This window comes from Pelodiscus sinensis, chromosome 6 (genome assembly GCF_052426305.1).
Source record: "Pelodiscus sinensis isolate ZL-2025 chromosome 6, ASM5242630v1, whole genome shotgun sequence".
NCBI classification, from domain to species: Eukaryota; Metazoa; Chordata; order Testudines; family Trionychidae; genus Pelodiscus; species Pelodiscus sinensis.
Genome location: NC_143057.1, coordinates 31,178,844 through 31,284,281, shown reverse-complemented (window position 1 = coordinate 31,284,281; position 105,438 = coordinate 31,178,844). Strand labels below are relative to the sequence as shown.

Below are 105,438 nucleotides of genomic sequence, written 5' to 3'. Positions count from 1 at the left end.
TCACTCGGGTAGCTGTCTAGACAGAGTTGGCAGTGGCATTTGTTGCAGGAATTGGTTACTGGGTTAGTGTTTCTGGTATGGGGTGTGTGGTTGGTGAGAATGTGTTTCAGATTGGGTGACAGTCTGTAAGCAAGGACTGGCCTGACATCTAAGGTCCATGAGAGCAAGGGATCATCATCTAGAATAAGTTGTAGATCCTTGATGTATTGGAGAGATTTAGTTGACGGCTATTAGTAATGGCCAGAGGCGTTCTTTTGCTTTCTTTGTTTGGTCTGTCCTATAGTAGGTGACTTCTTGGTACCCACCTGGCTTTGTCAATCTGTTTCTTCACTTCTCCGGGTAGATATTGCAGTTTTAAAAATGCTTGATCCTGTAGGTGTTTGTCTCTGAGGGATTGGAACAAATGTGGTTATATCTTAGGGCTTGGCTGTAGACAACGGATCATGCAATATGTTCTGGATGAAAGTTGGTGGCATGTAGATAAGTATAGAGGTCAGTAGGTTTCTGGTATAGACTGGTATTTATGTGATCATCACTTATTTACACTGTAGTGCCTAGGAAGTGAATCTCTTGTGTGGAGTGCCCAGGCTAAGATTGAGGGGGTGGGTGTGTGTGTGTGTGTGTGTGTGTATATAAATTGTTGAATCCCTGTGGAATTCTTCAAGGTTCTCCTTCTCATGGGTCCATATGAAGATGTCATCAATGTAGCACAAGCAGAGGAGGGGCACTTGGGGAAGTGTTGTTCTAAATCAGCCATAAAAAATGTTGACACATTGTGTGGGATCATATGGATACCCATAGCAGTGCTGCTGACTTGAAGGTATAAATCATCCTCAAATCTGAAATGATTGCAAGTGAGAACAAAGTCACAAAACTCATTACCTCACTGGGGATACGCTCCTGAGAGCATGTTAGTCCATCTTTGTGTGGAATGTTGGTGTAGAGAGCTTCTACATCCAGAGTGGCAAGGATAGTGTTTTCTGGAAAATCACCGATGGATTCTTCAGAAAGTTGAAGATAGTGTCTTGAAGGTAGTGCAGAGTGCTGGTAGTGTAGGGCCCGAGGAGAGAGTGGGCCAGCCAAGATTTCCAGGTTTATAGATCTTAGGCAGCAGATAGAATATATCTGGTTTGGACTCTGGGGTGTGTCTTTGAAGATTTGTTCCTGTGCTTCTTCCTTGTGGCCCTAAATATGACAAAGGTATGATGAATAACCTCTGTATTGTTATTATTATTAATTATTATAGTTCTCCTTAACCTCTGATGATAGGATAAGAAGCAATGGGCTTAAATTGCAGTATGGGAGGTTTAGGTTGGACATTAGGAAAAACTTCCTGTCCGGGTGGTTAAGCACTGGAATAAGTTGCCTAGAGAAGTAGTAGAATCTCCATCATTAGAGATATTTAAGAGCAGGTTAGACAAATATCTGCTAGGGATTATCTAGGTGGTGCTTGATCCTGCTGTGAGTGCAGAGGACTGGACTTGATGACCTCTTAAGGGTCCTTACAGTTCTAATATTCTATTATTCTATTATTATTAATTGTTATTAATATTATGATATAGATCAAAGGCCTTTATAAAAATCAACGCTTCATTGTACTGAGTAAGGATGTTAAGAGGTGGGTAATTGGCTAATCATGTAGTTGATTTGTATTGACTACACGATTAGTCAATAAGGGAGGACACTCAGTCCTGGCTCGTGCTAGGTCCAGGAACTACCCCTTCTGCGGCTTTGCAATTTAAATGTAGTAGGAGCCAGGCTCCCTACAGTGGGAGTAGGTCCCTAGCCCGGTGCAAATCCGGACTGATCAAATTTGGTTCAGTCTCAGCTCGCGCCAAGTCCAGGACCACTAGGGACTGGACTGGCTCTTATTACACTTAAAATGCAGACACACAGCAGGAGTAGCTCCTGGATCTAGTGCGAGCAGGGACTGAGCTGGGCTTGCTCAGTCCTGGCTTGGGCCGGGTCCAGTAGCCCCTGTCCATGGGGAGGGTCCCTATCTGGGGCTGGCCATGAACACAGGCTGCTCCATGGGATGCAGAGCAGCCCCTGCTCTCAGTGAGCCTGGGCCTACCAGTTCCTCCCAACACCAGTTCCTGCCCCCCTTGCTGCCTCTGATACAGAGGCAGCAAGGGGGGAATGCAAGTAGTCAAGTAGTCAACACAACTACTCGCTTGCATCCCTAGTACTGAATGATATAGAAATATGGCAAGATGTGATTTTCAGGCTGCTGAGTTTGTGTTAGGCTAAGAGTCTAGACAAGACAAATTAAATGTGAAATGTCAAATGTATAGTTTTGTTAGCGGTGATGAGCATGACATAAAGGCATATATACTAGTTTAGATTTAGACAAAACACACAAATTAAAAGATGGCTTTGGACAGTCATTCCCCAATCTCATTTTACATTAAAGATTTTTAAACAGACTGTAGTGAGGCTTTTTATTTATGAATGGCCTCCATAATTATTGCGACAGCCCCCTCATGCTTTATGAAAATTGGCTTATGAATATGAATCATAGAACACTAGAACTGGAAGGGACCTCGAGAAATCATTGAGTCCAGGTCCCCTGCCCTCACGACGGGACCAAGTACCATCTAGACCATCCCTGATAGACATCTATCTAACCTGCTCTTAATACCTCCAGAGATGGAGATTCCAGAACCTCCCTGGGCAATTTATTCCAGTGTTTAACCACCAGCCTAAACCTCCCTTACTGTAGTTGAAGCCCATTGTTTCTTGTCTTATCCCCAGAGGCCAAGATGAACAATTTTTCTCCCTCCTCCTTGTGACACCCCATTTCAATGTGCATAACTTGCAGATGCTTTAGGCAATCGCATCATGTGATATATCATTTTAAAAGTTATAGTCTGCTGAATGTGCATATTTTATTTCTGTGCATGTATCATTCCTTTTATGCAAAGTTAGAAATACGTGTAAACCTGTTTTATTAATCTAAGTCTACCAGTGAAAGCCATTAGGAAATTTAAGGAAACTTAATGCCCAGTGCTCAAGACAATGATCTATTAATGGGTTTGCTTTCCTATATGCCCAAACTCTGGCTGGTCCTAGAAAGGAATGTGACCATGCCACCCAGTCCTGGAATCCGTCTTAAATCTGTTGTTTTTCCATGAACATGGGGAGCTAAACAAAGGTTTCCCACCCTGCCAAAGTCTATTTAAGGAATGGAAAGTAGTCAGTCTTTTGTCTTCAGCTGGCTTTTGAACTTGCCTCCCCATCCTGAGAAGATACACATGAAGAAACGTGAAAATGAAGAACTCTAAAGACAAAGATCTGTAGGCTTAGGCGAGAGAAAAAAATCAACTCTGTCTTGAAGCATTTTACGGACAAGAGTGAGGAATGTACCTTGAAACAATTTTGCTTAGTGTATTAGGCTTAATTGGTGTGTTATGTTTATTTTGGCTTAGTAATTTACTTTGATCTGTCTGTTTTCCCTTGGAATCACTTACATCCCATTTTTATACTTCTCTGTATAAAACTTCCATACTAGTGAAGATGGATGTAATTGGGTTTTGGTCCTCTTTGGGACCGTGTTCCTGTCAAAGCCCTATAGCTGAGCCCTTCCAGAACTGAGCTATTTCAGCATCTGCATTACTCTGCTGGACGGTTGTTACCCCACATTTGTGCCTTTGCAAGGCGAGACCAGGGCTTCTGTCCCAGCAGGACAGGGTGGCGGGGTGCACCAGAGGTCAGGTAGGCTGGGCTCATTGGTATGATCTGCACATCAAGTGACCGTCCCAGAGGGTCCCCTGTGACTCAATCCATGACAATTATATTATTTCATGTCTTAAACCTGTCTTGTACAGATTATGGTTTTGCTGACTTGTTCAGCTGGATTCTAATCATATGACGAAGTGACTTTGCATTGTCAGTTAGATCACTATTGCTTAACTGCCTGGTCCCCCTTCTGCTGAGAATAGGTATCACTATATTATGAATCTATGTAAGAAAGTAGTATTTAAAATTATGCAGAACTCAAAGGCCATTAAACTCTGCAGGACTCATTCAGTGTAAGTTTCAAATATTCTTTTTTTCCTTAGTGCAATGTCTTCTATTTATATTTATGAAAGGTAGCATTTTTACTCTTATTCAGATCCATGGTATCTTGAGCTGAGATGCAATGAAATTTCGCAAGCTATGCAGCAGAGAACTCGTGTTAGTACTTGTATGGAGACTTGACAAGAATAGCTATGCTATGGGACGTTCTGTTAGTGATACAGTAGGTGGCAGTCAGTACTGAATTGGTGCTTCAGCATGGTGACATGAGATTCAATGCTTTGGAAATGTCAGTTTTCAGATTGTGGGGAGGGGGAGAGAGAATGATTAAAGAACATTGTGGAGTTTTGTTTTTTAAAAAAAGGGATTGAATCACAATACGTACTGGCCAAATCCCAGCTCAGGTAATGACATTCTTCATGCCTAGAATCACAGAAATGTAAGGCTGAAAGAGACCTTGAGAGGTAATCCACTCCAGCCTTCTGACCTTCAATCTCCCTTGGTGCAGATTAAGCTCATTACTACACGTCCTACCTTGAGATGGAGAACAGCCCTCAGCAGATTTGAAGATTGTTATTAAATCCCCCTTCAGCCTCCTTTTCTAAAGACTAAACATGCCCAGTCTCTGGTCTCTCTCCAATTTATTCACATCTTTTCTAAATGTGTTTCATTCTGGGTGCCAGACATACTCCAGCTGAGACCTCACCAGTGCTGAGTAGAATAAGACAATTACTTCCCATGTGATACATAGACATTCCTGTTAATAAAGCACAAAATAATATTAGTGGTTTTTGCAACTGCATCACATTGTTGACTCATATTGAATTTGTGATCCATTCTAACCTCCCGTTCTTTTCAGCAGGAGCACCACCAGTTATTCCCCCCTTTGAAGTTGTGCATTTGATTTTTTTTCCTTTCTGTGTGTCATACTTTCCACTTGTCGATATTGAATTTCATCTTCTTGATTGCAGGCTCATTCTCCGATTTGTCAAGATAATTCTAAATTCTAAGACTTGCCTTCTTGCAACTCCTCTTATTGTAATGTCATCAGTGCAATTTATAAGCATAATCTCCACTCCTTTATCCAAGCCATTGATGAAAATATTGACTAGTTCCAAAACCAGGGCTAACCTTGTTAAACCCACGGGATATGTCCTTTCAGTCTGACAGCAAACATAAGAACTAGCCCAGTATCCTGTCTTCTGACAGTGGCCAGTGCCAGGTGCCCCAGAGAGAATGAACAGAACAGGTAAACATCAAATGATTCATTTCCTCTCACTCATTCCCAGCTTCTAGGACACCATCCCTGCCCATCCTAGCTAATAGCTTTGATGATCCTCCATTAGTTTCTGGGGTTTTTTTTAACCCTGTTATATAGTCTTGGCCTTTACAACATCTCCTGGCAAAGAGTTCTACAGGCTGACTGTGCATTGTGTAAAGAAATGCTTCCTTTTATTTTCTTTAATCCTGCTGCCTATTAATTTCATATGGTGGCCCCTACTTGTGTTGTGAAGAGTAAGAAGCACTTTCTTACCTACTTTCTCTATTCCTGTCATGATTTTATATATCCCAATCAGATCCCCTCCTTTGTCATCTCTTTTCCAAGCTGATAAGTTTCAGTCTTACTCATTTCTCTTCAGGCACCTGTTCCAAACCCCTAATAATTGTATTGCTCTTTTCAAATTCCAATATCTCTTTTTGGGGATTGGGCAACCACATCTGCGCATAATTTTCAAGATGTGGATATATCGCAGATTTATAGAGAGGCAATATGGTATTTTCTATCTATCTCTCTTTAGGATTCCCACCATTCTGTTTGTACAGACTATATCGGAATGACAGAATAGGCCTATGATTTGTTTCACATCTAGTGCTACTTCCTCACCAGCATGACCTGTTCTGTCCTTCTGATATACGATGGTGAAATATATTACTGTATTCCATTGGTTATCCTAATTCCACCAAGTTTCTGTGATGCCTATTATATCAGTATCCTCATTCAATATGAAGCACTCTAGTTCATCCATCTTATTATTTAGACATCTAGCAGTGGTATACAAGAACTTTTAAAACTTGTCACTTTTTGGCTGTCTGCCATTACATGAAATAACTGAATGGGACTCTTTTTCATTTGAATGTTTCTGATCAGACCCTACCTGTATTTTATCATTTTCCATCCTTACCTCCTTACTAGGACATGCAGCATTTTCATTAATAGATCCTTTGTTTAGGAATAGCTCTGTCTGAATCATGTGCTCTTCTGCATTTGTTGGCTTTTCCCAGCTCTGAGTTTAAAAACTGCTCTGCAAACTTTTTAATTTTAAAGAGCCAGAAATCTGGAAAATGGAAATCCTGGATCCATTTTGGTTTAGATTGGGGTGGGCAATAATTTTGATGTAGGGCCACTCCAAGAATCTGGTAAAGGGTCAAGGGCCGCAGTCTTCCATGATATTAATGGAGGAGATGCGGGATCTGAGTCAGAGGTTGGGTGCAGAAGGGAGCATGGGGTAAGGGAGGGTGAAGGAGGCAGTTGTGACCTGGGGAACTGGACTGGAATGCAGGGGGGCTGGATTGTGACCTAGGGCAGGGAATTGGGCTACAGGAGGGGTGCAGGGATTTGGGTTGTGAACTAGGGCAGAAGGGGACTGATCTGGGGCGGGGGATTGGGGTGCGGGAGCTGGGAGGGGATATGGGTGCAGGAGGGGGGCAGATGATTTGGCTATGTGGAGTGGGGAGAAAGTGGGTTGGGGAAGAGAGGGACTGGGGTGCTAGAGGCAGGTTCTGGCCAGGAGATTTACCAACCATCAGTTGTTCCTGAATCAGCCTCCCTGCCTGCCCCTCCACACACAGACTGCAGCCATGTGCTTTGGAGCCCCTTGTGCTTTGTGGCTGCCTATTATTGAAACAGGCAGTTCCCACTGGCCACTTTCTGGCCAGAAGATGGCCAAAGAGATTGTGCTGGGGGCAGGAGCAGCTTCTAAAGCTTTCTCCCCTCCCCTCCAGACTCACAGTTTTTAAAGGAAAATCATCCTGTAGCCACATTTCTGAGTGGCATGCGGGTGAGGCAAGCAGGGGCCTGCCTGGGGCTCCCTATCCACAGGCTGGATCCAGTAGCTTGGTGGACCAGATCTGGCCTGTGGGCCATATTTTTCCCAGGCCTGATTTAAATAGAGCCCATTCTTCCTGTTTACGCTCCCCCTGTCCAAAAAAGCTTCCCCAGTTCCTAATAAATCTAAGCCCCTCCTCTCTACACCATTGTCTCATCCATGCATTGAGACCCTGCAGTTCTGCCTGGCTAACTGATCCTGTTTGTGGAACTGGAAGCATTTTAGAGAATGCTACCGTATAGATGCTGGATTTCAATCTCTTACCTTGCAGCCTAAATTTGTCCTCCAGGTTTACATAAGAGGAGCTGCAGGACAGAGTCAAAGTTAGTTGCTGCTGGGAGGCCATGGGGTGAGGGCTGTGTCCCTAGCAAGTTGAAAGCAAGTTAGTCCCATGGTCAGGTCAGTTGTTGGCGGGAAGAGGGGAGTGAAAGAGAGCCCCTGGTGGGCTTCAGGGATTGAGCAGCTGAATGCCCTGAAGCAAGGACAAAGAAGGTGCTCAGGACATGGTGAAGAGGCGCAGGGGACTGTAGCAGTGGTGAGAAGAACCGGAGACACAGCAGGAAACTGCTGTCCACAGGATCCCTGGGCTGGGCCCCAAAATAGTGGGTGGGCCCAGGTCCTCTCCCACCCACCAGTATGGAAGTGGTATGATTATTGGACTAAGACTCTAGCCCCTGGAAGGGGAAGGGAGAACACGGTGACACAGCTGGAGGAATTAAGTCATGAAGAGGATGCTGCCGTTCCTGAGGCTGCGAAATGGGCTGCAGGCAGACAACAGGGACAGGGCAATGGCATGGAAACCGTGGTGAGGAGGATGTTGGCTTCTAGCTAATCCCCACAATAACCAGGAAGAGACACTGGAAGAAGCAGTGCATGACACGCCCCATGACATCGTGGTGGAGACTGCAGGCATACAATCACCCCTGACGCAAGGGAGGGTGAAAGACAAGTGCCACGATCCAAGAGAAGGTTGAGAGGAGGGGCCGAGGAAAAACTGCAGAATGCAGGGAAAGAGACAATGGAGCTGCAATAAGTGGAGGCATGTTTTGCTGAGAGCTCATAAGTCTTCCCATCCTGGGCTCCAGAGTCGGTGCCCCTGTGGAAAGAATGCTTAAAAGCAGCAAGGGTGGCTCCAGGCCATATTCCTGCAGGTACTCAAAACCCAACAGAGACAGTGGGAGTCACAGGAGTACTGATATGGGGTGGTATTGTAGGCATGGTGTGCCCCCGCTCATGCTCTCCAGCACAATGGGACAAAGGCCAGCTCCAATGGGTGTGGAATGGGTAGAGTCTCAGGCACAAAGGGCAGGGTTTGGTGGCTGGTCTCCCCTTCGCCCTCCACCCATGGGAGTACCTACAGGCCTATTTGTCACAGCTAGCTGAGCAGCCATATATATTCAAACTACTGCAGGAAGAGCCACTAGAAGCAGCAGAGAACAAGAAGATGCAAGGCACTAGGACCAGGAGTCCGGCAGCCAGAACAGAACTGTACGATGCCAGTGGGTGTAGTCAGTAATTGACTATGCATTTGAGACCATATTATCACTCGTGCTTTTTGAGCTATGAAATTTCTAGCACATGTTGGATCTCCCTGGACCAGCACTCTCAGGACCCTACCTATCCTGAATGAGGGAATTTGCCAGCTCTGGGGAGGTCCCCTGCCACCGGCCTCCCAGGACACTGCCCTCCCTGTGGCTGGCTCCGCTCTGGCCCCACTGCCACTGGATTCCAGCCTTGCTGCCACAGGGCTTAGGCTTGGGCTCTGGCCAGCTGCTGCCAGTCGGCTGGCACTCTCTGGGGATGGAGCTCTCCAGCCACCGCGGCCCAATTCTGTCCTGCCCAGCTGTGGCTCCCTGGGGACGGAGCCCACTGGCTGCCCAGCTTCTACCGCATCCCGCCAGGACTCCCTGGGGATAGGGCTCACCAGTCCCGCTGCTGGGATAGGGCTCACCGGTCCCGCTGCTGCCCTGCCTGTCCGGGGCTTCCCAGGTCTGGGGTTCGCCGGTCCCGCTACTGCCCCGCCAGGGCGGAGCTCCCCAGGACTGGGGCTCACCATTCCCATTACTGCCCTGCCCGGCTGCAGCTCTTTTGGGATAAAGCTCCCTGGCTGCCAGCCCCAATGGTGGGGCTTCCTGCCGCTGGGGTCCTGACCCGCTTGCACTCCCAGGCACCAGGGTTCACTTGTCCAGCAACATCTGTGGTCCTGCTGGAGCATGGATGCTGCCAGACCATGAACGTTGCCTGACCAAAGAGTCCCGGTGTAGGCAGTTCAACCTGTATTTCCTTGGGAATGCTACTACACAGCTATCTCAAATGTAGCCATGCTTATACTCACTACTTAACATGTTGCTCTCAGATAGGGAAATTGTGAGGTCTCTTTCCTTAACCATCTCACAATATTCATTCAGGGAAGAGGTGAGACTCTGTCTGGTCTCATCAACATACTAAATATTAACCTAATCACACTGTGCACAGCATATTAACTCCAGGGTGATTAATTACCTAAGTACTTCAGCTCTCAAAAGCACAGTAATCCATTAATATAATTTAACTTTCCAGCCAACACTGCAAATTAAAATACGGAAACAAATCTATTTTTTTCAGTTCATAGGCTAGGGCATAAACTATCCTGCCAGTAGGCCTGATAGCTGGAACTTCCCTTCAGGGCGTTACTTATGAAAACTGACAAGTGTAACATTTCCATCCAATAAGCGCTGAGTTTCCATCAGCAAATCCCAAATCATTACACACTTCCTTCCAAACTGCTTAGAGAAAGATCCCCCTCTCCGTGGATCTCATTAGGAACCTTTTTTCCCATATGTCATAGTCCAGGTATGTTTTTACGGCCTTTCCACTGAGAACCCTCAGGCAAGGCTTGTTGGCAGGAGGCCAGGTCCAATTGATTAAAAATAAAAATTCCAATGTCTTGCCAGTGAAATGGACATGCTGTACTGGTGCTCGCTAGCAAAGTGGAGAGGGAAAGGGGAGCTGTTAGCGGAACTGACGCTTTATGCTATAGAAAGCCACTATTGTGTTAACCCGTCTTTTTCTGCACCCAGTCATCCTGGTATCTTGTCCCAATGAAAACCTCTTTTTGTCAGTGAGTAGATACATACATAGGGCCATCGTTCACTTGCAGGGGCAGATAATGCTTACAGTGCCCATTCAAATGCAATAGTCCCAATGGCTTCAATTGGGCTACTTCTGTGACTTACGTGAGCAGGAGTTGGCTCATAATAATGATAAATGAAGAGTCAAGACCTGAGGGACTTTATTTTATTTGGGGAAACACTCCCATGGGATCTTGCCAGAGGAAAAAAAGCTAAAAGGGATCTGATTCATAATTATTTATCTTTATTGTCAATAATACTCATCTATTATAAATATATAGTGTGCAAGTATAATGCCTCCATTTTTATTTAAATAGGGGCTACAAATATATTGATCCAGAGCCTCAACTGATGTAAACTGTAGTAGTTCTATTGAAATCTATGCTATTTTGGTAACATATAATAGCATAATGATTGACACTAGTTTAAATGAGGAGACACAGACTTGAAAAGTACCAAGTACTGTTATTGCAATCAGGGAGAGTTGATAGAAAATAAGTTTCTTCAATTATACCTTTATAAATTAGACTGCAGTCAAGTCACAAGTATTCTGTAGTAACCAGTAGATTATAACGTCTCACAAAGAATCATTGCCATTTAATCTGTACGTGGTCATGCCTTTATAGGATGGGTATTTATTTGTTCATATTGCATTTTCTGAAAATATAATTATGAAAAAAGGAACCACAAATAAATACATTTCTAAGTGAAGCTGACAGTGTCAGGTCAATTTAAGATCAAAACTTAGCTTTTGTAACAGCATAGTTTCAAAAAAAAATTCTAAGGTCAATAGAATTGTGTCTTTGAATAATGTCATTCCAATAATTATGGATTTTTTTAAAATGAACAAATATTTGGTTGTAATGCTTGTGAGACAGAATTGGAGCTCTTCTGTAACAATTTCTGAATATTGTATGTTGGCCTGGATATTAGGGTGTTCTCTCAGGGGTTGTTAAGAAACAATGCCAGAAGTATTAGCTTTGATGATTGGCTGGAGACAGACACTTCCTCCCTCTCCCCCCAACTAAATCTACAAACTTACTTTACATCAGGAATAGAAAAAGCCAACAAACACAGAACAATAACGATAGCCATATCTGAAGTGGAACATTCTCAAGACCGCCTTTCAGGGAAAATCAGAGGAAGATTCAATAACCTGTTAGGAATGTCTGGAGAAGCAAGACCTGCCAAGGGTACCCTCAAAGGATAGCAAGGTTTTAGGTAAGATGTATGTGTGGATGGTACAATCTTTAAAGATGTTTTCTCTCATCCTTTGTTCCTGTTGTTTTGAGTAGGCTGTCTGATCACTGAATACCATTGGCTACAAGTTCTCCAAAGGAAAAGCCACAAAAGCCTAAACTCAGACTTGCAGGATAAGTACAACTGATGCACTGGATACTTTAGTTCAGGCCCAGGGCCTAGTCTAAGAGTAAGAACATTGTGAAAATCTGTGTTGAGAGCACAAGGCACAAGTTCTGACACCTATAGGGGCTTGTTAAGGGAAACCTGACAGGGAAGAGGTGCAGCTAGCCCTACATACTTTGCAACACAGACATTGCAGAATTTTGGGCAGTCTGAAAATTATAATGACTAGGGCCAAAAGTGAAAATGGCTGACCTATATTCTTTCAAGTTGAAAGAATGAAGAAAGTTTTCAGAAAACAGCATTAGTGGTAAACAGAGAATTCTGCCAGTCTGAAAGCCAATTTTACAGTGAAAATCATGTATGTGAATTCCTGCCCTTGCACTGACAATTGTGCAAGCTCAGAAGATATTAATTGGGAGCTGTTCATCAGTAACCTTTTAATTTTGTTTTTTTCAGCCAACTGTTAGATGTCCTTTGGTGTATATAATATATAAACACATGTGCACACACGAATATACATATGATCAGCGTACCAGTAATTAATGAAGTCTTAATCACCAGTCTTCAATTGTGCAAATCAAGGTGGTCTAATGAAGTAGAGAATATGTAAGAGGGAATTCTATATACTTGCAAGGCTACATCTACACTGGCCGCTTCTTGCACAAGAACTCTTTTGCGGAAGAGTTCTTGTGCAAAAACTCTTCCATAAGAGAGCGTCTACACTGATATGTGCTTTTGCGCAAGAGCATCCATGGCAGTGTAGATGCTCTCTTCCACAAGAAAGCTCTGATGGCTATTTTATCCATAGGAGCTTCTTGCACAAGAAATTCATGTTGCCTGTCTACAGTGGCCTCTTCTGGAAGAGCTCTTGCACAGGAAGAGGGCTTCTTCCTGAGAGGGAGCGTCAGAGTTCTCGCGCAAGAAGCCCTAATTTTCTACAGTACAACGTCAGTTTACTTGCGCAAGAACGGCCTTTTTCACACAAGAACGCGCCAGTGTAGACACAGACTTGCTGTGCTCAGAAGGGTAGGGTGAACAACACAATATATGTTGAAATGTTTTCCAGATTTTGGTGATAAAGAACTTTCAGAGGATAACAGATGAATTTTCTATTTCTGAGAATGGGGCAGTAGAAATGAGTATCTGATTGCTATATTACATCATTGTTTTTTGAACTGTGTGCTTCTCTTTAAAACCCACCTCTTCTGTAATGTCTACAAAAAAACATCAGTGTTTAGGCAGCTGGTGAGCTCCGACTGCTGCTTAACAGGGTGTTCACAATTATTACATTGTTACCTTGTGCTTTGCCCATTGGTTTGTCCTATCTACCTGTCTCAAACATAGATAATACTCTCTTCTGGGTTGGTGCCTTATTATAGTCATTTTTAGTATTGCCCAACCTCCTTTGACACAAACTGACTTCAATACTTCCTCCCATTACTTCATATTCAACAGTTCTTTAATTCTTTGTCTGCTTTCCTGAACTCCGGAACTCTTGTATTGTTACATTTTGTAAACAAATTCCCAACTATACTGAATACAAGTCGTTCACAGTCTGGTTCCAGGTTTCCCTATTCTTTGTAGCCTACTGAACATAAGAATGGCCGTACTGGGTCAGACCAAAGGCCCACCTAGCCCAGTAGCCTGTCTACAGACAGTCCCAACGCTAGGTGCCCCAGAGGGAATGGACCGAAGACAATGATCATGCGATTTGCTTCATGCCATCCATCTCCAGCTCTGACAAACAGAGGCGAGGGACACCATTCCTACCCCCTGTCTAATAGCCTTTTATGGACCTAACCTCCATGAATTTATCTAGCTTCTCTTTAAACTCTGTTATAGTTCTAGCCTTCACAGCCTCCTCTAGCAAGGAGTTCCACAGGTTGACTATGCGCTATGTGAAGAAGAACTTTCGCTTATTGGTTTTAAACCTGCTACCCATTAATTTAATTTGGTGTCCTCTAGTCCTTACATTATGGGAACTAATGAATAATTTTTCTTTATTCACCCTCTCCATGCCACTCATGATTTTATATACCTCTATCACGTGGGACCTGTTCCAAACCCCTGATCATTTTAGTTGCCCTTTTCTGAACACTTTCCAAGGCCAAGATAACTTTTTTGAGGTGAGGAGACCACATCTGTACATAGTACTCAAGATATGGGCGTACCGTAGTTTTATACAGGGGCAGTAAGATAGTCTGTGTGTTATTTTCTATCCCTTTCTTAATAATTCCTAACATTCTATTTGCCTTTTTGACCGCCGCAGCACAGTCTGTGGACGTTTTCAGAGAACTGTCCACGATAACTCCAAGATCTCTTTCCTGATTTGTCGTAGCCAAATTAGCCCCCATCATACTGTACGCATAGTTGGGGTTATTTTTCCCGATGTGCATTACTTTACACTTATCCACATTAAACTTCTGGACCCTATCAAGAAGGAAGTAGACCACAGAAGGCTTGTTTTGTGACTTTGCTCTCTACTTCTCAGATTATAAAGTTTCTCCCTCTAGTCGATGTTTTTGTTGAGGTATGTAATGGTTAAACAAGGGATCTGGTTAACTATGACTATGGTAGGGGGCATGAAATGGGCAGACAATGTTTCTACTGATTTATAGCCTTGCTTGAGGGGTTTTTTTTCCCTGCTTGCTTCAGATAGATAGAATGCAGCTGTACTCAAGATGTAACTTTTTAATGAATGAATGTGTTAACAATTCTATCTTCCCTACCCCTTATCCACTGTGAATTATACATTCAGGGACACATATCCTATACCCAGGGGCGGATATACGGCAGGGCGAACGGGGCGGCTGCCCCGGGCCCCGCGCTTCAGAAAGCCCCGCGCATGCGCCGTGGCGCCGCTGTGCATGCGCCGTGGCATCACTGCGTATGCGCCGTGGCAAAGGGGGGGCCCCGCAGAAGTATGCTGCCCGGGGCCCCGTAAAACCATCATCTGCCCCTGCCTATACCCTTTGTAAGTTGCTAATGCTAGGAGTTTTATGGTGTAAAACCTGTAGACAACACCTAAAAAGCTGCAAACAGGGGAAGATACAATTATATTCACCACATAGTTATGATTATGCATTACATGGGCGTTCACACTACTAAATTAGGGCCTAGAGAGTGATGTACTTGCTAGATGTATTTACATAGTTAAAAAGATAAAAGGCCTACTTGGGTAAATTCGTGGCTCACTCGCATCCCAAGTAGGAGGGATCTGAGACGTAATGAATATCAGCAATAAAGGTGCCCTGTTACTCCATCTGCCTGTTTCTTTTCTAACAGTTTTGTTGACTACGTTGCCCAGCAAATAGCTGAGTAGTTAAAACCCTGCATGTTTATGTCATATGACTGTGGTAAAGCATCTCTGAAAGTTATTTTCTTTCTAACACTGAATGAGGATCTTTATTTGAATAAGGAAAACAGTGCCACTCTTAACACTATTCTCTCTGCCCCATCATCTCACTTTACCCTAGTTAGTATATTCCCTAGTCTCCCTCCTTTCTGCCTTACTGCTACATAATTATAAAAACTATATCTATATCTATATCTCCATATATAGAGAGAAAACATACTTTCTAGTGATAGATTCAAGGAGCTCAGTCTATTCAGTTATACAAAGAGAAGGCTACAGGGTTATATAATCACAGTTAATCACAGTACCTGCTAGGGGAACAGAAATTTTATAAGGGCTCTTCTGTCTAGCAAACAAAGATATAACCAGACCCAATGGCTACGTCTAGACTGGCATGGTTTTCCGCAAATGCTTTTAACAGAAAACTTTTCCATTAAAAGTATTTGCGGAAAAGAGTGTCTAGATTTGCATGGACGCTTTTGTGCAAAAGTGCTTTTGCGCAAAAGCATCCATGGCCAATCTAGACGCGCTTTTCCGCAAAAAAGCCCCGATCGCCATTTTCGCGATTGGGGCTTTTTTGCACAAAACAAATCTGACCTGTCTACACTGACCCTTTTGCGCAAAAGCTTTGCACAAAAGGACTTTTGCCCAAACAGGAGCAGCAAAGTATTTCCGCAAGAAGCACTGATTTCTTACAGTAGGAAGTCAGTGTTCTTGCGGAAATTCAAGCAGCCAGTGTAGACAGCTGGGATGTTTTTCTGCAAAAGCAATTGCTTTTGCAGAAAAACTTGCCAGTCTAGACACAGTGGAAGTTGAAGCTAAACAAATGTAAAGTACCCTGTAGAATTTTTTAATAATGAGGATAATTAATCATTGGAAGAACTTGACAAGGACTGCAGCAGATTTTTCATCATGGGACATTTTTATTGCATAACTGCAATTTTTAAATCAAGATTGGGTGTACAGGCAGTCCCCGAGTTACGCGGATCCGACTTATGTCGGATCCGCAGTTACGAACGGGGCCGTTCCTCTCCCTGGTCTCCAGCAGACCAGGGAGAGGAAGCAAAGCAGCGGAACACGTGGCAGCGGACAGGGCTGTCCGCTGCCCACGCGCTCCGAGGCTTGGCACTGCTTTGCCCCCCGTCCCCCGTCCCCCTGGTCTGCAGACCAGAGGGACGGGGGGGGGGGGCAAAGCAGAGCCAAGCAGAGCCAAGCCGCGGAGTGCGCGGTCAGCTGACAGCCCAGACGCGTCTGGGCTGGCAGCTGGCAGCGCGCTCCGCGGCTTGGCTCTGCTTTGCCCCCCCCATCCCCCTGGTCTGCAGACCAGGGGAACGGGGGGGCAAAGCAGAGCAAAGCCGCGGAGCACGCGGGCAGTGGACAGCCCAGACGCGTCTGGGCTGTCCGCTGCCCGTGTGTTCCACCGCTTTGCTCCCCGTCCCCCTGGTCTGCAGACCTGGGGGACGGGGAGCAAAGCAGAGCAAAGCCACGGAGCCCGAGGGCAGCAGGACGCCAGTTCCGACTTACATACAGATTCAACTTAAGAACAAACCTACAGTCCCTATCTTGTACGTAACCCGGGGACTGCCTGTATTTGTAAAAGTTAAGCTACACCAGTCATGGCCCCATTGATGTTAGTGAAACTGCGCTTATTTCCACCACCAGAGAACTGGACTTGTAACATTATTACAGAGTGAAGAGGCAAGAGCATTGTTTTCTAAATAGGCTTCTCCCCATCCAGTACTAGTGTAAGCGGGGGAATGGTCCCGCTATTGTGAGGAACTTTCCTGGCTTCTATACACCCTGGTGAAATGGACCAGAGAAAGGATCTGAGTCCCCGCTCCCACTTCCTTTACCCCACGGCTCCCCTGATCCTGAGGGCTCCCCTTCCACTCTCCTGAGTAGCAGAGTCCTCGGAACCCCAACAAGGCTGGGCCCAGGTTTCCTGGGGCTTAATCCCCGACCTTGTAGTCACTAGGGGCAGGAGTTAGGGTGTCCCCACTCCGAGGTGCTCTCTTTACACTGCAGGCCTTCTTGGCCCAGTGATCATTTCATCAGGTTCAAAGCAAATACAATTTATTAAACATCAAGGCTGTGTCTACACTGGCATGAATTTCCGGAACTGCTTAAAACGGAATACTATTCCGTTTTCAGTTTTTCCGGAAAAGGAGCATCTACATTGGCAGACTGCTTTTCCGGAAAAGCCCTTTTTCCGGAAAAGCGTCTGTGGCCAATGTAGACGCGCTTTTCCGGAAAAGAGCCCCGATAGCCATTTTCGCGATCGGGGCTTTTTTCCAGAAAAGACTACTGGGCTGTCTACACTGGCCCTTTTCCGGAACAGTGTTCTGGAATAAGGACTTATGCCCGAGCGGAAGCAGAATAGTTTTTCCGGAATAGCGGCTGATTTTGTACAGTAGAGCATCGTTGCTTTTCCGGAAATTCAAGGGCCAGTTTAGACAGCTCTCAGCTTATTCCGGAAAAGCGGCTGATTTTCCGGAATAAGTGGCCCAGTGTAGACACAGCCCAACTGATTAAAGAGAAAAGAATAAGAAAAAATGAGAATGGTTAAATGAGAACACACAGCCCTGCTCTGTAGCACAGGGACATCAAAACAGCAGCCTGCAGAGTGTAAGGACAGTCCACAGTCTCTTCCTTAGAGGCCCTGGATGTGCTGTAGGGGGCTACAGGCTGGACACACTTGCTCTGGCAGTGACCACACAACCTCAAGCTCTAAGTGGCCAGACCCCTCTCCCAGTCCAGAGCCTCTCCCCACACTTTGCAGTTCCCAGCTGCTCACCACATCCAGCTGCAGGGTGCTGCTTGGCCAGTCTCTAGCTCCTTGCATTGGTTCTCTGTTCCTTTTGGCTCTCTGAGCACTGCCAGTCTGCTGCTCTACACAGGGTCTGCGCTCCTTGAGCTGTGTGTGTCTGGCTCTGCTGCTGCAAAAACTGCCCCTCAGCACAGCTTGCACTCCTCTTAGCAGTCTCTCAGCTCTCTCCTTGCTCAGAAAGACCCCGAACAATCCCAGCTCACAGGGAGGACGGGTCCTGGCCTCTCCCCTTCCTCACTGGCCTGTCCAACCTGTCAATCAGGCTGAGCTGGAGTGTTGGCTGCTTTCCATTGTCTCTGGGGTCTGTCAGTCTCATGGATCCTTCCCCTTCTGATACTGGGAGCTGGCAAACCAAAAAACTCCCACAGAGTTTAAGTAAGGGGCTAACAGTCCCCTTACACTAGGATAAAAACAGATGTCAATTTATCCAGTTTCTGATGGAGAATGCTGCTTCACCCCCTCCAACTCTTAAAAATGGTTCCCCCCGCTATGTGATGTGATATGTATGTGTGAGATCACACCTGCAGGAATGGACCCATGACAGTCCCTGAAGTACCAGAATGCCCAGTATTCTAGGGGTGTGAGAGTGGCCAAACTCATGGTAACAAGGGGTTGTTTTTAAGGGCCATTTTATCCTGGAAGGAGATTCTAGTGGATTATGAACGTGAAAGTGGTGTGTATGTTGTCATGGCTCCTTAATGAGTGCCTCACTAGGATTGCTGTGAGGGGAACCCATCCAAGCCTCTGAATTCTAGCTTCCCAGGGAGTGTTTTAAGCTCCCGGAGATTGACTAGAGTCCAACACTTCCCCAGTCTCAGGGTCCCTAGGCAAACATCCTCTCAGGGTGCAGGTCCATCTCACTCCCAAGTGTTGGAACCTTCTGTCACAGATAGCCCTTCAGAGCAGAACCCTGGTGACCTATGTATCCACCTCTCCCAAAACTCCACCAACCAGGTGTGAAGCTGCGATTTACAGTTTAATTCCCTCAGGGGCATGCGATAGTTGTGCAGCAACTACACACATATAGGTTTTATACAAGTATTGCAACTTGATGTGCTTTTCTTCCAAAAGAAGCGTGTAGTCTAGACATCACCTGTCCTGTCACACAGGCTCATAACAGCTAAATAGCTACCAACTTGTATTTATAAACTTCATCCACCCATGTTGTTTGCCAGATTTGTCTAGAGCTCTCCTTTATTGCACCTTTCCCCATGTTAGACTGGCAATGTTTTCAAGGCAAGGAATGCTTATAATTATATTCTGTGAACTGCATGATCTCTACAAAAAAACAATAATAATTATACTTTCCAAGTTCTATCTTGATGCAGATTGCATGCTGGCATTCTAGTTAGGAAAATAATTTCACTGTGTTTCAGGTATGCCTAATTGATTATACAGTAGTCTTTATAATTTATGAACACTGTTTGTATGCCTGGCTTGTTTCCCTTCTGATATTTGTGAGTAACTTACACACTTTGGTACCTTATTGCTGTTTTTATTATTTGCTGTTCCACAACGACTCCATCCTTTTTTTTTTTTTTTTTTTTACATTTTCTATATGGACAGTACATGCTATGCCATTTGAGTGAAGCAAAAGCTTTCCTCCTCCTTCCTTCCTGCTTCGTTTTAAGACCCCCTAACATGCTCTGCCAGTTTTGAACCCTCTAGGATAGCACCCCATCTGCTTAAGTGGAGACTGTTTAGTCCTACCAATCATGGCCTATCACAAAATGCATTCCAGTGCTGTGTGACTCCTTAACGCTCATCTTTGCACCATCTGAACATCTGTCAGTTGGTCGCTAGTGTCAGTTTTCTTTTCTCTTCACTCTGTAGATGGCACCAGAAGGTTCTCTGAGAAGATCGCATGAGCTGGCTTGTCTTTATTTCTTTTGCAGGCTCCTGAAATCATACTTGATTATATTTGATTTATTTTAAATCTTCTTTCACTGGAATTCTTTATTCCTCTAGGTCAGGGCTACTCAACATGTGGCCTGTTTGTTTGCAGCCTGCGGTGCAGTTTGCATTTACTCAGGGCTCAACACGTGGCCCACGGGTGGGATCCTTTGAACATGGCCTCCACTGGGAACACGCTCCACAATGGCGAGGCCTCTCCCTCTGACAGACGCACTGAAAGACGCAAGCTGACACGTTGGCTGGAATGGCGTTTCTAGCCCCCAGGGAGGAGGTGCCAGGAGCACTGGGGCATTGTGGGAAGTGCTTTGTATTCATGTCCATCAGTGTGAGAGAAGATATTTGCATATATATTTGCATGTATATGCAACCACAATTAAGTTGCGGCCCTTGGCATGTGCTGTGAGTATTATTGTGGCTCCCAGGGCTTCCAAAGTTGAGTAGCCCTGCTCTAGGTCTACAATCAGTGACAGCTCTCTGGCACGTTTGGGATGTCTGGCACCCTAACTCTGACATCCTTTGTTTCCATGTCCAGGAAGCAACACATCATGTGCGAATACTGTATCTGGCAGCTTTGTGTTCTACTAAGAATTTTCACATGACTCTCCTTTTGCAGACAGCTGGTCTATTTCTAGATTTTATTCTGATTTCAATATATTTGAATACAATATTTAAAAGAAGGCAAAGGTAAGGAAGTTCACAATGAAGGATGAAAACTCCATGTTAACTCTTATTCTCCCAAATGTCATTTGCCTGATTCCTAATATGTGTTTCAGTTGGCACAGGTCCTCATTGAGCTGAAAAAAGGAATATTTGCCGTTATGGCACAAGGCCAGAGCCATGGCAGTTATAAATTGTCTTGGCTCCTTTGAAGCTAATGGAGCTTGGACAATTTGCATCCGCTAAGGATCTAACCCACCTATTTTTGCAGAGCATAAACACCAGAGGAGGCAGGAGGTCAATCCCCCGGCATATCCCATTGGGGGAAGTCTTGGCAGCATGGCTACCTACAATAGAGCTGATCTTCTCTGCTGTTTGCTCACCTCCTCTACCCTCCCCCCCCCAACTCAAACTGACTGGTGGTTGAATTCAGAGGAAACTCTGGGAGGAGATTTCCACAAAAGTTTTCTGCCCCCTCAGAGGTTCTGCCTGGGAATCAGTGATCTAGCCCAGACGTATGCTATGCCGTACTGATGGCATGTTCCTATTGTCTGCCAAGTAAATCTGAAAATAACTACCTTGTAGGGAGTAAGTTTTAGCTAACCTGGCAACTCGGGTATGATAAAGCATCACACAATTCATCTGTCATTAAGACTTCATCTGAAATTAGTGTTCTGTGTTAATAAATCAGGCTTCGTGACCTGTATCCAAAAAGTGGTGCCTACTCTATTTTCTAAAAGGAAACATTTTCAGTCTGGTATTTCTAAATGGTATTTTCTGAGGGTGGCAGTCGTGAGATTAAAGAGGAATTTGACTCGCCCTCCCCTTTTGGTGACCTGCCGATCACTCGACTGCCGCTCAGTCTGCCTCTCTTTGTTGCAGACTATCCTGAGGGTACAACATCCTTTTCCAAATGACACACAAATGGAAGTTCACCAATGGGTATATTGATGCGTCTCCTTTCCTTCAGAGCGAGCACAGGCAAAAGGTCTTTTCTGTCTCTCTCACTCTCAGAACAATTTCTGAGAGCAGTAGAGTAAACAGACATTGAACTCTTGGATAATCACAGAACCTTGAGAATGCAGAGAAGTACAGAATTAGACACTGAACTTGTATCCCAGAAGCAATGGTCTAGAGACTGTAAATCAAACAGTGTTCAATGAGTGTAGGAAACTAACAGACAATGCAAATAACCTTTTAAACCTATTCACCTATAAACTGATGAAATGCATGATGGTAGTTCAGGCTATTACATTGATTGACAAATGGTCATGGTTTGATACAGGTAACAATGCTAAGAAGGTGACGGAGACAGAGAACCCCCCACACACAAAATATGGCAGGAGTCCAACTTGCAAAACTCTTCTCTACCCATAGATTGATGCATGCCTCAGTACACAGCTCTGTCACCTGGATTGGCATGCCAGTCTATTTGCTCTCAGAAAATCCTCCCTGCAATTTAATTCAAGGCTTATTACTGACTGAAGCGTCTGCCTCCAGAGTGAAATCTTTCCTTCCGCAGCACAAATTCTTTAAAACCACTCATTTTCTCTGGAAAGTCCCTGGGGCAGCTTGCTTATTTTTAAACAGTCAGCGTTTGTGTGTGTGTGCGTGTGTGCACGCGCGCGCACAAAGAAGTGCTGAGAGTTCTGCAGCCAAATATTTCAATTTGTATGCTAAAACTGAACCAAGTGAACTTCACACTGACAGCATATTAAATTCTCATAATGAATCTGAGCGATGAGCCTTTCAGTGTGCTGTAGCTAGAGTCCATTTCTTCATATATACAGATGAGCCAAAAATGAAATACACTCAGATCCTTGGTTATAGTTAAAGGGGCAATGCCTGCTTGCCACAGCACATTCACATTTGCAAGGCAGAGCAAGCGGAGTGAGAGAGTCCAGGCAGCATAAAACCAGTGTATTATGTGCAGAAGAAGCAATTGCCAACTCCAGAAACAAGCGGCGTAAAAGGCGTGATGCTGCAGCTGGTGTGTAATCCTGGAAAATGGCACAAAGTGGTGTCATTTGTGTGAATGAATAATCCTTGTGTTCGGGGAGGGGGAGAACGCACATGTCCCTTTGTGAGATTGGAAAAGCCATATACAACCAAGGCAGCAGCAAAGTGAGTCATCTCTGAAGTGGAGTCAAAGTTGTCTACAAATGCATTGAGGTAAAAGCAACCACACCAGTGACATCCTTCAGAGTAAGGAAGTTAGGCTGCCAGCTCTCCATGGCACTAGGGCAGGATCCCTGGGACGTGGGTCTTGCAATTACAGGGGTTCTGGACATAGGACTGATTCAACAGCACAGCAACAGGCCATGGGGCAGAACTCGGGGTGAGTGATGCCAACTAACTGCTAGGTGGAATGCCTTACTCAGCAGGAAAATCAAGGACTCGGGAGTGGTAAGAGTGAGCCCATGCCGAGCAGCTAAGAGGAAGGGCTTATTTAGAAGCATGACTAGGTTGGAGGTGTCTGTCAAGGGAGACAAGACTTAGCGGAAAAGTCTGTCAACAGGAGCCCAGTGCTAGTGGTTCTAGACCCTGTTGAGGTTTTATCCCCTCGTAGAGGGTTCTGCTACAGGCCACGTGAGTTAATCTTTCCCCATGATGCCTGCCCCTTATATTGAGTTTTGGTGCCTCTAGTCTCTGGCTAAGGCACAATGAAATGAATCATGATGAACACAATGAAAACAGGCGTGCTGAGCTCAGGGAGTGTCCATTGAACCCAGTAGGTGTGTATCTTGTGGTTCTACCATTAAAATGTCCTGTCCAGCATGACACCCTCATTTCACCACAATGAGTCCACAGTCTGCGGATCACCTGTGCTGTCCCAGCTGTGTTATTTGCTGTGCAGAGATAGGGGTAGGGACTGGATCCTGGCAATATGGCTCAACAAGGTATCTGGGATTGATGGCACCGCTCCTTAGTAATACAGCCTTTACCCAACTGGCCTTTATCGGGATGAGAAATTCCTGCTCTGAGATGTGATACAAACCAGGATATATGAATAGGCAGGGCTGTTGGCAGGCATGATAAATATGGTGAATGGAGTTATGCGATTCTTTCAAACTGGGTTTCTAGCAGAGAGGTGGTACCAAAGCTCCAGCAAACCAGAGGGACACAGAGGCTGTAAGTAACTGTGTGCTTTCAGAAGGGCCTGGTAATATTTTGTGGAATGATGCCCTGACACTTTACAGTGCCTTCCTTGTACACATGCTGACTTGTTCAGTCGCTATGACTATCATTGCTGGAGATTAGATGGCTTTCACTATGTAGGCGAGGATTGTTTGTGTCACAGTTTGCCATTTCCAAAAGGGAAATAGATATTGTTTGATCTTCTTGCTCTCTACAGTCAGTGACAAAACATGAAAGAACAAAAGTAAATGCCCCCATGAGAAAGCACAGCATGTAGTTGTGTGTCTGTTCTGAGCTTTGGGAACAAAAATGGCTTCTGAACTCAACCCATAGGAAAAGGACTAGCTCCACAAAGGGACTAGTATGCTGAGCATGCGCTAGGATAGGAGAGATCCAGAGTTAAATTCTGTCTCTGCCTAACTTGGAATAGGGATGTGAATCCAGGTCTCCCACACTGCAGGGGGGCTTGTTAGCTGGGAAGCTATACAACGTTCTGGGGTAAGTCCACAAAGGGACTAGTATGCTGAGCATGCGCTAGGATAGGAGAGATCCAGAGTTAAATTCTGTCTCTGCCTAACTTGGAATAGGGATGTGAATCCAGGTCTCCCATACTGCAGGGAGGCTTGTTAGCTGGGAAGCTATACAATGTTCTGGGGTAAGTCTCTCCTGTTAGTGCTATTCAACTGGATATGAGCTACTTAACTAGTCTTTGGAGTAGGGATAGCATCCCAGGTCTCATCCTTCTCAGGTTGAGTGTCCTAACTACCAGTCTAAAGCGTCATTCTCTTTCTCATTAAGTATTTCAATGAGCAGTTGTGCAGAGGCAGTGTTTCCTAGTGGAAAGAGCACTCAACAGAGACTCCAACACATGAATTCTATTCCTGGCTCTGCCATTGCCTATTCTGTGGCTTGGGGTCTATGATTTCACCTCTGTGCCCCAGTTTTCCCATCTGTAAAATGGGAGCAATGATCCTTACCTGGCTTTGAGAGCTGTGATGAAATGGCTGTGTGGTTTTTTTATTGTTGTTTGGCTGCAGTGATATTGCCCAGCACACTATCTGGACCAAAGAACAGCTGTGTCCCCTCAGTTCTTCAGCCTCAGGTGCCTCCTCGTCTGCTCTCACACATCCTCTGTCATGTAAGGTACTACAGTTATAGTATACAAGTGCTATAGCCAGTCACTCTTGAATTACACTGCAGAGCAACACCAGCAAAATCCCAGTGCCACACTTTTCCCCCTTGCACTGCCCAACTCTTTTCTGGACAATAAAAGCACATATAAAGTCTGTCATTACATTAATAGAAAATGATATGCACAAATACTATTATCCCACATGGGATTTCCCAAACACTTCAATCCAAACACACTGGCTTAGATAAAACAATAAAACAAATGTATTAATTACTGAAAGAGAGATTTTTTTTTAAGTGACTAGAATTAATGAGGAATAAAAGTCAGAACTGGTTACAAGAAAATAAAACTCAACTAATACCTAATGTAACAAGCTAACTGAATTCAAAACAAAGTACCTCTTTCCACATGTTTTAGCAGTCTTACTAGGTGAATGTAATTCAGTCAGAATTCCTTCCCCGCAGTCCGATGTTAATTCCATTGTTCTTAAAGTGTTGCTGATACTATGGGAAAGAGAAAGCGAGAGAGAATTTGGAGCATCCACTCTCCCTTCTTCTAGTTCTTTCTCTTCTTTAAGAGAGCTGAGGTGCAGAAGGCAGAAAATCTATGTAGACAGGACCTCCCAAATGTTTCTTTGTCAAAATGTAGAGTTTTCACCCACACTTTCTTTCCTGCATAGGCGTGGTCTCTTTACCAAGTGATGGTCCATATGATTTTGCTGACACCTGGCTGAAATATTACCTTTCTTTTTGTCTCTGAGGAATTGTTCTGAGGCTGATCCCCAGAATTGGAACATGTCTTGGTAATACCATACAGAGACGTCTTATAACTTTACGTGCAATGTTGCCGTACGTACTTGCAAGGACAATAATGATTAACAAATTATGAGTTTTTTAAATGATACCTCACAAGGCATACTTTGGCAGCATTCAGTGTAGTTTTGTAAAAGGCATGAACATTGGGGTGCAGGCGTTCACAGTTGTGTACTTCTGCATTCACCCCAGGCCCACTGACGGTAGGGGGGGAGGGGGCAAAGGGAGCAATTGACCAGGGGTCTAGGCAATTTAAAAGGCCCAGAAGCCCCAGCTGCTGCCATGATAGTTTTGTTTGCTCTGGGGAAAACGTCTCTTGATTCAAAGATGCTTTTGATTTGTCCCGTGCAGGTTCCAGGGTGGGATTATTGGGCCCTAGTATCTGCATAGGGCATATCAAAAGCATCTTTGAATCAAGCGATGCTGCAGTAGCTATTTCCCAGCAGGCAGCGATGCAGCTGCCCTGGGGTTCTTCCAGACAGGTGAGGGAAGGGGCTTGGCTGGCTCAGGGCTCTTCTAGTGGAAGGAGATGCTTTGGGCTTCCCTTAGTAGGGGGAGACAGTGCACCCATTGATTGTTCTGCCCTGGGACCCAGAACTGCTGTAAGTGGGTCTGAGGAGCACATTAAATTACATACGTGTGCTTTGTTCTGGCATATGTTCAACACATACAATGATAGATTTAAGAGCAGAAGCCTGTTCATCTATGTTAGCAAACACAAGGAGTGGCACCTTATAGACTCACAATTGTATTATGGCATAAGCTTTTTGTAAGTGGCAATTCCATTCGTCAGATGCGTGAATATCTATTATATGTTTCCATGTTGGTTTTCTGCTCCCTTTGGTTGTCAGCATTATTGATACTTACGGATGCATGGCATGTGAGTATCTTCATAGTCATTGTGGACCAATTTGTCCTTGGTGTAAAACCCACTGAAATAATTGAAACTTATGCCAGGAATTGGCATGGCCCCTTCTGCAGTAGTATTCATCCTACATAGACTTTTTCTGCTGGTTTGCATTATCCTGCGTGTCTTTGTACTGCTGTCTAGTTGGAGTCCTGATGTGTGCGGTTTGCAGAGGCATGATGCATCATGTTGTCACTTTCTGGCTACACTAGTACTGTTTGCCCAGGTATTCTTAGGCTGGCTGCAATTGCTCATCTAGTCTTTGTCAGTGTCACATGTTGTTATGTCTCCTACTACTACTACTGTGCATGTGCAGTACTGTACTAGTGGGATGCTACTCTGCCTCCCTGATTGGTTTGCATAGCTATCGCGTGGCTGCCCGTCTAGTGCAGAGGCTGGGATATGAGAGGAAGCACAGCAAGCATATGCATAGTACTTTTATTGTGGCAGCTGAAGGTGATCCAGTTTAGAATATATAATCCCTGTTTATGGAGTGGGTATTATTACCTTACTATGTGATTAATTTCTCTGCACAGAAGCATCCCTCCTCATCCAAGTACACATAAAGCTACTATGGTCGTTTCTGTAGCCACTCTGGTTTTGATAGTTTCTTTCCCTTTCTGGCCTTCTATAAAAGTACCTATTCACCCTCATGTTTATACAGCCTGGTTCTTTTGGGTTTGGGAGCCAGAATTTGAGGGCCTTTCCCACCTCTGCACATCCTAGGGGATGTTTACACCAGAGCTGGTAGACACACACATGCTGGCTCGTTGTCACTCGTTAAAGATAGCAGTGACACTGAGTTGAGTATATAGCTAGGGGTCCCAGTAGATTTGCATTTGGGCAGCTGCCCATGCGAACCCAGCCTCCCAGCTATTGTTACTCTACTAACTGAAGCAGAGCTAATGTGTGACTGTCTACCTGCCATAGGAAGCATGCGCCCAGCTGCTGGGTAGACATACCCTTAGTGGAAGCCAGAATGTAGCCCTCACACAGGATGCAGTTTGGACCGACATCCAACAGCACATGTATAAATCAGTGACCCTTACGTGTCCTGCACTCCTGGGGTTTGATCTCTTCCTGCCTGCTATTTATTTATAATCCCTTTTATTTACCAAAGAATTGTTTTATTCTGTCGGCCTCGGATGCTGTCTGCCCAAAGACATTCTGATATCCTAGTTCTGATATTTTCAAGCAGCCTCCTTTGGTCAAAGTTCACAGCATTTTTCAGCTGTCTAGCCAACATCATCTGCTGCATGTGAACCAGGCCTAATTCAGAATAAATAGCCATAACAGCACTTTTCCATTACTCACTCACAGCATTACTCACTGTTCCAGGGATCCGTTCATGCTTTGCAGATCATGTTTTACCTACAAAGGCTCTTTGGATGCTATCACAGAGGCACTGCCTGACTGCATATATCCCTGACTGGACTGTTTTAAGTGTTTCTGGGATCCCCTTATGATTAAAATTGTATGGGGTGGTTTTATTTTATTACAATATGTGCAGCTTCTGTAAGTCAGGACAGGTTGACTGGGGGCAGAGAAGAGGCACCGAAGAGCCAGCTATCTGAAAAGGGAGGGAGGAGGAAATGGATGAAGGTCAGAAGGAGCTGGCCAGAGTGGGTATGTGTGTGCTGGAACAGAAAAAGGCAGCAGCAGACATCAGTGAAACCCTCAAGTGAGGAAAAGCCCCTGGGGAGGGGTGAGATGAAGTAGGAAGTTCCCAAGGAGAGGAAGAGGGGTGAAGCCTCAGAGGAAATCTTCAGGTGGGTGTAGCTGTGAAAGAGCCGGGGACGGGGGAAGATGGGACTTATGACAGTGTCTCTATTTGGAGGCAATAGCAGCTGGAGAACACATGGAGCAGAAATCAGCCATCAGAACAAAGTCCAAGTCAGCAGTAACATAGGGTACGTCTAGACTACATGCCTCTGTCGTCAGAGGCATGTGATTAGGCTACCCGGCATAGGGAGATAAAGCCGTGATTTAAATAATTGCGGCTTCATTTAAATTAAAACGGCTGCCGCGCTCTGCCGACCACTTGATGATCATCTGTTTGTCGGCAGATTGGGGCAGTCTAGACGTGCTGCGGTCGACAAGGAAGCCTTTGTCGACCGGCGAAGGTAAACCTGATTTCACAAGGCAAACCTGCGCCGGTCGACAAAGGCTTCCTTGTCGACCGCAGTGCATCTAGACTGCCCCGATCTGCTGACAAACAGATGATCATCAACTGGTCAGCAGAGCGCGGCAGCCATTTTAATTTAAATGAAGCCACAATTATTTAAATCGCGGCTTCATTTCCCTATGCCGGGTAGCCTAATCTACATGCCTCTGACGACAGAGGCATGTAGTCTAGACATACCCATAGGGAGCAGGGAATGTCTTCAACTGAGGCCAGCAGGGATCTAGGGGAGGATGTACACTGACACCTTCCCCAACCCTGAGTTTCAGTCGTCCCTTGCTCACTGTTGCTTATTTTCATGGCTTACCTGGCTAGATGCAGGGAAGGTTCTCAGTGCTGAATAGATCCAAATCTTGGTGTAGCTCTGGTGGAGGTGGGTTTTTGGTTTTTAGGTTGAGGGGTGGGTTTTTTTGTTTTTTGGGGTTTTGTTTTTTTTGACAATCACTCCTCGTAATGGATTGGCATGTGGAGGAGGAAAAGTAAAGAGCAAGCATGAGCAGAACCCTAATCCTCCTCCTCCATGTGAGGGCCTCACCCCACCCACAACCTTCTTAGTCCTGCTCTGCAGTCCATCTTGTGAGTGTTTACAGTTCATGTAGCATTTCTGTTGTCCAAATGCTCCCTGGAGTCTAATGGTGAAATCCAGATCTATTGAAGTGGCAAAGCTCCACTGGTATCAGCAGAGCGAGGTTTTCACCCAAACTCTCCAAGCCCATTACCTTGTGCTGAGATTGAGTGAAAGAGCTTACACAGAAAGTCTTTGTATGTATAGTTTCACTGTAGTCTGTCCATCAGCATTACCGAGTGTCAGTTTTTCAAAGAATTTCCCACTCACTCAGTCTGCGAGATGGTTCATATTGTGACTGAAAAATATGCATAAAGGCCCATTTCTTGCCCTCACATATATGGGTAAAAATCTAACTGAAGGCAATAGGAAACATCCTTATATCCGAGGGCAAATTTGGGGCTCTAGCTATTTTGATATTTATACCCTGGCATCCTTGACAGATTTGTTTTTTAAATGAGCAGCCACATTGAGTCTTACAAGTGTGACCCTGTGCTGAATAGTGATTTTGTGAAAATGGCTTTGGTAGGTTGGCAGTTAGGAAAAAATAAGTTTTTACTTGTAAACTGACCAAGGCATAGAGTCACTCTGGAATCTGCGCACCAAGCTGCGTTCTTTCTGGGTTGTGCAGCACTAGTGTAAAAAGGTGCTGCTCTCCCTTCTATCCTGCCATTGTGTCACTCTGCAGGTGTAAAGCAGCATGTAATTTGAAGCCCATGAGACTTGGTTCAATCCTATGTTAATGGAGTTAACTCTAGCTGAAACACAATTAATTGGCTTCATTGCAAGGTGTCATTCGGTGGTGAGTGTTGGATAGGACATCAGATTCAATTGTCTTAATAGTCCTCCCTTGCCCCTTGATATCTATGAACAATTCCTTCCATAATGCATATGCTAGAGAACAGTCCAATTCACTTTCACAGAGCTGTGCTGGTTGTGCAGAGCCAGGGGCTGTAAAAAGTAATAAAGTCATCCTTTCTGTCAAGCAAGTGAGCAGATCTGGCTTTGAATCAGGGAGCAGATCTGTTCAGTAAGAAAATGCCACAGTTATAGATTAACTTCTGGAGAAATAGAGTCATAGACTCCTAGAACTGGAAGGGACCTTCTGAGGTCATTGAGTCCAGTCTCCTGCCCTCATGGCAGGAACAAGCACCATCTACATTATCCTTGATAGATGTCTGTCTAACCTGCTCTTAAATATCTCGAGAGATGGAGATTCCACAATCTCCCTAGACAATTAATTCGTGTTTAACCATCCTGACAGTTAGGAAGTTTTTCCTAAAGTTCAAGCTAAACCTCCCTTGCTGCTTTTCAGGGAGGTATTGTCAACTTTATGGCTTGCTTGCTTAGCTTTGTGTTCCCATTGGCTTTTGTCCATTTTAAATCTAGAGAGTTTCACCTTTTGTAAAAATGTTCTTTTCAAGAAACCTGTGATAAATGTGCTGCCTGATTAATTGGGCAACATTTTCTCAAGGGATGCAGGCCACTACCTACTTGCCTAAGCCTACTTTCTTCTTCCTCCAGCCCTTTAAATAATCCACACACATGTAACTACTATAAATAAGATCAGACCTTTATCTTTTTTCCTTTTTTCTCCATTCTGTGGACTTTTTAAAAAAATTAGAAAATGTCAGCTTGAAATAAAAGCTGGAGGTGGACAGATGCACAAAGTATTGACAAAAAATGTCTAACAAGAAATTTATTTCACGTGTTACTTTCTTGCCACAGTGAAGGCAAGCTCCCGGCCCATCTAATCTACATAGGCTTGGTACTCATCATCCTAGTACCAGAGCTGTTCCCAAGTGTAAGCATCACAACAATAGCATCTCTCAAGCTCCCCGGCCAACAGGAAGCAAGTTTAAGGTGGGGGAGGGGCATTTTCTTTCATAAAAAATGTGTGTGCACTGGTGTTTATAAGAGTGAAGCTCATGGGAAAAGCTGAGACAAGGAGATGTGTTATACATTTAGTCCTGGAAGAGGAGAGGTGAATGGTCATTCTTCCGCTTTCCAATAGGCATTTTCATGCTCTTGGGCCAGCCCCTGAGAGGAGCCTGTATCCTACAAGTCACATTCTACTGATCAACAATTTTGTTGTCCAACTAGAATGTAGCTGCCTGGTGATGTGGTTACTTTAGAGAGAGATGATCTCGCAGGCAGCTAGCTCCTAGACCTATTACAGCTTTGCAAATCTGGAGATCTTGAACAGGGCGCCATAGCCTAATGGCGACCTAGGTGATGCTTTCCAGTTAGCCTGCAATCTTTGGATCACTGTGTCCACACCTGTGTCTGACAGTACTGGGCACAGTTTTCTGGCCAATCACAGATAAGAATTAGGGTTGCCAATTGTATAACTGCACAAATCTGTATACTACCCCTGCAGCTTCCATTGGCTGGGAATCGGTGCTTGAGATGGGGGCAGCTTGTGAAGGTCCCTTCCCACCCCCCACCTTGGGGCCACAGGGATATGCCAGCTGTGTCCAGGAGTTGTACGGGACCGAGACAGACGGGTTAAGCCCGGGTGCACTGTCAGACTTTTAACGGTGTAAAATCTTTCAGATTGGCCTCAGTGTGGGTAAGCCCGCATCCTGGGGACTTCCTGCCAAACTGGGAAGGTAGGCAACCATAGTGGGAAGGGGCATTTTTTTTGCCATCAGACCTATTTGGGTCTCCAATTGCAGTATGAGTCAGAAGCTCCCAGAACCCCCAGGCCCTGAATTGAGTTAACAATCTGAGGAGAGAGATCTGTAATGAATGGTCTACCGATGGAGAACGAAAAAATGTGAAGCATTTGTTTTTGCCTTCTCTTTCCCAGTCATCATCACCCCCCATGGTAGTCCGGACTCAGATTCAGCCAGCTACTGTTTGCCTGGGTCCTAATCCCAGTTAGGCAATTAGAAAGCTGTGTGGTGGCACTGTTTAGGATTGCGGTAAATGAGGCATTGAGCTGGGTCTTGTCAAGAATCTGTCTGTCTTATCTCACCCCCTTCCTTAAGATATGTATGTAGATATTGAATAAGATGATGGAGACTATACTACAGAGCCTTCCAGGAGCTCATTTGTAAGGGTCATGAGGATGGAGGAGTGGATGCCCAAAATAAGCCTTAGAGCAGGGCTACTCAACTTCAGAAGCCCCAGGGGCCACAGTGATACTCACAGCACATGCCGAGGGCCGCAACTTAAGTGTGATTGCATATATATGCAAATAGCTTTTCACACTGATGGCATGAATACACAGATTAAGGCAAGACTACACAACATACAGGCCCCATTTAAGTCAGTTCTGCTGATATTAATAAAATGCAACATTAACCTGATTTCCACCCATGGGACAGCACTTTTAATGAGCAATGACAGTCCAGGAATTTAACTTCTAAAACACATATCAACAGAAGACCATTATAGTAACTACTTTTTTGTTTTGGCTCCCACCCGCGGGCCACATGTTGAGCCTCGTGTAAATCCAAACCACACCGCGGGCCACACAAAAATGGTCCATGGCCCACAGGCCGCATGTTGAGTAGCCTTGCTCTAGGGTTCAGTATGAGAGGAAAGACCTGAACCATTTCATTTCCATTCACCCCGTAGCCTGTTAGAGCTGCAAAAGTGGAATTTGGTGATCAGTAGTACTGAGGGCTCCAGAGACGAATGACAGGGTGAGTATGCATGTGATTTCTTTTTTTGTGGTCATTCAACAGAACAAGTATTATCTCTGTATTGTGCCCTGGCCTGAGGCCTGGTTAGGAAGGGTGCTGGGTTTTGGCAGCAGAAATGTGGCACTGAAGGCTATTTTAAGAATCCAACAGCAAAATGCTTTCTCATAAATCCAAAAAAGTAGTAGCTAACAGTCCAATGCTAATACTGCGATGCAAAGGAAACTAACTCTTCAGTGCAATGTGCATGACTGCAGATTGGGAGCGGTGGTATTATAAAATGGTCAGCCAGTCTGTAGCATTTGCCTGTAGGGGATCATTTCCAACGACACAAAACTATGATTGAGCAGCGAAGGAATGCCTGGTCATTGTTTTTACATGCCCTGAATTGCATGCACTTCTGGGATGTGATTACATATATAGATATAGATTCCAAAGTCTATCTTCAAACAGTCTTTTTTATCCATCTCAAAATCTTCAAAGAATGTTAAAGAAAGTTCAAAACTACTGTTTGGATATACAATACGAAACAGTATCTGTGATGTTTACTGCAGACTTTCCTTCTAGGGATGCAATGCCATAAAAGTGAATGCCTCTTGATAAGTCCCATGACTATGAAATATCCAGTGTGCACAAAAAAAAAAAGAAAAAGGAACTTGACTCTAGTTAATCAACCAGAATTCCTTTGTGTGACTAACAAGCAGCTTCTATAAATAGACAAGACCAGACAAACCCATAGACCTATAGAGCCAGAGCCTCAGCCGATGTAAATCGGTGTCACGCCATTGACACCACAGCTGAGGATTTGTCCCATCCTACTTTTATATGGAACTTTCACAAAAGCCTATGACAAGGACTGTTGCTGCTGCTGTTAGCAGTACCATCACTACTCTTTGGAAGAATGGTTCAGTTTATTTCAAAGAGGCCATTGTGTTTCTTGTCCTGAGCTTGATTTTGCTGCAGGAGTCTCAGACGTCCTGGAGGCACATTGGATGTACACAATGATTTTCAGCAGAAAGTGTCGGGAGGGACAAGACTTTTCTGTCTCTGTGGCCGATGAGAAGTTGGGTCCTTTTGCTTCCACACAGCAGTGGCATAGGGTTAGAGGAATTGTGTTCCTGAAACTGCCTAGCAGACTGAATTTTTCTCCAGTACTTCTTGTTGTAAGATGAAGGCCTAAAACATAAGCCCGAGGCCTAGCGAACAATAGACAAAAGCTAAGCTGTGAGCAAAGCTAAGCTGTGAGCTAGAGGCAGGCCCCTGCTCACAGAACAGGGCTGAGTGCGCAAAACACTAATTGGTGCTAGTTACCAACTGCAGAACAATAATTGGTACTGGTCATAAGTGAAAAGCACTTACCACTAGCTCATTAAAAAAGCATTTGTACACAAATGCTAGGAGTCTGACTAATAAGATGGGTGAACTAGAGTACCTCGTATTAAATGAGGAGATAGACATAATAGGCATCACTGAAACCTGGTGGAATGACGAAAATCTGTGGGACACAATCATACCGGGATATAAAATATATAGAAAGGATAGAGCAGGCCGGGAGGGTGGCGGAGTGGCACTGTATGTGAAAGATAATGTAGAATCAAATGAAATAAAAATATTAAGTGAATCAACATGTTCCATAGAATCGCTATGGATAGAAATTCCATGCTCCAATAATAAGAAATTAGCAGTAGGGATATATTACCGACCACCTGACCAGGACAGCGATACTGACATAGAAATGCTGAGAGAGATTAGAGAGGCTACCAAAATAGAGAACTCTATAATAATGGGGGATTTTAATTACCCCCATATTGACTGGATACATGTCACCTCAGGAAGAGAAGCGGAGATAAAATTTCTCAATGGCTTAAATGACTGCTTCTTGGAGCAGCTAGTGCAGGAACCCACAAGGGGAGAGGCAATTCTCGATTTAGTCCTGAGTGGAGTGCAGGATCAGGTCCAGGATATAACCGTTACAGGACCGCTTGGGAATAGTGACCATAATATAATAACATTCAACATTCCTGTGGTGGGAAGAACACCTCAGCAGTCCAGCACCCTGGCATTTAATTTCAAAAAGGGGAATTACGCAAAAATGAGGAGGTTAGTTAAACAGAAATTAAAAGGCACAGTGACTAGAGCCAAATCCCTGAAAGTTGCATGGAAACTTTTTAAAGACACCATAATAGAGGCCCAACTTAAATGTATGCCCCAAATTAAAAAACATAGGAAGAGACCTAAAAAAGAGTCACCGTGGCTTAACCACCATGTAAAAGAAGCAGTGAGGGACAAAAAGGTATCTTTTAAGACGTGGAAGTCCAATCCTAGTGAGATAAATAGAAAGGAACATAAACACTGTAAAATCAAGTGTAAACATGTAATAAGAAAAGCAAAAAAAGATTTTGAGGAACAGCTAGCCAAAAACTCAAAAAGAAATAACAAAATGTTTTTTAAGTACATTAGAAGCAGGAAGCCTGCTAAAAAGCCTGTGGGTCCCCTAGATGATCGAGCTATAAAAGGAGCAATCAAGGACGATAAAGCCATTGCGGAGAAACTAAATGATTTCTTTGCTTCAGTCTTCACGGCTGAGGATGTTGGGGAGATTCCTGAATCTGCACCATCCTTTGTGGGTGATGAATCTGAGGAACTGTCCCGGATTGAAATGTCATTAGAGGAGGTTTTAGAACAAATAGAAAAACTTAATGTTAACAAATCTCCGGGACCGGATGGCATTCATCCAAGGGTTCTAAAAGAACTTAAATGGGAAATTGCTGAGCTATTATCTGTGGTTTGTAACCTATCCTTTAAATCGTCTTCCGTACCTAATGACTGGAAGGTAGCCAATGTGACACCAATATTTAAAAAGAGCTCTAGAGGCGATCCTGGCAATTACAGACCGGTAAGTCTAACTTCAGTACCGGGCAAATTAGTCGAAACAATAGTAAAGAATAAAATTGTGAAGCATGTAGAAGAACATAATTTGTTGGACAAAAGTCAACATGGTTTCTGTAAAGGGAAATCCTGTCTTACTAATCTGTTAGAGTTCTTTGAAGGGGTTAACAAACATGCGGACAAGGGGGATCCAGTAGATATAGTATACTTGGATTTTCAGAAAGCCTTTGACAAGGTCCCTCACCAAAGGCTCTTGTGTAAATTATATGGCCATGGGATAAGAGGGAAGGTCCTTTCTTGGATTGAGAACTAGTTAAAAGACAGGAAACAAAGGGTAGGAATAAATGGTAAATTTTCAGATTGGAGAGGGGTAACTAGTGGTGTTCCCCAAGGGTCAGTCCTGGGACCAGTCCTTTTCAACTTATTCATAAATGATCTGGAGAAAGAGGTAAGCAGTGAGGTAGTAAAGTTTGCAGATGATACCAAACTGTTTAGGATAGTCAAGACAGAAGCAGACTGTGAGGGACTCCAAGAAGATCTCACCAAACTGAGTGATTGGGCAACAAAATGGCAAATGAAATTTAATGTGGATAAGTGTAAAGTAATGCACATTGGGAAAAATAACCCCAACTATACATACAGTATGATGGGGGCTAATTTGGCTACGACAAATCAGGAAAGAGATCTTGGAGTTATCGTGAACAGTTCTCTGAAAACTTCCACACAGAGTGCAGCGGCGGTCAAAAAGGCAAATAGGATGCTAGGAATTATTAGGAAAGGGATAGAAAATAAGACCCAGAATATCTTACTGCCCCTGTATAAAACTATGGTACGCCCACATCTTGAATACTGTGTACAGATGTGGTCTCCTCACCTCCAAAAAGATATTTTGGCCTTGGAAAGGGTTCAGAAAAGGGCAACTAAAATGATTAGGGGTTTGGAACAGGTCCCATATGAGGAGAGGTTAAAGTGACTGGGACTTTTCAGTTTAGAAAAGAGGAGACTGAGGGGGGATATGATAGAGGTCTATAAAATCATGAGTGGTGTGGAGAGGGCTGATAAAGAAAAGTTATTTATTAGTTCCCATAATAGAAGAACTAGAGGACACCAAATGAAATTAATGGGTAGCAGGTTTAAAACTAATAAAAGGAAGTTCTTCTTCACACAGCATGTTGTCAACCTGTGGAACTCCTTGCCAGAGGATGCTGTGAAGGCTAGGACTATAATAGAGTTTAAAGAGAAGCTGGATAAATTCATGGAGGTTAGGTCCATAAAAGGCTATTAGCCAGGGGATAAAATGGTGTCCTTGGCCTCTGTCTGTCAGAGGCTGGAGAGGGATGGCAGGAGACAAATCGCTTGATCATTGTCTTCGGTCCACCCTCTCTGGGGCACCTGGTGTTGGCCACTGTCGGTAGACAGGATACTGGGCTACATGGACCTTTGGTCTGACCCAGTACGGCCGTTCTTATGTTCTTATGTTCTTATGACCTTGGTATCCACTCCTCAGGGATACAGACCCAGGTTCAGGCAAGGGTCTAAAATGACAGCATGATGAATAGAGCTGATCTAATCAAACCACGAGGAACAGGGTGCTGGGTGGTATCTAAGTGGCGTCAGATGGTGGCAACCTGATATGTCAGCAATGAAGTGTGATTTATTTGTACCTGTATATAAAGTGGCATCCTGGGGAGACTGTCTTTGAATGACCTAGAGGGCAGTGAAAATTTCCCCCTGATTGAGTCATTCCATTGTTACGGGATACATATGCGTAGAGGTTCAGTAGAGTCTACTGACAACAATTACTGTACTTTGCTTAACAATAAACCTGGCCAGGCACCTTCGATCCTTATCTGGTTTGTGGTCTTTGGGGGCTCTCTTGGGGTCTGCTGTGGAGACTTAGTGCACAAATTGACACGGCACACATCACTGAGCACGCTCGCAAGCAGCCTTCTGGTTATCATCATCTACAGAGCCAGAGACCTGTGAGGACACCTCAGCAGTAAATCCCCTTCTCAGGTTTTCTTTCTTCTAAACTTTTTCTCTCTCAGGTTATCCATGAATAACACTACAGACTTGAGTCCTAGTTTATAGTTGTAAAGCCCTCACTGGATAACCTCTAAGGTGCCATTTCTGAGGTACAAAAAATTGGGTCTCTGATATTATCCTTAGCCCATTAAACATCTTAGAGGGGTAGCCGTGTTAGTCTGGGTCTGCAAAAACAATGAGGAGTCCTATGGAACCTCAATGACCAACAGATTTATTTGGGTATAAACTTTTGTGGGTAAAACCACTTTGTCAGATGCATGGAATAGATATCACAGAGGTAGGGATATATATACATACTACTGGCTAAACCTCCCAAATCCTGGACCCTCTGGTACGGCAACATTCGTGGTCCGGCATGGATGTTTTTGAACCAAACAACCCAAGGAGCGGGAACTAGCCGAGAGAACACAGGGGTTTGCAGAGTCCTGGCTGGGCCAGCAGCAGCTAGGCGGGGAAACCTCAGCAGGGCCAGGCAGCGTCAGGGAGTGTCTGGTAAAAAAAAATGCAGAAAATACCGGACACCTAAAATGTCCAGTATTTTCTGGTTTTTTTTTCCCTGCCAGGAGGCGAAAATACCGGACACCTGGCAACCCTACGACACACTCGGCAACTGGGCCCAGCCCCTGGCCTCCCCCTGGACCTCTGACACCCTCCCATCCCTCCCACTCCCCGCTTACCTGGTTCTGCAGGGAAGCTGCATTGTGGCTTGATTTAAAAAAAAGCAAAATGGCCATCGGCAAAAAGCCCAAAGACCAAGGGGAAGCAATGCCTTCCCTGTGTCTTAATGCTCAACCTCTCCCCTGTTCCTATCCCTATTCTGAGACTGCACTCACTGAAAAGGACCATGCTGTTTTGTTTTGTTTTATTTTATTTTATTTTATTTTTGCGCAACAACTTTGGTCTCCCCTCCCCCCCCAACAGAATTTTTTCCCTGTTTTGGGGGGGGGAGGGGCGGGAGTCAGTATTTTTGGCTAAACCATCTGGCAACCCTATGGATAAACCTGTTTCTCAAAGATAAAGGACAAGTAAATGCTTCTAGCCAGATGTCAGCAAAATGTCTGATGCCCTTTCTCTGGTGAGGAAAGGGTGCAGGAACAAACAGAGCTGCATAACAAGCAATAGCATGAAACCTCGTTCATCTCACCACACCTGTCTCTGGTCCTACCAGCAGGAATAGAATTTATCTATGGGTAACCCTCAAATGTATTTCAGAGGTGGTGTGGACAATAAGCAAGGAGTGAAACCATTGCAAGTTCTTTCTCTGTAGCCATCACACCCTCCTCACCCAAGAAGATAAAAGAAACAGCCTTAGGGAGCAGATCCTGACCTGAGAATTTGGTCAGCCGTATTACTGGGACTTTATAAGTGGTAAGGGACGTCACTTTGAGCCAAGCCTACTTTGTTAATTTTTACTACTTGGAAGCATGTTATCTTTATTTCTCTTGTAACTATTGATGGTTAACAGCCTGTAAGGGGCTGTTCTGGCATCTAGGGATTCAGTGTAGAGGGCAACACCCGTAACCCCCTTCATGACAGCAGTTGTACACCACCGAGGAGCCCCCAAAGCAGCAAGTGTGGTAGTAACGCTGGTTAGCATTGCTGGGGCTATGGGAAGTTACTGAATCAGGACCAGGAATCTGGCCTCTGAACTATTTCAATGGAACCAGAATAATAAGGAGAAGAGTTGAGTCCTGAATGGTACCCAGCCTTATTTGACACTTAAAGGTGACTGGCCCAGGAAACATAAATGACCTTGTGCGCCTTTTGCTTCTCTGTGGTGTATAAAATAGGTTTGAAAGTAGAGAGAGGCAGGCAGCACTGGGTGGGGAGGGGAAAGCCTTTTTTATTCTGCCTGTTAGTCTATTAGCAGACTTACCCAGCGTTGCCTGGGTCCTTCAGGGCAGAGGATTGGCGGTGTGGGGATTGGCAGGACTCAGGGAATGTGGGTGGGGGTGGGGAAGACTGGGCCGGGGGACTGGAAAAATAAAGGTTGGGAGTGAGGAGGGGCTCAGGGCAGGGGGCCCCCCAGCTACCCTCAGGCCACCCTTCCTGGATGCCTGGGACCTTTTTCTCACTCCCTCCGATGCTGCAGCCGAGAGCTGGAAGGCGAAACGGGTTTGGGTCAGAGGGGCTATTTACCCGGTGTGCTGGCTGGCAAAATGGTGGAGCCCTAACCCTGCTGGCCACACCTGGGTGGTACGGTGCTCCCCCCCCCCCCCCCCCCACTGGATGCTCTGCAGGATAGTTCTCCCCTGCGTGCTCGCCACTCTCAATGGCCACTCGCATATCATGTCCCTTGTACAACAGCCCCTCCCTTTGCATATTATAGAAACAGTCCTTTTCGAGGGCCTTCTGGTTGTCCTGGCACAGCCAAATCCTAGCCTTGCTTTAAGTCAGGCAAAGAGGAAGCTGCACACCAAATTTGGTGGCCCTAGCTCTTACGGTTTAGGAGGAGTTCTTGAACAGACAGACTTGCAGACAGACAATTAGACAGAAAAGATAGACAGACGGACAGATTTTAGAAATACCCAGGGAGTCAACGCTGAGCTTCCCTGGTTTCTTGGAGTCTTCCGTGGGCTTGTATGCATGGTGAGTTTTCTCGGCCCTTAACCTGACAGGTGGTTATGCCGAGTCTCCAACCTCACGGGAAAATGGAAATCAATGGTTACCCACCTTTTGTAGGGAGCTTTAAGAACTATGGGCAACAATCATTAAATAAGGCCAATGTATTAATGATGAATTATTTGTATTGCTATTATAAAACAGTCAGCCAAGCTGTAGCTGCATCTGGTGAAAGGCATCAGTACAGTTCTCTATTTCCCTGCGTACCCCACTTTTTGCAGGTTCAAAGTCTCCTGAGCACATACAAACTGGGGGCTGGGAAATGCCCTTTTTTATTAGCAATAAAACTCTGTCTTTTGCTACTGATTATCCACAGAATTATGGATCCATAATCATTCACGTCACAGTCCGAGGGAGCCAGGGCTGAAACAGGATAATAGCCTTTAAATCCCCTTCTCTAAGCACTCAGATCTTCCCTGTCAGCAAGATTAAAGCGGTCAACAGCAGTCCCCATGTGTCTGTATCCCAGCCTGAGCTTTGACAACAACTGGAGGTGGTGGCTGGACGGGAGAGAAATGTGAAACTGCAGCTGTGCTTGATGCTCCAGCGGGAAAGAAAGAAACATTTATTTGTCTCCTTGGTGGTAGTGGAAACTGGTATTAGTTCCTCAGTCAGGTGGCGGCAAAGGAAGGAGGAGGAGGAGGAGGAGGAGGAGGAGAGAGAAGCATCATGCTGAAGTTTACTCAAAGGAGACTATTCCCATTCTCAGACTGTAAAATAAGGAAAGGAGCTGCTACAAATATTGTTCCCCCAGAAACGAATGCAGGAGAGGTGAAAGTAAGAATGAGCTTAGAGGCAAAGAGTGGGGTTTCTGCCACTTCTCCATGGGCCTCGCAGTCTGTGCTGTCTGTGGGAACTGAGGGGAATTACCACTATTATGTGGAGGAGGAGGAAGAAGAGGAGGAGGAAGATGAAAGGCAGCTGCAAAATACAGAAGCCTCTCCGGAAGGAAGCAAGCTCTCTTCACCATTCCTCAGCCCCCCTACCTTCTCCTCCAGAACGGCAGCTTCTGCTTCATCGATGCTGAACATAAATGTAGGTGGAAAAAGTTACCGTCTCACCTACCAGGCGGTGGCTATCTATCCCAAGACCCGCCTGGGCCGCTTGGCCACGTCCACCGATCGCCGTTGCCAGCTGGGGCTGTGTGATGACTACGCGGTCCAGGGGGATGAGTACTTCTTTGATCGGGACCCCGCTGTCTTCCAGTTGGTCTACAACTTCTATGCCTCGGGGGTGCTGCGGGTGCGAGACGAGCAGTGCCCACTCAGCTTCCTGGAGGAATTGAGCTACTGGGGGGTGCGGCTCAAGTACACACCGCGCTGCTGCCGCATCTGCTTTGAGGAGCGGCGGGACGAGCTGAGCGAGCAGCTGAAGGTGCAGCGGGAGCTGCGTGCCCAGGCGGAGTCCCAGGAGAATGAGCAGCTCTTTCACCACATGCGCTACTACGGCCCCCAGCGCTGGCGCCTCTGGAACCTCATGGAGAAGCCGTTCTCCTCTGTCAGCGCCAAGGCGATGGGGGTGGCTTCTAGCCTCTTCGTGCTAGTCTCGGTGGTGGCACTGGCTCTCAACACTGTGGAGGAGCTGCAGCAGGTGGACCGGAAAAGCGGAGAGAGTCGCCCCATGCTGGAGCACGTGGAGACACTCTGCATCGCCTTCTTCACCCTGGAGTATCTGCTGCGGCTGGTCTCCACCCCAGACCTGCGCCGCTTCGCGAGCAGCCCCCTCAATGCCGTGGATCTCATTGCCATCCTCCCCCTTTACCTCCAGCTGCTGCTGGAGAGCTTTGCCAACGAGGACCAGCCCCGGGGCCGAGGCTCTCAGCACGAGCATGACATTGAGAAGGTGGGACGGGTGAGCAAGGTGGGACAAGTGCTGCGCATCATGCGCCTGATGAGGATCTTCCGCATCCTCAAGCTGGCCCGCCACTCTACCGGCCTACGCGCCTTTGGCTTTACCCTGCGTCAGTGCTACCAACAGGTGGGCTGCCTCTTGCTCTTCATTGCCATGGGCATCTTCGCCTTCTCCGCCATGGTCTACTCGGTGGAGCACGACGTCTCCAGCAACAACTTCACCAGCATCCCCCATGCGTGGTGGTGGGCTGCTGTAAGTAAACGCATTGCACTTTGCCATATAGCTGTCACTCCTTCCCCTGCTCGAGCTGCTGCCTGTTTGAAAACAGCAAGGCAGTCACAGATTTTTGAACATCTGTTCTGAATTCTGAGCTTTGCTGTTACAGGACATGCACTCACACACACACACACAGAGCCACTGCTGCAGGCTTACATCTGTTACTGCACCAGGGTATAATCAGTGAAGCAGAGCTGGAAGTTGGTGGCTATTTGGGGCTATGCCATACACACGGCTGCTCATTAAAGAAAGGGAGAGGACTTGTATGAGGAAGGGAAAAGAGTATCATTTATTTCTAGTGTCAGCACTGCAGAGAAATATATTACTAGTAGTTTGTGATAAATATATTGTACAGGGGTTTGGTGGTTTTTTTTGGGGGGGGGGAGAGAGTTTGTAAAAGGCTGCACTAACTCAGCATGTAACCAGCATGAAAGAAGGTTGTTCTGATTAAATCCTCAAATTTATGGGATTAGAAGAAGCAGCAGCCACCTGGCCCCATAAAACATTTATGGGCAGCTGTCCAGCTGTAGGTGCCATCTCTACAACACGCTCAGTGGCATTTGGTTGTTATTTATACAATACCAGTGGCAGACAAAAATAGATCAGGTGGGGTCTGAATGGCTCAAAGGATTGGTAATGAGATACAGAGCCTTTTATATCTCGGTCACTAGTTTCAATCTAGTATAAGTCAGTAGTGACTGGAAGTTGGTGACCTGACATCTCATGGCTATTCAGGAGGTCCGTGTGGAATGAGTAGGTGGCCTCAGTCTAGCTCCTGGTGGGCAGAGGTTCATATTACAAAGTCACCAGTGGCTTGGTTTCTGGTGGGCTTAGCTGAGAGGCCAGAGACTGATCTGACATGGAAACGGAGGCACCTTTTCATTGTTAAGGTTGCGGATGAGGTTTGAGGCATAGGGGGAACCTCTCATTGACATTGTCAGTGCTGAGCTTGTGACTAAACAGAGGACTTTGGTCTGTCGCCCAGCGTTTCCCAAATCGTGGGGGATACTACTTTCTTAGGACGAGCCATTTCCAATTTGTACAGAGCAGGGCCCGTACAGATTTTCCCTGTGCAGGGTGGAATGCTGGCATGTGTGCTTTCATTTTCCTGAAGTGGGGGCTCAGCTTTCTGAAGTGGGGAAAGGAATCCAATTCCTGTATCACCTCAGGAGAGTAACACAGTCCCACACAGCAATAACGGTACTATTTCAACCCACGGCGATGTCAAAACGATCATTCATGCACAGGGACCTGCAAAGGCTACGGCACCACCGCGGACTTGACTCTTAGGTGCTGACAGAGAACCCCTAAAAGCCAAGCCAGGAGCACCTATGAATTAGCAATGGCCCACTGATCCTTTCTCCTCAGCCGCAGCATTAAACATCTAGGCACTCAGTCTGGAGGCCGGTTGGGGAAGAAGAGGCTGTTCCTTTGCAACGTGGTCTTCAGAATGAAAGAGCTGGAAGGCCACAGCTCTACTGTTATCCTCTGACCGCTGTGACGTAGTGGCAGTGTGGTGCATGCTACAGTGCCAGACTAGAGTGAGAAACAGACACACATGGTAATATGGCTAGTGCTGAAAGACCAAAGGGCTCAAATCTCAGCTGTAGCCAGTATCGTTGGGGAGAAAGGGTGCGAAGGGTCTGCTTGCAGTTTCCTGATTCTAGTGCCATGCTAGCCCCAAAGCATTCTTACAGCTATTCCTTTTTACAGCAGCTGACTCCAGCCTCTAAGAAGCTATAGGTCAACTGAGACTAGCCCAACTGCAACAGTGTGCTGGCCACAGAGTCCCCAAACTTTTTCTTTTCTGGCTCTCTGCCAGCTGTGGAAGCTGTAGCTGGAGAGATCGTGCTCCTTTGTAGTCTCCACTCTAGCTACCAGCAGAAAAATCTAGTGTTATTTTTTTTTAAATGTACTGTGCTGAATGCCCCACTGAGCCTGGCTGCTGGGTGCCCAGCATACATGGAAAAGTTACTGGAATGCAGCACTTTGCAGGTCATTCTTTAACCAATATATGCAGGTCACACCGATTATAAATCTCAGGCTGAATACACCAGCAGAATGTTAGGACAGCAGGCCTAGATCCATGGAGCCAAATTGGTACCACTGTTCTGAATACATCCAGTCCTGCAAACACTCACTGAAGTGACTAATCCTGATTCATCCAAGTATCCCTGTTAGTTTTAAAGGGATTTGGGATGGGGAGGTGGAGAAGGTTTGCACTGTGCATGGGAGTAAGGGCCTACAGGAGTGACTTTAAATATGAATGACTCAGCTGAATCCCTTAATCTTTTGTTATAATACAAGGGGGTAAACGAGAGCCTGGCTAGGTAATTATTATTTGCACATTAAAGGATGGATAGTTGTGGCTGTCACACACACAAATGATTATTTCCTTAAAATTCTCATGTGGTACACAAGAGTGAATGTAAGGGTACATCTAGACTACATGCCTCTGGCGACAGAGGCATGTAGATTAGGGTACCGGACATAGTAAATTGAAGCGGCGATTTAAATAATCGCCGCTTCATTTAAATTTACATGACTGCCGCACTGAGCCGACAAACAGCTCATCCCAGGAGGCATACCTGGGTGGTCGACAAATACCTTTGATGTTGGCAGGGGAGCGTCCAGACTATCGCGCTGAGCCGACAAACAGCTAATCAGCTGTTTGTCGGCTCAGCGTGGCAGCCATGTAAATTTAAATGAAGCGGCGATTATTTAAATCGCCGCTTCATTTTACTATGTCCGATAGCCTAATCTACATGCCTCTGTCGCCAGAGGCATGTAGTCTAGACGTACCCTAGGAAGACTAGAATCTTAGCACGGGGTAATTGTGTAGGGTCAGTCTATGGCAAATATGTATCTTGCTTTCAACTCCGGGTATGTCTATCCTGCGGGGATATCCCGGAAAAACTCTGCCACGTCCAGGGAACACATTTGCTCTTCTGCCTTTTTTTTGCGGAAGAGCAAATGCGCTCTTTCGGGGAGCCCTGTCTAGACGGGGCCAAATGGTGGTAAAGCCTCTTCCGGAAAAGCGATCAGAAAAAGCTAGCGTGTAGACCTAGCTTCAGTATTTGAAGATACTGATCATGTATTATCATTCAATGCCAGTGACTTAAGTGCCATTAAACCAGATGACTAATGAATTTTATGGTACAGGAAGCACTAGCTGCAGCACCATCTTGTCAGCTACTATTCCATTCAGCTGAAATAACATTCAAACTAATAGAGGAGAAGCTGGCGCACTGCCTGCCATAACCTTTTAAAAAATTAATTCAGTGCTATAATCATAAGAGCACTGGGCAGGGACTACACCTTCCTGTGTTTGTGCTAGCATGGTTACTTTTTTTTTTTTTTTTTTTTTGCAGGCATGCACACATCTAAATGTATACAAAGTTTACAAACACCAAAATATACATAGTACAGTGTTTCCTAATCTTTTTATACCACAGACCAGCACAGAAACATTTGCAGTTTCATCACGGTAATTAATTTGCATATTCATCCTGGTAATTAATTTTGAGCGGTCCCATGTTATTTTTCATTGCGTCTGTGTGCACACAGTAAGGGAACTGGGGGAAGATGGAGAAGGGAAGGGAAAGGAAAGGGCAGCAAGCAGTGTGAGCAAAAGAGGGGAGCAAGCGGGGGAGAGACTGGGCTGAATGTGGTGAGACATTGACTCCGGCTCAGAGGCCTTCTCCTGACTTGTCCCCTCACCGCACGCCAGCCACCTGGGTAGTGGTGGCCCCTGCTAAGCCTGGCCGCCCTGCCAGGATATCCCCAAGCTATACCCCAAGGTTCAGTGTGGCCATGTGGCGGCAGGTCCCTGTGTGTGCACATCAGGGGGAGGCTTCCGCCAAGGGAGAAGGGAGCTGCCCGACAGCGCCAGTGCAGGTGGGAGGAGAGCGGGCTCGCGGGATGGCTGGTTCCTCGAGCTCACCTCCCTCGTGAGAAGCAAGGCGGGAGACAGACCTAGGGGTGCCTCTAGCCGCAGCCACCCTCCACAGCCCCACCAGCCGGGCCACATAGCAGCCGCTGGAGCTAGAACTGGGACCAGAGTGAGGCTCCCCCAGTATGGACAGCCTCACTGCAGCCCCAGCTCCAGCCGCAGCACTCCAGGGCAGCCATCCGCCATGCCGCTCACTGTGCTGCTGTGTGGGGAAGCGGGCAGGCAGAGAACGCTTTGTGCACATATGGGTGCACATATCTCTTATAGTGGGTGGGGCTCAATTAGCAGCTGGGGGCGTGGCCTGACAGCGTGCCGCAGCCTGACTAACAGCAGTTCGTGGCCCACCACCGGTCTGCGGACTGGTGGTTGGGAACCGCTGATGTAGTAGATGTAGACTGGTAATTCCCTCTTGGGATCTGTGTTACATTAAATGTTTGGGATATTTGATGCAGTTTTAAGGTCACATCACCAGATATTTGGAGACGAATAATTCAGTCTCATATAAAAGTTTTTTTAAAAAACAACTGTTGCAATAGTAATGTCAAAGATAACACAACACCTTCCCCGTTGGGGTCTGCTAGAGCAGGAAAACTCCTACTGGATGAAGAGGGGCATTCATTAAAGTCTTAGAAGAGATAGAGATTGCAGGATTCACCCTGTCATGTAATGTGGTGATGCCTAAAGAATGAATTCCTGAAACTTAAATGATTTCACTGGAACAGCTACATTTGCCATTGAAATCTGGTAACAAAAGGCTTCCTCGTAGCCAAACTTCAGATAAAATACCCAGAACCGTTTCTACACAGACGCTCTGCCTCCATCCCCTCTGTGCCTGTAGCATGGCAGGATTTTATAATCACTCAAGCCTGCTGACATACACTTCAAACAAAACCAATTTGTGTAAATAGCAAGGAGCCTTGCCAAGTACTTACATTCCTTAGTCTCCTCATTTTAAAAAATCCATATTAAAATGAGCTGATGGACCATGCTTCCCAGAGAGAAGGATTTTAAAATGTCTTTCACTGCTAGAAGACACACCTCAAGTCTGGGCTCTGCTCTTAACCACATTCGTGCACCAGACAGATGAAGGTGCAAGTCATTTGATCCATCTCCTTCCATCTGCAAAGCCCACTTTATTAGGCTGAAGAGTGTGTGTGTGAGAGAGAAAGAGAGTGTCCCCTCCTTAAGTACAAGGAAAGGGCACAAAGCTGCCATTCAGCTTCAACCTAGCCTCTATGCAGCTACTTGCATAGAGTCATCCCTGGATGTGTCTGGTCATGAATACATGTCCACACGGCTGGACCTAATACACACTACCAGAGTGCAGATGGTTCAGTGATGCCCTCTGCAGCACACAACAGAACACACAGATTTTTAAATTACACGAATGGGATTAATTATTTAAGGATAGTTTTTCTACTCTGGGATGGTTGCCTATAGGGAAGAGGGAGGGGAATAATGTATAGCCAGCGTATAATAATTTAGATTTCTAGTAGACAAGTGTTCAAAATAGCTTAACTATGCTGAAACACTGTATCCCCAGCTGGATACATTAAAGACAGGTGTGCGCGCTCCCCTGTTTGGATAATAAATTGCCATTGATTTGCCTATAGGTCAGCATCTCTACAGTGGGATATGGTGACATGTGTCCAGAAACGCACCTCGGGCGCTTGTTTGCTTTCCTCTGCATTGCGTTTGGAATCATTCTCAACGGTATGCCAATCTCCATACTCTACAACAAGTTCTCAGACTATTACAGCAAACTGAAGGCCTATGAATATACGGCTGTACGGAAGGAAAGAGGCAAGATTGACTTTACACGAAGAGCCAGGAAGAAAATGTCCGAGTGTTGCGGCGAAGGCCCAACTCATTATTTACCAAGACCTAGATACAATTAATTCGCCAGAAATTACAACTGGACAGAGGAGCAGCAGGGGAAAGCAGAGAACATGCCGTTACTATAGATCACCCAAAGAAAGCTAAAATAACAACTCTAAATTGGGCACAAGAAAATACGGAAGGCAAATCGCAAAAATGACAGACCTATTTTATGACCATTTTTTCTCAGCTTCCTTTTGTTGGTGTCAATTACTACAGCAGCAATGCTCACGGTTTGTGTGCGCAACCCCGGTATCAAAGATGCAGCTGAGTTGTACAGTTGACTGAGGGCTGTAACACAATGCCCAATAACCGTCCTACAGTAACAATCCTTCATGGCCAAACCAAAGGAAACTAAGTCTGTTATCATGCCATGAGCGCTACTCAGCAACAGGCAGGAGGAATATTATCTCAAAAATTAAACAGATGTAGGAGGAGGAGAGAGGCAATATGTTTCTTTGCAATATAGAAATGGGTTCTGTATTAGGTTTTTAAACACAAGACACAGACATTATGTACCTTTTGTAACTACATTAGTTGCTTTCATATACAAACAATATCCATATTCCTTAGTTTTTTGGTTATTCTTTGTGCTGTAACACATAGTTCATGGTTTGATTTGCCAATGTTATTTTTAATACAGCCTTGCACAATTGTACTCACTTCTTTGCCCACAGTGAGTAACTTTAAGAGTAAGAAAAATGTAGGTTGTGTTGTCCCCCCCCTCCCCATTAATATCCTCCATAGTAGAAAACAACTGGTGAGTAACTTTGGGGTGTGATATTTTCCCAAACCCATTTCAATGCCAAAATCTGCTTAAGTTTACATCTGTAAACTAAGGCTAGGTCTAGAGAAAAATCGATGCAAGATATGCAGTCCCAGGTCTGTAGCTGGAGTTGATGTACCTTGCATTGATTTTCTGGGATGCCCAGCAGCAGGAGGTCAACGGAAGAAATACTCCCATTAACTTCCCTCATCCCTCACAACAGCAAGAAGTATCGGCGCCGACAGAGGTGCCTTCAGCGTTCAAGTCTTCACTAGACCCTCTAAATTGAATCCCAGAAGATTGATCACTAGTGCGCCAATCCTTTGGTAGGTGGAGACAAGGCCTAACTGTACTTGACATGAGCAACAATATTTAATGTGCATATCTGCTAGTAGTGCATTAAGAATATAGGTTAGCTGTGTACAGAATGAGGCATATATGAACAGCCATAATGGAGTAAACAAAAAGGCTATCTAACACAGAATCTGGTCTGATAGTGGCCAATGCCAGGTACCCCAGAGGGAATGAACAGAACAGGTAATAATCAAGTGATCCATCCCGTTGCCAATTTTCAGGCTCTGGCAAACAGAAGCTAGGGACACCATCCCTGCCCATCACAAGGGAAAGGATATGGTTAGCTAACAGACCATTTCTTCCTAAGGATCTTATCGATCATTCTTCCAATAATTTAAAAAATATGATTGAAAGATGAGAGGCATTTGAAATGATTTCAACACTGATAAAATTAGAGTGTCATGTACACACTGAGGCCTTAATTTGGTCACCTTGGGTCACATTCAGTCACATCTTATTCCATGAGAAGATGATTTGAAATCAAGGGGATTATTTGCATAACAAGGTCTGTCTAATGCCCTAGTAGTAACAATAGCAGAAGCTGGCCCTGAGTTAGGTACAGTCAAAATAGAGCGGTCATAAGGTTTCATTGTATTAGTTCACTAGGTACTGGGACCTCGCTTCACATAAGCCAAATCATAGGCATTTTAAAACAGGAAGGAGGGTACTCAGTTGAAAGCTAGAAATGTTAGTTACATTCACATGTAAATATACTAGCAAATGTACCCTGTGTTGCTCAGGTTCTTAATGTAGTTATGTGGGGAGAGGGTGGGATTTTTTTTTGGAAATTAAAAGGAAAATGTACGTGCCTTGGGCTCCAGCTGCCCCTCCTTCCAGCTGGTCTGGGGAGCTACAGCTCTAGGGGCAGCCCTGACCTGCAGCTGCCTTCCCATTTCCGCTAGCTTGGGGGTGGCATGAGTTCCAGGGGCCAGCCCTGGCTTCCAGCTGCCCTATGCCCTCCAACTAGTCCAAGGAGAGGGTGGGGCTCTGGGTGCCAGCCACGGCCTCCCACTGCTCCCCAACCCTCCAGATGGTCTGAGGTCAGGGCTCTGTTGGCTAGCCCTGGTCTGAAGCTGCCCCCTCTGGCCTCCCAGTGGGCAGCCCCTGGCTTCTCTGGGAGGGACAGGTTGTGCTGCCCAGCCCTCTGTCCAGCATTGTTTGGAGCAGCAGGGTCACTTACCCATTCCAATGGCCGGCAACATGAAGCTCTTCCTGATGTGGTTGCCCTCCCCCCCATGGTCACTCTGCAGTAAAGCTGACCCTCCAATCAGCTCCCTTGTTATGGAAAATAAGCCTATTCCAGGCCCTTTCCAGTTTCCTGGCACAACCTTGCTTTGTTAGGATAAGAGGAAGCTGCATATCAAATTTAATGGGTCCTAAAATTCTTATAAGTTAGGAGTTCTTGAACAAACAGACTCACAGACAGATGTGCAAACTCTGTAACATATTTATTATCTATACACATTAAGTTAAAATTAAAGTGCTGCCCTCTTTCCCCAGCTTGCCTAAGGTCATGATGCCTAATGGCATCGAGGGCTGCTATTCAGCACAGGATTCATTTCACAGCTAAATAACTCAACAGGCAATGTGCATTTTAAATGGTTCAGCTCTTGTTTGCGTTGTACTGCTGAATGTAAACTGCCAAGTTCAGGGCTTACAGTCAGTCTGGACACACTAGTGTGAGGCAGTCGCTCAGCCAGCAGAGACAGAAAAGGGAAGGGCGTGAACTCTTCCATAGCCATGAAATGTTAAACATGGTGGCAAGCAGAAAGTTTTTCTATCAATTAGCAGGCCAGTTATTTTTTTCATGGCTTTCCTGACTCTAGACAAATGTGTTATAATCCCCTCGGTCAACTTTCACTTCAAAACCAGTATTCAGAGCCCCAGGGCCAGTTTAGGGCAAATAGCACTCCGGGTAAACCTGTATTTTGGGGCACCAGCCTTCCTCTGGTATCCTGCACTACCCACCTACTCAACACGCTCACTACCCCAGCCCCCTTCTGCCTTCCCAAATTCCCCACAACAGGTCAAAAAAACAAGGGAAAGCCCAGCAACTCAAGGAAACCAGAGGGTAGGGGTGGCCTGTGAACACCAGAAAGACAGGGGTGGAATACCGTGGCTCACAGGGGATTTGGGGGGGGGGGACATCAACAGGGGCTCCAGAAGTGACAGGAGCCACACCCCAATAGTGAGTATCCCTGTACCAGTGCTCCTTCCCAGTCCCAGGGAAGGTGGGATACCGGGCAGGATGGGGGAGTTTCAAGTGCAAATGCTCCAGCACACAGGAGCTAGCTAGGCTGGGTGGTGCTAGTGGACAATTCATGCTCAAGAGTATCTCCAATCCCCTGCAATGCCATCTCCCTTTGGGCCAAGAAAGAAAAAGTGGGAGGCCCTCAGAGCTATGGAAATGGGGGGACATGGAATGGGGGGAACTACATAGGTGGACACCCTAAGAACTAGGGGAAATGGGACATAGGGGGCAAAAGGAGGGGGTCTCCTTGGGGCTGAAAAGAGTGGTGTGAGACCTGGAGGCACAAGAAGACCAGGAGCATGGAGGAAATGGGACTGGGGTAGGCATGGACAGGGGCTATAAGCACAGCAAGCCCTGCAAGATTAAAAGAAAAGGCAGATCTCCCAAGGTTCAGCCCCAAAATTAGGATTAAAAGAAATCCAAAGAGCTTTTGCACAGATGGCTGGCTGAAAAGATCATCACTCTCTAGCTGCAATTAAGCATCTAAGTTTCCTTTTCTAATACAGAAATATAGCTGTTCAAGAGGTGACTAAAGAACAATAATGTAATGGGCATCTGGTACTATTCCCATGCCTCCAAGGCAAACAGTAATTTTTATCTTTAACTTTTTAGCCTCCTCTTTTTACATTAAATCTAAGACTGGATAGTTTAAGTCCCTTTAAAAAAAAAATGTGTTATTAAAACCCATGATAATGGAAACTTGCTCACTTCAGCTATCTTTAAAAATAGCTTTAGCTGTTTGGATTACTGAGTTTGTCCTATTTTTAGTTGTTTCATCTTATCTGTAATTTACATAACCTTTATTAACTTCTTTAATCAATAGCAGAGAAACTACACAATATACTACAACAGTAATTCAGGTCTTTATCTTGGACTGGTATGAAAGGTCAGAAGCACTATTGTGTTTTAATGTGTTTAGGAATGTGTCATTCAAAATAATTTAATAAAAATAATCAGAATAATTTAAAAATAATCCGTGTGTCTTTAGACAGGAGGAGATTGTCAAACACTTCATTGTATAGCCACTGACAGTTGATGTTCAAGTTCTATGCCATACAGTGATTTGTAAGAATGGCCCTGTGAGCTTTCCTATTTATTGTCTCAGTAAATTCCACAACTAGTTTGCTCAGTTGAAAATAATTTTTCCCCTCCTTAAATGCTGTCTGGGCAAACCCAGACTGTGTTCTTTCCTTCCCATCCATTGGCACAGATTCTGCAGACTAAGTTTTCTTCACATTAACACTTGTGTAACTCTACTGCCTTCATTGTTTTTGGTAGGTGAATCTGGCTGGAATATGTCCATTGATAACTGACAAAAAGGAAGAGAATTCAGTATTCACTCTCCCTCACGGCTGCTGAGCCAACATTACTATTGAGTAACTGAAAAGTTACTTCAATGACTAAAGTCCTGTATGCAGATGAGACTCTGCTCACCGAGAGGTGGTTTGTTCTGCAAACTGATTCTGAAATGTACTTTTCTGAGTAGAACCACATTTTAAAGGCAACAGCATGTGCTGGAAGCAGGTTCAAATGCACAACCAAGAGCATGTTTTCATTGCACAGGTAATGGCAGATTTCACTTCTCTGCTATAACTTGGCTGGAACCCTCACATTAGTGATAGCAAAAGGAAAAAATCCTTTCAGTGTGATAGGCCTCCAACATCTTTCCAACAATTCCCCCTGAAAGGCACACAAGTTCTCCTGCAATTGACAACTGACTGGGAACGAATCATAGAGCATCTCAGCTTGAAGAACCATGGGATATGTCCCCAAACACTGGAGCAGGGGCAGAAACAGCGAGAATAGTCATCAGGCAGGTGTTTGCAGTGGGAGACACTCACCACTGAGGTAAGCTAGCCCAGGTTCTAATTACTAGAGTTAACTGTGAAGTGTCCACATAGCCAAAGGGTCAGTTCCTACAACAGAATCAGTGAGAGCATACCCCTGTGCCTACCTGGAGTGCTCAAGGGAATTCCATGGGGGGGCTGGGAGGGAAGAGGGAGGAAGAGTGCACTCATGTAGATTTAGTTCCCGGATCCTGTCCTCAGTGCTTAAACATAGCTGCCATTTTTTATTTTTTTTTAAACTGGATAAACAGTAAAAAAAAAAAAAAAAAAAAAAAGTTCCGTCAGGTCAGGAAATGTTGATTTATACAATATCATTTATCATGCGTACGTGTCTGTAACACCGACTGCAGTGGCATTGGTATGTGCTCTTGTCCTTCTAAAACTGAAAACAAATACATGATCAGAGTAGAACACCTTACTTTACTAATGAATACCATAGTAATAAAAGTGGTGTGTGTCAAATTTCAAGATACCTTTACCAACAGCAGCTCCACTTAAAATCCCTCTTTTGTTTTCCGTAAGTATTCAAATCACTGGTGATGCCACTAAAAAGTAACATTTTAACCTCCATTGTAAAGTGCATGTTGAACTAGATGAACCCTCAGTCTAATTCTATACATGTTATACCACAGATGAATTTCCCCATTCTTTTTACTTACGTAAGAATGTCAGTGACTAAATACTTTCACAAAAGGCACTGCACAAAACAGATTCAAGACACTGGCCCAGGGAACTTCAGAGATTTGTTTAATATTCAGCTTGCATGTTTCAAAAAGGTCAATGAATATTTTTACAATTTCACTGCCATTTTTTCTCCTTTAAGGCCAAGGCCTACATGCACCAAGTCTAAAAGGAAGTGGTAAAGAAAATGCCAAACACAATTAGCAAAAGAAAAAAACAACAACAACCCAACACCATCACCACAGCTGACCAGTGAATCTGACAGCACAAGCTGAAGTGACTTTAATGCTTTAGACCAGCTTCACTGATCATCTTTTTGCTGATGGGATTAATAAGAAGCAAACACCACACATTCTCAAAATCACAAACATGTGTTTCTCTGCTCTACAATAAGATATGGCCAGAGCCCAGTGGAAAGCTTGGGGGCAGTAAGGGAATGGTGGATCAGAATGCCAAAGCGAGCTGGATTGCTGGGTAAATTCTTATTTTGTTGTGCATGCTATATGCATTTATAACTCTCCATGCATTGAAGCAGTACAAAATCCTTTATGACAGTGCTGATTTAATGTAAATCTCTGATCTGGTATCCCAAGCTCCCAGGATGCAAAATGCTGTGTTTTTAACACCTATAGCTCAGACAAATTATTCCTCTGAAATTTGAACACTTTCACTGGCTTCCTCTTATATACTGCAACAAGTGCAGCCTTCTAACCCTCGCCTTCAGAGTTTTGTTTCTAGCTACATGTCTGCTCTCTCGTCCCCTTTGCTATCGTATTCTACCAACACGTTCTACAGCATCACTCCCTCGCCTCTGTGTTGTCTTCCATGCTGCTTGCTATGCCTGAAATGATATTCCTGATCCAAAGTGCTAGGTGCCAGCTCCTCTCCCTCATTCAAATCCCTCCTTAAAGTTCACCTCATTCCCAAAGCCCATTAGTGCTAACATCTAACAATACTGACAATCACCTTAAAAACACAGTCCTCAAAACAAAAGCCATCCCCCTAGAACCCTCTGCACACTTTGGACACGATTTGTGTTTTTGTCTGTTTAAGCTCTCAAGCTATTTCTTTATTAGGTATTATATTTATAGATTCCTGGATGAACCTTGCCTATATTGGGGAAAAAACCCATGTTAAATATGCTAGTTAGAGAACATTAAATGATTTTGTCCTTTGAGTGAACAAAACTAGTCATATTTAAAAACAAACCAGCACACATGTGCACACTCTCTCTCTCTACCACACACTTTGAATTTAAGTGGGCCAATTCGATTAAGCAAAAAACCATTATGAGCGCAATCAGCTGGGAAGAAAGATTTCATCATAAAAATGTGAATTAAAAATTAAGAACACTTTACTCAACATTCATAAACTATAATTGCACATTTGAGGAAGATGGCCATACTTGCTAAACATGCCTGGGTTAGAGGGGAAATGAAGATATTGTTTTAAGTCAACTCTTCCTGTGCCACTCCCAGAGCTTGACATCTGGGAAACCGCTACTCCAGTTGCTCAAAGAGATCTGGTGGTCTGGAAAGGCAAATCTGTCTACTCCTTTTGTGCAGTTCCTCTGCAAAAAAGACACCTCAGAGCTTCAGCCAAACATATGTTAAGTCACACAATACTACTAATGACTTTTGATACAGTTAGCACATAACATCTCTACTCTTTCTACTAGGAGTTTCATTCTGGGTGCTTATACATCATCAATGATTCCCAAGCTTATAAAATCATGACTGGTGTGGAAAAAGTGAATAAGGAAAAGTTATTATTCCCAGAATATAAGAACTCCAAATGAAATGAATAGGCAGCAGGTTTAAAACAAACGGAAGTTTTTCTTCATTCAGCACACAATCAACCTGTGGAACTCCTTGCCAGAGGACGTTGAGAAGACTAGGACTTTAATAGGGTTCAAAAAAGCGCTAGATAGATTCATAGAGGTTAGGCCCATTAATGGCTATTAAGCCAGGAGGCATAGGAATGGGGTCCCTAGCCTCTGTTTGTCTGGAAATGAAGGACAGGAGAGTGATCACATGATGATTACCTGTTGTGTTCCCTCCCTCTGGGACATCTAGTATTGGCCACTGTTGGTAGACAGGATACTGGGCTAGATGGACCTTTGGTCTGACTCAGTATGGTCTTTTTTATGTTCTTAAAAGTTATTAGCACCCTTTGTTATAACACCCTGGTACAGTTTGAATTATCAATTTAATCTCTTCTCTGGATAGAGGCAGTTTCAGTTGAGCTTCTTTTGGCTGTGCTTCCTGTCCTCTCCATGTTCCTTCTTGGAAATCACAGGAGGTGATGGAGGAGAATCTCTTTAACCACACAGGTCTATGGCATATCAGAGGGGTAGTGTGTTAGTCTGTATCCACAAAAACAAAGACAACACGGGGTTTTTGCCTATGAAAGCTTATCCCAAATACATCTGTTAATCCTTCAGGTGCCATAGGACTCCTCATTTTTTCTGATAATTATTAATTTTCTCCCACGTAGGGCATGCACAGAACTGTTGACTGACCTACATATCTCACCCCTTTAACAGCTCTGAGCTTCACAGTGGATTTAAGTACAGCCCATCAAATAGAAAAAACAGGGTAGAGAGACAAAAGTTCTCTTTTGTTCTTTAATATATGTTGTAAACACCATCACAACATGAACTGCTGAAAGCCACAGGTGGATAGCTCTTGCAGTTGTCCAAATAGCAAATAAGCTTACTTTATAAGAATACAAATTCACAAGCCAAACAGGTCTTTCGGTGCTAATGCAATATGCATCTAAGTCAGGTGGGTATCAAATGTTGTTAGGCATCATACAAACACAAGTGACAATTCGTGCCCCAAAGAGTTTCCAGTACAAAAAGACAAGAGATAACATAAGGATGAAAGGCTTAAGCAGCCAGGGAGGAATGGAAGATAGATGAGGATAACAAAAGTAATGGCTATCCATGTTCCCATACAGTTCTAAAACATCAGCAAGCTTTAAATTTTCACGCTTAAAACAGCAGCAACAAATTGACGGCTTAAGTGAATATTCTACCACAGAAGCTTGAAGCCCACGGGCTGGGTGAAATACAGCCCGTGGGCCAGATTCGGCCTGCCAAGGCACCAGACCTGGCCCACGGACACAGCAAGGAATCCCAGGCAGGCTTCCCCACATGCCTTACTCCAGCCACATGCTGCTCAGAAAAGCGGCTGCTGGGCAGTTTCGCTTTAAAAATCTGTGAGTCCAGATGGGAGAAGTGACCTGCCTCCAGCACAATCCCACTGGTCGTTTTTTGGCCAGAAACTGGCCAACAGGAACTACCTGTTACAATAACAAGCAGCCAAGAAGAACCATGCCCCTTCCCCGCCGGGGCTCGTAGTTATTCACAGAGCACATGGATTAAATGAGCAGGGATGGGGCAGGTAGGAGGCTGCTTCAGGAAAGTGCTGGGCTGCTGGCTGGTAAGTCTCCTGGCCAGAGCCTGCCTCTAGCATCCCAGCACCTTCTTCCCCCAACACTCTGCCCCCACTCCACATAGCCAAATCCTCTACCCCCTCCTGCACCCACATCCCCTCCCAGATCTGGCACCCCCCGATCAGTCCCCTCCTACCCTAGCTCACAACCCAAATCCCTGCACCTCAATCCCCTGCACCCCCTTCTGTACCTAATTCCTTGGCCTAGGTCACAGTCTAACCCCCTGCACCCCACTCCAATGCCCCAGGTCACAACTGCCTCCTTCACCCAAACTCTCTCCCTTACCCAAGTTCCCTTCTGCACCGTACCTCCATCCCAGATCCCAAGCCTCCTCCATTAAAATCATGGAAGAGTGCGGCCCTTGACCACTTTCCAAATTCTTGGAGTGCCCCCCCATCAAAAATTATTGCCCACCCCTGCGAGAGAGAAACAAGATATGAACAATATATAATCAAATTATGAATCAAGTAACAGTAATCCATTCTAGAGGATGGCAAGGGAAAGAGAAAGCTAGATATTCAGAGATAGTAGTATAGGAAAGTGAAGAAGGACCAGCCTGGATAATGTAAGCAAATTTTTGTATATAACAGGGGTGGGAAACATTTTTTGGGTTGGGGGCTTCAAGAATCAGTCAAGGACCACATACAAGTGAGAAGCAAAAACCAGAACAAAACCAAAACCAAAACAAAACAGCCCTCACTGATGTGGTCTTTGAAGACACTCCCCACATTTCCCTCCCACACCAGAGCCTAGGGGGTTCAGCCTTGTGTGCTCAAGCCCTGCAGGGGAGGGAGGGCAGTGGAAGGAAGAGGCTGGAGTGCCATCAGAGGCTCCCCAATACTGGGGGGGGGAGGGAGGAGGAAGCTAAGCCTCACAGGCCGGATCCAGGCAGGCCTGGGGCCACATTCAGACCCTGGGCCTGAGGTTCTCCACCCCTACAATTCAGTCTATCAACGGTTATATTTAGTGGTATCTTATTTTCTCTAGTATCTGTAAATTGTTTGGACAAGGAAATTTTTATATAGGAGGCTTTCTTCTTCAATTGTTGAGGAAAGTAGCTTATGATCAGTCTGACTGAAGGAGCCTTTTCTTTTATTCCATCATTGCTATCATTACTCAGTCACAATGCTGCTGCCTGTTTCTGTCAAGTTTGTTATTTAGAGCAGTTACTAGGACTTTGGAAACACTTCATTGTAGTTTAAATTCATTATCTGATGCTAATTAAAATTATCTGTTTCACTGTCACAAGAGAAAATCCAGTTAGAGAAACTGATGAGTTGCAATAGTCCTTCAATAACTGATCCTGGAGAGGATATCTGTCTACAAGTACTAACATTTTATGTCAACTGCCAACTAAGTCTAATTGGGATTAACCTTTAAGTGTTTGCTACCATTTATAAGATTAAGGGGGATCAGAAAGAAGCAGTGTCAGCACAGCATAGTCAGTACATATGAACTGAGATTATGGTGGAATCTATTTGCTTTAATTGTGACATGCAAGTGTGCACTTCTGGATTTAATTAGCATAATCTATTTATTGGCTAGGACTTCTTTTTTTACAGTCACATCACAACAGAGCTTGTTATATAATACTGTATGTTAATGTATGAGCAGGATAGCTGGAAAGCAAGAGATTTGGTTCTCTTGAAGATTAAACAATGTTTCATTTGTTTTATGATACAATATGTACTAAACATAAAATTATAAATTAATGCAACTAATAAAGCCTGGGCATGATACAGCAACACACCGAATGGTTTTTATTCCCTTCAATTTTTGCACGCGAGGCCAGAATTACTACAATTTCTATGTATAGGGTATATACCAGAACCCACATTTAGATACCTAAATAGGTAGCTTGATTTTCATAGATGAGCCCTGCAGCTCCTGTGGGATTTTAGGGAAGCCGACAGTGCTCAGTACTCTTGAGAACAAGGCCACTTATTTTAAAACACTCAAAGCTGAAAGTTCAAGCCACGGATTTCAGACATGATTAGTAAATTCTTGTTTTCCTCCATTAAGAAACATAACTCAAATACACACATACACACACCCCTAAATACTGTGACAAGATGACATTCTATCACTATCTACAGACAAACAATCTTATTTGAAATCCAATCTATACCGAGTAATAACATCTAAGTTTGTGGATATCTGCTACCACTGGGTAGTTTTAGACAACCCCTCTACTCACTAGGACCTGCACATTTCAGCTGAGTACTGCTTGTGTTCATAAAGAAGAAAAGCTTCAGTCTGAAAAAGAATGTTACAAATATGTAGAGTTATACATCCCTCAATTCATGTTCAAAAGCACTACCCAGAACTTCAGAGTTGTGGTGCTAAAAGAAGTTTTCTGTTTTAATAAGATATAAATCACTCTTACTTGAGAAATAATCACTCTCTAAAAGGCTTACTAGTTTGTCATTTCAATTCAGTTATAGCTATACAATTTACAGTTATATTTTGTATGATCTTAAATCAAAGGAAGTTATGTTTTACCAAAAAAGGCTAAATATTAGCAATTGTGGATGTTAAAAATTTGTAATATACATCCCTTCAACATTGATGAAAATGTTAAACAATTTCAAGGTTTCATCCTTCAAATGATAATATCTGAACTTGCACTACTCATAACAAATTTAGCAGGAGCAGGGATAAACTCAAACACTACAGCTTGGATCCTCTATGCCTTATTCTCAATGATTTCACTGGACTATTCATGAGAACAAGTGCTCAAATACCAGCCAAGAATATATCCTATAAGGAAATTAATTAACTCTGCACCAGAGGTGATTAACCTGTGTTTTATGTCATATATCAACATTCTGCCATGTCAAGAGATTATATTCAAGTTGTGGTTGTACTATACCTTTCTATTTTCCAAAGGCTCATTAAAATTTATCAGCAAGCAGGAATTATAAGTAAATCCATTTTTGTTTCAACTAAAAGTAGGAAACAAAAACAGAAAATTCCGTTTTCAGACAACAAATGTTAAGCAAAAAAAGCCTGTACTTAATGGAGTAGAGAAAAAAAAAGCTGGTAAGAAATTTGCATAACCCATTGCAAACAACTACTGACTCCTTTCAGGTCTATTTGAAAAGCCAGAGCAACTTTTAAGTGCTACTATCAGGAGCTCTCAAACTGTCCATGTCACATCCATCTTAAGGCAGGATTTAAAAAAAATAAACACACAAGGCCAACCAGAAGGAAATCGTTAAGAACAGATGGATTTTTTCAGTGAAGAAGAATATCAACTGAGGGTTTGTTTCAGTTTCTAGATAAACTAGTTGATCACTTTTTAAAAAGTTATATATAATTATTAGCAGTATTATTAGATTTCATGCAAGATACTCAGGGGAAAAACAAGCACAGATTTAAATGTTGAACTAGACGTTCAGATATCTTGGTAAGCTGTTAGTCTGCCAGAGCTTAAAATCCTCTGATGATGGATTCAGTGTCATTCGGGTACTGAAACTAGATTTATGTGCAAAACAGCCAAATCATTTTAGAAACAGTTTAATTTACAAATACACTTTTTACAAAGGATAGTACAAAAATAATCAAATACTGTGCTAAACCTCCACTGAATTGTATTTGGTTACAATGATAGGAAACAAGTCTTTCTGAACTTCATTTAAAATTAGGACGTCAATGCCTGTAGTAGAGCCTCTATTCCTTTTACATTTTTATTGCATTTCAATTTTGGAATGAGACTTTTTAGTCCTCCTTTGACTTTCTTTGGCACTTCTTGATCTGTGCTTCGAAGAAGGCTACAAGAAAGGAGGAGAAAACATTATATTTCAAAGGTAAACTTTTAGGTCAAATAAAAATAGTTTGTCAGACAATATAAATAAAATCATTAATCATTTAAAAAGAAAGCTGCTACAGGGCAGGTACTAATTTGCTCTCATACAGACACAAAATATGGAAGTAAGTCCATCAGGGAATACACAGCAAATTATAACATAGTTTGATGGTGGCTCTAGAAGTGATGCTTTAGGTTTACATGTAAAGATCTATGGTCCTGAAGTATAAGTTTATTTTTATTCTGTTAACCTGGAAAGCCTCTTTCCTCGCTGAGAAGTAGCATTATTTCAGCACTGATAAGGATGTATATAACCAGTAGTAATAGAAAGAAAGAAAAAAAAATGTTAGGATGATCATCAGGAAAAAAGCTTCCCAACAGTGTGATTGGTCTATGGAACATTTTCTCCTAAGTAATCAGCAGGATGCCCTGTTACTTAGGACTTTACATGATAAGGAGCACACATACATTGGCTGGGGGTTGGAATGACAACAGATCTTTAGCATCTACAACTTCTATGGTTTTACCATAAACATGCAATTAGCAAACCATAACCTCTTTTTAGTTTGTTAAATTCTTAATAAGGATAAGAGACCATACTGCATGGAATATTGAAAGAGGAATTAATATAGTTTTGTTTATATACAAATCTCTCTCTTCCTTATGACCTAAAATCCTGTCAAGGCTGATAGTAGAAGAGCCAGGAAGTCATGCCGCATTCAATAAGCTGCTATTCTATTTTCAGCTACTTTATTTTGAGATGCAATTATTTGACTATGGACTTATAAGTCTTATTGGGGATTTCTGTTAAGCTTTTAGTTGTAACTAGAAGTTCTCTTACAATCTAAAAGTGGGTAGTGGATTGGGGGGAGAATGGTTTCTTTTTAAAAAACCCCACATAGATACAAGTCATATTCATACGACCTATCCACAAGCAACACAAACTAGTAAGGAGAAAGAGCAGCAAGGTACTGACAAAACATGCCAAGTCTGCAAAAAATGACACATTCTATAGCAGGAATGGGCAATAATTGTTGATGGAGTGTGGGGGAGGGGCATTCCCAGATTTTGGAAAGTGGTCACAGACCGCACTCTTCCACGATGTTAATGGAGGCGATGCAGGGTCTGGGATGGAGGCTGGGTGCAGAAGGGAGCTTGGGGTGCAGGAGGGCTTGTGGGGTCTGGGAGGGAGTTTGGGTGAAGAAGGCAGTTGGGACTTGAGGCCTGGGACTAGGGGGTAGGAGGGGTGCAGGGATTTGGATTGTGACATAGGGCTGGAAGGGACTGTGACCTGGGACAATGGATTGGATTACAGGGGTTTGGGTTATGACCCAGGGAAGGAGACTGGGGTGCAAGATCTGGGAGGGAGTATGGGCTCATGAAGGGGGTAGAGGGTTAGGGTTATGTGGGGTAGGGAAACGGGGGGGCAGTAGGGTGGATGGAGGGAGGAGCTGGGGTGCCATAGGTAGGCTCTAGCTGGGAGACTTACCAGGATGACTCCCAGCCAACAGTTCAGCACATTTCTCAGGCAGCCTCCCACCACGGCTACAGGGGTTCATATGCATCATTAATAATAGCTGGGGGAAGGGGAGGAGTGGTGCTTTGCACGCTGCTTGTTCTTCAAACAAGCAGTTCCTATTGGCTAGAAACTGGACTGGATTGTGCTGGGGGCAGAGGCCGCTCATGAAACCCCTTCCCCCTCTCCCTCTGCACAGCTGTGAAACACAAATGGCTGGCAGCCACTTTTCTGAGCTGCATGCAGGGCAGGGTGGAACAAGCAAGGAATTTGCCAGAGGCGCCCCACTCTGTCTGTGGGAGGATCCGGTGGTTTGGAGGGCCGTACGTGGCCCATGGAGGGTATTTTGCCCAGGTCTGTTCTATAGAGTGAATAGCAAGGAGAAATTGGTATGGTTTACCATTTGGGACAAAGAGCATATTACAGTGTAATCCACGCTGGACTACTACAGTACTTACAAATTTCTCATTTAAAAAAAAAAAATTAACCATTTACCCAGGCCAAGTTTTGAAAGCTTTTTGAATTAATACACTGGGAAGAAATGTCAAGTTCCTATAGTGTTTAAAGAGAATTATTGCTGAATACTTCCAGTGAAGTATTTTAAAAAGGGAAAAAAATACATGCTGTCCTCTGACTTGTAAGACCTCTTACTTGATAAAGAGGTATGTATTTTCTCTATATAATATACAGATTTGTTGATACACATTTTTTCATTATGCCTCAATGCTGGATGTAACCTCCTGCCTAGATTATCAGGCATTTAAATACCATGGTGATGGCTAAATATACAAATTTAGAGAATAGTGTCATTCATTTAGTGGTTCCATGTAATTTTAATTCTGAGCAAGTTGTTGATAGCAGGGCGCACCTCCTATCTGCACAAGAGAACTAGACTCTGATCTTAAACTAGCTGAACACTCAAGTAACTCCATCTACACTAGAGTTACTCTTAGTTTACACCAGTGTGTGATCAAGAACCAGGAGGTCTCTGATTTTCCATTATAAAAAACAGTTCATCAAGGATAACAAAAATATCACAAGTATTCAGTATGTGTTATGGTGATTAGAGTCATAGAATAGGACAGAAGGTTAAGCTTTTATAAATACCAAAGCCAAGACCTTCAAGGAGTTGGATTGATAAAGCAGAGATTTATATAGGCATGTGAATGGATGCTGCTATAAAGCATCAAAAAATAGACAAAAATCAACTTCTGCAGGCAGAAATGGCACTTTTAAAACAGGAACAAACAAAAGACAGGTAAAATCCTACAGCCATTGGGCTCCTTACTAGCAAAAGAAGAAACTGACAGAGAGATCAGTGGCATCTTTTACAGGTACATCTTTGTTTTGTTTTTTTGTATTTCAATAACATTTGAAATACTTTATGTAAAAAATATTGCAGTCATTACCAGTATCTGATTAAAGTATTCTTTGAGTTCAACACTGATGAATAATTTAGGCAGCATCTTTAAAGTAAAAGCATGCAATTAAGCATGGATAAGATTAATTACTACACAGGACGGAAGTTAAATGAGTGCCACACAAGAAAGGGAGGGAAAAAAGATTATGAAGTTGCTCTGAGCAACCTACATAACAGAAAAATAAAAAAATGAAGAGCCGATAAAAACCTGAAAGTTATAATTAACTAGCAGATGTACCCAGTGTTGCTCCCATCTGTAAATGAAGGAATTTTGTGTGTGAAAAATAAACAAAAAATAAACATGTGTTATTTCAATGACTGTGTTTTTCAAAAAGGAAGGGAAATGGAGGCTAGAGTGATAGTTCAGAGGTGAAGAGGGACAAAGAGTTAGGAGGTGTGGGGGTGCTCAGGTGAGGAAAGCAGGAGGGGGATCAGTGCAGGGGGAGCTGAAGTCAAGGCAGGTAGCTCACAACAGGGGTCTGAGAGGTGGGAATGTTGGGCTTATGGGGTCACTCATTGTGGTGAGGGTGGTGCTGCTCCAGCAGTGACACCTCTCATGGGGATGGGACTGCACTCACCTATCAGCAGGGTCCCTCCAGTTATCCTCCCCCGTGGCTTGCAGGCTGTCTGGGGTGGGGGCTCTGGAGGCTGCCACCTACTCTCCCCCACACACACACCCAGCCTGCAGGGTGTCTGAGGAGGAGGCTGCACTCCGAGGGCTACAGCACCCTCCAGCTGCTCACCCCCTACACAGTCTTCAGGCTGTTTTGGAGCTGAGGGATCAGGCTCCAGGGGCTGCCGTCCCCTCCAGTGGCCTCCACCACTGGGCATGGCTCCAGGGATTGCCCCCTCCTGCAGCGACCTCCTACCCTGCAAGCTGTCTCGGGGAGACGGGAACGACAAAAAGGTCCTTCTTCAATCATGACCCAAATGACTGGCTGTAGGGGCAACTAAGGTCTCCACTGACATTCTATCCTAGGTCTCACCAATGAGATTACAAACAAGCATGACACAGAAAGCACTAACGGTTATGAGGTTTGAGGGGTGGATGCTGATCTACTAGGAAATAAACTGAAACTACAAATCAAGGAATGTTTCAGTCACTACTGTCCTGAACTGGTGATCTAGCAATTAAATGGTTCCATAGCATTACAAATCCTTTGATTTATCCAGTTTCTCTTAATGCTAATGACAAGTCTTGTTAGTTTTCAGTGGGAATTGGAAGAAAGGCAGCAGGGGTACTCTGCAGCTCTCTGGCTGCCGGGGGGAAGTGGGAGGGTGGTGAGGAGGGGGAGAAGGAGCAGGAGACACTTCAGTTCCCCACCCCGATGGGGAAGGATCAGGGGGACCCTGGAGCCCTAAGTACCTATGGGTGGTGGAGGTACTCCCGTGCCATTTTATCATGGGTACTTTTTTTTTTTTTTTTTTGTAAACTAAAAAGTCAGGGACCGGTCACAGTCTTCTGTGATTTTTTTTAAATGGTCTGTGAGACCCATTCCTGACTTTTACTAAAAATATCCACAACAACCTCTTAGCCATAATCATGATACCATATATATATTTTTATTAGTCTCTACAGGACAGGTTTTTTTTTTTAAGTTTCATCATTAAAATGTGAAGGATGAAGATAGACATTAATTTATTGAATGCACAGACATTAATTTCTTCTAATTTATAGAATGAAACTAATTCAACAAAGCATACATATATAAAGAAAACCACCAAAGACATCAAGGAAGAGATATCTTTTAAACAAATCTCAAAGTCCTAAGTTAAAGGAAAGTGTTAAGTAACAACATTGTCAATGTACAAATCACTCTATTGAAATCTGCATGCAGAATTAAAGAATTTAAATGAATTAAAAGTGTGCTCATCAAACATTAGAGGTCGTTTATAAAAGTTAAGGGGGGGGGGGAGGGGAGACGCAAAAATTCAAATTCAAACAATGCAGAGTTTACCAAATCAGCCTGTATGCAAATAGTATATTACATGCCAATTCCCATCAACAGCAACTGTACTGATGTTTGCAAAACAGAATTAAAACTGAACTTGAAGCACAATAATTATATTTTCCATCACTTAAATGGTTTCTCATTATCTACACAATCAGTTTGACTATCCTTATCCTAAAGCAACTGGAATTAGAGCCAGAAATCAAAGAGACAAATTCAACTAAATGATTTTTTTTTTAATTATTTACAAGGGATATGTTGCCCACTTACACACAGTTAGGTGTGTCTGACTCAGTTCTGTCAGATACTTATGAAAAGCTAATAAGGTAATTTTGTGATCTCTGCTGAACTGAGAATTTTGAAGCCTCACAGATTAGATGTTTAGGATTTATTAAGTCCAGATTTACCTGATACTACACTGAAAACTGACAACCATTTACTAAATGCCAACAAATGTATTAATAAGCAAAGTAAAGTGCTTGGTGTGATAGTCTCATCCTGGGGAGGTGAGGAAGACAGTGAGCTTTGAAACTCATTACAGAGAGCAGGTTGGCACATAATACACTTTTGCATATCTTATTCTAGGAACCACTTTGCTCTCCAGGCTCAGGAAGTATAACACATACATAAAACTCCAATACCACAGGAAAGGTCCTGAAAGAGAGCCTGTATAATAGACAAACTGAATAACATTTTACAAAATATACCCGAATACCTGTTTGCTGCGTTTCAACACAGATACAGCCAAGAACAAAACATATTTAGGATATAGTGGCATACTGTTTCAGGATTTTTATACATTTGGTAGGGATATTGGTGGACAGTGTTAGAAATAAATAAGTTTTTCAATCTCTAGAAGGCTTTTTCAGCACAGAACTATATTATAGCAGTACCCAAGCCTGAACCCAGGGAACTAGTGCCAAATGCTATTCTCTACAGCATGCTTGTAAACACCACATTTAAAGGCAAGTACATAAGTGCATGAAAACTGGCTTATTTTGGCTGAAAACTTGAATGACTCTCTCAGTATAAGAATTTAGCACGGAGACCCAATTAGAAACAGACATGTGTCCTACATACCAACAAAGAACAATGGCACCTCGATTTACTTCTGCCCAGGACTTCATATTGTCAATGCCGACACAATTCACCAACGTTCTTGCAAAACATCCTATTAAGAGGGGGAAAAGAATGAAGTAAAATTACTCGATGTTGCCTATTTAACAGTTCTCTGCAGCAGTGTTTTTAATCACACTCTTTAATTCACTCTATATTTAGAAGTCCTTGCTTACTCTCAAAATAACTGACTATTCAATATAGTCAATACCTTCCCCAAATGTGAGACTAATTTTAATCAATGCTTATAACTAATTACACAACAGCAACACTGAATTGTATGAAAACTCACTGGTATAAAAACAGACACACAATTGTTTACAACAGACATACTATTTGTTTAACAGAGTTCCTAAAATAATTCATGTTTAGAAGCATACTTCTATATCGAAAAGGAACTTGGTAAAAAAGGTGCCTTGTTACTGAAAGGATCTGCTTCCTGGGTGCATTCAATCATTGCTTCTTACTTTTGTGATCAATCATCTTCAAGTTTTGCACCTCTTAGCCCTAGTGATAGGGCACCTGGAAGTCTGAAGGCTCTATTCCATCTCATGCATTGCCAACATAATTATTTAAATATATTCCAGTTACAAGTCTCTGTTCAACTCCACTGGAATAATGAAGTTTACACACGTCGCTGATGGCACAACTGGTTTTGCAGAACAATTACAAATGGTGATGTGTGAGAAGGAATGAATGCAGAGTGACTTTCAGATCCCAGGCTGAGTTTGCATAGATAGCCTTTAGAAAAAAAAACTTAATTTATAAAACTATCAAATCTGATCTGGTAACAACTGAGAACTCCATTTTAAAGTCACATTACAGAGCAGAACTGCGCAGTAAGGACAAGACAACTATCTATTATCTAAATTAGGTTGGCAGATAAGATATTCACACAAAATTCCCCCCCCCCCTTGAACATTTGAATGAGGGAAGTGATAAAAGTTCTAATTCAAGTCTAATAAGGAATGAAAACTGTGCCAGCCCAAATTCTGATAGAGAATGGATATCAGAACTACAGCGAGACACCCTCTCCCCTCCAAAAAAATATTAAACATAGGCCAACATAATTAATGCAAAAAAAAGTAAGGATGTTAAATTGTGGTTACTGAGCTAACCTTATAATCGATACATTTTGTATCAACAATATGATTAGTCAATAAGACCGCTTTGCAGAGCCGCAGTGGGGGTAACTGTGGAAGCCATCCATGTGGAAACTCTACATTTTAAATGTAGTAAGAGTCCCATGGCTCTTTCTACATTTAAAATGCAGAGCCCCCGTGAGCCAGTCCTGGCTAGCAATAAGTCCAGCAGCCCGTTTGCGGCGGACAGTGGGAACTGCTTCAGTCCCCGCTCGTGCCAGTTCCCTGCTTTACCTCTGCTTTTCCTGCCCCTTGCCTTGCAGAGACGGTGCTGAGGGGGTGAGGGGGAAAGCCAGCTTTTAAGCAACTTTTGAAATTTGTTTTCATTCTGCACTAGCTTATGGATTGGAAACCTGAGAGGTTAGTGTGCACATTTTCTCATTTTTTTAAGTTTAGTCGAAACCTATACATTGTCATCTTTTCAAAAATGTTCCAATAAACTTTAATAAAAAATGAACATTTCTAAAATATATAGTAAGAAGATAATGTATCTGTCTGTCCATCCATGAGTCCATTTGTTCAAGAACTCCTCCCAAACCAGGTTGGGCTATAATTTTTGATATCTGGGGGAGGAGGGGGAAGGGGAGGAGACTCCAAAAATTTGGTGATATTAATGGAGGAGGTTTGGGGTATGAGAGGGAGGCTGGGTAAAGAAGGCAGGGTTGTGACCTGGGGCAGGGGACTGGGGTGCACAGTTTTGAGTTGGGTATGGGTGTGGAGGCGGGGAAAGGTTTTGGTTTGTGTAAGGTAAGGGGGCACAGGGTTGGGGGAAGGGAGGGTTTGGGGTGCCAGAGGCAGGTTCGGTCTGGAAGACTTACCGGGCAAGTAGCCCAGGATTTTTCTCAAGCAGGCTCCCTGTCTGCCTGGCCATGGCACGGGCCATGTGCATCTGTGAATAGCTGTGAGTCTCAGGGGAGAGGAAGGAGTACTTTGCATGGCTTCCTGTTCTTCAAACAGGTAGCTCCCATTGTTCGGAAATCAGTCAATGGGATTGCACTGGGGGTGAGGGCAGCATGCAAAGCTTCCTCCCTCCCTTAGTCCCTCCTCTCAGGCTTGCAGCTGTTTGAAGACAACTAAACCCTTACCTTGCTTTAAATTATGATAAGAGGAAACTGTATACCTAAGTTGGTGGTCCTAATTCTTACCATTTAGGAGGAGTTCTTGAACAGATGGATGGACGGACTTGCTCACTCAGACAAACTCTCTCAAAAATATAGCAGATATGCAAGTTTTGAATTAAAAGATTATTTTACTAGGATGGTAGAAAGACATCTTAGGTCAGGTTGAAAAAAATGCACATAATGTTACATTTTGTTGCTCCATAACAAAAAGCTGAATTCATTCTTTTGAATATTACATTCTGGATGACAACATTGGAGCCATAAAATAGCACACGTTCTATATTTGAGGTGAAATTTTGTAATCAAAGTGGTAATGCAACAGCAGAAACAAATACGCTCTAATAATTACAATTCTGCTTAGCTGGCAATCACAATATTCATAAACTGGAATGAAACCAACTCTTATTTAGAGAGATGCAATCTTCGCTGTTGCCTACATTTTTAAATGCTAGATAGCTCTGGCACACTAAAATGTATTAAGTGAAATTGCAAAGGAATAGAATATTCTCTTGATACCAGAAAAGAACATCTGAGATTTTATGTATCTGAAAAAAAGTGAGCTTAGCCTCCAATACTTCACAACTACACAGAAACAAAAAATACATTTTATTTACATCTAAAGTACATTTAAACCATTTATTGCCTATTGACCACCTTTTACAAATCTGAGAGGTGTAAAAACCTATATAACAATCTTTTCTTTTTGAACCTACATAAGTTTAATTGTGCTGAAATCTGACAAATGTGCTATTAGAGATAAATTTCCCAACCTACCGTCTTTTCCATCTCCTCTCATTTTTTCATCTTGCTCAATTAACCATTTCAGAACCAGATGGCCTGCTGGATGTTCTGCGATGTGAAGCTTTAAACAAACCAATGACAGACTTAGCCATCTTTCACACATGAATTGGTGTATTTACACTTTAAAAAACACAACATGCATTGTCAGATGATTTTATAAAAAAGATTCTAACATACGCTTCCTCCCTACACCACATTATATTGTGCCACTTGATCATTATTAGCCATAAGCAAATACCAACATTTTCAAAACAGATGAGAATGCAAGCGTTTGGATGTTTACTCAAACATTAACTGACAGAGGTTTGACCCATTTCAGAGTCTCAGTGCACAGACTACATCCTCTGGTCCTCACCAGCCAGCCCTCTCTCCTGACCAGCAAACATACATTCAGCTTCCCATTAACATGGAAGTGTAGTTTCCTGGCCTATCTGCCTCTACACAAGTCTGTGACTCGTCCAAATTTTCATAAGCTGACACATTAAAAGAAGTCCAGAGCTTGCTAGTATATGTAAGAGATTCACATGGAAGTCTAGCATAGATTTCAGAGATATGGGTTGGGAGACAAGGAAAAGTAAGCTGACCAGGTGCTCTGGTAGCAGTCTGGATGTCAGAAAACAGGGAAACCTGGTGGTCCTGAACTTTTATAAAGCTGATTCTAGTTCAGTTTGGAACAGACAAAAGTTTTAAAACAGCTCTCCATCCCTAATCATTAAACAAATGTGTCTCCATGTCCAACAGAGGTTTGCAAGTAATCAAGTATCTCACAGCTCATATTCACAGAATTGTAGAAATGTACAGATGCAAGTGAAATCAAGGTCACCAAGTCCAGCTCCCTGTGCTGAGCCATGCAAAAACTCTGGGGAAGATGAAGCGTGGGTTTTCAATGGGATACCACAAATACATGGATCGCATGTAGCTTTACAATCTGGATAATGTGGTATCTTTGCTTTCCCAAAATCAGGCCAACTTGGGGAACCAAATGAGAGCAATTTGGCTAAACATTCAAATAAGAGAGGGAATGAGGACTGCAAATGCTTCCCCAGTTATACAGAATAGTGAGGATGGCATTTGCATTGTGACTGAGGTGTCTATTGAGGTGGTTGTGCATTGTGACTGAGGGTTTTAATCAATGAAGCTTTAATGTTGGGATATTTTTAGATCCCAGCTCTTCCTGAAGTCCCACATAGCTGTGGAAACCATACATGCATGTCTGAAGGCACAGTCCTACTGTAGCTTACTGATGAATTTAGCAATATTACAATAAATTGTTACAGGAATCAAACCTTCTTTCCTTGTCAAAAAGTAAAGTAGTTGGATTTTGGGATTTTCCTGTGTGCACGTGTATGCTTATTTACTAGCTCACACCCACTTAGCTCCCTCACAAAGATAATATCTTCACTGTGAGCAGCAATTCCTTATACAGTACCGAGTACCAGAAGGGAGGCTATGAGGGGTCAAGGGGAGGGGGGCGGGCTCAGCGGGGAACTGCGCAGCGTGGGAGAGGGCGGCGCTGCGGGACCAACCTGGCAGCACCCCAGCTTCCCTAAGTCAGCCACTGGTCAGTTTCAACAGCACTGGACTTGGGGAAGCCAGGGGCAGAGCAGCTGGGGTGCTCTGCCCTAGGGCTTCCCCTACTCCACCGCTGCTGAAACTGACCAGCAGCGGACCTGGGGAAGCCAGGGGCAGAGCAGCTCCACTTGTCCAGCTGGCCGGAGCACTTCCAGGTTCCAGTTGGTGCCGGACTATCAGGAGTGCCGGACCACTGGATGCCGGACAATTGGAATTTTACTATAGTCTCATCTAACTGCTACTATAACTACTCCAGAGATTGTAAATAATATAAATTTGCCATCGTCCTCTGTAACCCACAAAAAGTGTAAATCCACTCTTACAGAAAGACTTTTTACACACTAGTCTGGCATACTGAAGACCACAAAGAACTAAGCAACCAAGTCTGAGAAACCTATGAAATGCTTAGTCAAGTTTAATTATTTCAAATGCAGTAACACAAGACATGGACATAAAATGCAGTTTCCCATTAACAGGGAAAATTTCAGAGTACAGTCAGTTAAACATATGTTAGGTAAGAGTAATAAATCTTATGATACAATGGAAACAAATTAACTGCAATATCCGTACTGCTTGCCTTGTGTTAGATGCGGTACCTACCTGCCCATCTTTGCCACCTGGAACCAGCTCCTCTGCTGCCAAACTAGCAATAGCATTCATGGCAGGCTGGACATCACCAAGAGCAGACCCTAAAATATCAGCCACCAACACACACGTTGCCTTGTCCATCACCACTTCTTGGGCATGTTCTTGCAGATAACCTAACAAGGCTGGGGAAATGGCTTCTAAAAGTTCACAGCGACGAACATCTGAATCTTTTTTACTGGTGAAATAGCATAAACAATACAATGGTCTGATTATTGCAGAAAACTTGTTTTGTATAAAAGATCAAGTACAAACAAATTTAATCCATGTTTGCTATTTAGACAGATGTTGTCCTCATTAAAAGGTCAAATTAAAAAAGCCAGTCCCTGTTCTGTATTCTACAGGGAATCTAGTTTAATATGGTCTTTTGATAACCATAATCACATGTCACTGTAGTCTTTAACTTCAAGGTGACTGCCCTGTACCACACCAAAAAAGTTAGTTTTTGCTGCAAAGCCAATTCCACCCTTCCATTTTAATTTTTTGTCCTACCATCATCACCACCTCAAAGCTCTGACAGGGACCAAGTAAACAAACAGTTTCCAGATCCTTGTGAAACTGCCATCTCTTCAGTATTTAAACATCAGTACCAGTTGAATTAAGAGAACTACAAAATACCCTTCTAAATCCCACAGTGTATCTTGGGCCTGCTACATTGGTTTATTACTGTCTCCAATAAGGCATCACAAAGAACTGAAGCCTATGCACAAACAGCTATAGATAAGTAATGCATTAATTAACCAAAAAAAAATCAAGTTCCGCTGCTTTAAAATTATCTAAATTAGACCATTGTAGAAGTTGAATTAGAACTAAAATATTCAATTTTACTGATTTCAAGATTTCTCTTGTACAATTTTGTACCAATAATGGATATTAAAAAAGGCTTCAATCTGATCAAACTTAAACAGGAGAAAATCTGTCTTCCTCCTCTGTACAGTTGTAATACTACTGCAACCAAAATACAATCACTATGTGCATATATTAAGTATATATCTACACAAAAATTATACCACAACTGTTACCATTTTCATCAGGTAGTGTACATACATTTATTTTGATTTTGGATTGTTTGTGATGTTTTGATTTTTATTTGATATTACAGAGCTGTCCTGTTTAAAAAGCTGGAGTAGGAAAAATCTGTGGAGATTGTTTCAGCCTGTCAGTTGAATTACCTGTATGCATTTCCATCTCCCTGTTGCAGAAGTTTGACAATCTCTGGTAGGAAGTGTGCAGGATCCCTTGGACTTAGCAAGTACAACAGAACCTTCCTTCCATATTTGTTGTTTATAATATTGGGCAAAGAACCACTTATTTCCTGTAAATATGCATAAACATCAATAACACAATGATGAAAAATATTTTTCAACATTAAGCCTGGACTGAATACTTTCACACTGAAATCTGAGAAAAGCGGAGATGGGTACCATACTTCATAGTTATGCAACACAAATCAAACCCCTAAGCAGTGTATAATGTTTAGGTGGGGTTTGTCAATATTGAGTGCTAAACAAGTGCTTAGTTTTTATATTAAATCTATGATGGTAAAATGTTCTGACATCCTTGGACGGAAGATACAACAGAAGCACAAATTATTCTTTGTATTACCATTGTACTGAGATGCCCTGAAACCAAGGCCCCAGTGGGTGAGGTGCTGTACAAACCCAGAAGAAACAGACCGCACGCCAAAGAAGTTACAATACCAACAGACAAAAGATGGAAGGAAACACACTAGTACACTGCAAAAGCAATCAGATGTGATTATTAACCAATTGTGCATATGTGCAGAAATCAGCTCACAGAGCACAGTTGAAGATGGGGAAGACAACAAAGAAGTTATCCTGAATTCAGTTAAGCAGAGAAGATCCAGCAGCAACCATTAATTCTAAGTAATAAAGTAAGCCTCATTTCTGCTGAAAGGATAACCATTGTCACTTGTAGCTTACTTGAACATTAACAAATACAGTAGGCATTTCCAAGGGATTAATGGCTGGCTAGGAAAAATCATTATGTAAACAAGAATTCTGGTACACCATGCACTTGTGTCCTTAGAAGAGTGATGAAGAAACTAATCAATATGCCAGGATTTTTTGTTTTGCTTATTGAAGAGTGTCTATATATTCATAAAGCAGTATCTATTATCAATAGTACATTTTCTTTGTGCTCATGTTCTGTTCTTCCTGCTTTATGTGTACAGATTTTGTTTTAGCTGGCAATATGATGTACATTAGCCAAAGAATTTTCAAGAACTATTGCAGAAAAATTTTGGTCAATATTAATGCACATTTCAATTATATTTTCTGAAACAAGAGATGGTATTATGAAGCTCTGGGCAATTTCAGCATATTTTAAAGTAAACCTTCTGCTTTTTAAAATCCCTTAAAATCCCTTGTTTCCAGCAAAGAAATCCTTCTAACAGCTGGTAAAAGATGAAATGAACAAATGAACCAGTATCTCTTCACCCTTTGTCTACAAAAAACATGCTAATAAAGATTATGCTTTGTAGATGGTAGGCTGGGCAGAAAACAGCAAAGCTCTTGTTATTACATAAAATGAAAAAAATGCACAAAACCAGGTAAAATGTTGCAGAGTGGAAAAATGTGTACATTTTACACACACTGCTTTAGGATATCCTAAGTATTTATCTTGCACTGGCTTCTGGATTAGTGCTTTTCATTTCTGTAGTCTTCTCACTTCAGGCCTTATTCTTAATTATTCTCTATGCAATAAAATGTGTACAGCCTCTCTCCGAGTTACGAACGAGTTACGGACCAAACACTTGGCCGTAACTCGAGCTGTTCGTAACTAGGACCCCACTGAGTTACACGCGACCGCGCTGTTCATAAGCACGGGTCGTGTTCGTAACTCGGGGACAGCCTTTACGACCGCTCCATGGGAGCTTTGGTCATAAGTGGGAACAGTCGTAACTCGACCGTTTGCAACTCGGGGAGCGGCTGTATTTTCTTCTCACTGGGGTTAGGGATGAGACTCAAACACTATTGTTTGTATGTGATATTCATAATACGATCAAATCATTTTGCCACAAAATTCTCAAATGAAGAAACTATTTAAAAAAAAAAACTAGGGTTTTGCTTTTGTTTCATTGAACAAAACTTGAACACTTAAGTAATGCATGTCGAATTCAGACTCAAGATAAATACAATGTCTTTATTATGTTAAGTCAATATGACCATCAAGATACCTTATTACTAAATCAACGGTTTCAAATGACAGCTACAGTGAGTTTTTAAGTATTTGGTTTGCCTTAATTGGCAGTAATTCTGATGTGCTGTGCATGTGACATTCATACAATAGTGTAATTTCTCATTGCCAACATTTTGCATATTTCAGTACGGTGGAGTCCGGATTATCCGACTCCTGGTAATCCGACACTCCGCTTTATCCAATCCTGCAGCTCCGGGAGCTGCAGGGTCGGATAAAGCGCAGGCGGGGATAATGGCCCCGCTTGCTGCCCCATCGTTCTCTTGGAGCAGCTGCTGCTGCTTCTGCCCAGGACAACAGGGCAGCGAGTGGGGCCATTCTCCCGTCCTGTGCCCTGGAGTCGCTGATGCGTCTCCTGCCGGGGTTGCTTCTTCCCTGACAGCAGCAGCAGCAGCAGCAGCAGCAGCAGCAGTCCCGTGCTCTCTAGGAGCAGCTGATGGGGCTCCTGCAGGGACCGTTCTTCCCCAGCAGCAGTCCCTATCATCCGACATATTCAGTAATCCGACCATGTGTCGGTCCCGTTTACGTCAGCTGATAGGGACTCTACTGTATTTAAGAGACTAGATATAGACTTTGTGTCTACTACCACCGTGAACAGCTGTAGCTTTTTTAGTCAAATCTTCTTAAGTCCAGACTTATGTCTAGCCCTGTAGAAACAATTATACATAAATATTTCAACTAAATAAGGAACAGTGAGAACAACAAACCAATTAACAATTGCAATCCAGATTTAGCATTAGGTTTTAGCCTTTTGAAGCTATGTACTGAGGACAGAGTTTTCAGCTGATTGCCTATTACATAAAGCCAAGATCAAATGTCCAAACCATGTAAAGAAAGAGCTAAATCTGCCCAGTCTCAGTTCTAGATCTAAAAGTTTGTCTACAGTGGCATGTTTTTTCACCAATAACTGCCTTTTGGCAACAAAAAGTGAATGCATATACACTGCAATACGACTTTTGTTGGGAAAAACACTCCATTTTGGCGACAAAACACTTTCAACTCTGCTAGAGATTTTTGTGTTTTCCCCTCCCTTTGCCAACAAAGAGCCAGTGAGAACTCTGCTGTTTGTTTTGTCAAGAGAACTGGCTTCTGCCACTATCCCACAATGTCTGTCCTAATGGCTTTGCTCAGCGTTTTGTGATCTCTGCTGCATTGCAGGCATGCGCCCATCCCTCTTTCAAAGCTCCAGGAAGTATCTGACAACTGAGTGAACTGCTGTTTGAAGTACTTCTGTTCTGCCCTGCACTAGTCACACAGCAGCAGAGACTGCTGTGCTCCTTCAACATTCCTCAGCTTGGAGACCTCACAGAACCATGAGGGAATCCCAAGAAGTGCAGGGTTTAGCTCTGCCTTCCCACAACACTGCAGTGTGGGATCAAGAGCAGAGTCTAGGGAAGGCAGGGAGTAGAGGCAGCAGCCATGTGCACTGGGATGTGGCTAGCTTTACTTCCCGCTCCCCAGACTATCAGGGAGCAAGTTTACCATGATTTACTTCTTTGCCCTCTCCCTTCATCAACCAGGAGAGAGAGGCATGCATGGAATGCAAGTATTTTCCCCTTGCTCCCTGATAGTCTGGGAAAGGAGAAGAAAAGCAAGCCATGTCCTGGTACGCACAGCTGCTGTCCCCCTCTTCTCTCCTGAAACTCCACCCTTGTGTGGGTTGGTTACCCACATTGCTTTGCTCTGTTGACAGGGTGCTGGCAATATAGGCATGAAATGTTGACAATGGGAGGCAGAAAAATTGGTTTGACCGGTTTTCACTTTTGGCGACTTTTGCATGTCAACAGGACTTGTTGCCAAACTTTCCCAGTGTAAACATAGCCTGAGAGAGATGAACTTGTAACCAAAGGAAAAGCCAATTGTAGGTTCTGAAGGACTGAAACCTACCAGAGTCCAAGACTGGAGTCTGGAATGATATCTGGTAAGCTTTTCCACATTTGGAGGTGTGTTTATTGTTTTAATGTTTTCCCTGACATTTCTCTTCCTTAGGAATAGAATAGGGTTATAAAAGCCTGTTTAATTGGTTAAATGTCACATTTAAATCAATAGCCAATTAAAAGGAAGGGCTGCAGGCAGAGGCTGCTTCATCTTGGTTGGAATAGCCCTTGCCTGTGATGTGCTCAGGTCCATCGCAGACAGGGGCTGCTCTGAATGGCTGAGGACATTATATTGTAAGGCAGGGAACTGTGCAGTCTCATGTCAGAAACAGTGCAATACACACTGCCACCTAAAAGAGGTGGTAACTGGGAGGTGAAAGCATAAAGTTGGTTGCTCTTAGTGGGCTGCAGAACAGGAATATAGGTGCATTTGCCCTGAAACTAATATTTTTAGCCAATTTTAAGTTTGACTTTTACATGTCAAGGATTTTTAGTTCTAATTGATAATCTTATGTTTCTATTTCCTTCTTTCCTTACCCTCTGTACAGCTAGTTTGACTTTCTAAATTGGTAATGCTCATGAGCTTTAATTATCTTAAATTAATGTTTTGATCACCTGCACATAGTAGTTGAATTTTCTTTGCTCAAAATAAACACCACCATGTGTTTGGGCCAGGTTTCTTTAACATCTTTTGGCAGTTTAATATAAATCTCAGTCACTATGAGAAACTCCCAGGACTTAATGTTATCTTTCAATATGCACTAGGGATGTTAAAAAAGACATTTATTTTTGTAAATGTATAACCACTGAAAATTAGGCTAGGGTTTTCAGCAGATTTTAGACCTAGTTTGAAGACTATAGCAATGGCAATATAAATTACATAAACATTCATAATAGTTACTGTATACATTGAAATAAAAGATAGAGAGAACTCTGGACAAACAATAGCTTCAAAACCTGGCTAGAAGTTATATACTAGATTCCTAAGTCTGAATGAGCTCTTATTAGTTGCACTGGTGACATTTAATATAATATTTTAGGAAAATTCAACTACTTACAGATATGATTAATTGTTTCATAAGTTTGGTATCATCAATGCAATCAAATGCTGCCAGCAAGACCAAGTAAGAGAATTCACCCTGTAAAGGCAAAGGATCAACAAGGTTTAGAGAGATGATGCTGCCCTACATACACATTTCCTGTGATGAATACTTGCCCAAATTGTGAAAAACTGCACCAAGATCTGATGAATGATTTCCTCCAATGCCTGGCTGAAGTGGTCCTATAACATGTAATTATTTTCTGGAGGCAATGTTTAATAAAAACATTTGTTTAAAACAAAAGTGATAAAGAGTGGAGCTGTCTCTAAACTGCTGAATTTCCCTGGGTAGACAGCTGTGCAACATGCTGCACTGTCAATAATTGCCAACTGGATTCCATGAATACTCATCAATTTGAGGCCAAAGATTTGCTTTGTAGAATAAAAGGTAAAATCTTCTTTCTTCAGCAGATTTACCTTAGAGTCAACATCTTTCACCAGATTTTTGGAGGGCAAGTCTTAGTTAAATCCAAACCTAAAGGATAAAGGCAAGATCCAACTCTGACGGATGCCAATGATAGGGATGTAAGCGTCTAGTTGACTAACCGATAAACAGGAACTTAGCAATTAGCACTATCGACTAGTTGCATCCTCCCACTCCTGCCACTCTGCATAATAAAGGACAGGGAAGCCGGTGTGCCAAAATGCTGGATCAGTCCCTAGTACCCAGTCCTCTCATAACTCCCTCTTCCCCCATTGCCATAGGGAAGCGGGTAAGCAAAGATGGTGGGTCAGTCCCCGCTTGTTCACCTGTAGCATCCCAGCCCCCTGTAGGATTTCTGTTGTCAGTCAGCTGTAGCCTCCTGGTTTGCTCAGTGTCCTGGCTGTTGGTGGGACCTGCAGGCTCTGGCAGTTATTCCATGCTATTAATTTTCTTTATGCCTGTCAGCAGCAGGAAGTAGAGCACCCCACCCCAAGGAGCTCCACCTTCCTCTGCCACTGTGAAGAAGCAAGGTGCAGTGGGCCAGGAGAGGGCAGCAGAGTGGGGTAGGGCAGGCTGTTGGACCACTCCAGTTCCCAGCAGAGCGGTGAATGTGGGAGGGGTTCCCTGCCTGGTAATCCCCCAGTTTACATCATGCAGGGGGAGAAAAGGGTTGGAGCAGGGCCAGGGTTTGGGGGAAGCAGCAGGGCCATGTCTGCAGGAGGCAGGGGTTGCTCTGGGCCCTGTTCCCTTCTAGGGATGGCCCTGTATACTGGGACCCAGTGCTGTTTAAAATATTCATAAATGATCTGGAGAAAGGGTAAAAAGCTGGGTGGTAACATTTGCAGATGAAACTAAATTACTCAAAATAGTTAAGTTCAAAGCAAATCGTAAACAGTAAGTAACAAAGGGATCTCACAAAACTGGCTGACTTGGCAACAAAATGTAGAGGAAGCTTGCAGTGATAAATGCAAAGTAATGCCCATTAGAAAACATAATCCAAACTATACATACAAAATGATGGGGTCTAAATCAGCAATTGCCACTCAAGAAGCAACTTGGAGTAATTGCAGATAATACTCTGAAAACATCTGCTGAATGTGCAACAGCAGTGAAAATAAATAAATATTTTTTAAAAAGCCAAAAGTGTTAGCAACCATTAGGAAAGGAGGATAAGATGACATTAAACATTATGGTACTTCAGCTTCCCACAGCTCCCATTGGCCAGGAACGGCGATCCGCAGCACTTGCTGGCTGCAAGTGCCTGCACCTGTGGAGGTGCAAGTAAATAAAGCAGTAGTGGTCCACTAGGGGCTAACCTTTGTGAACAGCATATGGCCCACAGGAGGCTACTGCCTACCCCTATATAAATCCATGGTACATCCTAAGGATGTAAAAGAGTAGTTGAATAGTTGACTACCCGATAAGCCTAGGGCCTAGGCTAATCAGGTAGTCAAGTTGACTACTCGCATTACCCCCGTCTCCACGGTGCAAGGGGGGGGGACAGAGGAGGCAGAGTCGCAGTGGTGCTGCAGCTCTGCCTTTTAAATGTAATAAGTTACCCAAGTCTCACTACATTTAAAAGGCAGAGGCAAAGCGCGGGACCTGGCGCAAAAGGGGACTGAAGAAGTCCCTGATCACGCCGGATCCCCAACTACTGCAGTGCTGCCTTTTAAAATGTAGCAAGAGCCAGGCAGCTCTTACTACCATTTAAAAAGGCAGAGGTGCAGTGAGGTTAGCTCCCAAGGTGAGCCAGGAATAAGCAGTCCTGATTCATGCCAGCTCTGGAATACTGTGGCTCTGCCTTTTAAATGCAGTAAGAGCCTGTCATTAAAAGGCAGAGCCGCAGAAGGGGTAGCTATCACGCATACCTCCCCCCATCTAATTGAGTAATTGATGGAAATTCCATTGACTAGTTGATTAATAGCAATTTAACAGCCACACCTTGAGTACTGTGTGTTGTTTGGGTCACCCCATCTCAAAATAGATGCATTAGAAATGGAAAAAGTACAAAAGGGCAAAAAAAATTATTAAGGATATGGAACAACTTTCATATGAGGAAAGATTATAAACATTGGAACTGGTCATCTTGGAAATGAGATGCCTAATTGGGAATAGGGATGTAAAAAATGAAAAAAGCGAACCTGGGGTCAACCAATGGAATTAAGAGGCAGCTGGTTTAGAAGAAACAAAAGGAAGAACTTCACACAATTCAGATGTGTGGAACTTGTTGCCAGGGATGCTGTAAAGACCAAACTATAACTGAGTTCAATAAAGAATTATATTAGTTCATTCATGGGCGATAGAATCCCTGAGCATCTTTATTAGCAGCCATGGATGGAACTGCCTCAACTCTGGGTGTCTCTATGCCTCTGATTGCCAAATGTTGTAACTGGATGACACGGGACAAATCATGTGATAATTACTCTGTTTTGCTTGTTCCCTCTGAAGCATCCAGCAGTGGCCACTGTTGGAAGACAGGGTACTGTGCTAGATTTATAATTATTCTATTACTTAAAGAGGCGGCAACCAAGACTCCCTGCAATATGAGGTACCACTGTAGCTTTGGTATTCTCTGCTTCCTTCTTAATACAGTTCATAATATTATTTACCATTTAGAATGCCAATGCGCACTGTGCAAGCAGGTATCAATGATTTACCCACGATACCTATGTCTGATTCCTCAAAGATTACAGTCCAATTCCATCAATGTGCCCCATTTGTCAAACAGACACTTCTATTTGACGTTAAAAAAACAACAACTTATTTTTGTGAGTTATACCTACAAATATTATAACTGAAAGAGAGTGGGACAATTATAATTTCCACATTTATTTATTTTTTGACATTATGATATGGATAGTCAGTATCAATGTTAGTTTCCCATCTTGTTTCTCTGAGTATTTAGAAATATAATATACGTTCAGCAACTGGCCTTGAAGCAGGAAACAGAACATACTGAGTATTTGTAAGATGTTTTACTAGTGCAACCCCAGCTAGTGGGCTTTTCATTCTCACAAGGCTCTTTCCACAAAAATGTATATTAACATTTTCTACAGTTAAATATCAGTATTTTATGTCTAAGTTTTCTATCAAAATGGCAGTTTCACAGATTGTTCTAACTTCAGAGTAAAGTCAAATTCATATTTTGTAAATAGGGAATGATTTGACAGTTATGAAAATGCTTCAGTGATTACTTTAATACAAGATTTATAAATACTCACAGTAGCTATTTTTTCAATATAGGTCTTCATGGTTTTCACAATTACTTTTCTGTCCTATCCAAAAAAAGGGGGAGAAACATTAGTAAGCCTTTGTCAACGATTTAATAACTAAATTGCTATTTATACCTTTGAGTTTAATTTCAGCTCATTTCTTAAAAAGCAGAAAATATTATAATAAGCATTACTTTTGTAATAGACTGAAATGTTAGACACAGATTCTATGACAAGACTCAGCACAAAAGAGAAACCCCTAGGGTTTTCTGCAAGATTGGGATGGCTGGAGGAGAACTGAGAAATAACAGCTGTTATCACATTACACATGTTGTAAAGGTAAGGATTGCATGTCTAATGGACACTCTCTAGCTTCCGATTTCCTGCTGTGTACAGGAGAAAGTCTGCCAATCCCTTATTGTGGCATAGCTGCTACAGTACACAAGAGGAAACTCTTACCTCAAGTATAGGTTGAGCCTCCCAAATCCGGGACTCTCTGATCCAGCACAGATGTTGCTGGACCAAAGAGCCTCAGGAGCAGGAGCCAGCTGAGAGAACGTGGGGTTTACGGCGTTCCGGCTGGGCCAGCAGCAGCTAGAAAGGGGAACCCTGGCATCAGCGGGGCCAAGCAACATTGGGGAGCCTCCCCCCAGCCAGAGAACTCTAGTGTCAGTGGTCAGGCAGCCCTGACCAGGAAACCCCTGGTGGCAAAAGGGCCATGCAGCGGCTCAGGAGCTAGGGAATCCCGGCAGCAGGGCCAAGTGGCAGCCAGGGAGTCCCAGCCCCAGCGGGGGAACCCTACCATCAGTGGGGACAGGCAACATCGGGGATCCTCCCCCCTGCCAGGGAACCCCAGTGTTAGTGAGGTCAGGCAGCTGGAGAGCCCCTGGTAGCGGGGCTAGCAGTGGCCGGGGAACCCCAGGAAACCTTCAGCAGCCGTGGGGTTGGGCCACAGCAGCAATTGCAAGGCTGGCAACACCCAGGTTGCCCTGACTGGGGAACCCCAACGGGTAGCAAGGCAGGGAGCGTTGGCCCTGGGCAGCTTTAGCAGGGCAGTGGCAGCGCAGGGAGCCACAGCCATGTGAGCCCCCAGGGGAGAGGCAGCCAGCAGGGAAGCATTGACCTTCCCTGGTCCAGCAAATTCTCTGGACCAGGACGACTCAGGTTCTGAGGGTGCTGGGCCAGGGAGGTCTAACCTGTACTTCGACTTCTCGTCTAGGACAGACACCTGCTCAGCAAGGTTCCTAAACTATACATCAAAAAAGGCTCTGTTCTGAAGGAGCTTCGCTAGGAGCATCTCCATTAAAAGGCTTCCTCACTGGCCTTCATTTTTGGCCCCTTTAGCCACTGCCCTGCCCCTTCATCATTCCACTTCAAGCCTACTTAAAAATATATTTCACTTATTTTGATTCCCCACTTAAGGTATGTGTGCATAGCAGCTGGGAGCATGCTTTCTGGCAGATAGCACACTAAAAAGACCAATGTAGCCATAGCAATATCTCAGGCTAACCATCCAAATATGGACCTGGGTGGTGAACTGGACTTGTATACTTGGAAGGTTAGTTTTAGCCGCTGCAGCTGCACTTCTATTTCAGTGTACTAACTCAGGCAGAGCTAGTGTATGCTCAGTTACTAGTGCTGGAAAGCACACTTCCAGCTGCGTAGACATACCCTTACATTGAAGGCTGTATGTTATTTCTGCAAGTGCTCCTGACACTCCCAACACCTAAAGCAGAGCAGCCTCAGTACAGACTCCCTCCCGCCTGCCCCCTCGTATTTTTCTATTGTAAAAAAAACTGTGACCAACTCTACCAGTGTTCTCTCTAAGCTGAGAGGCAGCACAGCTTCACAGGTGATTAGTCAATGCCACTTGGTCAGTCATGTCCACGCACAGAGTCAGGAGCCTATGACTGGGCAGGGCTGATTAATCACCTGTGAAGCCCTGTGATCCCCACTCTCAAAATGAGACTAAATTTGCTAATTTGGGACATGTTTATCCCATTTTCACCCATACTCTGACAAAGTAATCTATGGAGTAATTACATTATTGCAAAGATCACTGAAAAAACACCACACAACAATCTTCGGAAACTTTGATTTTCTTTGTGCCTGTGACAGCAGAGCCAACTTACAACCTATGGAACAGAGCCGAGTAAGCTAACGTGCATACTGTACCTTGGGTGTACCATGCCATAAAGCATGCATGGCTACTCGGGCTCCATCATGTGTATGTGCCAGGTAGATGACTGCTTCTCTGATTGCTTCAATCATTTCCTGAGGTAGAAAACATAATTAAGGGATACATTTGTTTGGAAGAGTTTTAGAGGAAAGGTACATATTTTACCTGTAAAAATCTGAAGACTATTATTGCGCCTAGAACCACACTCTTGTATTCAGATGTACTATGCAATTGACATCAGGAGTCCTAAAGCCATAAACAAAATTTTGGCCTAGCAGTCTAAACGTAAAAGTTAAGTCAACCAAGCTACACAGTTCACGGTTGTGAAAAATGTTGAGCCCAGTGCAACATAGTTTGTTTCATTTAATTCCACTGTCAAAGAGGCTGACAGAAGAATTCTTCAATCTATCTAGTTATTTCCTGGAGACGGTTTACCTAAATCATTGGAAAAAAAACATTTTTATTGATATAGCAAGCCTCTCCACTATAGTGGCACTGCTGAAGCACCTTAGCTGTGTCGATGCAGTGTAGATATATGCTTATACTCCCCGTCTCAAAACTGTAATCACAAACACTGGTGACTGGAAAGGTGTTAATGCGTCAGAAGCTCTGTAGGGTCGTAAGTCAAGAATATAAACATCTTGGTACAGGTGGTGTAAGAAAGTTCAAACGATGGGTGGGCAAGTAGCCATTTACACAGTATGACTCTGCTCCAGCACCTATAAAAAGTCTTTGCCAGACTGCAGAAGTAGAATCAAGATCTATTGTCACTATCAGGGAACCACCACTGTAAGTAACTTTTCGACAGACAGTTAAAGAATCACCGCATGTTTTCAAAAAAGACATTCACTGCAATTATGGGAACTGTTTTTTAATTGTGCAACCATACTGAAAACGTTTGATAAAACACAATGGGACAAAATATTGTTTTATTGTGAGAATACACAGTAACCATGAAATTAGAGACACATATTGGTTGAGGTATATTTTAAAAGGACCAACTTCTGTAGGTGAAAGACACAAAATTTCATACTACACTGTGTAGCTTGAAAGCTTTTCTCTTTCACCCACAGAAGTTGGTCCATTCAAAATTATTGCCTCTTCCACTTTCTCTCTCTGATTACATCTACTCTGCATGGCTATTTTGGGATACTGGCGATATCCCGAAATAGCTACCTTGCATCTTCACAAGCAGTCCGTATTTTGAAATATTTTTCGAAATAATGGGTGCACTATTTTGGCATCCCCGTAACCCTCGTTCCGTGAGGATTAAGAGATGTCTCAAAATAGTGTGTTATTTCAAAATTTGGTGCTGTGCAGATGTGCCAAATTTCAAAATAATCTATTTTGAAATTAAATTCAAAATAAGATACGCAATTTGCATAGTGCAAATTGCGTATCTTATTTCAGATCTAGGGTGCTACGTGGATGCACGCTCTGTCTCTTATCACAGGACCACCACAATTACAAACATTAAATTAGTATGCATTACAGACATACGTCTTTACCTCTTACAATCTCCACAGGTATTGAGAAACTTCCAATCAAGATGACAAAGCTGACTTACACGAAGGGACTTCAAGTTAACTAGATATATGAGTAATAATGAGGTAACAAGAAATACTCTTGTCCTACCAAAATTCCTAAATAGCATTTTTTGTAATTATTACTTGAATTCTTCGAGTGTTTTACACATACCCTAAAACTAAGGAAAACTGAAGATATCCTATCAACAATCTCAAACAAGGAGCTTATTTTCTAAAGCAAGATAAAGGGGCTTATCACTACAATCTTAAATGTATAATAACTTTTGGGGTTTTGTTTTGGGTCTACAATTCTCAAGAGTCAGGGCCATGGTGTTTTAGAAAGTAGAGCTACAGAACTGCTACTTCAGGAAACCTAAACACAGCATGCAAAAAACCCAGAAGAAACGTGTGTTGAACATCCTACCTCATTCACTATCTGAGGCATCTTAAAAAACTCTACCGTGAGTTCATTAAAATTGTTGTAAGTACAGTATACTTAAGTACAGAAGTGTAGAAATACTTACAGATCTTTGTTTTGGGAGAGCATGGATGATAAAGTCCAAAAATACTTTATGTACCAGTGAATGCTTTATCACAGCCTCTCTGTATAAAAGGGGGAGGAGAAAGGGGGAGGAAAGACAAGACAATCACATATACTTTAATTCCTATGGTCTGACTGTCTCTTCCAGTTGTCTGCCATATTATGGTGAAAATATCAGGATGCTCTTCCAATTCAGGAAGTACAGTCATAGTGTGAAAGAGAAACTGCAACGAGCATTCCTAATGAGACATCAACTACATGTCAGACAAAATGCTCTTAGGGGCAACAACAAAAAGAGTTATTTTATAAAGCACGGAGGAGTCAATCAAGAACTACACTTTTGCACACCTAACAGGATATTTTTCCGAACAAACCACTGGATCAGTCTGTCCAATTCTCCTTTATAATGAAATATCAGGCTGTTTAATTCTGTAGGTTGCTACTTTTTCAAAAAAGCTATAGTATAATATACTTGGTATTTATACAGTTTTTAATAAGAACTACACAAATCATCTGAATTAAACTACTAGTTTAATATGTGAGGAAATATTCCACAGTTATTTAGAATTCCTAGTGGGTGGAATTACAGTCAAACAGAACAACCTTTTACAGTTTGACCGCGATACTAACACACACCCTCATTTGCCCATTGTCGTGTCTTGTTTTCAGAAAGCTACTTTTGTCCTTACTTTTGTGCCATTGGAGTAAGAATCTGTTTCATTTCATCCATAATGGCCTCTTGCTTTTCAGGATGAGCCTCTAACACTTTGTCCAGTGTAGAGTGAACTGGGGACTGAAATGAAAATATCCCACACCAGGTTTAGTTACAAGTACTGCTTTTCAGGTTCTAAATAAATGTTTTCTTCATCATTTATCCGAAAAACATCACACATTATATGCAACAACCTTCATACCTCAACTTAGTTTTATGTTTAAACAAAATTAAGTTACACCATTTTAAAGATGTAAAACACAGTTATAATTTTAAAATTAAACAAATGTATACAAATTAAACAAAAACAAATTGATCTATACTTTTACACTCTGGATAAGTCTTTAACAACACATACTCCCAGATATTCATAACATTGCCAGGAATCACATGGGGAAATAAGATAGAATGTTGCCTTTGATTCAGTTAAGTACATATATTGAGCCCCTTTTGGGGTCCAGTCCATCAATTAAGACTAGTAACTATTTCAAGAGAAGCTGCTCTTAGAAGAGCCAGCTGATAAGTAGGAACATTCTATCAACCAGTATCTCATTAAAATGAAGAAACAAGAGAGCTGGAAGTCTTTAAGGATTATGGTACAATTCGTTTAAAAAAAAAAAAAAAAAAAAAAGCTCTGAAGCATTCAGTTTTTGCAAAATTAGGATTCTGGACGTCAGAAAAAAAAATAATTCTTTGGTCACTGTTAAATCTGATATTTGTAGAGAGAACTGACTCCCACACTCTTAAGTATGGAAACATCAGAATTCCTAATAAGCCTTTTTTCTATGACACTTCATTCAATGCTTCTTCTCTAATACAAATATTTATTAATTTTGTTTCCACAATAGGACAAAGATAATAGTTACTGCAATTTGAAGACAAAGTAAAAAATACTCATTTCACACTAAAGCACGCACTTGCAAATGTTGCACAGGCAATTCGAGGAGGGGAGAATTACAAAAAAGTATACTGCATATTTAATTTATACCTGCTGGCTACGTCTAGACTGGCATGATTTTCCAGAAATGCTTTTAACGGAAAAGTTTTCCATTAAAAGCATTTTCAGAAAAGAGCATCTAGATTGGCACAGACGCTTTTCCGCAAAACACGTGGAAAAGCGTCTGTGGCCAATCTAGATGCGCTTTTGCGCAAAAAAAGCCCCGGTCGCCATTTTCGTGATCGGGGCTTTTTTGCGCAAAACAAATCTCAGCTGTCTACACTGGCCCTTTTGCACAAAAGTATTGCGCAAAAAGACTTTTGCCCGAACGGGAACAGCATAGTATTTCCGCAAGAACACTGACAATCTTACATGAGATCGTCAGTATTTTGCAGAAATTCAAGCAGCTAGTGTAGACAGCTGGCAAGTTTTTCCGGAAAAGTGGCTGATTTTCTGGAAAAACTGGCCAGTCTAGACACAGCCTTAGGGTACTTCCAGCTACCATTATGAATGCATAGCCAGGGGAAAGTATGCACATTTCTGACAATGACGCAAAAGATTTTAGTATCACAAATAAAGTGACTTAAGAGAAAATAAATCCTATTGGCTCAGAAGACAAGTTATTCCTAAATTTGAATGTATCAGAGTACTAAATACAAATGGTAATTTTTTCTTTATAGACCTAATATCTCGCATCAGGAAGCCATCTCTCAAATGTTATTTTCTAAATGCTTAGCTAGTTTATTGTTGACTTTCCCCACTCCAGGTTAATTTATAAGTTATATAATTTAACGTGGCTCATTGGCCAAGTTAAAAAATTACTTTTGCCACTTCCCCATCATCCTATTCAACACCAAATCTTTTATGGAAGACAGTCAAGTCAGCAAGGGATGAGACTTTCAAAAGGAGCCAGAGAGATTTGGGTGGCCAATTGATTTATGACCTTTTGAAAAATCCCAACTCAAGTTAAATGAAAGCAAAACCCTACTAACATATAAAGGAAATGTGCTGTTAAGCATTAATCTGAAACATAAGAAACAAGTGTATAGTCGGACCATGCTACAGGACATAAATTAATTTAAGAGTAGCAGATAAAAGATGATACAACAGCAGCATGAATACAATATCATAGACGAGAAGTGGATGAAGTACCAAACATTACCTTGTAAATTTGGAATGTGTTTCCATAGAGCTCTTCTGTTAACATGTTCCTTTGCTCCAGAATGGCTTTATCATTGTACGCATACTCTACTATAGCAGATGCTTCAGAATGGCGGAGCATTTTTTTTACCTCACCTTTGAAGCTCTTAATTATTTCTGCAACTTGTGATTTTGTTCTGTAACGTGTAAAGATAGACACCAAGAGATAGGAGATTGGGATAAAGGAGAGGTTATTAACTATATACATTTCCAAAAATAAAGCTAAGTGATTAAATATTATCACAGTAATACAAAAGAGACAGGCATCTATACCTGTGACATCAACCAAACACCTACTGTGGAAATACAATTAGAAAATAAACAATAAGCTCATGTTTTTAGTGGTAATACTAATGCTGCTATTGAGTCCCCTAAAGCTTTTTACTAGGATCCACAGATATGAATAGAGGCCGCTATCAGCTAATGCCACTTCAAGATCCATTAACTGTAATGTAAGTTTCTGCTTGGAAGCGTGTGGACTGAACACATATGTTAAAGTGTGTTAACCAACTAGTACCCAAAGGATCTCGTCTTGATGTCTGGATCCATCTAGTCATCTATCTTGTGTCTTGGATCCATGTAGCCACTCCCACTCAACCAGGAAATTTCCCTGTCAATTTCTGCAATAGTGCAGAAGCAGAGAGGAAAGAGTGAGGAGCGTACAGCTCATGCGTACACGACCGGTGCCATACCTATGTCAGCATAACTGTTTAAAGATGCAGATTACAGTGACAGAAGGGGGTGGAGGATAACTAAAGCAATGGATACATTCTTCCATCAACCTAACTGCTTCTACACCAGGAGCTAGGTTAGCAGAGCTACATCACTCAGGAGTGGATTTTTGCAATCTATCAACTCCACAGCTACAACAAACTAAGTCTAGACCAGGCCACACCTATGCTCCATAAATGTAGCTGATCTAGCTAAAGGGAATAGAAGAAGAAAATGAACAGTGACAGCCTAGTAGAGGGCAGAGCAAGCCAAGGACAGACAAAGGACTCAGTGTACAACAGTAGGAGTACATATTTATTTTAGGAGACATTGGTTACATTCTGTAGAAAAAAGACAATTTTCTGCACTACTGTAATCTTTTCAAAGGGAAGGGCATGTCTTTGTAGGACTGTTTATTATAAACCACACAAGGGAAAGCATTGAGCGTCTTTCCCTGTCCCGATCTCTTCTGCATGTGTATTCTGCACTTTTTAATTTGATGTTCAGAATTTTTGGAGAGAGAGCTTACCCTGTAACAATGCTACAGGACATAAATTAATTTAAGTTTATGACAGCAGGCAACTCCCAGCCCTTATTTTCAAATACACTGCCAAAACAATTTCACATAGAGGAGACAGCCTGCATCAAAGCCATTATTTATGATGTAACAGATTAATAATAAACAGGTACGTTCACATTCCAAAATTAACGGTTTATGCAAGAAAAAGATACAAGAATTGATTAACATCTTCATACCCACCCATACATAAGAAACTTCTTTACAATATTTCTGGAATATCTGGACTTGCTCAATTCTATTAGGCTATCTGGGGAGGAAAAAAGAAGAAAAAGATATGTTAGTTTTCTTCATCCCTTAAAATAGCATGCTGTTTACTCTCCTACAAAACAAAACTAAAAATCATAGCTCAGTGACCTCTTGCACTTGAGCAGGAATTAATTTATCGGCAAGTGACATCTAACGGAAAAAACCCTCAGATATGAAAAAGTATACCAACAGACTTTTGAGAGTGAAGAAAAATTAAGGAGAGCTACATTATAAAAAATAGTGCCAATTTCCAAAGCAAATGCATAAAAAGAGAAAAATACACCTTTTAATTCTTCAAATATCTCTTGCCTTTGCTTTTCATTTCCATACCGAATGAAACATTGAATAACTCGAGTTGAGTCATGTGCAAATGCCATCTGTAAGATAAATATTTTTATTATCTCAGCCTTTTGCATAATATTATATGAAAGAGTTTATTTTAATACATTTATTCTGTTAAGAGTATTGTTTTATGCAGCACATGGGATGATATGGCAAATAGGTATTATATAAATAAAATACATTATAAAGAAAAAAGTTTTAAGGTAAGTGTAGTTTTAACAGTTTTCATTGCTCCAATATTTCACCACCAAACAGAGAATAAAATCAATATCTGGCAACTGCAGGCAATGGAATTAGTGATATTTGTAAATATGTGCCAAAAATATTGAACTTTTTTATTTTAAATGGAGATTGCCCAGCTCCTAGAACTGGAAGGGACCCCCTCATTGAGTCCAGACCCCTGCCTACACAGCAGGACCAAGTATCATCTCAGATGAATTTTTGCCCCAAATGGCTGCTACAAGGATTGAACTCACAACCCTGGGTTTAGCAGGCCAATGCTCAAACCACTGAGCTATCCCTCCCCACAATGTTTTATCAGCTGCAACAGCCCCATGAGATACACAGCCTGTTTTTTTTTTTAAACTCCCACAGTGACAACAATCATGCATTTGTATCATAGCACAAGATAATATGATCAGAATTCTCAATTTAAAACAGCAGGCACTACTGAGTAGACACAATATCAATTCACTTAAAAAAATAAAAAATATATATTTTTAAAAAAGAATCTAAAAGTACACCAAGACACTAAAAATAATAAAGTACACCAAAAAGTCAAAAATAAAGTTTTAAGCTAGCAATTTAGGAGAAAGATTGATTGGCTAATAGTTAGCAACTAGCCTGAATTGTACTTAGCCATCCAATCTTTCTCCTAAATTGCTAGCTTAAAACTTTATTTTTGACTTTTTGGTGCACTTTTTTATTATTTTTAGTCTTTTGGTGCGCTTTTAGAAAGATTGTCTTTTTTAAAAGTTTTTTTTTTTTAATTTTGTTTTTTTGGTCTTAAATGTAGTGTATTTCAAGTTATAAAAACTCCAAGGTTCATTTTGATATGCTTCTATATTTTGAGCTAGACTTTTTTACAAAAAAATTTTTTGCACTAGGTATTTACATTTGTAATGAAAAACAGTTGTTGTGTGTAAAGTAAGGATAGAGTAAATTGAGGTGATCAATCAATTGTTTTGTTGGTGAAAAGGAGGAAGGCTTTGAAGATGCTGTAATCCTTCTAAAACAAAATACAGGACTATGTAGCACTTTAAAGACTAACAAGATGGTTTATTAGATGATGAGCTTTCGTGGGCCAGACCCACTTCCTCAGATCAAATAGTGGAAGAAAATTGCCACAACCATATATACCATACCTTTGGTATATATGGTTGTGGCAATTTTCTTCCACTATTTGATCTGAGGAAGTGGGTCTGGCCCACGAAAGCTCATCATCTAATAAACCATCTTGTTAGTCTTTAAAGTGCTACATAGTTGTAGCCAGACAGACCCCCCCCCCCCATCTCATCCATCTTATTTTGCCTCTCTGAGGTTCCTGAAGCATACAGGACAGAGAAGGAGCAATAAAATCATCATAGTCTATGCTGGCTCATCTGATCCTGAGAAGCTGAAAACATAGATATGAGGAGAGAACGATTAAGGCAATAAGCTGGCCTTGAGGCTGCGAGAAGTACCCGGCTGGCACCCATGTTGATACGAACACACAGTCCCTGGAAGAGGAATTTCCCACTGAGAAAAAGAATGCCCAGTACTTCCAATTTAATCCTCTCAACTCTCTCTTACAAGTGTAAATTAAGTTCACAACTCCCTTGTAAGAACTGGTCTCACAAAAGACAGACCAGCACCATTTGGCATCACAGATAAGAAAGAGAAATACGTGACCCAATGGGCATAAAGGTGGGTACAGCAGCGCACTCACTTTTGAGTGTCACTCTACCCTCTACCTGCTGGTCGGGTTAGGTGTTTGACCTCCCGAGGTTCTATGGGGACGCCCACCTCGTATTTTCGTCTTTCCTAGGAATTGAGGGACCGGCCCTGGCCTGACACGCTGGAGTCAAGAGGCACAGAAGGGGGTAAAAATTGTACCTGGATGTGGTCCTCTGTCTTAAGTGTACAAAGACTAAGAGCTCTTTAAAGGTTAAGCTGTTACTTGGTACTATTATTTCTGTTTTTCCTATCTTTATCTTCTTTGTAACCATTTTTTAAGATCTATATTTTGCTAGCAGTTAAGAAATAGAACAATAGCCATTGCAACCATATGATTTATAAGCTTCCTCAATAAACCTGTAACTGTTTAAGCTTTAACCTGCCTCCTTCAGTTGCTGTAACAGAACCAGGCACAATTTAAAAGAACTTCAGCCGGTCTTAAGGGACAGATATAGGGAGCGCTTGGGAGTTTGGATTTGTGTCACTCCCAGGTGGCAGATCCGTTGGGGCACTTCTCAGCCTCCCCCAGGCTGCCTGCTGCGAAGGAATCACAGATTCTAGCAGCTAAAATCTGAAGTGTAATAAGCTCTCCCTGCAAACTTATTGGGGCGCTCGTCAACCTCCTCCAGGTTGCCCGCTGCAAGGGACCGCGGTCTCAGCAGTTGAAGTCTCGGGTGTATAGCACACACACACACACACCACTCACTGCCCTGACCATCGGCTGACAATAGTCCTGTATTTTGTTTCAGCTACACCAGACTAACACGGCTACATTTTTATCGTAATCCTTCTAAGGAGTCTTTATGACAAACACTGTCACCTATTAATTTGTTTGGATTGATTTCATTGATCTCCACGCCTTCTAAAGACCGTACTCGACTGAGTGCCATAAATGGCTGAGTTGGCGCAAAGTAACAACTGCTCTATCCACCGTAGTCCCTTGTAGTTTGTGATGGTGACAGAATAAGAGTGTATGATTGGAAGCATTCACCGCTCCACCAACCCATATCCAAAATTCGCTTGAAATAAGACTTGCGATTGGCTCGATGTGCTTGCCAACATCACCTTCAAATTCAATTTCAACTTTAGGGATATTGGTTTTGTAAATTTGGTTGCGGCGGAAGTAGGGCCATATTATATTGGCGATGGTGCCAATTTTGCTGTTGACCAAGCCTTTTACTTGGTCAACATTGTACTGAAGCATAACTTTAGTGGCCAGATGTGTTCCACTTCTCTTTGGAATTCCTGCCATTTGATTGATCTTTGTTGGAATAGCTTGATAAAGGTTAGGCACTCATCGTCTCTCCTCAGTGAGGGTATCTTGCTGTGATTGTGAACATTTGGAGGTTTGCATTGTCTAAACTGGACAAAACTTGATTTTTGTGGTTGTCTACCATTTTACAAGTTGGCATGATTCTAAGCTTTTCCAGGTGAAAAGTCCTCATGTTGTTGACTTTCCTCACATTTACACAGTAAAATATTTAGTTGTTCCTATGTGAGTTTTTCCTTTTGAAGATTATTTAAAATTTTGATAAATGTTGTATCCCCTTGCGGTCGCATGTTTTCAGTCAATTCACGAAAGCTAAAGAGGCGCCAGACATACACAGCGGGTCTCATTGAAATAGGTGGATTATAAATGGGACTGCCTGGTACTGGTGGAAGTTGAAGGAAATCACCGAAGAGCAAGATGTTCAAGTCTCCAACTGCTAACAGGGTGGCTAGACTTTGAATCCATCACCCTGTGTTTCCCAGGCAAATGCCACTCTAAGCCACTCCAGAACTCTGCAGAAGCCCTTCCAACCCTTGCAATACAAATACAATGCACACCCATGTTTGTATAGATATATGCATGTATGTGTGAAAGTTGAAAATCCCATGAGACAGACAGACAAGAATGGTGGCCATTTAATAGACAATCTTTTTAGACAATCTTTCTAACAGTTAACTATGCCTCCTTATAATTCACAGAAAACACACATCCAAAGGGTGAAGTGAAAATAATGAGACTGCTAGAGTTTAAAAGATAATGGCAAGAATGAGCACCAAGGCACTAACTTTGATGTAGGTTTTTAAGAAACTCAACTGCAAAAATTCGCTACAACTCTAACAGAAACTGCAAGCTAACTGAAATTGAGCTACACCCAATGGGAATTTTACAGATTAGGATGCCAGCTAACAAGTTCTCTTTAATGTCAGTTGATCTGCAAAGCATGCTGGTACTATTATCCTCAAAGACTAGGAACACAGAATGCAACCTTTCCAAACTCAGTTTCCTCATTCATTGAAACCTTGTTCTATCTGGATGTTTACAACGTCCAACTTCTGGATAAACAGGGTTGCATTATATGGACCATGTGCTTCATAAAGGTCATTTAGCGCAACACACTTTTTCACTATTCATACAAAGGGGGTTATCAACTTGCCCATTTTGATTTTTAAATACATTTGTTCTGCATTTCTTACACTTTTAATTTTCCCCTGAAGCAGTTTATGTAGTTCCTTTATTAGTTTATCTCGCTTTTCCTTGTCACAGTTTTTCCTACAAACAAAAACAGACAAATGGGAAAATCTTCAATATGAGAGCAATTTTTTTGGAAATACAAAAATAACAAAGTTGTGAGCTAGAAAGAAAGACTGCTTTTAAAAAAATGAACGCCCACAAGTCATGTTTAGGTACTCATTTATGAAAGTCTTCACCAGAATTGTCGGTATATTTTAATCTCTAGGGCAGCTACGGCCAACCCGCGGCTCGTGAGCCGCATGTGGCTCTTCCCTCCCCCCTGAAAGTGCGGCTTGCGCCCTGAAAACGGCTCCTGCCTCCCGGCGCTCACTGGGGCAGGAGAGCCATCCAGCGCGGCCATTCAAAATGGCATCTTCAAGATGATGTTTGCTGGCAGGAGCCTGATGTGGGCAAAAAGCCTTTAACTGCGTTTCTTAAAGGGGCAGTCTTTTTTTCCTCCCCCATAACCAACTGTGGCTAGGGGTTGGGATTTGGGGGGTGGTAGCTTGACAACATTTCCCCCCTGGCTCTTTGTGGTATATGCGTAACTATTTTGGCTCTTCACCTGTAATGGGTTGGCCACCCCTGCTCTAGGGGTAAAGACACATCATAAAATTTCAAAGAGCCTCCGCCAGAGGGACTCTAAGGTCCTCAGCATTTTACAGGATCATGCCTCAAGTTATCTTAATATAAAAGATCTCCCCTGAATTTACGCCCACTTATACATTCTTACAGGTGCCTCAAGACTATTTCTATTATCTGTCAACAAAATTTAACATGAGACCTCCACAGAATTCCAATTCAAGATAATTTGCATGAGTACATTCAAAAGAACTGTATGAAAAGAGCCATTATTACCTTCTCACTGTTTCCCATATGTGTTTTGATTTGATGATTACATCATAATTTGTTTTGTCATTAAGTTGTCTGCTCTGCTTTAATTCCTTCTTTTTCTTTTTTAAATCACTCCATTTAGGCTTCTTAGGTGCTGATCCTATTGACATTGTTCATAACAAAGTAAGTCACTGAGAGGCATTTGGAGTCCAATGAAGTCAATAGAACTAGGACAATTGTCATGAGCTAAGCTTCTTCCCTTGACTGCCTACCTAGTTCATCTGAAATGGTTAATACATAGTAAAGTCTTGGGGTGGCTGGCACTCACAGGGCGGAGGGAAGGGGACACGCACATTTAACTGTACCCTTTAGTTGTCTAAGGCCAACATTTAGGTGCCACTGGCATTCAGAAAATTCCTGCTAAAATGCCAACTAATGGTAAAACCTGTGTTTCCATTGATAAGAGAGAAAATAGCACATCTATCTGACTGGTCTGCACACAGAACGGAGGATGCATTTGTGGTCAACACTCATTAGAGAACAGATTGTAGCTCTCTGAGAATATACCTGAAAAGTGAGAGATGAAGTTAAAGTATCAATAGAAGAGGCTAAGAGAGTCACTACAAAATATTCCAAAGCCCACTGGTTAGGGAACTCACCTGGGAGGTGGAAGACCTGAGTTTAAGTCCCTACTCCAACTCAGCCAAAGTGGAGATTAAGCTCCAGGCAAGTGGAAATTACCTCCAACATCCCCAACAAGAGTTCTAATTACTAGGCCAGCAATGGGCAATCTAGGCTAGTGAGAGGGCCACATGAATGGACATAAACAAGATAGTCTCCCGGGATAGAGTAGTTCTGCTAACTGTGCTTGTGTACATAGAATTTAAGGAGTTTGCTGATTGAACCATAGCAGTGCTTTGTGAGAGCCATGTGCTTGCTCCCTGTGCATCTACTCAATCAGTGTTGGGTACACTCAGCAAACACCTCACTTTATGTGCCCTCTCTTTATATGCCTGTCACTTCAGTAATACCATTAGGGAAAAAAAAACCTACGCAGACAGAAATCTGGCAACCCAGCGCATGGACAACAGTAAATAAAATGTCTCATGGGCCACACATAGAACCCTGATGGACCGCACGTGGCCTGTGACTCACAGGTTGCCCACCACTGAACTAGGCCATTGGATTTTTCTTGACTAAAGTGACTACTGCTGGTGAGAGTTCTCTGCCGTAAATTATGAGTTGAGGGAGTGGCCCGTTCCCTTTAATCAGTCAACTGGTTAAATATGCTTAACTGGTTTACAAATTAAGTAGTATTTTATATCCCTAGCCCCTACAGCCCATCTAGTGACTTCACAAGTCATAACACAATATATCATCCCTTCTCTCTTCATTCCCTAGCCAGTGTTTCTCAACCAGTGGTACGAGTACCCTCAGGGGTACTTAAGAGAAGTCTGCAGGAGTACATCAACACAACTGAAGTTTGGAGAAAACTGAGTTTTTGTTTTAAGTTTTACAACACTTTATTATTTTTGTACTTTTTACACCCTGTGGCTACGATTAAGTTGTTTAAACAAATGTGTTGCAATGGTACGAAAAAATTGTGTGTCTGAAAACTGTAGGTGCTGGGGGGTACATATTTTTTCAAGGGGTACTTTATAAAAAAAAAGTTGAGAAACACTGCCCTAGACTCTACTCCCCCCCTCCAAAAAAAGCAGGAGAGGTGGGTGTATTTTTACAAATATAACAAAATCACCATTTTTGTGATATCTTAGATTCTAACAAGGACTATTTACCCATAAAAATTAAACTTAGTGGCATTCTTGCCTTTCATATCCTTGAGATAAACAGTCAGAATTCAAAAACCTAGTGTTAGAAAAGAATCCATTCCCAACTGCAAACACTGCATCTGCCTCCAATCAATACCTCTGGCACCCTCCTTTTATAAAGGAATGTAGATCAAAAACAATGAAAAGAGGAAAGAAGTGCAATTAAAGGCCACAATCAGTTTGATACACTGCCCTCTAATAAATGATAACTATTCTTATACACAGATTTTGTGTCTTGTAAAATTTGTTCCTTGTAATATGTTAATTTATTTTATTGGCATCTGTTCAAGTATGTAAAGCACTGGAGGAAAAACAAAAACAAAATAAAAAGATTCTTAACAGATGAGTTCACTTATAGGTTTAAATATACCAGCTTTAACAATCACCCAGTATGATTTTATTTGTAAAGCCTTCTTGCATGCTTAATCCTTTCATTCAGCAGGATTCATTAGGCGCTTTTACAATATAGTGGTTAAAGACTGCTATACATCAACATTAATACTTTAAAAGTATTTTTCAAATGAGATGTCATAAATGAACTTCAAGGTACAGAAAAAGTTGGCCGATGTTTGCTTTTAATTTAATCTTCTCATACCAAAATTAATCACTATATTCAATACAGATTCCCAGAAGTGAAAAGTCAGTGGGCAAGGCTTAGGGTTGCTAACTAGCACAGTTCAGTTGAAGCCCAACAGAATTGATGAAATAAAAGCTCCAGCTCTTAACAATAACATTATTTAACAGTTTAGCTCTACTGGATCAAGTCTGGAGACTTACAGTTGTTTTAAGATAAAACATTAAAAAATATGAATGTAACTCCACCACCTCTATTTCTATAAAGTTTTTGAAAGAGGAGTATTCCCCAAATTAAATCAAAGCTAAAAGTCTGAAAAAGCTGCCATAAGCCTCCAATTTCCCTCAGTTATTAAGCATACTTCATTTGTGACAGCCCTTTATATTCAGAACTAGGAAAGTAAAGAGTTAACCGGTTACCCGGTAAGGACCACCTAGACTGGCTGGGCCTGCTGCACCACTGTGTCTATATAAGCACACACAGAAAAGTCAATTTACAAAAATGCATCCAGTATATAACACTGATTTCACTAGCAAAAAAATGCTACTGGACTACAGCCCAACAGTATAAATGAAGATAAGTCTTTGTTCTTCAAGTTTTGGCTATCATTGTTAGAAGCATTGCACAAGACAAAAACACGTGACGTTCACATTTTGATACCAACACCAGTCATTAGCCAGCAGATGGTGTTCTTGAATGAAAGCGGGATCTTTCCTCCAAAGGAGAATATCTCCAAAAGGCCCCACTATTCAAAGAGGTATCATCAGATGTGTGTAAAAATTAGCAGTAAGATTGAAAGGCAAATGACAGAAATAGTCATAACGTTAGATTAGTTATTTAGTACTTGAAGTTCCCTTTGTCGCTACAAACTTAGGCAGCAGTTTACATCATCCCATAACCAAGAAATCAGGCAATAAATTTAATTTACCAGTGGGCTGCCTATATTAAAATTGGAATATTCACTGCCACAGACTGCAGGTCACATGACTGGTATAGTAATCTGTTTAAATAGGCTGAAATAATATTTTCCATAAAAAGTCAAATAGGGTGCTACAGAGAAGCATTTTTCAAAGTTACAGTTTTTCAGTATTCAAAATAGTGAAAGTTGATGATTTGGAAAATAATAGCAAGACAATTCCCTTCTTCCTCTACATTTCCAGTACAAGCAACTTGGCTCCACAACCAGGTTGGATGTGACCATCCCTATCTCAAATTTCTATTATGAGATTCTCAGGGTAACAGGTGCATAGGCACGACTTATGCCTATGGTCATTAAAACAGAGAACAGTTATGCAGTTAAAAAGTCACAGCAATTATAGCAGAGTCACGATCCACTTAAATCTATTAACATTTTAAGAATATATATATTGTTGAAAGAAAATAAGCTTCCATTTTATTGTAAGTGTATACTTTAGACTAGATATAACACTTCAAAATAAAAAAATACATTGTTTTTTATTATTATTACTCACCACCCTCCTTGTCTTGCTGGAATTTTCTCTTCTTTGTGAACTTTCCTGGTTGCTGCTTACTCTTGAATTGTTTCACACTAGTCTTACCAAGATTTTTGTTTCCTCTCTCAGACTTCTTGGATCTGAATTTAGGCTTTCCTTCTTTACCTCCTGTGCTATGAAACTTCTTTGGTGGACCAGAATCTATGCACAACAAAAACAGAATTAGGCTGAAAAAGACACAGTCCTAGAACTGATACTATTTCCAAGATTCAATAACTATTAAAAGTGTTTAAAATTATTTTGTAACAATTAGACTGCACATAATATACCAAAATCCATGCATGCTTACACAGATCCTGAAAAGCCACTACCATTCTTATTAAATCTATGACAATTTTATATCCCTCCCACCTAGCTTTTCGTCATAGTCTTATGATCTTTCTCCTAGTTTTGCCTTAAGTCTTTCATATAAATGCAATGCAACACTAAAGTGAACAGAGGAACAAAGTTGCCTAATTTGTAGTAAGAGATAAGGCCTCAATCCTGCAAACATCTATAAACATGTTAAGTAGCCTAATTGGTAAAATGTGAATGGGTGTAGGTTTATCTCTGGTTTGTCTCTGGTGTCCCTAGACATGGTAATTGCTCAATCTCTGATGCTTAGAAAACTTCCACCAATTAAAGCAACCAGGCATAAATGGCATATAAATGGCTCAGTGTTGTGTGCAATGGTGGGAAAGCAAATTGTGATAAGTCTGCACACCTTCAAAAGGGCTTGTTTGACAGCAAGGACTGCAAAATACAAGAATGCAACACAGTTTACAGTAGGGATGTAAGTGGCTAATTGACTATTCACTCCCCATTCCCCTTGCTGCCTCTATCAGAAAGAGGCAGCGAGGGGAGAAGGGGGGTTGCTGAGGGGAGCCAGCTTAAAAGCCGGTCCCCCCCCCAGCTCCGTGGGAAGGGGCAGGGGCTCAGCAGCAGCATTTCACCTTTGAAATGTACAAGTGTCCCCACTGAGGTTCTTGTACATTTCGAAGACTGAAACTGCACATGGAGCCTGGGGCCAGCATGGAGTCCCCAGCTGACCCTGGGCTCCATGGGGGTGCTTCCACTTTGAAACGTACAACCAGCGGCTGGGGCTCTTGTATATTCAAAGCAGAAGCACCACATGGAGCCTGAGTCAGCAGGGGACTCCCCAGCTGGCCCTGGGCTCCACTTGGTGTTTCAATCTTGGTGTTTTAAAGGAGGAACACCTGACAGCACTTCTTTGAAATGTAGCAAGAGCCAGCCAGCTGTTGCTACATTTCAAAGCGGAAGCGCCCTTATCAACTAATCGACTAGTTGAGGGAAATTCCATTGACTATTTGATTAGTTGGTTAATCTAATTTTAACATTCCTATTTAACAGACAATTTTTACTTTTTTATTAAAAACCTCTAGAAAACACTTAAAATATCTGTGATACACAGTTAAATGACAGCCTAAATTGCCAGCATGTAGAACACTGAAAGAACGTTCAAACATCTTACATACAACTCATCCTCTCAGTTGTAGTTAGGTTGCTTTGCTCCTTAAAAACAAAACAAAAAACCCCTCTTAGGTGATGCCTACACTGTGCACCGTACAGCAGAACACACCTGTACCACTGCTCTTTGCAGGCAAGACAGAGTTCTCCTGTAGGCAAAATAACACCATCCCCAATAGCGGAAGAAGCTGTGTCAACAGGAGAGCATCTTCCACTGACAAGAGCACTGTCTATACCAGCAGTAAAACTTTTGTCAGGTGTGTGTCTGACAAACATGTAATGTAGACATAGCCTTAGGAAAAGTAACTGGCAATGAAATTTTTTAGATGTATGCTTCTTTAACCTAATAAAGAACTGTTCTTGCCAATATTAATTATTATTGTAAGCCATTAATGTTGCTTTCATCGGAAAACAGCTGACATCTGGTGAGAATGCTGAATATTTTTCCCCTCAAATTTAATAAAAATGAATGCATTTGAAAGTGAAGAGATGAGCACCAGCTTGAGCTGAAGTGCCTCAATCCTCAAAATTGTACAGCAATTTTGTTATTCCAATTGTGAAATACTTTCTTAAGCAGAGAATGAAAAGTGACTACATTCTTCAGCATGGATGGCAATTTGGGAAAATGTGGACAAAAATGAGAACAGTTTCAATTTTAAGCTAGTAGTATTTTAAATCAGATTTTCAAAGCTGAAGCGTTGGCACAAGTGGATTGTTGTGCAATCTCAGCTCTTCTTTTTCAATATTTTACATTTTGTTCATACAAGTATCTGCTTATGCAAATTAATTTGAGTTTGCTGTATCTGTTGCATTCTCCACCCTTCAATAAGAACAGATTTATTATACATTATTCTTACCATTATCTTTCTTAAATTTATTTTTTCTTTGTGGTGCTTTTCCACTTTTTCCTGTGAATCTCTTTTTACCTTTGGCTTCCATAGCAGTGACACTGAAATACAGAAAAAAGAGACAACTTGCTGGGGACAATGAAAAGATGCATCTATTTTAGCTCAAGAGCATAATGACTTCTCTAATTCATGAGCTATATGACAGAACTGACGAAGCAGCACTAAAAGACTGGCAACAATTCATAATTTTGTACCTCTAACTTGTGTTTTTCTTATTAGACATTAAGTTTCCCATTTCTCTTGTAATCATTAGTGCATCTGATTACCAAACCAGGTTAAATAAGATTATAATTGCTTGACTAAGTAACCCATAAGGTTCATATTCAATGCCATTCTCTACAGTAGGCACCTTAAGGTCTCCACCCTGAAATGAGCAAAGTTAAGGAAAGACTAACAGATTAGGAGTTATGCAAATAAGCAAGTGAGAGTAGAAAAATGAATAAATAAAGCCTCTCTATCCTGCAACCACTAATATGTGAGCTTAACTTCAAACGTGTAAGATTAAACCCACAATGCTTACAGGTCTAGACCGTAAGAAAGCACAGTAAGCTTATACTAGTAAACACAGTAAGCTTACTTATTAGAAACTCAACAAGGCCCATCCACTCATTGAGTCTCTCTGGGTTGATCTAGTTCATGGGTTCCCAAACTGGGGGGCGTGAAGAACTTCCAGGGGGTGAATGAAGCGACCCAGCCCCACACCCCCCATCAATCCCACCCCAAGTTTTGCTATTTTTCTGGAGGGGGAGGGGGCATGAGGATTTCTCAAAAATCAAAAGAGGGGCGTGATGCCGAAAAGTTTGGGAACCACTATTAGTTAGAGGCTGCTGCACAAACCGAAGAGAAGGGACGTGGGGAGAAGGCAGCGCCCAGAGAGGCCGCAGGGAAGAAGCCAGCGCCCAGAGGTTTGCAGGCAAGGAAAACAGGCACGAGGGGGGTATGAAGGGATGGGTGTGTGTGTGTCTGTGTTGGGGGGGAGGGGGAGCCACAGTGTGACACACTCCAGCGCCCAGGGCTTTAGAGAGCGCGAGTGCTGGGCCGCAGCTGCTGGTACTGGATGTAGAAAGCTGCTCCCTTAGGAGGCTGCGCTACCGGTAGGACCCGCTCCCATGTCAGTGCCCCTGAGCACGCTCCGTGCCCGTAAAGTCTCCCTAAGTAGCACCCTCCGACGGGAGCAGCCTCCTAATGCCACCGACCCCCCCGCTCGCCTCTGCGGGGCCCGGCGCTGGAAGGGGTTTCGCCGCGGGCCCCGTCCCCCAAGTGCCTGGCCGCCCCCGCGGGGCAGACCGCAGCGGCGAGTCCCCCCGGCCGGGCAGGGAGGTCGCAGGGCCCGGGGAGACCCAGCCCGACCCGCACGCGACACCCGCAACGGCCGCTCCGACCCTCACCCAGGCACGTGCGCTGCCCCGGCAACCTGCGCCCGCATCCCTGCTTTGCGGCTGCCCGCGGAGGACGGGGGGGGGGGTCGCGCGAAGTCGGCGCGCTCCCCATTGGCTAGCCAGGCAGGAGCACGACAGCGTCGGCGCAGGCTGCCGTAAAGCGGCAGACGGGGCGGGGCGCTGGGGTCGGCACTGGTGAAGCGTTGTGCTGCATGGGGGCGGGGTTGTGCGTCATCGCCCGCACCGCGCTGCTGGAGGTTCCGCCCGGCCGCGCGCCGCGCACCTCCGGGCTCGGGGGAGGGGCGCTGCTCTTCGTTCCAAAACCGGCCTCTTGAGCCAGGCCCGGGCGCTGCAACCGGCGGGAGGGGCTGCCCCCCCCCCGGCTTAACGCAGTGAAACAGCCCAAATTGGGGGTGTCCGCCACGGCACCCCCGCTGCAAAAACAGCCCCGGCAGCGCCGTGCTGAGCGCCTGCGCGTCTCCCTGGCTCCCAGCTTCCCGCAGGGAGACAGGCTCTGGCTCGGTGTTGTCCCTGTCTGCTTCCACTCACTGCATTTCCGCTTCCAGCCCTTGTGTTACCTGGGGCTTGCCTGGGAGCTGAGTCTCTTTGCCCTGGCTGGTTTGAAGAACCCTTTGAACATTTCCTGTTAGCCCCAAAGGCTGTGTCTACATTGGTGCAATTTTGCGCCAAAGCGGCCGCTTTTGGGGCAAAAACATGCTGCCTGTCTACACTGGCAGGGAGCTCTTGCACAAGAACTATGATGTTCTAATGTGTGAAATCAGTGCTTCTTGCGCAAGAACTATGATGCTCCCGCTCAGGAATAAGCCCTCTTGCGCAAGAGGCCAGTGTAGACAGGCAATATGAATTTCTTGCACAAGAAAGCCCGAGGGCTAAAATGGCCATCGGAGCTTTCTTGCGCAAGAGAGCGTCTATACTGACACGGATGCTCATGCGCAAAAGCACACGCCAGTGTAGATGCTCTCTTGCGCA

At 43.1% G+C, this 105,438-nt stretch overlaps 2 protein-coding genes across 3 annotated transcripts; one reads left to right on the top strand and one right to left on the bottom strand.

Annotated features, from left to right (window-relative positions):
* Window positions 1–40,889: 40,889 nt before the first annotated feature.
* On the top strand, window positions 40,890–48,692 carry KCNV2 (potassium voltage-gated channel modifier subfamily V member 2). Its single transcript, XM_006139683.5, has 2 exons — window positions 40,890–42,398; window positions 47,988–48,692. The coding sequence occupies exons 1-2, from the start codon at window positions 40,965–40,967 to the stop codon at window positions 48,270–48,272; spliced, it is 1,719 nt and encodes a 572-aa protein (XP_006139745.2). The 5' UTR covers window positions 40,890–40,964; the 3' UTR covers window positions 48,273–48,692.
* A 12,421-nt stretch (window positions 48,693–61,113) lies between these two features.
* On the bottom strand, window positions 61,114–104,612 carry PUM3 (pumilio RNA binding family member 3). Of its 2 annotated transcripts, none has more exons than XM_075931657.2 (18): window positions 104,458–104,612; window positions 103,019–103,110; window positions 100,653–100,835; window positions 96,802–96,937; window positions 95,907–95,982; window positions 91,450–91,543; window positions 91,101–91,167; window positions 89,592–89,766; window positions 87,470–87,573; window positions 86,764–86,842; window positions 84,710–84,808; window positions 82,544–82,597; window positions 78,858–78,938; window positions 73,876–74,018; window positions 72,659–72,881; window positions 70,460–70,547; window positions 67,387–67,477; window positions 61,114–61,383 (listed from the first exon to the last, which is right to left on the bottom strand). In XM_075931657.2, exons 1-18 carry the CDS (start codon window positions 104,493–104,495, stop codon window positions 61,254–61,256), a joined length of 1,953 nt encoding a protein of 650 aa, XP_075787772.2. In that variant the 5' UTR covers window positions 104,496–104,612; the 3' UTR covers window positions 61,114–61,253. The 2 variants fall into 2 exon arrangements, with proteins under 2 accessions (XP_075787772.2, XP_006129961.2); XM_006129899.5 differs by lacking the exon at window positions 104,458–104,612 and adding an exon at window positions 103,647–104,426.
* Between the last annotated feature and the right edge of the window lie 826 nt (window positions 104,613–105,438).

What these genes read in the sequence shown, in the direction of transcription:
- PUM3 (XM_075931657.2), bottom strand. Translation starts at nt 104,495, where the DNA reads ATGCGGGCGCAGGTTGCCGGGGCAGCGCACGTGCCTGG. An exon ending in AAGAAGTTTCTTATGTATGG is followed by an intron (nt 89,767 to 91,100) that starts GTGGGTATGAAG and finishes TACACGTTACAG; the next exon opens with AACAAAATCACAAGTTGCAG. An exon ending in ATATTGAAAAAATAGCTACT is followed by an intron (nt 78,939 to 82,543) that starts GTGAGTATTTAT and finishes TTGCCTTTACAG; the next exon opens with GGTGAATTCTCTTACTTGGT.
- KCNV2 (XM_006139683.5), top strand. Translation starts at nt 40,965, where the DNA reads ATGCTGAAGTTTACTCAAAGGAGACTATTCCCATTCTCAGACTGTAAA. An exon ending in ATGCGTGGTGGTGGGCTGCT is followed by an intron (nt 42,399 to 47,987) that starts GTAAGTAAACGC and finishes ATTTGCCTATAG; the next exon opens with GTCAGCATCTCTACAGTGGG.